Consider the following 144,179-nt stretch of genomic DNA (forward strand, 5'->3'; position numbering starts at 1 on the left):
CGAAAATTCCAGCCAATTTTCTCTTCTGTAGGACAGTGCTTTGAATTCTGTTTGTGTAATTGTTCTGATTTTCCCCGTCTGTAATTAGACAGTGCTCGCTTTCCTAACAACAAGAATGATTTTATGGTTAACAGTGTTTTTGCAAGTATGCATAGATGTGATAAAGTCTTTTAGCATTGAGAACGTTTACTATTTCTGAGATGTATGTTGAAGGCAGGACGTTACGATTTCTGCGATGGCTAACATGGGATGCCTCGTTAGAACCATCATGACGAATGTATTCGGCGTTATTCTGGGCTATTTCTGTAAACAGGTCCTGTTACGATAAGAGTTTCCATGCAGACAAGCTGAGACCTCACGAAAGCCCCTGCAACAACAAAAACGACCGTTAACTATTTCTGCGACAGTTTACGATTTCCAGGAAGGGGACTGATATGTAATGGATGGGGTGTCCAGTTAGGATCGCTAGGAACAATGCATCGTGTGTTATTCTGGGAAGCATTGCAAAAGATTTCTATAGTGCATCCAGGGGAAGATTTGGCTGTAATTTGGATAGAAATGAAACATTAGTACAACATAGACAACCTTTTAGCTGCACTTGTGAAAGTGAGTCGCTAGATAAACATCTCATTGGACACTCAGGTATGAAGGCTATGTGTCACTGTGCCACAACGATGGTTAAGTAAAAACTGTTTTGATAGGAATTTTCAGGTGTCAAGTATTAATGGGATGCCGCCATCTCATGTCCTCATGCTTGCAGGACCCAAACGGACACCTGCCTGTGGCTCGACTGGCAGCAGCATTATTGCTTTGCGGGGTCTGCCAGTGCACCTGGACTACTGGCAGTGTGTGTGGTAGCATACTGTGCGGTCCAGTGGATGGCACATGCTTCATGATCGAGATTTTTACCAGTGTAATTACATGTGATAGGTGTTTCATGATGGTATTCCTTGAGCGATTGGAATAAAAAGACAAAAGTGATCAATGTAATTACTTCTTACAAGAACTACATCTTATAAAACGGCAGAGAATGATGAGCAAGAGAAATCCAACCCCTACAAACCGAACTTTTTTTATAAATAAACAATATACCCTTGAATTTCCTTTTATGATATCCTTCCTCTCCACTGCAGAGCTGCCAATTTCCAGATAGAAGAGGGGGAAGTTGAGGGGGAGGGATGGGGGGGTCTACCAGAGGGGAGGGGTTAATTAATTGATCAATTTAATTAAGGAGTCAATAAAATTGATAAGAGTAAGAGGAGGTTTTTCGAATAACTCAGCGAGGGGGAGGGGGGTGGGTTTGAGGTTTCCTGAGGGGTTGGGAAGAGAAGGGGGAGGGAGACAGAATAAAAAGTTAAGGACCTATCAATCAAATGGAGGAATTATCCTCAGGGGGTTACTACACGTCAGTCAAAAGAGAACAATAGGTTTGCCCCTGAGTATATACCTGCCCCTGATGTAGTCAACCCTCATTAACAAATTGAACCAGCAGCACTGGTGCCTCACTGTTCAAGATGCGATTCGGCATCACGTATTCAATTATTGTCATCACAGAGATTGGCTTACAATGGGTAAATTTCTATGACACAGCATTAAACCGAACTTTTCCAAGGCAGAAAATGATCATTGCAACTGGTTCTAAACACAAAAAGATATAACTCATAATATTTATCAGAATGACTGATTAGTGTCATTTTCAATTTTTATTTTGATCTGTCGTCGCATCATTTTTTATTTGCTCTTATTGTCTACCTATCACTCTTTTTCGTTTAGAAGTGGCCTGTGTTGCCAATAAACTGTAAATGGGGTCCAACCAAGACTGCCCATCGGTCGGTATGGTGTCAGCTGGCGTGGCAACGCGAGGTGTTACACTTCGCTTCTAGTGATGAAGCTGAATGTTTTCTGTCTCGAGTTTGCCGTAAAGATTAGCTTAAATCGCCGTGAACAAAGCGATCGTAATTTTACTTCTGATTCAGACTGCTGACCGTCGTTTTCTTGGATATACTGCACATTACGAGGTAATGTTTAGCTTAGGATACGAGTTAAAATTCAGGGCTATTTAACGTGGTATCGTCTGTCAAAGTTGAGTCATTGGTCACTTCGAAGTAGCAGTTGACAGAGCATCTCGCATTCCCGACATACCTCGCGGCGGCTACTTCTAACATTGATCCGCGTTACAGATCAACAGCATTTGTGAGGCGACCCACCATGTGTTAGTGTGTCATCTGTAACTGGGCAGTAGCCGGCAGCCGATGTGGCTGCGCTGTAGCAGCAAGTGACAGACGTCAACCACCAAGTAATTTTAATCGCACTGTAGATGGTCAGCACGTCACTTTAGAAACGCTCAACGAACAGGTGATGGAGATTCAAACAGTCATTTCGGGACGTACTGTGATAGTAACACGTGTACATTCGGCTGAGGAGAAAGTCCAAGAAGGCAATACAAGCTTTGCGGAGAGAGTTGTCGCACAATGTCATTAGAGGCAACAATCGATGCTGAGTTAACTGATAAGCTACGTGCCACAATGGACCAGCGGTCGTCAGGGCCCGGAGTGATAACGTCAGCAGAGTCGTGGAGGAGGTCATACCTGTAAGCTACCAGCGTACATCCGAGTTCGCCAGAGAGAAACTTCTAATTCTACCGGTAATGAGTCGGAGCAGTATTTAGACTTGTTGGTCACGGTGGATGAGAACCTAGATGAAAGAAACGGACTTCTTGCCATCGGCGGAGAGCGAGAACTGGGTGTTAGTAGCACTCAGAATTCTAGAAGTAAAAATGAAGGTCGCTCCGGGTGATATAACGGGATACGTACTGGAATCCGTTATCAGCAAAATAACAGTGACAGATAAGTCATATCTTTTTAGTTGGGAGACTCGAGGGGAACGAAGACTAAATCAAATTACTGGCGGCGCGCCCCTTCCCAAAGAGAGAGGGGGCACACTCCTCGGGACATCAAGCTTAGCTCGTAAAACTAATGCCCACGAGTAGAGCGTTGTTTTCTCAAGTTGGAAAGGCTTGCTCGCATCTACTGTTCCCAGAAACACATTAAATGGAGTACCTATTTCAGTTCGAAGAAATAATTAATAATTTTTTTCATAATTCAGGGCCACAGTCATAATATATTTCTTTAAAGTCAGTACCACCATTAGACTGTTGTTGATTTACAGTGTTATATTTACACTTACATAGTCATGATTACGGCTTCAGAGTGCCATTATCGAGTGTTTTAAGTGTTATGCCATTCCAGGCAATTTATAATACTTAAAAGACTTGATAATGGCACTTTGAAGCCGAAATCATGATTGTGTAAGTGTAAATATAACACTGTAAATAAACAACAGTCTAATGGCGGAACTGACTTTAAAGAAATAATTAATAAAATAATCCATGATACTACTGGTTAGTTCATAATTGATGTCAGCAAAGCCAGTGGCGATGCCTCTTAGAACAGTGGCAACACCACTGCCTCCTCCGGTAAAAGATTTAGAAGTCAGCAACTGCTTTGCGTAGAATCTGGAGGAAGGAGGTGCTAGAAAGGAAACGGCACGACCACACTGCCCAGGCGCCCACAATTAAGGAGGGAGATGTTATTCTGGTTCGCAACCATCTGCAATCAGACTTAGCAGAGAAGGAAAAATGAAAGTGTTATTTCCTCTGTGTCGGTACATTTCGAGTAATGAAACCATTGGGTGATCAGAATGAAGTGGGCCGATATGAAACTTCCTGGCAGATTAAAACTGTTTGTCGGGCCGAGACTCGAACTCGGGACCTTTGCCTATCGCGGGCACGTGCTCTACCAACTGAGCTACCCAAGCACGACTCACGCCCCCTCCTCACAGCTTTAATTCCGCCAGTACGTCTCCTACCTTCCAAACTTCGCAGAAGCTCTCCTGCATACCTTGCAGAGTTAGCATTCCTGGAAGAAAGGATATGCAGGAGAGCTTCTGCGATCGAACTCGGGACCTTTGCCTTTCGCGGGGAAGTGCTCTACCATCTGAGCTACCCAAGCAAGACTCACGCCCCGTCCTCACAGCTTTACTTCTCCCAGTACCTCGTCTCCTACCTTCTAAACTTTACAGACGCTCTCCTGCGAACCTTGTAGAAGAGCACTTGCCCGCGAAAGGCAAAGGTCCCGAGTTCGAGTCTCGGTCCGGCACACAGTTTTAATCTGCCAGGATGTTTCATACCAGCGCACACTCCGCTGCGGAGTGAAAATCTCATTCTGGAAACATTCCCCAGGCTGTGGCTAAGCCATGTGTCCGCAATATCCTTTCTTTCAGGAGTGCTAGTTCTGCAAGGTTCGCAGGAGAGCTTCTGTAAAGTTTGGAAGGTAGGAGACGAGGTACTGGCAGAAGTAAAGCTGTGAGGACGGGGCGTAAGTTGTGCTTGGGTAGCTCAGGTGGTAGAGCAGTTGCCCGCGAAAGGCAATGGCCCCGAGTTCGAGTCTCGGCCCGGCACACAGTCTTAACGTGCCAGAAAGTTTCATATTGGGTGATCACTCATGAATCGGAGTAGACCATGAAACTGATGCAGAAAAAGGAATTCAAACTATAAGCCCTTCATTCATTAACTTGTTCCCAGGCTCTTGGTGCTTCGCTTTACTGCGCGTTTGCAACCAGACCGCTTGAGTCGTAAACAGAGTTGTTGCTTCAGTCAAGACCGGTTTTGGCCGATTATAAGCGCATCACAGTGCGAACCAGAACGACGTGGCGGGTGGTGAGAGCACGCCTCGCCTCGGCTTGGCTTCACGCGCGGCTGCCACCTGCCCACAGCCTGGTGCACGGTGTGTGGCGGCCACGCGCGGCTGTCACCTGCCCACAGCCTGGTGCACGGTGTGTGGCGGCCACGCGCGGCTGCCACCTGCCCACAGCCTGGTGGACGGTGTGTGGCGGCCACGCGCGGCTGCCACCTGCCCACAGCCTGGTGTACGGTGTGTGGCGGCCACGCGCGGCTGTCACCTGCCCACAGCCTGGTGCACGGTGTGTGGCGGCCACGCGCGGCTGCCACCTGCCCACAGCCTGGTGGACGGTGTGTGGCGGCCACGCGCGGCTGCCACCTGCCCACAGCCTGGTGTACGGTGTGTGGCGGCCACGCGCGGCTGTCACCTGCCCACAGCCTGGTGTACGGTGTGTGGCGGCCACGCGCGGCTGTCACCTGCCCACAGCCTGGTGTACGGTGTGTGGCGGCCACGCGCGGCTGTCACCTGCCCACAGCCTGGTGTACGGTGTGTGGCGGCCACGCGCGGCTGTCACCTGCCCACAGCCTGGTGTACGGTGTGTGGCGGCCACGCGCGGCTGTCACCTGCCCACAGCCTGGTGTACGGTGTGTGGCGGCCACGCGCGGCTGTCACCTGCCCACAGCCTGGTGTACGGTGTGTGGCCGCCACGCGCGGCTGTCACCTGCCCACAGCCTGGTGTACGGTGTGTGGCGGCCACGCGCGGCTGTCACCTGCCCACAGCCTGGTGTACGGTGTGTGGCGGCCACGCGCGGCTGTCACCTGCCCACAGCCTGGTGTACGGTGTGTGGCGGCCACGCGCGGCTGTCACCTGCCCACAGCCTGGTGTACGGTGTGTGGCGGCCACGCGCGGCTGTCACCTGCCCACAGCCTGGTGTACGGTGTGTGGCGGCCACGCGCGGCTGTCACCTGCCCACAGCCTGGTGTACGGTGTGTGGCGGCCACGCGCGGCTGTCACCTGCCCACAGCCTGGTGTACGGTGTGTGGCGGCCACGCGCGGCTGTCACCTGCCCACAGCCTGGTGTACGGTGTGTGGCGGCCACGCGCGGCTGTCACCTGCCCACAGCCTGGTGTACGGTGTGTGGCGGCCACGCGCGGCTGTCACCTGCCCACAGCCTGGTGTACGGTGTGTGGCGGCCACGCGCGGCTGTCACCTGCCCACAGCCTGGTGTACGGTGTGTGGCGGCCACGCGCGGCTGTCACCTGCCCACAGCCTGGTGTACGGTGTGTGGCGGCCACGCGCGGCTGTCACCTGCCCACAGCCTGGTGTACGGTGTGTGGCGGCCACGCGCGGCTGTCACCTGCCCACAGCCTGGTGTACGGTGTGTGGCGGCCACGCGCGGCTGTCACCTGCCCACAGCCTGGTGTACGGTGTGTGGCGGCCACGCGCGGCTGTCACCTGCCCACAGCCTGGTGTACGGTGTGTGGCGGCCACGCGCGGCTGTCACCTGCCCACAGCCTGGTGTACGGTGTGTGGCGGCCACGCGCGGCTGTCACCTGCCCACAGCCTGGTGTACGGTGTGTGGCGGCCACGCGCGGCTGTCACCTGCCCACAGCCTGGTGTACGGTGTGTGGCGGCCACGCGCGGCTGTCACCTGCCCACAGCCTGGTGTACGGTGTGTGGCGGCCACGCGCGGCTGTCACCTGCCCACAGCCTGGTGTACGGTGTGTGGCGGCCACGCGCGGCTGTCACCTGCCCACAGCCTGGTGTACGGTGTGTGGCGGCCACGCGCGGCTGTCACCTGCCCACAGCCTGGTGTACGGTGTGTGGCGGCCACGCGCGGCTGTCACCTGCCCACAGCCTGGTGTACGGTGTGTGGCGGCCACGCGCGGCTGTCACCTGCCCACAGCCTGGTGTACGGTGTGTGGCGGCCACGCGCGGCTGTCACCTGCCCACAGCCTGGTGTACGGTGTGTGGCGGCCACGCGCGGCTGTCACCTGCCCACAGCCTGGTGTACGGTGTGTGGCGGCCACGCGCGGCTGTCACCTGCCCACAGCCTGGTGTACGGTGTGTGGCGGCCACGCGCGGCTGTCACCTGCCCACAGCCTGGTGTACGGTGTGTGGCGGCCACGCGCGGCTGTCACCTGCCCACAGCCTGGTGTACGGTGTGTGGCGGCCACGCGCGGCTGTCACCTGCCCACAGCCTGGTGTACGGTGTGTGGCGGCCACGCGCGGCTGTCACCTGCCCACAGCCTGGTGTACGGTGTGTGGCGGCCACGCGCGGCTGTCACCTGCCCACAGCCTGGTGTACGGTGTGTGGCGGCCACGCGCGGCTGTCACCTGCCCACAGCCTGGTGTACGGTGTGTGGCGGCCACGCGCGGCTGTCACCTGCCCACAGCCTGGTGTACGGTGTGTGGCGGCCACGCGCGGCTGTCACCTGCCCACAGCCTGGTGTACGGTGTGTGGCGGCCACGCGCGGCTGTCACCTGCCCACAGCCTGGTGTACGGTGTGTGGCGGCCACGCGCGGCTGTCACCTGCCCACAGCCTGGTGTACGGTGTGTGGCGGCCACGCGCGGCTGTCACCTGCCCACAGCCTGGTGTACGGTGTGTGGCGGCCACGCGCGGCTGTCACCTGCCCACAGCCTGGTGTACGGTGTGTGGCGGCCACGCGCGGCTGTCACCTGCCCACAGCCTGGTGTACGGTGTGTGGCGGCCACGCGCGGCAGTCACCTGCCCACAGCCTGGTGTACGGTGTGTGGCGGCCACGCGCGGCAGTCACCTGCCCACAGCCTGGTGTACGGTGTGTGGCGGCCACGCGCGGCTGTCACCTGCCCACAGCCTGGTGTACGGTGTGTGGCGGCCACGCGCGGCTGTCACCTGCCCACAGCCTGGTGTACGGTGTGTGGCGGCCACGCGCGGCTGTCACCTGCCCACAGCCTGGTGTACGGTGTGTGGCGGCCACGCGCGGCTGTCACCTGCCCACAGCCTGGTGTACGGTGTGTGGCGGCCACGCGCGGCTGTCACCTGCCCACAGCCTGGTGTACGGTGTGTGGCGGCCACGCGCGGCTGTCACCTGCCCACAGCCTGGTGTACGGTGTGTGGCGGCCACGCGCGGCTGTCACCTGCCCACAGCCTGGTGTACGGTGTGTGGCGGCCACGCGCGGCTGTCACCTGCCCACAGCCTGGTGTACGGTGTGTGGCGGCCACGCGCGGCTGTCACCTGCCCACAGCCTGGTGTACGGTGTGTGGCGGCCACGCGCGGCTGTCACCTGCCCACAGCCTGGTGTACGGTGTGTGGCGGCCACGCGCGGCTGTCACCTGCCCACAGCCTGGTGTACGGTGTGTGGCGGCCACGCGCGGCTGTCACCTGCCCACAGCCTGGTGTACGGTGTGTGGCGGCCACGCGCGGCTGTCACCTGCCCACAGCCTGGTGTACGGTGTGTGGCGGCCACGCGCGGCTGTCACCTGCCCACAGCCTGGTGTACGGTGTGTGGCGGCCACGCGCGGCTGTCACCTGCCCACAGCCTGGTGTACGGTGTGTGGCGGCCACGCGCGGCTGTCACCTGCCCACAGCCTGGTGTACGGTGTGTGGCGGCCACGCGCGGCTGTCACCTGCCCACAGCCTGGTGTACGGTGTGTGGCGGCCACGCGCGGCTGTCACCTGCCCACAGCCTGGTGTACGGTGTGTGGCGGCCACGCGCGGCTGTCACCTGCCCACAGCCTGGTGTACGGTGTGTGGCGGCCACGCGCGGCTGTCACCTGCCCACAGCCTGGTGTACGGTGTGTGGCGGCCACGCGCGGCTGTCACCTGCCCACAGCCTGGTGTACGGTGTGTGGCGGCCACGCGCGGCTGTCACCTGCCCACAGCCTGGTGTACGGTGTGTGGCGGCCACGCGCGGCTGTCACCTGCCCACAGCCTGGTGTACGGTGTGTGGCGGCCACGCGCGGCTGTCACCTGCCCACAGCCTGGTGTACGGTGTGTGGCGGCCACGCGCGGCTGACACCTGCCCACAGCCTGGTGTACGGTGTGTGGCGGCCACGCGCGGCTGTCACCTGCCCACAGCCTGGTGTACGGTGTGTGGCGGCCACGCGCGGCTGTCACCTGCCCACAGCCTGGTGTACGGTGTGTGGCGGCCACGCGCGGCTGTCACCTGCCCACAGCCTGGTGTACGGTGTGTGGCGGCCACGCGCGGCTGTCACCTGCCCACAGCCTGGTGTACGGTGTGTGGCGGCCACGCGCGGCTGTCACCTGCCCACAGCCTGGTGTACGGTGTGTGGCGGCCACGCGCGGCTGTCACCTGCCCACAGCCTGGTGTACGGTGTGTGGCGGCCACGCGCCACGTGGTTCTTTTTCACAGAAGATGAGCTTATAATCACCCAAAACCGGTCGTGACTGGACTAGCAACTCTGTTTACAGCTGAAGCGATTTACCATCTGATTCCACGACGCTCAGTTGCGGATGTCCTGTCAATCAAATTTTCTGCATGTTTAATTAAGAGTCAGAGGGAAGTAGTCCAGGGAAATGCCGTATTTAGCATTTTTCGTGATGGGGAATCTGTAGCGTATACTATACCGTTAATGAGTATTTTATTCCTGTGTAATCCATGTTTCATTATTTACTTTTATATGTACATTGTCCGAGACCTGGTAACGTCAGTCTGGAAACCGTTGTTGCGTTACAACCAGACTTAAAGAATTTCCTCCCCTTATCAAAAGTAATAGTTACTAAATGACAGTGTCTAGTACTCTTACGTGAAACAGTATTTAATTTTTTTGGTATCGCCGTCAATTAAATAAAGCGATGCAAGAACCTTGTAATTAGTACTGAGATAAGAATTACCCAAGACAGCCGTCTTACAATATTATAAAAGTACGTGCATGAGCGTGTGAAACTCTCTTGTGCCCTTGTTTTCCTCTTATTAGGTTTTGGATGGAATCAACTCGTGGTCGCTGAGCTATATTACTTAATGAGTTGTGTTTGCGAGTGTAGACTGAATGTGCGGAAAAAGAATTAAAAATATTGTTGGAATTAAGACTATGTCATTCGAAAAATCTCTTTCATTTTGCATAAATAGAAAATATTCATTTCATTTGGTGCAAGTGAGATAGCCAAATACGGAGACTTTTCATTTGGTTCGCGATTATTTCAAGAGCCATTTTATGCGTGATTAACGTTTGCGTTTTACATTCATTAGAATCTTCTGTCATTTAATTTTCTCGAAGTGCGATAACTTTCCTGTGCGCAACTATTTTGAAAGGAAACATCATTTCTTTTCACGGTCAACAAAAATCAAACGAACTGTTTTCAAGCTAACTGTGGGACAAAGCTATTTTGCAGTTTTAAAGTAAATGAAAGTGTGGCTCATGTCGGCGATCCTCAGTTCGTACAGGCGGCTAGCAGAGTTGGTGAAGACTGCCGGCCTCGTGCGCTGGGTGGAAGCAGAGCTCGCTGTTTACATCATCGTTCTCAGAGTTGATTGCGGCCTTTTGGTTTGGAGCCGAATGGAGCGTTTCAGCCAAAGGCTTCGTCAACTCTGTGACGGCTGCAGATTTCTTGACCTGCGTTATCCTGTGGGGATTTGTAGGGCTTCCCTTGATAGGCCAGGGGTGCACTACACAAAGGAAGCAGCTACTGTACTAGGGTAGCAGAGTAATTATGGAGAGCACATGAGGCTTTTTTGCACTAGGCAGTAGTGTGAGGTGCTCTTATGAACACTCCCTAGTCCATATGCAGCAAGGGAAGTCAAATGGCGTTCACAACAAAGACACTTCGACTGCCATAATTTTATAAGTAAACTGTCGAAGTATTCGTAATAAAGTTCCCGAATTTACTGTCTCCATGAAAGTTCTCGCGCTCATATTATTCTTGGGACCAAGAAGTGGCTGATATCCGAAGTGGAAAGCTCTGTGATATTTAGCGAGTCGTGGAACGTACAGATTAAAGGCGATAGGAGGGGGAGTTTTCATCCCAGTTGACAGAATTATTGTCTCTATTGAGCTCGAGGTTGAGGGTCACAGTGAAGTCATCTGGTCACGTGTAACAGGTGTGGGCGAAACCAAGTTAATTGCTGCATGTTTTTACCGGCCACCCGATTCTGCTGCGACAGCTCTTGAGTCATTCAAGTAGAGTCTACGTTCAATAGTGCGTAAATACCCAGATCATGCAATACTGGTCGGAGGTGACTTTAACTTGCCGAGTACAGACTGGGATGTCTATGGATTCCTTGCGGGGTTATAGACAGACAGTCACGAGAAACACTTTTGAACTCGTTTTCTGAAAACTGTCTTGAGGAGCTAGCTCTGCAGCGCACACGGAACGGAAATATCTTAAACCTTGCAACTATGATTACGAGAGTTAATAAATCATTGAAGAAGGCTAGGAGAGTGTTTCTGCTAGATAGAGCAGATAAGCAGTTATTGACATCTCACTTAGACAGACATCACTTAGTTCTAGTAAGATGGATGTAGACGAATTATGGGCAAAGTTTAAGCAATTTTAAAACGCATTCTGGAAAGCTAAGTGCCTAATAAGAGGGTACAGGGTGCAAAAGACCCACCTTGGTTCGATAAGGAAATTCGGCAGATGCTGAGGAAGCTGAGGCTGTTGCACTCTCGGTTCAAAGGGAACGCATAAATGACGACAAGCGAAGGCTAGTAGAGATTCCTGCATCTGTCAAAAATCTATGCGCGAAGCATTCAACTGCTACCACCCTCACACCTTAGCAAAATATCTGGCAGAGAAGCCGAGAAAACTGGGGTCGTATGTAAAATCGCTCAGCGGGTCTAAGGCTTCCATTCAGTCCCTCGCTGACCAGTCTGGTGTGGCAGTTGAAGAGAGCAAAATGAAAGCTCAAGCTTTAAATTTCACATTCAAGAACTCGTTCACCAAGGACAATCGTACAAAAATACCGTCATTTAACAATCGGACAGATTCCCGTATGGACGACATAATCTACCTAACGTAGAGAAACAACTGAAGGGCCTGAAAGCAAATAAATCACCTGCTCCGGATGGAATCCCAGTTAGATTTTACAAAGAGTACTCTACGGCATTGGCCTCTTGCCTGACTGACATGTATCATGAATCTCTCGCCCGGCGCAAAGTCCCAAGCCGCTGGAAAAAAGAGCAGATGACTCCGGTATATAAGAAAGGTAAAAGAACGGACCTGCAAAATTAGAGACCAATATCACTAACTTCGGGTTGGTGCAGAATCCTTGACATATTCTCAGTTCGAAAGTGATAAATCTTCTTGGACGAATAAGCATTCTTTTAGAAAGGATAGCTCATGCGATTTACTGAGAACTATGGATGAGGGGCAACAGGCAGATTCAATCTTTCTAGATTTCTGGTAAGCGTTTCATAAAGCGCCCAATTGCAGGCTGTTAACGAAGGTACGAGCATATGGAATAACTTCACAGATATATGAATGGCTCGAAGGTTTCTTAAATAATAGAACCCAGTATGTTGTCCTTGACGGCGAGTGTCCAACAGAGACAAGGACATCGTCAGAAGTGCCCCAGGGAAGTGTGATAGAACCGCTGTTGTCCTTATACACACAAAGGACTTGGCTGACAGGGAGGGCGGCAATCTGCGGTTGTTTGCTGATGATATTGAGGTGTGCGGTAAGGTGTGAAAGTTCAGTGACGGTAAGAAGATACAAGATGACTCAGACAAAATTTCTAGTTGCGGCGATGAATGACAGCTAGCTAGCTAGCTAGCTGCTTCTCACAGTCAAGTCGTTTAAATATCTGGGCATAACGTTGCAAAGTGACGTGAAATGTATCGAGCGTTTGAGAACTGTTGTAGGGAAGGCGAATGGTAGACTACCATATATTGGGAGAATTTTAGGAAAGACTGGTTCACCTGTAAAGGGGACGGCATTTAGGACGCTGATGCGACCTATTCTTGAGTACTGATCAAGTGTTTGAGATCCATACCAGGTCGAATCGAAGCAAGACGTCGAAGCAATACAGAGGCGGGCTGTTAGATTGGTTACGGTAGGTTCGAACAATACATAAGCGTTACAGTGGTGCTTCGGTAGCCCAAACTGGAATCCCTGGAGGGAGAGCGCCGTTCTTTTTGAGAAACACTATTGAGGAAATACAGAAAACCGCCATTTGCCAAACGATTGTACTGCTGTCAACAGACATTGCGCGTAAGGACCACGAAGATACGAGAAATTAGGGCTCATACGGAGGCATACAGATAATCGTTTTTCCCTCGCCCTATTTGCGAGTGGAACAGGAAAGGAAATGACAAGTAGTGGTACAGGGTACCCTTTGCAACACACCGTACGTTGCCTTGCGGAGTATCTGTGTTGATGTAGATGTAGATGAACATTATTATTATCATCCTTGACTTTTACGACAGCAATAGAGATTAAATGAATGGCATAATTTAGCTCCAGTTTTCTTATAACGCCACCGACAAACAAAGAGCTCCGATAAATAATTTTACGTAAATTTAATTCATTTGGGTATCGGATTCATAATATAAAAGCAAATTTCACGTAATTAAGGGCGAAGATGCTATAAATGGCGACAATGACAGGACTGCCAGTAAAATATAAAATTTTAGGAGGCTATGCACTGTACACAGGTTGTAAAATTCAATGTCCCCTAACTTTTCTATGAGTCTTGTTTTTCATGTATCCACTAACATATAAGACAAATCACAACAATGACATAAACTTATAAATCGAGAGAAGGAAAATATCAAAATACAAAATTGTGGGAGATTGCTGGGCACTCTCACATTTGATACTGTGTCATGCTGCTTAATGTTCGTAGGGAAGGTGATCTTTATTACTTAGTTCCTATATTTGATATGATCTGAAATTAACTCTTTTAATTGCAGCCAAGATCTTAATAGAATGGCAAAGGTAATGTAAATCACAACACTGGGAGGAGTTGTGCTTGAAATAACAACTAAATTATTCATTATTAACATCACATGACAAAAGATGGCCAAAGAAACGCCACACAAACATTTTTAACTGACAAATGCTTTCAATAATATGGGGTCTATGGCTAACAAAGTGATCAACTGGGGATCAACACATCACACTAACCAGAACTAATCGCTTTATCTAGCTTCATAAATGTGAATCCGTGGTATGGCCCGAAAACTACGCTGCTACAAGCATCTATACTATTCCATAAAGAAAAATATGGTTCCAAAGAACAGGGTGCTAAGAAGCATATGCTGGAGCCCTAAGCCGTAGCAGTGAATACTTTACCCTTCTGCTGGTGAGGGCGGCACAGCATGATGCCCTACCCGATTGCCGTCACGGACACCGGCAATCAGTTATTAATGGCGCGCGCCCCGAAATATGCAAGTACCCAGTCTCGCATTCGGCTGATTCAGAATGCAGATACTTCCCTATAAGCATCTGAAACCCCAGTAGATTCCTGTCTGCAGGTGGGCCCGTTTGCTGGTCTGCCAAACCAATTTGGCTCCGTGACACGACTATGTATGACGGAATATGTCAAATGTTTAGGCGGGCCACTCAAATCAAATAAGTACACCCACGCATAACTCATTGTGTGCGTGATGCAAGAAGCAGCACCTCTGATGGTTCAGATGGTGACTGACACAGGCTCTAAGTGGCACACTACCAAAGGACACAAGTCTCACCGTCTAGGTAAAGACCTGCCGTTCTTTACTAGAGAAGCACCAATGCAAGGGTGATCTTCTCTTTCTCTACGGCTTTCCTCTGCAGATCAGTAGCATAGCACATTTGCATGCTCCGCTTTGGCACAAGCCAATAACGAGCTGGAGCTCGGCATTCGAAGCAGGGACACCGCCCTCCTGCTCTGCATACACAGATTTGATCAACCAGCGACTTTAAAAATTAATTGTGAGAAAAGGAAAAAAGATTCAACTTCGTGCCCTCTTTTCCACATGTTTACGCTAAAAGCATGACTTGGATGGAATCACAGCCCTCCATAAAAGATCGTTATCTCCTCTGTTGTGGCCATTTCGAACTTTCCAAATAACGGCCATAAACTCACTAAAAGCCTCGTGCTTTCACAAATATGTTTTGTAGCAGATGCTGGACGCCTGGGAGCCACTGTCCTGTCCCACGGAATTCGCAGAAACTCTCAGGCATCACATCCACTTTCTAGCTAACTAGGTCCCATTCTCTGCTTTATTGCCAGCCCTCAGATCTTACAATGCCCCACCCATAGCTGCAGCGACTCCTCGGTCGTGTGGAAGTTTCCAAAAGTGTTTTCGTCCAGTAGTGCACAGATCTTCATAATTATCATCATGTATTCCATAATTATGGCTGCTTTCAGCAGGAAGAACCACAATGCTCCCATCATTCTGAAGTGCTTGTAGGTCATTGCACTCAGGCCTGGTCATGCTGGGTGCTGGTAATTTTCCTTTCGTGAGAATACTAGTCATTAGTCATTTCACTGCGTACTTGAGCCACTGTTTCACTTGGGATCTTGCGGTCTGTTCGACGCTACTTATTATATCATAGATAGGAATGGCCTGCGGTGACCCTATGAAATTAAGTCCTTTCTTAATTGCCTACATTGCACCCGTGTCTATGTGGGTGAGTCAAATGAAAGCCTTAAATTTGTAATAAGAAATCGAAATTTCGCGCTTTACCCTGTAAGTTGGTAAGCGTGCTACAAACGGTGTGCAGAATGGCTTGTAGGTGGCAGCATAGTGCAAATGCACACATACCGTCGCAGTATCAATATAAAGATGGCCGCCCCACTTGCGACTTGCACCAGGGAAGAACAGCGTTCTGTTATTCGATTTTTGCGTAGTGAAGGTGTGAAACCTATTGAAATTCATCGACGAATGAAAGTTCAGTAAGGTGATGCAAGTTTGTCTCAGCAGCAAGAACACGAATGGAGTAGGAAGTTTGCAAATGGTGCGACTTCAGTGGAAGATGCTCCTCGTCCAGATCAGGCATGACTCCACAGAACATTGCAGCAGTTGAAGCCATAGTGAAGGAAAACCGCCGAGTGACACTGAATGACATTGCAGTATGTTTATAGATTAGCCATGGATCGGCACACCACATTGTGCATGGTGTGCTCCAGTTCCACAAAGTGACTGCAAGATGGGTGCCACGGCAGCTGACTCCTGAAATGAGAGAACGACGTGTTGATGCTTGTGAAGAACTTCTTCGGTGCTTTGAACGAGAAGCTGATGGCTTCCTTGCAAGAATCGTTACTGGGGACGAAACCTGGGTTCACTTCCACCAACCGGAAACAAAGAGAGCGAGCAAGGAATGGTGCCATTCCTCATCACCAAAACCAAAGAAGCTTCGAACAGAACCATCAGCAGGGAAGGTTATGCTGACTCTCTTTTGCGACGAAAAAGGCATCTTTTGGTGCATTACATGCCTAGAGGGACCACTGTCACCAGTGCATCATACAAAGATCTCCTAAAAAGTCATCTGCAGCCTGGAATCAAATCAAAGCGACGTGGATTGCTGTTAGCAGGTGTCCTTTTGCAACATGACAATGCAAGGCCCCACACTGCCCGTACAACAGTTGCAACTATCACAGACTTGCATTTTGAGTGTCTTCCTCATCCATCATACTCACCAGACCTTGACCGACGTGATTTCCTCATGTTTGGACCACTCAAAGATACAATGGAAGGAGAGAAGTTCCGTTCTGATGAAGAGGTATGCCACGCGGTGCGTGAATGGTTGTGCGGACTACCAAAAGAATTTTTTTCTAAAGGAATTTATGCACTTGTAAGCGCTGGAGGACTTGCATTGAGCGTGGGGGAGATTATGTTGAAACATGATACAGATTTGTGCCACTTCTGCACAATAAATAATATTTAAAGAGATATTTAAGGTTTTCATTTCACTCACCCTCATATATATCTCGCCGTGAGATTAATGACAGTGTATTCTAAATCTCTGTGGTCCGCGTCGTTTTGTTGTTGCGAAAGTCACATAAACTTTCCGTTCTGCCTCTCTGTAGTTCCTTTCTGTGATGATGTTTGTTGAGAAACCGTATGTGCGTCGTCCCATTCCCAGTCCAAAGCTGTGAGTGTCCTTGACAGTTACAGATGCAAGGCCATAAGAGTATGTCCATTCGAAATGAGTGTCTTCATCCAAGACTCACAACAATACCATGGACGAGGAGCAGGAAAAGAAACTTGTTTCTTGCCATGCTGTAGCGCCGCATCGAGTAACATAAGCCACTTGCTGAAACGACACAAGACATATCAATCTTCAGACCTCCGACGAAAATACATCGATTACTGAGACCTGTAGAGATGCAGAAGGCCTCACAATACCTGGGGTCTACAGGATACCTAGCAAGTGTGGCCAGTTTTATGGGAAATAAACAGTACACACTGTGAAACAACACAGGAAGTAGCGTGAGAGGTTTCGTCGCCTATGCTACCCTGAAAAATCTGCTATAGTTGAGCATGCTTTGAAAATCAGACACCAGATGAAATTTGACGAAACATCCATAGTGGCCCCCACAAACGGCTTCTGGGACTGTGTATTTAAAGGCGACAGTCAAATAAATATCACCAATAACACCATAATTAGAGAAGGTGGTCTGCAGGTCAGCAAGGCGCGGGATCCAGCAATCGCGTGGCCCAGTGACATTGAACGCCGAGTCAACATAACCCCATATCTGGTGATCCCACAGCCTCCAGTGAGGCCACGACGTGCAGCTACTTTATATAAGGGGCGTACCAGCAGTCAGCTGAACATCATACCACTTCATGAAATTTTAAGTATTTGACGTAGTTGGAAACCTGAGAACTTTTTGTTCAATGTTAACACCGCGAGACCCTGCATTCTTATATTACGTATCTCTACAGGAGGAACTGTTGTGCAGTGTGAAATGTCTGGAGCAGCTGCACATCAAGAAGGCTGATTTATTGAATTCGCTAGCTATCTTACTGCAGTGACAAGAAGACGATTCCATGATTTGCTATGATATCCCGTAATATAAAACACTGCCGCCTCAGTAGTAGGGAAATGGCACTGCTGGCACAGTTTTGATATCCAATTTATTCAAAATAATTAAGTTCATCGATTAATTACCCCCACAGCCCCACCCCACTCCCAGACGAGTCACGTGTGTTTTTATCAGCCAGCACGTGAATCGCCACCCCCTCTTCTATCTCCCTCCTTCCTCTTCCCCATCGCCCTTCCCCAGATGCCCTATTGACAGAAATTTCGAATTTTGGGGGGGATTTTTTTTCCAGGGACATGACATCCCATGCCACCCCCCCTCACCTGGGAATTGGAGGGAGATTAATAGTAATCCAGGTGCCCATTCTGGGACTGTAATCGTGGTACTTCTGGACAGAAAGCCCAAGTGCACCCCCACACATGGAAACTGTCCAGATGGAGGCGAGGCAGGTTAGGTTAGTGTACTTTATTTAGTTTGGTTGGAAAACTGAAGTAAAGATTGACCATAATTACATAATTAATCACAAAGTTCGGGTCTAATAACACAACTACACTCCTGGAAATTGAAATAAGAACACCGTGAATTCATTGTCCCAGGAAGGGGAAACTTTATTGACACATTCCTGGGGTCAGATACATCACATGATCACACTGACAGAACCACAGGCACATAGACACAGGCAACAGAGCATGCACAATGTCGGCACTAGTACAGTGTATATCCACCTTTCGCAGCAATGCAGGCTGCTATTCTCCCATGGAGACGATCGTAGAGATGCTGGATGTAGTCCTGTGGAACGGCTTGCCATGTCATTTCCACCTGGCGCCTCAGTTGGACCAGCGTTCGTGCTGGACGTGCAGACCGCGTGAGACGACGCTTCATCCAGTCCCAAACATGCTCAATGGGGGACACATCCGGAGATTTTGCTGGCCAGGGTAGTTGACTTACACCTTCTAGAGCACGTTGGGTGGCACGGGATACATGCGGACGTGCATTGTCCTGTTGGAACAGCAAGTTCCCTTGCCGGTCTAGGAATGGTAGAACGATGGGTTCGATGACGGTTTGGATGTACCGTGCACTATTCAGTGTCCCCTCGACGATCACCAGTGGCGTACGGCCAGTGTAGGAGATCGCTCCCCACACCATGATGCCGGGTGTTGGCCCTGTGTGCCTCGGTCGTATGCAGTCCTGATTGTGGCGCTCACCTGCACGGCGCCAAACACGCATACGACCATCATTGGCACCAAGGCAGAAGCGACTCTCATCGCTGAAGACGACACGTCTCCATTCGTCCCTCCATTCACGCCTGTCGCGACACCACTGGAGGCGGGCTGCACGATGTTGGGGCGTGAGCGGAAGACGGCCTAACGGTGTGCGGGACCGTAGCCCAGTTTCATGGAGACGGTTGCGAATGGTCCTCGCCGATACCCCAGGAGCAACAGTGTCCCTAATTTGCTGGGAAGTGGCGGTGCGGTCCCCTACGGCACTGCGTAGGATCCTACGGTCTTGGCGTGCATCCGTGCGTCGCTGCGGTCCGGTCCCAGGTCGACGGGCACGTGCACCTTCCGCCGACCACTGGCGACAACATCGATGTACTGTGGAGACCTCACGCCCCACGTGTTGAGCAATTCGGCGGTACGTCCACCCGGCCTCCCGCATGCCCACTATACGCCCTCGCTCAAAGTCCGTCAACTGCACATACGGTTCACGTCCACGCTGTCGCGGCATGCTACCAGTGTTAAAGACTGCGATGGAGCTCCGTATGCCACGGCAAACTGGCTGACACTGACGGCGGCGGTGCACAAATGCTGCGCAGCTAGCGCCATTCGACGGCCAACACCGCGGTTCCTGGTGTGTTCGCTGTGCCGTGCGTGTGATCATTGCTTGTACAGCCCTCTCGCAGTGTCCGGAGCAAGTATGGTGGGTCTGACACACCGGTGTCAATGTGTTCTTTTTTCCATTTCCAGGAGTGTATATACATAGCACTGGACAAGGAGCAATTAAAAACGCAATACTGCTCAAAAATTGAAGATACCATATCTTGCTGGGAAAAAATTCCACAATACCACTCAAAGCTAGTGGCAGATGTGCTCAAACACTATTATTCACCTACTAGCTGGTGGGAAGAAAGTGTGGAGTGGAAGGTACTGCTTTTTTTATTTTTTTTATTTTTATTTTTTTTATTTTTATTTTTTTTATTTTTGGAGGAAAGTATGTTCAACTGATGAGATGCTGATGTTGGATAGAGAGGAGTTTAATAAGTGCATTACCTGTAAGTGTACATCTGAGGACCGTATCACTGTTTGACATCAGAGTTCACAGCAGGTGCCTGCTTGACAACCACTCTGCAGCCCGCCATGACACCACAAGTATGGAAAATGCTTCACAGTTCCAATTATACATCGAAAGAGCCATGAAAAAAACAGCACTCGTATTCAGCGGTGATGATGCAACACATGTATTGAGAAAATCGTCGTCCCAAAAGTCTGCAACAGGAGAGAGGGGTAGCAGTTGAATGTGCATCCTTCTCGATGTACGGCCAGCAGAAAGTGAAATTGTAGGTGCTCCTACCTACCCTCATCCCTCTCTCGCCATCCATCACTCCCTCCACCTACAGGGGGACACAAGCTTGTTCAAACGATCAACTGCTACCCCACGCCATGCATTTATCTGCGGCCTACAGCCCTTCTGCCAGTGGATGATTGGCATCCAGCAAGACTTGAGGCAATGGTCCAAGCATCGGCCCTTCGCCATCACAAAAGGATGTAAAGCCAACTAAACAATAGGAGAAAAATGACGGCCACCCAAGTGCACCTTGTTTGTTTGTCTAAAACGTATCCAAAACCGGCACCATCCAACACGCTGCCTCATGGCGGGTGACCTCACACACAGAAGGCATGACACCCACGCCAGCTGTACTGCGAGGAAGACACTTTTCTTTTTAATGTCAACATATCTCTTGTAAGGGAGCATCTATTAGAAATAAAAACAAAATCAAGACGATAATAAATGCCCCCTTTCTACGAAAATAGGTGAAGTCCATTTTCTTTTAGTTTTATTAGCAAAATTGGTATAGTCTCGATGTTAGACTACAGGATACAATTTGCATCTCATTATTTTGCGATATGTGACAAAGTGAAAAATAACTACAGCCCTGCTGCCGATTACAATGGTCAGACTTCAGAGGTTGGGATATACTCCACCTATACATGTCCACCTGGCATAAAATCTTACACTACTTTGCTGCACAAACTACTGATTACCGTAGAATGTCCTCATTATTTCGAAACTGTCGTCAGAGTAAAAAAAAAGCCAGAATTTAAACTGTGAAGAAAAAACATCAATGTTAAGCAATGTCAGGAAACAAACTGTGAGAGCCTGTCTTGTAATAGAATCTCTTACAAGATTTTACCGCACCTCTTTTCCGAATCATCGAAGGCAAATACCATCTGCATGCTTACATTTGACATTTTTCCTCCATAACTCAGCTCTACCGACCTGTCTGTAAAGTTTCTGTCATACAACAGATAATCGTTTGCAATAGCAGTAGAGTCTTGCAGTCTGGTTTTTTAAGCAGTTCGATCATCACAGCTTGTTTCACACAATGTACTCACATGTCGGGAAAAACACTTTCATTTTGAGGTTCCACAATGAGCTATGATTCAAGTTGTGTTACTTCATTATTAGAGGTTATGAAATATGAAATAACACAGGACTTATGGTAATACCTTTTTTTCAACATGCAATCATGACAATAACTAGAAAAACAGTTGTGATTCGACTACAATAGATACAACCAATTTTTCTTAGTTTTATTAGAATAATCGGTGTATTTTTGATAGAACTATGTGCATCCAAACCTTAATGAGTAATACCACTCCTTGTAATAGAAACTCCTATAAGATTTTACAACATATCTCTCCTCCGTTATGTCGAGAAACAAATACCATCTGCATGTTGACATATAGCACATTACATATACACATATCCCTGCATCCGAGCTGATGGCCAGTGATCAAAGTTGCTTGCACAGACCTGCATTAAGTTTTGTCAACTGTACTGGAGGAAGACCATATCCAACAGACTCTGAATCACAAGAGAGGATTCCTGTACTGTTCCTTCATGAAGCAGTTTAATAGACTGTTTTTCGGATGTAACACATACAAGCACTGTATAACTACAGCTTGGTACACCGCCATACACTTTGTTATTCTACTATGACATCAGGGACTGTGTCAGGTGCTAAACAGTCATTAAAACGTTTTGATCCATTGGCTCTCACGGAAAGCTAAACATCGCATGGTGTAAACTGTGCTGCTCCCATGACACACAGGTTAGTAGAATAAAACACAGGTACAATGATTCTCATTGACGAAAATGTCGAAGCCATCGCAACATATGGAAACTGGAAGATTTTGCGGCACAGTAGAGCGTTTCCAACAGCCATTTGACTTAAGCAGTTAATCTTATCTTCCACAGCTTTGATGTAGCTGATGTCTCAATGTTCCATTTCAAAGAGCATTGTTTCCTCATTTTGCAGTCATGCACATGATTACTGCTGCAGTGTTGACCATCGCCAGGAGGTGTCGTTCACAACACGTGCAAGGTAGTAGAAATAAAAATAAGAACTGTTATCTTATTGGCGAAAAAAAAAAAAACAAAAAACAGGTGCAGGGCATCACAGCATATGGAAACAGGACAGTCTGGAGCATTGAGGAATGGTTTCAAACAACTGCCTGAAGGTGATGACTACTATATTTATTCCCATGCTCCATAATGGCAAGTAGCAGATATCCAGTGTTCTACCAAAGATCTCTCTCTGTCTCAATCAAGTGGTGTAAGTCAATCATTGTGTGGTAGTCAGCAGTGTGCTAATGGATGGAATGGATGGGAAATTCACCGCTGATATGGGACGATGTAATGTAATATGCACCACAGTTGATAGTAGGATGGTCAATTTTAGAAATTTTACCAGTTGTTCGGTAATGTTAACACCAGCCAATGACACAGCAGATTGCTTCCCAATTTCTATATAATCGTTAAATCACCCCACCACTACTTTGCAAGTACTATATATGTTTGATAACTATGCAGTATGTCTATTCGGTCATATACACCTAAATATACCAGACAGCGTTGTATACCGATGCAATTACGTTATCTTGATATTTCCAGCACATCAATCGTGGTACAGAATTTACAGTTACGACTGGCGACCTTTCCTTGTGTGGATGGGCGTCACAGAGTATTGTGCCATTCCCAGGGTAATATCAGGGATTGATAGATCCCTCCCACATTGTCGTTGACCAGTCTTCCCTGCAACACAGTCGCCAGTTCAACCTGCAACTGACTAGAAGTATGAAGGTCTTACACCCACTACATTCCATGTCTCATGAGGGAACAGGGCGAGCTGTTTCCATGACTGCTGTTGAGTGAAGACTGTTCCACACCAGTCATTCTCACAGCAGCCATCCAAATGCACAAGATGTCTTCAGATGCGTGCATGTGGAGGGCGGTAGCCCCTGTTTCAATTGTATACTAGACATGAAAGTTTTCGTAAATCAACAGTGCTGTCAATTCTTAAGTATTATTCCAGTGTCTGGAATCAGTGCCGTAAAGGTTCTGGTATGAGAGAAGTGACTGTAGAGCATAAATACAAACTCATGTGGCTACACAGTTCTGCACCCAAAAATGATTTATTATTAAACCGGTATGATTTCTGAAGTATTACTCATGTGAAATACAATGCTCGTAATGCTCTAATTCAGGATATCAGACATACAACGACCCTGCAAGTTTCCTACCCCAAACACTGCGGCGACAAATATTAAAATGATAAAAATACTTCCTTCAACACTATTCTGGAATCCTGGGAAGGCATCGTTAGTGTACACTGCCCTCACACTATTAAAGGTGATATATGTGACATCGGTTCTCTCTCCTACAAAACACTCTTTTTGGGAATGGATTATGTCTGATAAGCACATTGATTCTTCTCCTTAATACTTAATGAATAACATTGTTTGTGAGAACCAACTGTAATTCAGTAATATGTATAGTCGACTGCGTGGATTGGGATAAATACATGTGTCGCCAGCTTTAACATGACGCCTCTATGTAATACTTTGTTTGCCTCTGCTGAAATAAGTGTTACGAAAACCCACAGAGTTTAGGGGGGACTGAATGCAGCCAGAGCATAATTTTTAAGCAATCTTGAGTGTCCAGGTACCCCGAATTTCTTTTTCTATAATTTTATGTATCCTCAGTCAATTTACGTAATTTTGCAAGTTCATTTTCGCAATGTTTCATATTTCGTCGTATTTACCACAACTTTACCATTTTTCCGTCTCTTCGTCGTAATTATATCACATATTCCTGGATTTTTACCAATTTTATGCCATTTTTCACATTTTTTCTATATTTTTTCGTATTTATGTGGTCATTTTGCAAAGATACCCATGAATTGTTTAATGTTATACGACAATACGTACGTGTCATATACACCAGCATTTAAAAGTCCTAATAATTCCAATTCTCCCAATAATCTACATGCAAGCATTTTGGATAAGAAAGTCATGAAAAGTATAGTAACACTCGCCTCTTACGTAGATGAAACTCAACGAGCGGTGCAGATTGGAGACTCGTAGTCTGGAAACAAATCAGTGTACTGCTACGACACATCGGGGAGCTGTCTGCAGACTCATGTAGCGATGCACATGGAGACTCGAAGTCTGGCACTGTTCTACACGTTTGTCTCACTTCCACTCTACCGTGTAGGGATCTGCAACAGGAAGTTGACATGTGGTTTCTGCTGGTGATATGCTCCTATTGCTTCAGAGATGAGCTCCGCTACTTTTGTTTGCACCTTACAACTCTGATAAGTCCCTACAGCCATGTCAGGACATCTACAAACTGTAGATCTCGGTTATTTTTTTATCCTACTAATAAGCTATTCGTTAATTGACAGCGTGTCGACTCCAAGTAGCATCCTGAAACGTGAGAGTTTCTCTTCTCCGTTCCTACAGAGCGAGCACCCCAGGCAACGTAATTTATAGACGAACAGTTAGCAACTTACGCATCCGAACAACAACTGTCCGCTGTTGACAGTTCTACACACATACATATAGAGACTATGCATACATATTACCAATCGCGAAGTTTCAATTTCAACCGCTTGTACATTGTTTTAGACAGTGCCACAGCCCCGCAAATAGCAAAAACCTCTTCGCAAAACCATTCTGTAAAGGATGTAAGCACATTTAAATTCGTACTGCTAAAGAGCATAACATCTTCAATGCAAGTTATATACCGACATTTCGTAACAACATTATCTAGATTCTCCAGTAATAACAACAAACCAAGGCATCCTGTTCCGCCTACCACACCTCCTTTTATACTCGTACAGATCCTCGATGACGGCACAATGATCATCCTAATTCCGCTATTTTGAATGGTGGAGAAAGTCCTTGGCGAGTATTATTCTCATGTGCAAGATATAACAGCTCATTAATCGGAAGATATGTACTCGAATGCGCAGAGTCACTCACACACAAATATTCTACAGATGCAATGCATTTTTCCTCATTTTTGTACGTCTGTGTCCATGCATGTGTTGCGGATGGTTCCATTAAACACGACCCAATCCTCTCACTGGTGCCTCCACCACGTATTATATCCGGAACGGTGCCTAGAGGATGCGGTACCTCTGGGATAGGGTTCGAAGTTGGATCTGCCAGCGAGAGAACTGGGTGAGGTTTGTGGCAGCCATCCATGACACTCGCGTAGACATAGACGTACAAAAGTAGAGCAAATACACTGCACGGTCGCAGTTCAAATGCATAACTTGCTAACTGTTTTGTGGGAGAATGGACCAATGCGACATATATTACCTTTAACAGTGTGACGGAGGTGTACTCGAGAGACGGTGTGTTAGGATGAAATTGCTATATTGTCTTTCACATGAGCAAAACTATCCAACATCAAACCAGGACTTCTGTGTGCAAGAGGAACGCTACCAGAGCCACGGTGATGCTACGTTAAACAGGAAAAAGACTCCAGAATGAGATTTTCACTCTGCAGCGGCACACAGTTTCAATCTGCCAGGAAAGTTTCATTACAGCAAAAAGCCTGTTACGAGGGTAAGTCAATTATTATCCGCAATTTAGTTATATTTTTGTTGATTTTAGTAGTACTGTAGTTTTACGTTGATGAAGCATGCTTTGTTTATTTGTTCTTATGTCTTTGCAATTTTCAAGCTGCTAGGCTACTTTCGTTATCGCTGCCGAGCTGTTAATTACGTCTACTCCGCTGTCTATTTGCACCAAAGAAGAGAAACGTTCAGTGATCCATTTTTGTGGTTGGAAGGCGTATCAGGGGCTGAAATTCATCGAAGACTTTCGGTACAGTACGGGAACAGTGTTTTGCCAGAATGGAGTGTCTACGAATGGATTGAAAAATTCCGAAATGGTCGCACAAGTGTTACGCACGATGAAGGAGCCGGACGACCGTTTACCGCCACAAATGAAGAAACCAATGACCGTTCACATGAAATGATTCTCTTAAACGTTTAACCATTGACGAAGTGGCACATCGTCTGCAAATCAGTCACGATTCTGCCTACTAAATCATCCACAACAGACTTGGGTTCCATAAAGTCTGTGCAAGATGGGTCCCAAAACAACTCACACAGTTGCACAAACAAACGCCCTTGGACATCTGCAAAAAACATTTGCACCGCTATGGTAACGAAGGAGACAACTTTGTAGACAGAATCATTACTGGTGACGAAACATGGATCCATCATTACGAGCCGGAGAGTAAACGGCAGAGTATATATTGGAAACATCCAAATTCGCCGTGCAAGAAGAAGTTCGAGACCCAATCGTCCGCAGGAAATTTGATGCTTACGGTTTCTTGGGACGCACAATGTCCAGCACTGGAACATTATGGGGACAGGGGCACAATAATAAACAGTGTACGTTACAGTGAGCTGTTTACTGCCAGGCTAAAGCCTACAATTCGAAACAAACGCCGAGAATTGCTGTCAAAAGGTGTTGTGTTGTTGCACGACAATGCCGGTTCGCGTACTGCTGCCCACACTGCTGAAACGCTCCAGAAACTCGAATTTGAAGTACTGGATCATCCTCCATATAGTCACGATCTTTCCCCTTCTGACTATCACCTGGTTGGTCCTCTCAAACAGGCATTAATGGTCCGTCGATTTGCCTCGGACGAAGCAGTGAAAGAAGCAGTGCATTCCTCGCTTGCACCTCAACCGAGAACCCTCTTTTATGAGGGCATCAGGAAGCTTGCACGACGATGGACCAAGTGCGTTGAAACGCAAGGAGACTATGTCGAAAAAATGATGCTCTTGTAAGTTTCCGATTTGACTGTATTAAAATTTTATAACTACTTTGCGGATAATAATTGACTTACCCTCGTATATCTCCTTTGGGTACTGATTGCAGTGGTTACTCCCTCATAAGAAGTTTCTGCTACTCCGTGTGCATTTTCGTGCAAGGGGCAGCACAATGTATCAGCTATCAGAAATATTCATTTCGCTTTTTCCTCGCTCTGTTTCATAGTGAGACATAGCCGCATCCATCTGACCGATACTACTACCAATAATAAGCACGACGGATGCGGGAAGTGTGATTGAAGGTACGTACGTTTCAGACTTGTATAAAATCCATTACTTTACTAAGAGACAGGACGGTAGTCTCCGGAGTTCGTACTAGTTGGTTTAGAAGCAGCTCGAGCGGCAGATACGCACTGACATAGCCTTCCTGGGACACCAGAATAGTGTAGAAGGAAGTAGTTTTATCATTTTAAAATTTGTCACTGTAGTGATCGGAGTAGGAAAGTTGCAGGGTGGTTTTATGTCTGATGTTGGACAAATATATCCAACAGTACAGCATCAAGAGCGTTGCATTCCACACGACTAGTAATTCAGAAACCATATGGCTTTAACAACACAGCATTTTTAGGAGCAGAACTGTGTAACTGTAGGAGAGAGTGCTTGTGCTCTACAATCATTTCTCGAATGCTCGTACCTTCTTGGTACTGACTCCAGACAGTGGAACAATACTTCAGAATTGATAGCACAGTTGATTTGCGTAAAAATGTTTCAAACTCCGCCCACCTGTAGCTCCATCATGTGTAAACCACAAGTTTCTTTTTAACCGTCTATTAAATTATTGCAAGCTTCTCATGACTACTATACACCGATAAGAGGTGCTACCCTCCTCCACCTGCACGAATCTGGAGAGTTCTTGTGGATTTGGATGGATGCCGTGGGTATGATCGGTGTAGAACAGTCTTCGTTCAACAGCAGTTATGGAAACAGGTCGCCCTGTTCCTTCACGACACGTAGAATGTAGTGGGAGTAGGTCCCTCATACTCGTGGTTAGTCGCAAATTAAATTGGCGACTGTGTTGCAGGGAGGATTGGTCAAGGACAATGTGGGAGGGATGTGTCAATCTCCGACTTTGTCCTACGAACGGGAGAATACTCTGTGACGCCCATCCACACAAAGAAAGGTGGCCAGTTGTAGTCGTAAACTCTACTCTATGATGGATGTGCTGGAAGTATGTAGATAACCTAATTGTATCGGTATAGGACGCTCTCTGGTATACTTAGGTGGTTGTGGCCGAATGGGCGAACTACACAGTTACCTATCTGCGTTCGCAATGTAGTGTAAGGTACTTACAATGTAGAAGAGCTCCGGTGATTTCGCAAAGACCAAGAACTTCCGAAGCATTCTGGCAGGCGTTTATGTTACGAAACAATTGGTATACATTGGTATATATGACCGAATGGACGTACTGCACGGTCCTCTATTTGCGTTCGTAATGTATATCACCAAATGGATATAATACATTTGCCATCTAGAAAATGGACACGGTTACGTGTTTAAAAATAGGAGTTATCGCATGTCTTGTGTTATTTCACACTTCATAACCTCTAATTATTAAGGAGACATCACTTGAATTTTAGCTCGTTGTGAACCTCGAAATGATAGTGTCTTTCCCATCGTATGAGTAGATTGCCTGAAAAAGGCTGTGATGTTCAGATAGTTAACAAAATTAGAATGCAAGAGTCTACTGCTATTGCGAATGTTTGTCTGTTGTATGACAGAAACTTTACAGACAGGTCGGAGGAGGGGAGTTACGGAGCAAAAATGACCAATGTTAGCACGCAGATTTATTGGAAGAGGGAGATGCAGTAAAATCTTATAGCAGATTTTGTTACAAGACAGTCTCTGACGATTTGTTTTATAAACGCCAGTCTGATATAGTATCTCATTGGGAAAACTAGACCTGCTACAGTATACAAAACTGCAATGTCCTTTTGAACTATAGCTTGTTGTTGCCGAGCATAAAATTATTATGTTTCTTCCGACATGTGAGAAAATGGCGTGAATGGCGGTATTCTGTAATGCTATTTCTTGTGTCAGAAATGTTTGTATTACATACGTGCATGACTTTATTTACAGACTCTAATTTGAACATGAGGGACATTCTCAGGTCGTGTAATTTGTCCATCAACCTGAAAGACATTGCTTAACATAGATGTTTTTCTTTAGAGATTAAATTCTGGCTTTTCATTTACTCGAATGGAAGTTTGGTAGTCTGCGCAGCAAGACATTGGAAGGCTTTACACACGGTGGACATGTATAGGTGGAGTATAGCCCAGCCTCTGCAATCTGGTCACTGTAATCGCCGGCAGTGCTGTAGGTTTTTCGCTTCGTTGGATGTCGCAAAATAATGAGATGTGAATTGTATACTACAGTCGACGTAAAATCTACATCGATTTTGCTCAAAAACTAACAGAAAATGGACTGTGCATATTTCCATGAAAAGAGGACATTTATTATTGCCACGATTCTGTTTTCCATTTTGATAGATGCTCACTTATAAGAGATGCGTCGACATTAAGAAAAAGTATCTTTCTCGTAGAACTACTGGCATGGGTGACGTGCCTTTCGTGTGTGAGGTCACTGATGCATTGTGCCTCGACAAGGAAGCAGCGTGTGGATCAGTGCATTGTGGATACATTTTTCAAGAAACAAACAAGGTGCACTTGGGCACACCTCATTTATCTCATATTGTTTAATTGGCTTTACATCCATTTGTGTTGGCGAATGGCCAATGCGTTGACCATTGCCTCAAGGTGAGCTGAGTGGCAGTAGCCTACTGGCAGAAAGGCGGTAGGCCGCAGATAAACGCACGGCGCGCGATAGTAGTTGATCGTCTGAAAAAGCCTGTGCCCCCCCCCCCCCGCCCCATGGGTGGAGGGACGGACGGGAGGGGAAGAGATGAGAGGAGGTAGAAGTGCCTATACTATCACTAGTTCCTGGTCATACATTGAGAAGAATGCACGTTCAACTGCCTACCCTCTCTCGTGTTGTGGTCTTTTGTGACAACGATTCTCCAAAAACATGTGTTGTACGAGGGCAGTTCAATAAGTAATGCAACACTTTTTTTTCTCGGCCAATTTTGGTTGAAAAAACCGGAAATTTCTTGTGAAATATTTTCAAACATTCCCGCTTCGTCTCGTATAGTTTCATTGACTTCCGACAGGTGGCAGCGCTGTACAGAGCTGTTAAAATGGCGTCTGTAACGGATGTGCGTTGCAAACAACGGGCAGTGATCGAGTTTCTTTTGGCGGAAAACCAGGGCATCTCAGATATTCATAGGCGCTTGCAGAATGTCTACGGTGATCTGGCAGTGGACAAAAGCACGGTGAGTCGTTGGGCAAAGCGTGTGTCATCATCGCCGCAAGGTCAAGCAAGACTGTCTGATCTCCCGCGTGCGGGCCGGCCGTGCACAGCTGTGACTCCTGCAATGGCGGAGCGTGCGAACACACTCGTTCGAGATGATCGACAGATCACCATCAAACAACTCAGTGCTCAACTTGACATCTCTGTTGGTAGTGCTGTCACAATTGTTCACCAGTTGGGATATTCAAAGGTTTGTACCCGTTGGGTCCCTCGTTGTCTAACCGAACACCATAAAGAGCAAAGGAGAACCATCTGTGCGGAATTGCTTGCTCGTCATGTGGCTGAGGGTGACAATTTCTTGTCAAAGATTGTTACAGGCGATGAAACATGGGTTCATCACTTCGAACCTGAAACAAAACGGCAATCAATGGAGTGGCGCCACACCCACTCCCCTACCAAGAAAAAGTTTAAAGCCATATCCTCAGCCGGTAAAGTCATGGTTACAGTCTTCTGGGACGCTGAAGGGGTTATTCTGTTCGATGTCCTTCCCCATGGTCAAACGATCAACTCTGAAGTGTTTTGTGCTACTCTTCAGAAATTGAAGAAACGACTTCAGCGTGTTCGTAGGCACAAAAATCTGAACGAACTTCTCCTTCTTCATGACAACGCAAGACCTCACACAAGTCTTCGCACCCGAGAGGAGCTCACAAAACTTCAGTGGACTGTTCTTCCTTATGCACCCTACAGCCCCGATCTCGCACCGTCGGATTTCCATATGTTTGGCCCAATGAAGGACGCAATCCGTGGGACGCACTACGCGGATGATGAAGAAGTTATTGATGCAGTACGACGTTGGCTCCGACATCGACCAGTGGAATGGTACCGTGCAGGCATACAGGCCCTCATTTCAAGGTGGCGTAAGGCTGTAGCATTGAATGGAGATTACGTTGAAAAATAGTGTTGTGTAGCTAAAAGATTGGGGAATAACCTGGTGTATTTCAATGCTGAATAAAACAGAAAAAAATGTGTTGCATTACTTATTGAACTGCCCTCGTATTATCACCCACTGATTACAAGTGCTGAGTGCGAGAGATATAAACATGGGTGCAGTGTTGATACTTGAGACAGGCCATTCCTATCTGCAGTATAATAAGTGGCATTGAACAGGCAGTCTGCAAGCTGTCCAATGAAACAATGGATGAAATATGGCGTGAAATGACTCATATTCTCACGAAAGGGAAGTTACAAGTACCCAACACGATTAGGGCTGAGCGCTTGTGTCTGAGCACTACGCAATGATGAGAGCATTGTGGTTCCTCCTGCAGACTAACAGAATGCAGCAGTAATTATGGAATACATGGACTATGATACGAAAATCTGCATGCTGCTGAGTGAAGGTACTTATCGGAAATTCCCATGCGACCCAACATCAAGAATAATGAGAAAGACATGTGACTTCTCGAGCGCTTTTCGATGGGAGACACTCTAACAACCCTACCACAACAAAGGTCAAAAATTAATTATGATTGTATTGTTGCTCACGCTGCTAAATATTGCATTTTCGGGCAACAACAAAGTTATATTATGTGGCAGGTGTCATTAGAGCACAGTTAATAAAGTCATTTCTTGAAATAATGGATAAACTAGGCACTCATCTTTTCGTGTTTCCCACGCTGGTCTCGTTGTGAACTCGTGGCTCAATCATCGAAAATCTAGGTGGTGGTGATCCCAAGCTCGGATGCAGAGAGGCCTAGGTGTTATTCTGCGATATTCAAAAGTTTTGTAGATGTGTTTCATAAACCTTTCTTGAAGATTAAACTTTTGCAAGTTAGGACAATGGTGAAGTAAAAAAGTAATCAGCACTCTGAATTTAAGTTACACTTCTTTTTTATTACTTTTGTTGCAATATCACTTAACTCGTTCCAAAACATCACTTCACAATATAAAACATACTTGAAAATATCTTCCTCACTGTTAAAGTTCACATTTCATAAACTGACTACAATTTGCGTCTTTTTATCATGACGACCAAAGCTTGACTCTCTAATAACCGCTTACGCGCCCAAAAATCAGAGTTACAAGTACGTCAACGATCATAGTGACAAAAGAAAGAATACACATAGGAATAACTTCATTGTAATATATACATATCGATGTATCGAAGTACCTCTACATTAATAAAATCAAATCTGAATGTTGTCACAGAAATATGTTAACTATTTTACAGAAACACAGTAGAATACTGCTGGTATCGAGAGGTTGAGGTGAGGTGCCGTAATGGTTAAGTAATTCAAGTACCATTACAACACTATGGTAGGAACGTTCTTCTTTAGGCACTTAGATCACATACTGCTTATGGTCTACTATAGATCCACAAGGACGGGTCGCCATTCTACCTCATCAGATCCACCTTTGGTTTATCAACATACAAGGTGGTGAAGTACGTGGCTAATCTCTCCACTCCACACATGGGCACTGTGAGAATCATATTAAACGTTCGGAAGATTTTATCAATCAAATTAACTGTCTTCACGTTAGTGAGGGTGACGCTAATGTCAGTTTTGATATGGTGGCGCTGTTTACGAATGTGCATATCAAAGAGTGTTGTTGGACCTAGTATCCTAGTTCTTTGTACGTGAAGCGGTCGAGCTATTTAGGCACAGTCTGACGTCTTCTTGCTTTCTGTAGAACAGCCGCCATTACGATAAGATGGATGGCTTTGCAATGGATAGCCCGTTAGCTCTAGCTGCTGCTAACCTCTTCATGGAGAATTTTGAAGATATTGCCTTAGGCATGGTGTCACTAGAGCCTAGTTGTTTATTTCCTTATGTTGACAACACGTTTCTCATTTGGCCCCACAGACGTGAAAAACTTGACGAGTTCTTGGAACACCAAAATGGCATTAACAGTAACATCCAGTTTACCATGGCCGGCCAGTGTGGCCACGCGGTTAAAGGCGCTTCAGTCTGGAACCGCGCGACCGCTACGGTCGCAGGTTCGAATCCTGCCTCGGGCATGGATGTGTGTGATGTCCTTAGGTTAGTTAGGTTTAAGTAGTTCTAAGTTCTAGGGGACTCATGACCTCAGATGTTAAGTCCCATAGTGCTCAGAGCCATTTGAACCATTTTTGAACCAGTTTACCATGGACGTAGAAAAAGATGATGCATTGCCCTTCCTCGAAGTTCTCATCTGTCGCAAAGGAAATGGATGTCTTGACCATAGCATGTACAGAAAACCCACCCACACCGATCAGCACTTGCACGGTATCAGCAATCATCACCTGGCAGAGAAGTGCACTGTTTTACAAACGTTGATGCATCTTGCAAGAATGGTATCAGTTGCCGCCAAGCTGCCCCATGAGCTGAGCCACGTATGCAAGGTCTTCAGCAAAAATGGCTATAATGTCCATCAAATAAATGAAGTGATTTCGTGCAAGACTCACAACTAGGACCACTGACGAGGAGCAAGAAAGGAACTTGCTTTGTTGCCATACTGTGGCTCAGTGTCGCGAGAGGTAAGCCATCTGCTGGAACGGCACGAGATCATATCGACCTCGAGGCCTCCGACGAACATCCATCAACTACAGAGATCAGTTAAAGACGCAGCAGCCCTCAGAACAACTGGGATCTACAAGAGACCCTGTGAGGGTGGCTAGTCTTATGTCAGACAAACAGCACGCACTGCGGAAAAGCGCAGGAAGGAGTATGAGACGTTTTACGCCGAGAAATCTATTACAGCTGAGCATGCTGTGAAAGACGGACACCGGCGTGAGTTGCACAAACGGCTTCAGGGATTTGTAATTAAAGAAGCAATTGACATTAAATTCACGAATAACACCTTAAATAGAGACGGTGGCCTGCAGACCAGCACAGCGTGGGATCCAGCAATCAAGCAGCACCACCATACGCATCGAATGGCGAGTCAACATATGCCTGTATGCGGTGCAGCCGCCTGCTCCAGTGACGTCACAGCCGGCATCTAGTTTATATAAGGGACGCAGCAGCAGTCCACGGGCAGTCATACCTCTTGACAATGGCTAAGGAGTTCTTCGCCGAAAGCTCGTGTAATTTTAATTACTTGACGCGATTGGAAACGGCGCTACAGTATGGAACCGCGTGACCGCTACGGTCGCAGGTTCGAATCCTGCCTGGGGCATGGATGTTTGTGATGTCCTTAGGTTAGTTAGGTTTAAGTAGTTCTAAGTTCTAGGGGACTGACGACCTCAGAAGTTAAGTCCCATAGTGCTCAGAGCCATTTGAACCATTTTTTTTATTCAATGTTATCGCCGCGTGAGACTGCATGCTAAACGCTCTTGATTGCTCACCTGGGACATTTTACCTATCCAGCCCTGACTGGGCGGTGGACTGTGCTCTGGTGCAAATTACGTGTGTCATCCTTGATAAAGCTTTACGTATGGAAGTGACATGTACATGAGTGATTGGCTTGCAAGAAGAGAACGAGTGGAATATGTTTGCTAGCTGGCGGCGCTCGGCGGTGTCTCTCTTAGCGGTGAAAGCTGTCCATTGTGTTATTACTGCCATGGAAGCGTAGTACTGTGACTGCAACGTTACCAGCTGCTGATTGGCGTCCAAGCGGCGTTGTTCTTCAACATTCTGGTTTCCTTACGGCATTGCTTTCTTTTTGGCGCCCCTGGATTTGCTGTTCTAGCTGCCCCTTAGAATAAAATGGTTCAGTTTTTCTTATGGTGTGCAGTTAGCTTGGTTTCGTGTTCGTATAAGTTGAACAAAGTTCTGGCATTACGAAGAATAAAAGTCTCTCATTGCTCCCTTGTTCTGCTATTGGATCAGTATTAAGGTTAGTGTTTTCGGAGTTCGTTGCTTATGTTGTTATTGTGTGCCTTTTTACAGTGGAATAAATCACCAAAGACATTATTTATGTAAGATGACTAGAGTACCATTGGCAGCAAGATAAATGCTATTTTATTAAGTTTGTTCCATTGATTTGTTTTAAATTTTTTTTTTGCGTTGTTGACGCCATGATTACGAAGAGGCTAGATGATCGTAGTGTTACATACAAAAGGTACTGATGTAATCAGGTGCTCGTGGAGCTTGTTTTGAAGAATAATTGCAGAAAATAAAAAAAATTAGAAAGCTGTTACCTGTGATAAACGCTATCAGTATTTTGATGTTTGCAAGGCTACTGTCCCACTCTTACTACTTAATAGCGCCTGCTCACAACTGACTGGTCGAAAGCACACCTTTTGTTTGCAGTTGTTAGTTCAAGTTGCCACCGTTGTCACTACGCTGACGAAACCGAGTACTACATTAAACCTTTGCAGTTCGGCAAGAAAACTTTCTTCATAATATTTTATTCAGTTAACTAAGAATGTAAACAAGTCTGTATTTTTGAAGTGGTTGTATGAAGGTGCAAATCGGTTCCATGGAGCTGTATATCGACGATTATTGTTCCGTTGCTCTTCCAGCGAATGATATTCCGCCGTACTTTTGATGAGCAGCTGTATTTACAATGACATGAAACCATCCAGAGGTGTAAGTTTCTATTTTATTTATACCTTTATCTCAGATGTGCCGAAAATACATAACCCGTTTTGCTACCCGATAAATGTCCCACTTTAGACTCAAATAACCCTTCCCCCCTCTCAGTTCATTCTTTTCCCTTCCTTCTACACGCAAGAGAAAGCAAAAATGTTAAGGATCGTTGCTCAATAGTTGCTATAGGCTGTTCAGCATAATGTTATGTGTTTTGACCCATGTTAAGTTTTCATACGAAAATTTACTGTTATCTCATTGGCCGGCCGAGGTGGCCGAGCGGTTATAGGCGCTATAGTCTGGAACCGCGCGACCGCTACGGTCGCAGATTCGAATCCTGCCTCGGGCATGGATGTGTGTGATGTCCTTAGGTTAGTTAGGTTTAAGTAGTTATAAGATCTAGGGGACTGATGACCTCAGACGTTGAGTCCCATAGTGCTCAGAGCCATTTGAACCATTTGATTTGTTATCTCATTAATTGTATGTAGCAATCTAATTCGTGTATTTTTAAAGGAAAGTTGATCATATCGGCAGCAGAGTCATAAGTTGTTACTAGAATCATGAGATCCACATTCCCGTTTTAAAACGGTGAGCGATATCTCGTGTTGCGTGCCAGTCAGTCGTTTAGACTCGTCTTCCCGAAATTAGTACCTGGTTTTGCGTGGGAAATATTACAGGTTCCTCTTCGCTGTCGGCTTTTGCTCAGGAGGCTGAGAGAGACCGCAGTTGCACATTAGGTTGGGTCTGCGAAGACACTCCTTACCTTTATTAAACCCTTTTTGAAGGAAAAGAAGCAAAATAATTGTAGCTAGCCGGCAGTGACTTCTTCAGAAAACAGGCTATGAAGTACCACCACTTTCGTCGTTGCATATATTTTAGGAGGAATGGATCCACAAACGATTCATATTCCGTCACAGCAAATTTCTATAACGCTGTAGAAATGAAACAGAGAATCAACAACTACCTTGGAAAACACGGAATTTCTGTCGTCTGCTGCAGGGAGTGCACTGCATTGTGTGTATAACGTATTTGAAAATACAAACATTACTTGACGTCTCTGCCAGTGTCGCTTCGCTCTGCACGGGCAAATACTAGTTTATAGAACGCCTTTAGAGTGTAGGCTAACACGGGAAGAGGAAAGCAACGTTTGCTTCTGGAGCAGGAGCCTGAAGGTCGAAATATCTTAACCTTCACAAACCTGACGCTTATGTAAACCGCGACTTTGTATTACAACGTAGCTTCCATTGTTAACGATTCGTGTGTGGATTCGAACAGCTGAATAACCATGTGAGAAAGACGTTGAATATTTTTTTGACAATCTAACTCCAAAATAGTGAAAAGAAACAAATGTAATGAAAGATCTTTGGTTTTTCACTATCTTCTCTCTTTTGCTCTCCAAAGGCGCAGTTACGAGCTGAAAAGGAGCAATGCATTGCGACAGGTATGTTGAGGTAGCCACCGTCTACAGTGTCGTGGTATGCGATAGGCCCGGTGACGGAATTCGATGTCTATCAAATTTGGCAGTCAGGGTTATATTGTACCGTGCAACCACAGATCTTCGAATTCATTTGATGCTGCATTGAGTCGTAGGGATTCAGTTCTTGATGGGCGTGCGAGCTAACGGCTCCTGCTCCTCTTGAATGCGGTTCCAAGTCTTAAACATTCTGTCTCCTCTTTCCGTAGGGTAAATCCGGTAGATATGACGTACATTTTCAAAATTCCCATATGTGAAGTCCATTAGTGCACTTTTAGCAATTTCTTTTGTGCAGTCGGCCGGTGTGGCCGTGCGGTTCTAGGCGCTTCAGTCTGGAACCGCGTGACCGCTACGGTCGCAGGTTCGAATCCTGCCTCGGGCATGGATGTGTGTGATGTCCTTAGGTTAGTTAGGTTTAAGTAGTTCTAAGTTCTAGGGGACTGATGACCTCAGATGTTAAGTCTCCTAGTGCTCAGAGCCATTTGAACCATTTTCTTTTGTGCAACTAAATACGCCAGTTGTCTGTAACGTACAATTTGTTTGATTCTTTTTTCAATGTAACATTTAAACATAATATTTGACCTTGAAAACATTTTTACAATGCGGCGTCTATCCCTTACGCTGTGGCTGACACTCTGCATCATAAAAAGCCGAAGACGTACCCTGATTTTTTTTTTTAAACTCAGAACCTTTACGTACATATTTATAAATATATTTTTGGTTATAAATATGTTGTGAAGTGAAGAAAAAACAATGAAGTGTAAACAGTAGTTTTTAAATCATATCTTATTTACATATGTAAGTAGTTTACTGGTTTAGATAACTAGTTTACGTATTAATAGTTGAAAACATTAAACTTAAAACATACTCTGATGAGCCAAAACATTACGACCAGTGCCCACCGCGAAGTTCAATGCCTCCTGGCGGTTCTTCGGACACGTGACGCAGGAAGGAAAGAATACAAGCGGAACAGCGAAGGTACGAGGCGCAAATTCAGAAATCTTCTTATATAAGCGGTTTTGACGTCCGCCTCGATAGCTGAGTGGTCAGCACGGCCGAACGCTGTGCAAAGGGGCCCGGGTTCGATTCCCGGGTGGGTCGGAGATTTTCTCCACTCAGGGACTGGGTGTTGTGATGTCTTCATCATCATATCATCCCCATCGACACGCAAGTCATCGAAGTGGCGTCAACTCAAAAGACTTGCACCAGGTGACCGGTTTACTCGACGGGAGGCCCTAGCCACACGACATTTCATTTCAGTGGTTTTGACAAAAGGGCACATTCTTGTGATGTTGCGGCTGGAAACGAGAATCGCTGAAACAGCGAAGCTGATCGACTTTTCTCCTACTACCGTCGGGAAAATAGTAGAAGGGCGGTGAAAAAAGGAGTAGACCGTATAGTATTGGAAGTCCACGTTTCATCTCAAAACGTAGCGGTCGGGAGATTGCCCGCTGTGTAATCCAGGATAGCCTTTCGGAGCACACCGCTGAGAGGCCCTTGGTGAACATGGAGCTCCGAAACACACGATCTCTATGTGTGTCCCTGCTGACACAACGACGCAGCTCTCACCATGGATCAACAGATACGTGTTACCTAGTCGGATAATCACATTTCTTGTTGCACCACATCGATGGTTGCGCTTACACGCCGATATCCAGGCGAATGGCTGCAGGAAACATGTACCGCGGCACAGATACGGCTCAGTGAGGGCAGAATTATGCTATGGGGTACACTGAGTTGGGCTTCTATGGGACATATGTCAGTACTCGAAGACACCATGACGGCAGTGAACCACGTGAACATTATTGCGGACCACCTGCATCCATTCATGGTTGGTGTCTTCTCTGATGGAGATGACGTCTTCCAGCAGGATAACTCACCGCTACACAAGTCATCCAGTACCACATACTTCTGGGAACCTATCAAGTACTTGTAGAACCCATGCTGAGGAGAATCGCTTCTACAAGGGTTGGAACTTTAATAGTGGCAACTATTTATTTACAGCTCGTGCAAAATAGATAGACCTACGTGTTTCGAAATTTTACTAATCTTCATAGTAGTCACCAGCATTATGTATAACCCGTTGCCAGCGATGTGGAAGTCGTAGGATACTCTTAGCAGTGCCAGTAGTGTTGACAGTTCGAGCGGCGCGGTGTATTACCCGACGAATTTGTAGCAGTTCTGAAACGAATGCTGTAAGTGTTGCCTTCAGTTTGGTTGGTTCAAATGGCTCTCAGCACTATGGAAGTTAACATCTGAGGTTATCAGTCCCCTAGAACTTAGAACTACTTAAACCTAACTAACCTAAGGACATCACACACATCAATGCCCGAGGCAGGATTCGAACCTGCAACCGTAGCGGTCGTGCGGTTCCAGACTGAAGCACCTAGAACCGCTCGGCCACACCGGCCGGCCCTGCAGTTTGGAAATGGAGTCGAACCCTGAGGGCTTAAGTCAGGGGAGTGTAGTAGGTGGTATAGCACTTAGCAGCCCCATCAGTCAAACAAATCAGTAAGAGCTTGCACTGTACGGGCTTGGAGCATTGTGTTGCAAAACGATGGTCAGGTCCTGCAGAAAGTGTCATTACTTCTGTCTTTAAGGTGGTTGTATGTTGTGTTCCAAAAATGAACAGCACAGAGGCCGAAGTGATGACAGTTCCTGTAGGACCTGACTATCATTTTGCAGGACAATGCTCAAGCACGTACAGTGCAAGCTGGTACTGATTTGTTTGACTAATGCGGCTGCTAAGTGCTATACCACCTACTGCACTCCTCTAACTTAAGCCCTCCTGAGTTCAACTCGATTTATAAACTGAAGTTAACACTTCACGGCATTCGGCTCAGAGCTGCTTCAAATGCGTCGGGCAATAGACCACGCCGCTCGAACTGTCAATACAACTGGCACTGCTAAGAGAATCCTACGACTTCCAAAACGCTGGCAACGGGTTATGCACAATGCTGGTGACTACATTGAAGGTCAGTAAAACTTTGAAACACATATCTATTTTGTACGAGCTGTAAATAAATAGTTGCCATTATTGAAGTTCCAACCCTCGTATGTTGTGTTTGGTAAGTGGAGGAACATGCTATTAAACCTGTGGTCATAATGTTTGGGCTAGTCGATGTGTAATTCATTTATCTTTGATTAACGCACTCAATAATTCCTACTGAGATACTAAATCAAAAAGAGATGTAAGATTTACAAACATGTTTCATGTGGTTTACTTTCTATTTTCTCGGCGGCAATCGACACAAAACACATAAAAAGTTGTGCAATTCTCGTGTAACCAAACCTCATACCTTGCGCAATCAATCACAGTTTTTGTAGTTTTCAGGTATAATTCTCTGCACTTCATACACATTTTTAGGGATACTTTTTTTGATTATTGTGTGTCGCAATGTGAACGAAAATACAAACGAAACAGAAATGTTTTCACTTATTCAAAACTGTTATTTGATTTGTGAGATAAGTATCCCTAAGGAAAAAATGTGCGGCATATTTAGTGGATTTTATTGCGGCAGCTATCCCGATCTGTAGGGGAGAGGTGACGCACCTGATAAATTCATGGCCATGACAGCCATGATGGCCGTGCTAGAATCAAAACACACCCAAGAAAAATTACTGTTAATACAAACACTAAACCATTTGGAGTGTTTGACGATTTAGCCTAGACTGAAACTAATCGTGACGCTGAAAAGGCACAGCTGTGTTCGCCCAGAGCTTATGGAAAACTTACTCAAACGAAAGGTAACCACTCTTATTATGGTCTGGCGTCCACTGAACAGTCACACTGCCGATACGCGTACACACTGGCAGTGTTTGACGAAAATACGAGGAGGCCTCAGTCCGTATCGCATGCGGAGTCTCTCCCGGATTTACCCTACTAATGGAACATCAGGTCAGGAGACTTTATGAGATATGATTAACTTCGATGTTCACAGATCGTTGGTTAATTTAGTGAAAAATAGCTAAAACGTGCTGTGATTGATGCGCAACGTCAGGTTTTTTTAGAAACGCTACTGTGACGAATTCAAAATAATACATGGTATCTGAAATACCTATTGGAGTTTTGTCAATAGATTAAATATATCAGTCTGCAGCGGCAGACAAATATTGTGTATCGAACGGTACCGAAAGTCGAAACCTTACCTTTCACGAGCAACGCTCTTGCCAGCTGAGCTAGCCAAGCACGGGTCAGGATCGGCCGTGACAGTCTTACATTCGCCAATGACTCTCTCCTCTTCCACGTATTGCTCGGCTAGCGCCATGGAAGACAGGATATTGCGGATGAATTGTTTACCCAACGTGTATGACATTATTTGTAGAATAAGTCTTTGACTGAGTTGTGGAATGTACACTGGTTTGAATATTATTGGTAGATTAAAACTTCACGCCTATCCGGGACACAACCTGGAATCTTGACCCGATTTTATGAATCTGAAATCTCCAGACTGATAAGCAACAGATTTCTCGACTCCAATAACAAAGCGGAGCACACGGAAAATGTTATACAGGGTGATTCACAAATAACACCACAACTTTAAAAATGTGTATTTAATGAAAGAAACATAATATAACCTTCTGTTATACATCATTACAAAGAGTATTTAAAAAGGTTTTTTTCACTCAAAAACAAGTTCAGAGATGTTCAATATGGCCCCCTCCAGACACTCGAGCAATATCAACCCGATACTCCAACTCGTTCCACACTCTCTGTAGCATATCAGGCGTAACAGTTTGGATAGCTGCTGTTATTTCTCGTTTCAAATCATCAATGGTGGCTGGGAGAGGTGGCCGAAACACCATATCCTTAACATACCCCCATAAGAAAAAATCGCAGGGGGTAAGATCAGGGCTTCTTGGAGGCCAGTGATGACGTGCTCTGTCACGGGCTGCCTGGCGGCCGATCCATCGCCTCGGGTAGTTGACGTTCATGTAGTTACGGACAGATAAATGCCAACCTTTTTCGTAGGACTCTCCATACAGTTGATTGTGGAATTTGCAGCTCTCTGCTAGCTCTGCGAGTCGATTTTCCTGGGCTGCGAACAAATGCTTGCTGGATGCGTGCTACATTTTCATCACTCGTTCTCGGCCGTCCAGAACTTTTCCCTTTGCACAAACACCCATTCTCTGTAAACTGTTTATACCAACGTTTAATACACCACCTATCAGGAGCTTTAACACCATACTACGTTCGAAATGCACGCTGAACAACTGTCGTCGATTCACTTCTGCCGTACTCAACAACACAAAAAGCTTTCTGTTGAGCGGTCGCCATCTTAGCATCAACTGACGCTGACGCCTAGTCAACAGCGCCTCAAGCGAACAAATGTACAACTTGAAACTTTATAGCTCCCTTAATTCGCCGACAGATAGTGCTTAGCTCTGCCTTTTGTCGTTGCAGAGTTTTAAATTCCTAAAGTTGTGGTATTCTTTTTGAATCACCCTGTATATCAAGAAAACGGCCTTTGTTGTGTCGCTTGTCTCAGCCTGGGCAAGTGCGCTCACAACCATTAACGGAATAGTCGTCAGTGGATATGAAGGGCTTATTTCAATAGTGGTACAAGTCCATTCTTGTTCATTTTGAGATACAGAGACACAAAGTTAAATGAACGCTGAAAAATCTGCAGTTGAGATACCACAAATAATCAAGCATATGGCTTCTTGCTAGAGATGAACCTTTTCTTTCTGTTTGTTTGGATCATTAATTTCAAAAGCATTATAGGAAGAAAAGTGTAGGTAACAGACTTGTACCACTATTGAAATAAGCCCTTCATATGTAACACGCCATTATTATCTAGAGGCAAACTTCCACGCCAAGCAGTCGTGGGGCCATCGATCAGTGTCCACGAGAAGTCGTGGCACTTCGACATCAAGAGCAGTATCTTGTAACTACACGCTGCTAAAGCAGAGTAGTTATGTCCGAAGAGCCACAGTGAATATCTAACGATCCAAACGGGTTTTAAGGACCAGAAGTGGCCATTAGCGGGCCCAGCGCATAATTTGTAAGCTCAGATAACGCCGGTCGCGCGACTGAGTGACTTGTCAACATGGAAGGGAATCCCATATTTCAGTTTGTCTTATTGCTCGGAGAGAACAGATGGCCGGTAAGTGCCTGCACTGTCGGTAAGGAGAAAGTAAACACCGATAGGTCATTTAAATGACTTCTAGCGTGAACTATGGGGCAGGCTGTAGCTGACGTGCATCATCCAATGGCGGTTAACACGGCACTGGTGTCATCTACCTATTGTGAAGGACCTCTGGACGCAGTAATTCAGCGGTGAGAGTCTTTTCTGCCTCGTGTGAAGTGACGGTCACGTTAATGTTCGTAGACGAACGATGATGTGGACAAACCGTTGTGTGTTCACACCTGCCAGACAGGGCTCATACAATTTTCATTGCGAGCCACCCCCCAGATTTATTTCAATTTGCCTCATAAACACGTTAAAACTTTTTTCCTGCAGGACATCGGCTCCATTTCGAGACTAGTATATGTTTTCCAACTCTTAATTTCTCCTCAATCCCCTTTAAGTTTCATTGGTTAATTTTGCTGGTCTCAGTTTTGTAACACACGACCTGCAGGCAATCTACCTACGCAAAAATATAGCTGTCTAGTCACGTTGGATTGATAGCGCAAATTGTTGTCAAGTGCAGGTCCCGTGAAGGTTGCCAGATTTGCGGAAACCCTTGTTGTCCTGCTTTAATTGCTGTTGAAAAATGGTTCAAATGGCTCTGAGGACTATGAGACTTAACATCTGAGGTCATCAGTCCCCTAGAACTTAGAACTACCTAAACCTAACTAACCTAAGGACATCACACACATCCATGCCCGAAGCAGGATTCGAACCTGCGACCGTAGCGGTCACGCGGTTCCAGACTGAAGAGCCTAGAACCGCTCTGCCACAACGGCCGGCTTTAACTGCTGTTCTTCAGTACACTTGTAGTCTTGTGTCTCCGATACGGCAGCTTGAGCTGGTTTAATGGTTACGGTGGAGGTAGGGGCAGGCAGGTTGGAAGGGGAATTTGAAAACTTGCGGCCGTCGACCCCGCCGCATCGCCGTGTTCCGTTGAGAGTGAAGTCGTTCTCTCCGGCCAGGCGCGCCTGGTCAGATGCTATACCACCACAGACTTCCAACGTGGTACGTAATTACTATTCAGTTTAACTTCAAATCGTTCGCTGTTCCACGTTCAAGTCTATAGGGAGATTTTTCATTCTTATAAGGCACCCTGTTATGTAACAATGCCTCCTAAAACATGAAACACTGCGGAAAGCATGTCAAAGAATCCGCGCTTATGCTCGCCAGAAGCGTTCCAGAGGAAGGAGCAGCGACTCATCGAAAAAACTTAGCGACTGGAAGAGGGAATCGGTAGATTATTAGAGGCGAATAAGGAAATCGCAAGTCAAAATGAGCGAGTGCATCTGCGAACCACTGAGGTTGGACTGCAGACAGATGAAGAGGGGAATGAATTTGCAACAAAGTGTGAAAAGCCTGAAAGATAGTTGGAGCAGCTGCAGCAGCAGGTTCCTGCTACACTAAGTGTGGAGGAGGGACCACAAGTGGCCTCTGATGTAAATCGCATTTCTGGAAGATCTAGGGATTGCTGACATCCCTGCTGTCGACTATGGCTGGCTCTGAGCACTATGCGACTTAACTTCTGAGGTCATTAGTCGCCTAGAACTTAGAACTAATTAAACCTAACTAACCTAAGGGCATCACACACATCCATGCCCGAGGCAGGATTCGAACCTGCGACCGTAGCAGTCCCGCGGTTCCGGACTGCGCGCCTAGAACCACTAGACCACCGCGGCCGGCTGCTGTCGACTATGTTTGTGAGGCCTACAGTGAAACTACCTCAACCGATTCACAGCCGTAGCCAAACTGTCACATCTTCCCTGCCGTATTATTAATTAATACTAACGAGAACGTATCTACTTTCTTAAAGTAATGTTAAAGATGTAGGACTTATTTACGCTTGGCCAGATGAGCAGATGAGTTTCTACTAAATGTAACATGGTTTAAGTTGATAGGTGACGCGTACACCTTTGTGAAATGAGCTGATGCGTCGCGTGATGCTTCATCATACACTCCTGGAAATGGAAAAAAGAACACATTGACACCGGTGTGTCAGACCCACCATACTTGCTAAGGACACTGCGAGAGGGCTGTACAAGCAATGATCACACCCACGGCACAGCGGACACACCAGAAACCGCGATGTTGGCCGTCGAATGGCGCTAGCTGCGCAGCATTTGTGCACCGCCGCCGTCAGTGTCAGCCAGTTTGCCGAGGCATACGGAGCTCCATCGCAGTCTTTAACACTGGTAGCATGCCGCGACAGCGTGGACGTGAACCGTATGTGCAGTTGACGGACTTTGAGCGAGGGCGTATAGTGGGCATGCGGGAGGCCGGGTGGACGTACCGCCGAATTGCTCAACACGTGGGGCGTGAGGTCTCCACAGTACATCGATGTTGTCGCCAGTGGTCGGCGGAAGGTGCACGTGCCCGACGACCTGGGACCGGACCACAGCGACGCACGGATGCACGCCAAGACCGTAGGATCCTACGCAGTGCCGTAGGGGACCGCACCGCCACTTCCCAGCAAATTAGGGACACTGTTGCTCCTGGGGTATCGGCGAGGACCATTCGCAACCGTCTCCATGAAGCTGGGCTACGGTCCCGCACACCGTTAGGCCGTCTTCCGCTCACGCCCCAACATCGTGCAGCCCGCCTCCAGTGGTGTGGCGACAGGCGTGAATGGAGGGACGAATGGAGACGTGTCGTCTTCAGCGATGAGAGTCGCTTCTGCCTTGGTGCCAATGATGGTCGTATGCGTGTTTGGCGCCGTGCAGGTGAGCGCCACAATCAGGACTGCATACGACCGAGGCACACAGGGCCAACACCCGGCATCATGGTGTGGGGAGCGATCTCCTACACTGGCCGTACACCACTGGTGATCGTCGAGGGGACACTGAATAGTGCACGGTACATCCAAACCGTCATCGAACCCATCGTTCTACCATTCCTAGACCGGCAAGGGAACTTGCTGTTCCAACAGGACAATGCACGTCCGCATGTATCCCGTGCCACCCAACGTGCTCTAGAAGGTGTAAGTCAACTACCCTGGCCAGCAAGATCTCCAGATCTGTCCCCCATTGAGCATGTTTGGGACTGGATGAAGCGTCGTCTCACGCGGTCTGCACGTCCAGCACGAACGCTGGTCCAACTGAGGCGCCAGGTGGAAATGGCATGGCAAGCCGTTCCACAGGACTACATCCAGCATCTCTACGATCGTCTCCATGGGAGAATAGCAGCCTGCATTGCTGCGAAAGGTGGATATACACTGTACTAGTGCCGACATTGTGAATGCTCTGTTTCCTGTGTCTATGTGCCTGTGGTTCTGTCAGTGTGATCATGTGATGTATCTGACCCCAGTAATGTGTCAATAAAGTTTCCCCTTCCTGGGACAATGAATTCACGGTGTTCTTATTTCAATTTCCAGGAGTGTATAATACCCACGTGAAGGGGTTAACCGAGCGCTACTCCGGCAAGACACTTTATTACACAGATCGCATGTCTACTTTACGACAAAGGTGAAGATCCTGAAGCTTTTGCCGATCGGATACGGGCAGTCTCGTGCAGAAAATGCATATAGGAGCAAAATGATACATGTAAGGAAGCATTAAGGGAGGCCGCCTTGAATGAAGCCTTCAGAGTCCCCTCTCTTTGGGGTGAAGCTTATAGGTCTGTCGTCTGGCCCCCATCGAGTACGGAATAAGAGCGAGTGGTCGCACGGAAAGCAAAGCGCCGCCGGTTTGGTCAGTCTGGCCACATCCCTGATCGCTGTTCGGCCCCTTATTGTTCTCAGTGCCATGAGGTGGGACATTTAAAAACCAGTTACTCCGACAAGCAATATGGACGAAGTGCCTGTAGCGACACGCCCCCTGCTAACCGACAAAACCACGGTAGCAGGAGAGTAAAGCACACAGATCGCCAATCCTGTCACCGCTCCACAACAGAACGAGTCACACCAACGCGGAAATTCTCCTCGCAATAACCCGAAGAAGCGGAATGGTCAGAAGAAGGCCCCACCACGACTACCACCTGTAAGGTCCAAAAGGCGTACTTGTTGTACGCGCTGATCAGAGAAGTGGTCCAACAGATATCCAATCCAATTACTGCCTACCTCCTACACGAAGGGTAATGGGAATTAAGGGTTAGAAAGACGAAATAATGAGTTTACATGAATGGATGTTTTACGAAGATGAGAGTTTTCGAGAAAAGCGAAGACTTCGGTAGATACCAGTTACAATCGTATGTTATCCCGCGTCCGCTCATGTCTTGTGGAATTATATCAGCCGTGTTGTTACTATGCCTCTTGCTAGACGTCGTTGTCACTTATGTGACTCATAAGATTATGATTTTATTTGTCACTTCCAATGTTCTTCTGATTTTGTGACTTAGCTAGTCACCTTGTGTTTAGCATTTTGTCTGGAAGGAATAGTATACTACACTGGTATACTCGTTCACTTAATAAAACCGCACTTAATTAGCTGCCGAATCCAGGACCGTTGACAAACATGAAAGCCTACACAATGGGAAGCAAGAGAATCAACCGCGGGTTAGTGTGCTAGCCACTCAGTCACGTTTGGTGGAGGTACATCCCGTTGGTATCGCTGGCGTGCTAAGAGATATAAACTATAGCCCTCAGATTAGGGAGATTAAAATAGCTGTACAATTCTGCTCACACTCTTGTGGTGATGTTACTGTAGAATTCCCTCCGTCACTTTACACTATGGAGCAATCCATGTCCATTTATGTTTTGAGATACCCGCTGTCAACACCCAGCATTTGGGTTGCTGCTACGTTCTGCGAAGCTATAATCTGAGGCCGACGCTTTTTGCGATCGTACCTGCTTAAATAGTGCACGCTGAAAACAGCCCCACTATGGTTTAGTGCACCACGTTACATTGAAAGGGTACAGTACCCCCCGACATTGAAAATAGGTACAACATTCTTCGTTATTCGCGTCAGAACAACATATTTTTTGTAATAATAACTCAATTTCACTTAATACACCGAAGCCGGATACCGGTGCAGGAAAGAATGACAATTTATTTATTTAATTGATCACAGGTGCACTCTCACAAAATAAATCCCTACATCCAATTGGGTGAGATCTGCGAAATGAATGAATGTACGGTCTTCTGCTAACCGCAGAGAGTGAATGTGCAAAATGATCATCTTTGAGACGGTCCTGAGCGCCTGAAATATGGCTGACCAATAGGTAGTATGGTCTTCCCCCACCTCGACGGAGGTGCGAGATGACCTGAAGAATGGCCATGTTTCAGCACTCTGGCACTGGATCTTGTGTTTGGAAGACCTGTCTTAGGTGTGCTCCGTAAAGACAAAAGAGTGGAGAAAATGGTATGCATGTGAAATACAGGGTGATTCAAAAAGAATACCACAACTTTAGGAATTTAAAACTCTGCAACGACAAAAGGCAGAGCTAAGCACTATCTGTCGGCGAATTAAGGGAGCTATAAAGTTTCATTTAGTTGTACATTTGTTCGCCATTTCAGCCAATAAAGTTTTTGGTCCCTTTTTCTTCGAAGGTGCTACTGTAACTGGACTACAGTATCTGGAGATGTTAGAGAATTGGCTGTTCCCTCAGCTCGAACAAGAAGCACAACAATTCATATTTCAGCAGGATGGAGCGCCACCACATTGGCACTTATCCGTCCGTAACTACCAGTACGTCAACTACTCGAGGCGATGGATCGGCCGCCAGGCAGCCCGTGACAGAGCACTTCATCACTGGCCTCCAAGAAGCCCTGATCTTACCCCCTGCGATTTTTTCTTATGGGGGTATGTTAAGGATATGGTGTTTCGGCCACCTCTCCCAGCCACTATTGATGATTTGAAACGAGAAATACAAGCAGCTATCCAAACTGTTACGCCTGATATGCTACAGAGAGTGTGGAACGAGTTGGAGTATCGGGTTGATATTGCTCGTGTGTCTGGAGGGGGCCATATTGAACATCTCTGAACTTGTTTTTGAGTGAAAAAAAACCTTTTTAAATACTCTTTGTAATGATGTATAACGGAAGGTTATATTATGTTTCTTTCATTAAATACACATTTTTAAAGTTGTGGTATTCTTTTTGAATCACCCTGTACTTAAGAGTAGTTTGGAATAATTATTTCTCTATTTCAGGAACTTTTGGGGGGAGAGTTAAATGTCAGGCAGGTAATATTAAGGGGATCGTAGTAATCTTCGGAAGTGACCAACGGTCATAATGAAACCACGTGTTGAGGACTCGCGTGTGTGACGAATATGTTCTTAATATTACTTTGCGTGTTATGTTTCTGTGTCACGCTGGATTCAAACTCTAATTCTCTGAGAGTGAAGCAAGGTGAGTCAGCCGTCTATCCAGCAACGCCACTTGGCTTGCATTGCACAGGAAGACGTGCATATATCCTCGAGAGTTCGTAGTAGGAAAGAAAAGTTACGAAGTTGGGCAGTATCGTGTGAAACTGGGATGAATACTAATTGAAGTGGGAAAGCTGAAAGTGATGTGATTCTAAAGTTGTGACTATTCTTTGTGTTGTATTGTATGTTGCCAGTGTGATGTATGTCATGTAATTTAAGTGTGTGTGGTTTGCATGGCAGAGTATCAAGATAGATTCAGAGGCAGTGGGTTATGCATGTTCCTTTTTGAACCGCTCGGTCTGGAGTAAATTTTTGTGATGATGGGTGTGAGATTCGAAGTGTGAGATATAGCAAAAGATCCACCATCCTATCCAGAAACTGCACTGTAGCGTTAGATAATTACGAGAACATAAGATAGAGAATCACCAATGTAAAGCCATGCCCACTGGGCGGAGTTTCTCATGTGTAATTATTGTATAAAATGCAATAATAGAATAATAGAATTTATCGGAATAAAATAGTGAAAAGAAAAAGATTGGTGGCCTTGTTCTTCGAATAGTGTGTGGTCATGATATCCAGAATTTATAACGTGTCCGCCATTCATATTCAGTGCGATGGCCACGTGTTGATCAAAGCCGTTGAGTAAGAGAGAAAATGTGGTATTGCCAGTGCGTAGTGAACAATCAGAGTTGTGTAAATTACTAATAGTCAGAAGTGCGTTATCCGTTTCCGTTGCGTAATATTCAAACATGAGAATAATTTCTAGCTTAATTGTGAGTACTAGAGCTCATAATCAGTCATTGATGATTTGCGATAAATAAGAATAAATCCACTCGCTTGGCAGACCACTCATCTTGCAGACCTGACTGCTTGATACTACAGTATGAGCAAGGCATGTGGGTGCCTCTCAACATAATTAAACAGACACTTTGAGAAGTAAATAGTAACGTGTCTTTCACGTACCAATGAAAGATCGGTACACACTTTCGGTGGTTGTGCGTTCTAAAGACAAAACCAAGTACCAAATATTTACCGCAGTTATAAGGAATGATTGCCAATAATATCTACGCATTTTTACCAACTATTATCAGACGAGTACCTCAGCTACTGGAACAACATTTACTAACTGCGCAGATTGATTCTGTACACTTGGTAACCAAGGTACCTGAACTTAATTCTTTGGATATACTTTAACAGCGAGCGTTACACCTTTCAGGTAACATTTATATATTTTTTTCAGGAATCAAAGGTAAGTCTTTGTTGTAACTGGTGTTACAAGTCGTCGTAAGAGTACGGACGCGCTGTTGACCAGGTGTCCTTCGTCAGTAATCACAGTCGGCTGTTCGCGACCATCGCGGTGGACGAGCGTCAGTCACGGCTCAGCCAATGGGAGCGCACCAGCTAACTCTGCCCCGCGGCTCCGCTACGCTGCCTCGCTGTCAACTACACGCGGTCCGACCCCGGTAGCTGAGTAGTCAGCGATGCAGAATGTCAATCCTAAAGGCCCAGGTTCGATTCCCGGCTGGGTCCGAGATTTTCTCCATTCAGGGACTGGGTGTTGTGTTGTCCTAATCATCATCATTTCATCCCCATCGATGCGCAAGTCGCCGAAGTGCCGTCAGATCGAAAGAGTTGCACCCGGCGAATGGTCAACCCGACGGAAGGCCGTGGAAGAAATAATGACGTACATCCCAAAGTCTGTCTTACCTGCAAGGTATCTGATGCTAATAATCACTCACTGTCTTTGCGTTTCATTGGTTCTTTTGATGTCTATTGTGCTTCGTAATTGGGCTTCACTGAATTTGAAACTATAATCACCGCACGTCTCGTTGTGAAGTGGTTGGATTTATTTGACGTTACTAATTCATCCTTGTTTCTGTTTCGCAGAACTTCGTTCGCTTACTGTGGCAAAATATAACCAAAATTAATTCTATTTTAATCTGTCTGTGTCTTCCAAGAGTTGGGCTGTATGTTCCCTCTACTCTCGTACCAACAGTGACAATAGTGTCGATTTCGGCATGTACTGAAATGACTGACAGAGCTCGTTCGTTCTGGGAGGCTTCTTCTGCCGTTATAGCAAGATTAATTAGCATGGGTTCATGTATTAGCAAGGCGTCGCTAAGATATGGGTCTCTGCGTCCATCCTGTTACATGTGGAGAACAGCGAACATCTAGATCCTGCGCTGAAGTGTTGATCGCACACAAAATTATTGAATCAATATTTTCTGTCGTATTCCTTCGCACTTGCAATTTATCCCAAGTAGCTACAGGGTTGCTATCAGGTATCCCTTTCATAATGCTCGTCTAGCTGAGGGAGCGATGGCCAGTGAAGTCTGGTCTCTTCAACCCCCACAAACCAACCAACCAACCAACCGACTAGTTTGCTATCTTGAAATGAGAAGATTTTTCCCACACCAAAATAAATCGTTGCGCTGTTTTTATTTGACATTCTCGAGTTAAAGTACACTGTCTCAAATATTCCCAATAACTAACCAACAAATTTTAACGCTCCGTTACGGATACAAATCACTGGATTATGAACATCCACGAAAACGATACGTGTACTCATTATTATAATTTTCGATTCCTGTTAACCTTACTCATTTGAACCTATTGTGATTCTTGAATTTCTCCCGGCGTATTTGATAATCAAAATATCCACGGGTGTACTGCCGGTCTACAGTGTCCAACGGGCACAATATTTCGGCGACCATATATGTCGCCATCATCAGGTGAACTGACGGACTGAGCTCCTGTGAACGTGCCGGCACGGAGATCCGTACGCTATGGCTGCTCAGAGGGAACTGGGTTCGGCCGCGGCGGCGGACGATTTGAATACCCTCCGCCCGCGGCGCGCTCCCTCCGCTGTCCGCGCCCCGCGCCACGGTCGCGCGGTAGAATACATTGCGATGGCGTTTGAGATGACGTCGGTGTGATGGCTCTGTCCGCCGTGGTTGTCACAACTATCTGTTTGCTCGATTTACTCTTGATTAACCCAATCGCTGGTTCCCAAGCCTTGCTAAGATTGTAGCCACAGTCACGGTTTATGAGGTCGTCATTGGTGCGAATTTGGATGGCCTCTCTAACAACGCTGTCCCAGTATCTCGACGTCTGTACCAGAATCCTCGTGCGGTCATACTCCATAGCGTGATTTTCCGACAAACAATGTTCAGCGACCGCCGACTTGCTCGGATACATCAGTCGAGTGTGCCTCTGGTGTTCACGGCATCGATCCTCGACGGTACGCATCGTCTGATCAATGTACGACTTGCCACGTTGACACGGAATCTGGTACACGCCGGCCTTCCTCAAACCGAGGTCATCTTTGGCGCTCCCCACCAGTGCACGAGTTTTATTTGGAGGACAAAACACATTTCCGACCCGGTGTTTCTTCAAAATGCGGGCGATTTTCCCCCAGAGTGCGCCTGTATATGGAATAAACGCAGTGCCTACCTCCTCCTTCGTGATTTCATCCATCTCCACAGGTTGTGCTGTAGTGGTTGGGCGGAGAGCACGTTGAATCTGCCACTCTGAGTACCCATTTTTTCGAAATACAGTTCTCAGATGTTCCAATTCCTGGGGTAGACTCCCTGCGTCAGAGATAGTGCGCGCCCTATGTACTAGAGTTTTAAGTACTCCATTCCTCTGTGAAGGGTGGTAGCAGCTGTCTGCTTGAAAATACAAATCAGTGTGCGTTGTCTTCCGATACACCCCATGACCTAGGGTGCCGTCAGCCCTTCTCTTGACCAAGACGTCAAGGAAAGGTAATTTACCCTCCGTTTCAGTCTCCATAGTGAATTTGATGTTGGGGTGTATGGAGTTTAGATGTGTAAGGAAGTCAAGAAGTTTATCCATACCATGTGGCCAGATGACGAACGTGTCGTCCACGTAACGGAAAAAGCAAGTAGGTTTCCATTCGGATGACGACAGGGCTTCCTCCTCGAAGTTCTCCATGTACAAATTCGCTACCAACGGTGAGAGTGGGCTATCCATGGCGACTCCCTCCATTTGTTCGTAGTATTCTCCGTTAAAAAGAAAATACTTGGAAGTCAAGACATGCCTAAAAAGTTCAGTGATCTTCTCGTCAAACTTCAATCAATTCTAGTGACCCTCGCAGGGGTACCCTCGTAAACAAGGAAACGACGTCAAAACTCACCATGATATCTGACTCATCCAACCTTAAGCTACCAAGGCGTTTAACAAAATCCACGGAATTACGTATGTGATGAGGGCATTTACCCACGTAAGGACTTAATATTCCCGTCAGGTATTTGGCCAACAAATATGTGGGCGCCCTGATGTTACTGACAATGGGGACGTAATGGTACCCCCTCTTTGTGAACCTTCGGGAGTCCATATAGTCTAGGCGGTACCGGACCTTGGGGTAACAATTTCTTAGAGTCACCCTCCGGTAAATCTGCGTCCTTGAGAAGAGACCTCGTCTTGTTCTCCACCTTCTTTGTAGGGTCAACGCTGATCTTCCGGTAGGAATCGTCATTTAGCAGGCTCTCCATCTTATCAGTGTAGTCCTTGTGGGAGACAACAACTGTAGCATTGCCTTTGTCAGCCGGTAAGACAAATTGGCAGCCAAATAAGCAGCCATAGCGTAGGGATCTCCGTGCCGGCACGTTCACAGGAGCTCAGTCCGTCAGTTCACCTGATGATGACGACATGTATGATCGCCGAAATATTTTTCCCGTTGGACACTGTAGACCGGCAGTACACCCGTGGATATTTTGATTTAAACCTATTGATTGTTGATTTTAGACTCATTTGTGCACAATTGCGCTTGACAGTTTTGGTAACTGGTATTTACTTGGTACCATGACTGAGTGTGGTTTCCAATAATCGTATCCGAGTCCAGCCTCCTTTTTCGTCTGAGCAGCTGAAAGTACCTTGTTGTCCGCGAGACCGGAGCCACTAGCTGAGTGGCGTGGTGACCGCAGCTGGGCTGGGCTCAGCCGTGCCGGGCGGCGCATTCTTTCGCACTGAGAAGGCGCACACTCTGCCTCAGTTCGAACCGTAGGCTACCGTGAAGACACTGTGTATTTACTCTAAACATATGTGTTTCATTACGATCCTTGCATAGCGCACTAGTCAACTGCCATTGTATCGCTTACTGGTACTACTGCTATTTTCTATTGGTTGCTATGATTCTCCTGGTTTTTGGAAGAAACTTCGTACTTGATTAATTATTTTGCAAGAAAGGTGTTTAAAGATGTTATAAACAGCACGATGTAAGCTTTTATTAGAAGTCCGCAAAACTGAACACATACAGTCACGTGATTTTTCCACTCATTGGAAGCTACCCAATAAATTAATTGCGAATGATGTACATTTTTCAAGTGTCACCTCCTTTTTCAGGTCATTGCCTAAAATTAACAGAATTATTATGCACCAAACGGAGAACACTGCAGGTACAAGGTGACAATTATTGAACTATATGAAAAGAAACGTAAATTAATTACAAACTATGACATGCACGCACTTTATTCAACACGTGAACATCATAACAGGCATTCGGATTTAGGTTATGACATGTTAATATTCCTGCCATCATCGGCTATGATGTGGCGCAGACGAATAACGAAATTCTGTATGAGCTGCTGAAGTGTCAGGACATCGTTTTCAGCTCAGCAACAGTAATATGGTTATTGCTGTGCACCTTCTACTTAATATAACCCCACAAACAGGAGTTGCATGTGTTCAGTTCCGCAGAATATGGCGGCCAATCGAGGCCCATGCCAGCGGCCTCTGAGTAGCCCAGAACCAGAATGTGGTCCCCAGAGTTCCTCCAGGACACCACTCTCCTGCTTTGACGGGATCGAGCTCTGTCTAGAATTAACCACAGTAGGGGCACAAGCTATGTTTTGGCACATGTCGTTAGTGCAGGTTGCCTACATCAGGGGCAGGTATGCACTCAGGGGCTAACCTATTGTTCTCCTTTGATTGACAGGTACCTAACCTATTGTTCTGTTAAGTGCCTTTCCATGTCACCCCATTTCCTTTTGATTGACAGGCACTTATCCCACTGTCCCCCTGCCCCCTGCCTTCCCAAACCCCCTACCCCCACTCCCCACTGCTTCAGGTACACTTTCAGGTCTGAGTTATTGGAATAGCTCCTTTCACTCTTATCAACTTGATTGAGTAATTAATTAAATTGATGAATTAATTAACCTCTCACCAACTGGTTAATTCCCCCCCCCCCCCAGGAAATGGTGGGAAGTTCACATTCCATCAGGACAATGCAACACACCTCTACTAACCTAAGAAAATGGACTTGGGTTACTTCCAGTAACCTAAGTCATCCGACTGCCACCTCTTCCTGTGAACTGGCGGGAAGTTTGAATTTTGGCAGGAAGATCCGTCAATTGGGCTATCTCTACTAACCTAAGAAAATCGTGGGAAAGAAAGGGCAGTTGGGCTACCTCCACTAACCTAAATCATACGATCGCCACCTCTTCCTAGGGATCGTCAGAAAAAGAACTCAGCCTGCACTTGGCTGCTGGAGAGAGGAAGAAGTGTACTTTATTTATTTTGGAACAGTTTATTTAGGGATGTATTTTCAGCGATTTATTACACTGATACAAAACACACACTCTGACATGCTTACGGTCACGCCACACAACCCACAGACTTGTAAAATACTCCTAAATTACCGAATTAACCCATGTATAACGCTCTGCAGACGCGCTTGCTAATTGTAAACTGTCAAAATAATGCATTGCACAGCCTTGAGACATGCAAACCACTCGTAAATAATCCAATACATTTATGTCCAGAGAGCCAAACAACTCGTAATTTGTCAAAATAATAATCCATCTAAAAGACTCGGCAAACATGTGTGATAATCGTCAACTGTCGAAATCACGCATCAGTCTTTATTTAAACAATTTGAGGCACTACCACCATCCAGTGTGTTTGCCACGAGGTACAGAGTCCAACTGACCTAGTACACAGTACCACCACCAAAGGGCGCTGTCATCCATTCCATGACGTAATCCAAGCTGGCAGTCATGACGTCAGCTCATGACAAAAGTACTGTTATCCAAGATGGTGGATTTTGGCGGGAAACAGTGTTCACCACAAGGTCTGGACCTAGTACACGTGACGTAACCCAAGATGCCTATCTGGAGGGGAAAATGACTCAGTCTGCGCTGGGCTGCTGGAGGGAGGAAAGAGTGTACTTTATTTTTTTTTGGAACAGTTTATTTAGGGATGTATTTGAGATAGTATCTTTATCACGCTGAAACAAAGCACACACTCTGACATGCTTTGGGTCATGTAGCAGAGCCTACAGACCTGTAAACAAAACCCCCTGTGCCCCTTGTCCACTGGACCACACATGAGCCTACCGCACTCGCTCCCAGAAGTCGGGATGCACCGGCAGCTGACAAGGCATGCACAGGTGCCCGTTCAGGTCCCTCAACCATGAGGCAGTGGCATCCCTTTTATACCTGACACCTGAGAAATTTCTTTCGAAATACATACTCACCGAGGCACCGTTGCTGACGCGACCGGACAGGAGCGAAAACCTATTTGCAGAAAACAGACACTCCAAGGGCTCGCGCATTGATGCCGCCATGAGCCACTGATGAACGCAAGCCAGCGCAGGAGCACTGCTCACGGCATGTCCAAGTCACCTCTACACTGAAAGTTCCTCGAATGTTATACTGACGTCTCATGTCTTTCTAAATAAGCGCCATGTTATCATCTGGGTCACGTGCGCGTGTGTGCACCGCTGCGGGTGTCATCTCTCACTCTACGTGCGGTCTGGCGAAGAGCTAATTGCCCAGTGGCACACCCTCATTGACACTACCAAGGTTCTCAATCTTATACTGATATCACAAGGCTGTGTAAAATAATCCCCGTGTATACATTTGCATGATAGATGTGCTGTTTACAGAGTTAGTGGCTTAATGACTTGAAATTTTTACATGTTAGACGTTGCTGGTATGCGATTATGTGTTTCCTTGTAAGAGGTATTCCCCGTTACTAACCATAATTTTATATAGGGCTGGTGCAGGCATAGTTTAATTTCTGAATCATGATCGGATGTGAACAGTGGACGCTATACAGCTCTGGAAAGCTATTGTTGTTGTTGTTGTGGTCTTCACTCCTGGGACTGGTTTGATGCAGCTCTCCATGTTACTCTATCCTGTGCAAGCCGCTTCATCTCCAAGTACCTACTGCAGCCTACATCCTTCTGAATCTGCTTAGTGTATTCATCTCTTGGTCTCCCTCTACGATTTTTACCCTCCATCCTGCCATCCAGTACTAAATTGGTGACCCATTGATGCCTCAGAACATGTCCTGCCAACCGATCCCTTCTTCTAGTCAAGTTGTGCCACAAACTCCTCTTCTACCTAATTCTATTCAATACCTCCTCATTAGTTATGTGATCTACCCATGTAATCTTCAGCATTCTTCTGTAGCACCACATTTCGAAAGCTTCTATTCTCTTCTTGTCTAACCTATTTATCGTCCGTGTTTCACTTCCATGCATGGCTACACTCCATACAAACACTTTCAGAAACGACTTACTGACACTTAAATCTATACTCGATGTTAACAAATTTCTCTTCTTCAGAAATGCTTTCCTTGCCATTGCCAGTCTACATTTTATATCCTCTCTACTTCGACCATCCTTAGTTATTTTACTCCCCAAATAGCAAAACTCCTTTACTACTTTAAGTGTCTCATTTCCTAATCTAATTCCCTCAGCATCACCCGACTTAATTCGACTACATTCCATTATCCTCGTTCTGATCTTGTTGATGTTCATCTTATACCCTCCTTTCAAGACACTGTCCATTCCGTTCAACTGCTCTTCCAAGTCCTTTGCTGTCTCTGACAGAATTACAATGTCATCGGCGAACCTTAAAGTTTTTATTTCTTCTCCATGGATTTTAATACCTACTCCGAACTTTTCTTTCCTTTACTGCTTGCTCAATGTACAGATTGAATAGCATCGGGGAAAGGCTACAACCCTTTCTCTCTCCCTTCCCAACCACTGCTTTCCTTTCATGTCCCTCGACTCTTATAACTGCCATCTGGTTTCTGTACAAATTATAAATAGCCTTTCGCTCCCTGTATTTTACCCCTGCCACCTTCAGAATTTGAAAGAGAGTATTCCAGTCAACATTGTCAAAAGCTTTCTCTAAGTCTACAATTGCTAGAAACGTAGGTTCGCCATTCCTTAATCTTTCTTCTAAGGTAAGTCGTAGGGTCAGTATTGCCTCACGTGTTCCAACATTTCTACGGAATCCAAACTGATCTTCCCCGAGGTCAGCTTGTACCAGTTTTTCCATTCGTCTGTAAAGAATTTGCGTTAGAATTTTGCAGCCGTGACTTATTAAACTGATAGTTCGGTAATTTTCACATCTGTCAACACCTGCTTTCTTTGGGATTGGAATTATTATATTCCTCTTGAAGTCTGAGGGAATTTCGCCTGTCTCATACAACTTGCTCATTATATGGTAGAGATTTGTCAGGACTGGCTCTCCCAAGGCTGTCAGTAGTTCTAACGGAATGTTGTCTACTTCCGGGGCCTTGTTTCGACTTAGGTCTTTCAGTGCTCTGTCAAACTCTTCACGCAATATCATATCTCCCATTTCATCTTCATCTACCTCCTCTTCCATTTCCATTATATTGTCCTCAAGAACATCGCCCCTGTATAGACCCTCTATATACTCCTTCCACCTTTCTGCTTTCCCTTCTTTGCTTAGAACTGGGTTTCCGTCTGAGCGCTTGATATTCATCCAATGGTTCTCTTTTCTACAAAGGTCTCTTTAATTTTCCTGTAGGCAGTATCTATCTTACCGCTTGTGAGATAAGCCTCTACATCCTCACATTTGTGCTGTAGCCATCCCTGCTTAGCCATTTGCACTTCCTGTCGATCTCAGTTTTGAGACGTTTGTATTCATTTTTGCCTGCTTCACTTGCTGCGTTTTTGTATTTTCTCCTTTCATCAATTAAATTCAGTATCTCTTCTGTTACCCAAGGATTTCTACTAGCCCTCGTCTTTTTACCTATTTGATCCTCTTCTGCCTTCACTATTTCATTCCTCAAAACTACCCATTCTTCTTCTACTGTATTTCTGTCCCCCATTCCTGTCAGTTGTTCCCTTATCCTCTCCCTGAAACTCTGTACAACCTCTGGTTCTATCAGTTTATCCAGGTCCCATCTCCTTAAATTCCCAACTTTTTGCAGTTTCTTCAGTTTTAATCTACAGTTCATAACCAATAGATTGTGGTCAGAGTCATCTACCCCTGGAAATGTCTTACAATTTAAAATCTGGTTCTTAAATCTCTGTCTTACCATTATATAATCTATCTGAAACCTTTTAGTATCTCCAGGGTTCTTCCATGTATACAACCTTCTTTCATGATTCTTGAACCAAGTGTTAGCTATGATTAAGTTATCAGGCGGCTTCCTCTTTCATTTCTTAGCCCCAATCCATATTCACCTACTACGTTTCCTTCTCTTCCTTTTCATCTCCCTTCACTACCTGAATAATTTCTTTTATCTCATCATACATTTCATCAATTTCTTCATCATCTGCAGAGCTAGTTGGCATATAAACTTGTACTACTGTTGTAGGCGTGGGCTTCGTGTCTATCTTGGCCACAATAATGCGTTCACTATGCTGTTTGTAGCAGCTTACCCACACTCCTATTTTTTTTATTCATTATTAAACCTACTGCTGCATTACCCCTATTTGATTTTGTATTTATAACCCTGTATTCACCTGACCAAAAGTCTTGTTCCTCCTGCCACCGGACGTCACTAATTCCCACTATATCTAACTTTAACCTATCCATTTCCATTTTTAAATTTTCTAACCTACCTGCCCGATTAAGGGATCTGATATTCCACGCTCCGATCCGTAGAATGCCAGTTTTCTTTCTCCTGATAACGACGTCCTCTACAGTAGTCCCCGCCCGGAGATCCGAATGGGGGACTATTTTACCTCCGGAATATTTTACCCAAGAGGACGCCATCATCATTTAATCATACAGTAAAACTGCATGCCCTCGGGAAAAATTACTGCTGTAGTTTCCCCTTGCTTTCAGCCGTTCGCAGTACCAAAACAGCAAGGCCGTTTTGGTTAGTGTTACAGGGCCAGATCAGTCAATCATACAGACTGTTGCCCCTGCAACTACTGAAAAGGCTGCTGCCCCTCTTCAGGAACCACACGTTTTTCTGGCCTCTCAACAGATACCCCTCCGTTGTGGTTGCACCTACGGTACGGCTATCTGTATCGCTGAGGCACGCAAGCCCCCCCCCCCCCCCCCCCACCAACGGCAAGGTCCATGGTTCATTGGGGAGGGGGTTTGGAAAACTATATAGTGCTCGTATCACACAGAGCCAATGTTTTAAGGAAGTAGTTTTCGCGTTTTACGGTTCGATAACGTAGTTTATCGTAGAGAAACCGGGAAGAAGGATGTTTGTCATGAGCTTGAAATATATTGCATACATTGAAATATTAACAGCACTACAATCCATACGACTGACAGGTCGGAAACGTAAGTGATCTACCATTATAGTCCGCTTTAAGTGTGGAACGTTGTATTCTTAGGAGTGCGTGTGTTTATGTTCTCTCTTACCAATATCTTACCAAGAAATGTATGATGAAATAAAAGAAATTGTTCAGATTGTGAAGGGAGACGAAAATTTAATAGTCATGGGTGACTGGAATTCGAGTGTAGGAAAAGGGAGAGAAGGAAACATAGTAGGTGAATATGGATTGGGGGACAGAAATGAAAGAGGAAGCCGCCTGGTAGAATTTTGCACAGAGCACAACATAATCATAACTAACACTTGGTTTAAGAATCATGAAAGAAGGTTTTATACATGGAAGAACCCTGGAGATACTAAAAGGTATCAGATAGATTATATAATGGTAAGACAGAGATTTAGGAACCAGGTTTTAAATTGTAAGACATTTCCAGGGGCAGATGTGGACTCTGACCACAATCTATTGGTTATGACCTGTAGATTAAAACTGAAGAAACTGCAAAAAGGTGGGAATTTAAGGAGATGGGACCTGGACAAACTAAAAGAACCAGAGGTTGTACAGAGATTCAGGGAGAGCATAAGGGAGCAATTGACAGGAATGGGGGAAATAAATACAGTAGAAGAAGAATGGGTAGCTTTGAGGGATGAAGTAGTGAAGGCAGCAGAGGATCAAGTAGGTAAAAAGACGAGGGCTAGTAGAAATCCTTGGGTAACAGAAGAAATATTGAATTTAATTGATGAAAGGAGAAAATATAAAAATGCAGTAAGTGAAACAGGCAAAAAGGAATACAAACGTCTCAAAAATGAGATCGACAGGAAGTGCAAAATGGCTAAGCAGGGATGGCTAGAGGACAAATGTAAGGATGTAGAGGCCTATCTCACTAGAGGTAAGATAGATACCGCCTACAGGAAAATTAAAGAGACCTTTGGAGATAAGAGAACGACTTGTATGAATATCAAGAGCTCAGATGGAAACCCGGTTCTAAGCAAAGAAGGGAAAGCAGAAAGGTGGAAGGAGTATATAGAGGGTCTATACAAGGGCGATGTACTTGAGGACAATATTATGGAAATGGAAGAGGATGTAGATGAAGATGAAATGGGAGATATGATACTGCGTGAAGAGTTTGACAGAGCACTGAAAGACCTGAGTCGAAACAAGGCCCCCGGAGTAGACAATATTCCATTGGAACTACTGACGGCCTTGGGAGAGCCAGTCCTGACAAAACTCTACCATCTGGTGAGCAAGATGTATGAAACAGGCAAAATACCCTCAGACTTCAAGAAGAATATAATAATTCCAATCCCAAAGAAAGCAGGTGTTGACAGATGTGAAAATTACCGAACTATCAGTTTAATAAGTCACAGCTGCAAAATACTAACACGAATTCTTTACAGACGAATGGAAAAACTAGTAGAAGCCAACCTCGGGGAAGATCAGTTTGGATTCCGTAGAAACACTGGAACACGGGAGGCAATACTGACCTTACGACTTATCTTAGAAGAAAGATTAAGGAAAGGCAAACCTACGTTTCTAGCATTTGTAGACTTAGAGAAAGCTTTTGACAATGTTGACTGGAATACTCTCTTTCAAACTCTAAAGGTGGCAGGGGTAAAATACAGGGAGCGAAAGGCTATTTACAATTTGTACAGAAACCAGATGGCAGTTATAAGAGTCGAGGGACATGAAAGGGAAGCAGTGGTTGGGAAGGGAGTAAGACAGGGTTGTAGCCTCTCCCCGATGTTGTTCAATCTGTATATTGAGCAAGCAGTAAAGGAAACAAAAGAAAAATTCGGAGTAGGTATTAAAATTCATGGAGAAGAAATAAAAACTTTGAGGTTCGCTGATGACATTGTAATTCTGTCAGAGACAGCAAAGGACTTGGAAGAGCAGTTGAATGGAATGGACAGTGTCTTGAAAGGAGGATATAAGATGAACATCAACAAAAGCAAAACAAGGATAATGGAATGTAGTCTAATTAAGTCGGGTGATGCTGAGGGAATTAGATTAGGAAATGAGACACTTAAAGTAGTAAAGGAGTTTTGCTATTTGGGGAGCAAAATAACTGATGATGGTCGAAGTAGAGAGGATATAAAATGTAGACTGGCAATGGCAAGGAAAGCGTTTCTGAAGAAGAGAAATTTGTTAACATCGAGTATAGATTTAAGTGTCAGGAAGTCCTTTCTGAAAGTATTTGTATGGAGTGTAGCCATGTATGGAAGTGAAACATGGACGATAAATAGTTTGGACAAGAAGAGAATAGAAGCTTTCGAAATGTGGTGCTACAGAAGAATGCTGAAGATTAGATGGGTAGATCACATAACTAATGAGGAAGTATTGAATAGGATCGGGGAGAAGAGAAGTTTGTGGCACAATTTGACCAGAAGAAGGGATCGGTTGGTAGGACATGTTCTGAGGCATCAAGGGATCACCAATTTAGTATTGGAGTGCAGCGTGGAGGGTAAAAATCGTAGAGGGAGACCAAGAGATGAATACACTAAGCAGGTTCAGAAGGATGTAGGTTGCAGTAGGTACTGGGCGATGAAAAAGCTTGCACAGGATAGAGTAGCATGGAGAGCTGCATCAAACCAGTCTCAGGACTGAAGACCACAACAACAACAACCAATATCTTCCAGGTACTGATCCTAGATTCTGGAATATAACTTTAAAATTCATAGTTTGATTGATTTACGAAGAAATGCTTCGAACTCCATCCATCAAGAGCTCCATCACGCATAAAAATCTACCATTTCTTGTTCTTCTCCAAATCTGCTGTTGTATCACAACACTTTCAAATCTGTTACTATACAGCGATAAGGAGTGCTAACCTCCTCGACATGAGAGCATCTAGAGAAATCTTGTGCACTTGGATGGGCGAGGACTCAGCAAGCTCCATTCATTCACGGGACGCGGGATGTAGTGGTCTACTTCTGGTCGATTGCACATTGAATCGGTAATGGTGCTGCAGGGCAGGTTTGTCAATGACAGTGTGAGGGGGTCTTTCAGTCTCTAATTTTACCCTAAGACAGAATGCTCTGTGACTCTCATCGGCATAGAGTTAGATCGTAAATTAAGCAGTATGCTCCAAGTGTTAGAAATATTTATACTTTGATGATGCATGTGTTCGAGAATTAACAATGCATGGATGTACTGCACAGTCATTAATCCACATTCGTAACGATAATTACAAAGTGGGGAAGGGGGAGGTTTAGGTATGATACTGGAATTGGGAATTATGCTGTCACATCATTTGTCGGTGTTGAAATTACAGTAAAATTGGTAAAATTGTTCACATAATCAACTGTAATGCTTATTATTTCAATACATTGGGAGTGTCTTTTCCATCCCATCTGTCAACTGGTACGCTGTTGGTTACCACATAATGATTGACTGACATCGCTTGTTTTGGTGGAGGGACAATACCTTCTGGGGACGGAGAGCACCGAAACAGTGATCACGTGCATGTCTGCAATATGAGAAATCCATCGAAATGGAATTCGGAGCCATCAGCTATTCAGTCACTGTGACAGATGAGTTTAAATGTAGAGGTCGTCAATCACTTTCGGACAGCAATTTGGAAACTCTCCACAACGCCGACAAGCTCTCCCAATTTCCTTATGTTGTAACTTCGTTTTATTTAAAATTATTGATTGTGTGCAGTGTGTTATGGTACCCGGAGTAACAAGATGATTTACACCATGTGATGTCTAGTCTTCTGCAAGAGGCAATGGATCAGGACGTGTTAATGTGAGTTTAGAACCTGACACAGGCCTCGATGTGGCGGAAAAACAAAATTTATGGCAATGTTCAAAGCGTGTTACAGAAGAAAAAAACGATGTTTCAAACAACGATGCAGGTTCACAGGGAGCATCTCTTGCAACTTACAGTATGAGCTGCAAGATAGGGTCATCCTCCTGCAGCACAGGCGATGCAACTTTACAGTGGTCAGTGCGATGGATCAATATCTGTATATTTAATAGGATAGTCACATGTGCTCGATGCTGGCATGCATGCGGTATTTGTTTTCGATATATGTGAGGAGAAAGATGCGGTAAAAATCTTATCAAGTTCTCTATCGGATGAAGCTAGTGGAGCTTTTATAATTAGTAATTTGTCTCTGGTGGATGGAATAGAATAACGGTGATAGAATGGGGTGATAGACATGAATGGGCCCTGATAGACATGCATCTATAATACCTGCTTGTAGTTCGGAGAAGCACCACAATGCAGTAGCAAAATCCACGTCTTTCCCTTAGTTTCCCATACTGTCTTTTACACTACCACTGTTGCAGGAGCAGGCTTCATTTCCATCGCATGGTCAAAACACAGTGCTGTTGCAGTGACTCAGCTTCCTTTGTTTCTTCACGGGTTGCAGAAGGTGGCAGATATAGGTTTCCTCCAACCCCTACTCAGTTCCGAGTTACATTGGAACGATCACTTGCGCAAATGTGCAGGGATGGTAGCATAGAGTCTGAGGGGGCAGTTGCACGATGCATAGGGGCTACCTAAAACGAGGCGAGAATTTTACTGTAGCAGATAGGTTCGAGAAAGGTGACTTGTTTCGAGATACGAGAGTACCAGAAATATGATTCACTTCTCCATAGGATCCAACACATGTATGTGGTTGAATGAAAAGACTTGATTCCAAATCATAGACGTCATTTCTACCGGCTAGCGTAGCACTAGAGATCTGAAAAGCTAGTGTACATTTCTTACGACCTAAATCATCACACCATCTACTACTGTTTGTGATCCTTCTCAATCAGTCATCGCCTATAGCTCAGTGGATATATCGCAGAACCTCTGACATGTTATCGAGACAGAATACGTTACAAATACTGGAGAAATATCTAGTGGCGGTGGCGTGAGGGGGTTGCAAATAGCGGTTTCATACAACATTTCTTAGCCGATTCACTTTAAAAATTCTGCGATTTTATGTTGCGTCGTGGGCTACGTGTAACTGGACTGCTGGTATGATAATATATACTCCAGTGATCACCGTCTCGGTAATCTAAGTTTATGGATACTAATGTACCCTTGTTTATCATTTTCAACGATTCAATGAATTTCATGTCAGCAGCTACAAGACGTCGCTTAGGTCATCGTAATTAATGCGAAATGGTTTGATGGACGAGCCTGCACGCACTCAGGACTATAACAAGAGAAATTTTCCTTTCTTGTTCGAGGTTACGAAATTTATGGGACTCTCAATCACTTCCCCTTAAACTGCTGTCACTGCGCAAGGACACGTTCTGGTGGATCTAATGCGAGAATAAATGAGACGATTTAACACATCATGGACGTAAAGGTCTGCAACTTCATTGGATAGACTTCCACCTGATTCCCTGACACAGAGAACATTGATTAAACGAATGTTACTGTTCTTCTAAACTTAACTATCCCGTTGTTAGTACTATCATTTATACTCAGCGGCACACTGCAAAGACAGGAAGCAATCTTGGCGAGTATTAACTTGAAGTTATCACTTTACTTTTCGTGTGTAAGAGAATTATTTATTTATTTATTTTCAATTTCGAAATGGATATAGTTTGCATTCAAGTCAGATTATCTTCTTGTCGAGAAACTGAAGCTTAAATGCATTTAAGAAGGAAATTTTAAAGGTTCAGTCATAATTCCCTTATGATAGCATACCTATTGGCAAAAGCTTACTGCATTCGGTACCACAACCAACAGTAATTGTGCTTTTCTGTTGTAGTTATGCGTTTGTGTCACAAACTTATCGAATTACTTTAACTAAGAGTGGACTCCTATTTAAGGTCTTACTGTTATGTAATCACGTCCATTGTTAAGTTATCCGGTCATTAAACTTCTCTCGCTTTTGATTATTTGCCAGAGACGCCTATTATCCTTTTGCAACCTGAATAGCTCAAAAGTCGCTCATTACAATCAATTGATAAGTTGTTGCCTTGAGAACAACAACAAATTACCCTTGATCATGCCACGGGGGACGTCACAGAGTGGAATAGCAACGAATACATACATGGAGGAATTATCCCTAATATCATATACACTATGTGATCAAAAGTATCCGGACACCTGGCTGAAACTGTCTTACAAATTCACGGATTCAGTTATATGGCTCCTTCCGTGTATAGCGATTTTACGACTATGACGAGTGGGACCTGAAGATGGCAGCAATGTAATGCCGAAACTGGTAGCACATGGAAGTTCATAAAATAAATTTCTTCAATAGATACGGCTGTCGATAAATTATTGCATCAAGTAACTTTGTCAGTTCCCGTGGCCAACGCTGCTACTTCTCATTTAAGTAGCTCCTCAACTGGTCTCACAAGGGCTGAGTGCAGCCCAACTGCCGACAGTACTCGGCAGACCCAGACGGTGACCCATCCAGGCACTAGCCAAGCCCGACATTGCAGAACTTCGGTAATCTGACGGGAACGGGCCAGTACAATATGTAACTTATACATGATCTGGAAATGGTTTTTGTTTCCATTTAAAACTGTTCCACTTTCATTTCATATGGATTTAGTCTTTCATTCAACTATCACGTCCCTCTAATATTTTTCTGTTTTGTTCACCTTTCCATTTAATATACCAATTACCTTCAAAACGTTTCTAGTATAATTAATATTTACAGGAGTATGCTTTTTGATATCCTCTAACTTTTTTCAGTTGCTACTGCCTTTTCAGCTAGCTTATTGACAGTCTTCTTTGTGTTCCACTGATTAGTCACCACAAAATTCTTGTCAACCATACTAATCAAGCTTTCATCGATAATTTAAATTTTAGTTTTACAGATTTTAAGATTTCCAATAAATTTCACAATTTCCCAACTATGACCTTTAAGGCTCTCGTTTATTGTTTCAATTTTCTTAAACATGTATGGACTAGTTTTTTGTCTGTAAATCTGCTTCCCTTCGTTCTGAATTGCGGATGAGCGAGCGAATTTGTCCGTGTTGTAACGTATACACATGCACATTCCTAACTCTTTACTGTATATACTAAGTTAAGACGAACTTTTAAGATTCGTCTACATTACTCTGCTTACGTTTTCTTGTTTCCAACATGCAAACTCCCAGTTTCTATGATTCGAGAAAACTCCGCATATAGTTGTAAATTGATTGAATCTCATATCGATTCCTACAAGCGTTTGACAAATGTGTTTTCAATGAATATTTTACAGTTCAGTGGTTCAAGGGTGTCGCATCGGATAATTTTGTGAAAGCTGCACAACTGTTTCAACGAGAGAGCCGTTCGTCATCTTCAGGTGCATACTAACATACTAACGTGTCGCTGCAGTCGCTCGCCAATGCGGTGGCTCATTAAAAAAAAGTGCAGGCGCCAAAGGGTGCGGCTATAACGTCACCGTAGAAGAATCACAGACGATTCTGACATCCAGATCACCTTTCCGGAGAAACAGGCTGCGGTCTGTTTATGCGCGATGTGGGATAGGCGCAACCGCAAGTAGACACAGCGCACGCTTGTTCAGAATGTTGGCGTTCAGTTTACGTGTCCTGACCTCGATTCCCTATCTATGTTGACTCGTTGGATTCGTTCGTCTGCTGCAGTCAGTGTTACTGGTTCCCATGACTTGCTAAGTTGAAATCACGTGTCTCAATTTATTGGGTCATTAGTTATACACATTTGAATTTTTTGTTTAAGAATGGAGTTTCAGTATGTGGTCGGAGACGAAAGGACCCTTGTCTCTCCGAGTTCCTGCTATGTCCCATGTCATTACAATGTTGAGCAACAGCTGACTTTTCTGGCTGACCTTATCTCGTGTGACGTCTACGTTCATTGCATCTATATTTAACAGTGCGACACGTCTGGCAAATGTTTGATTTCCCACACAGACACGGGATTTCATATATCCCTGGTCTCCTCATATCTAGGCTGTCTTAACAGAATCAGCATCGTTTGCATTCGCGCTGGAATGCAGAAGACAAATTTTAATTGCTGTTTCTGGAACAGCTTGCCGATCTCAAAGGACAAGCCGCCAACATCGAGGTTGTAATGATTGTCCCAGGAAAGGCGAATGGTCGACTTCGGTTTATTGGGAGAATTCTAGGAAAGTATGATTCATCTGTAATGGAGATTGCATGTAGGACGGTAGTGCGATCTATTCTTGACTACTGCTCTAGTTTTGGATTCCATACCAGATCAGATTAAAGTAAGACATCGAAGCAATTCAGAGGCGGGCTGTTAAATTTGTTAGTGGTATGCCTGAACAACACGCAAGTGTTACAGAGACGCTTTGCGAACTCAAATGGGAATCCCTAGCAGGAAGGTGACAAAATTTAGAGAGCCGGCATTTGAAGCTGACTGCAGAACGATTGTGTTGCCTCCAACATACATTGTGCGCATGGACCACGAAGTTGAGATACGAGAAATCAGGGCTCATACGGAGGCATATAGACAGTCATTTTTCTCTCCCTCCGTTTGTGAGTGGAACACAAAAGGAGATGACTAGTACTGGTATGGGGTACCCTCGCCGTAAGGTGGATCGCGGAGTATCGACGTAGATGTACATGTAGATGAACATAGCGCAGAAACATCATCCTCATAGAATTCTTCTTTTCTTCTGGTGGTTCTTGAGGTACAGTGCATGCAGGTTGAAATGCATTTCGAATCTGTTTAGCAGACTACCCGTTTTGTACAAACAGAGTGAAGCTGGCTAACCTCTGCTGATAACCTCTCAGGATCTGACATAACTTTGGCCCATGAAAGAGAATCAGTGAAACACCATTGCATTTGTGTCTGCGATGCAACTCGTGGCTTGTAGATATAGGTCAGTGTGAGTCGGTTTGTGGAACACACTGTGACCAAAGAAACCGTCTTCTTTTCTACAGACCAAAACGTCTAAAAACGCTAAGTCTCTAATTATTACCACTTCCAAGGTGAAGCAAATACTGGGATGGAGCAAGTTAAGGTTATTCTGGTGTAAGGTGTCGCAAGCACACCGTTTACCAAAAAGGAAACCCAAAGATCAGTACGTAGGTGCAGGATCAAGCACGTAGGTGCAAGATCAAGCGCACCTATCACGACAGAGGGCAGAGACACACTGACAAATAACACGCCGCCAACGCCCTCTCGACAGTATGTATTTGGGCCACCGCCGCTGATTGGAGGGCATAACTGACTCACTCATCCAGTTGGTGTCAGTTAGTCCACTCGCAGAGTGGTTTTAGTTCATGTCAGAGGCAACGACAGTACATAGCGACCAGATTAGTGGCCACAGAGGAAATAGCAGTGCGGCTAAAGTTTGTAAGAGTAAGATTAACGATATTCTCTACAAGACGACTATTACTGATCAATGGAGGGCGTCACTGATTCACTCATCCAGTTGGTGTCTGTCAGTCCACTCGCAGAGTGGGTATAGATCATGTCACTGGCTACGACAGTACATTGCGACCAAATGAATGGCCATAGCGAGACTAGCAGTGAGGTTAAAGTTTGTAATTGCAAGGTTACCGATAACTGTGTAATAGAACTGTTACTGATGAGCTTGTACCAGAACGCATGGACTCTATTCGAAATAAGTAAATGTTAATGTAAATAAAGAACCGTATTAATCTACATGTGCATTTCTGTTGTAGAAAGACGGTAACGGCCACCCATAACAACATCCTCTCCCTTGTTTCCTTACGGTACAAGACTATATTGGCGACGAGGATACTACAGTGGCAAAGAGGATAATTCGGCAACTATTGAAGATAATCAACATGGGCAAAGATTTTGCTTGCTTCTCTTGTTATAGCTTGCGGAGGTGATCGTGTTCATGTGTTTCTATTTGCTAATTTGCTGTTGTGTTCCTGCATGTATTCCAGGAGGGAAGCCGCAGAACTAATCAAATTTCTTTTTGTAGTGGCTTTGCTTCCTCTTTGCTGTAACGTATTTGTGTAAACCATGGATACCCCGCCGCCTCCACCCCCTGCCCCCGCGCCGCAGTCGCAGATGGCCAATGTGATGGATCTAAGACAAGCTTTTCAGTTTCAGAACCAACAAACTGCTGCCTTGCTGACGACGGTACGACTACTGGCTGCACGAGCTGCGTCGGCCTCACAACCACAACAGACAACCCAACCAGCCCAATTGCTGCCGACCAGTAGCCCAACTTTCCGGCAGTTTAACGAAACAGAAGAGGAATAGACTGAATAGTGACTCAGTTCCAAGCGCATTGTCAAGCTCATAATGTTCAAAGTACTGTAAAGTTACAGTACTTCATTTAGACTGCAGTGTCCCCAGTGTTCAGGTTAAAAAGGACTATTCCCAACCTCGTATCCCGACGAACTTAGCTATGACCAAGCAATCGCTTCGTAAACTCAATACTAGTTCAAATGGCTCTGAGCACTATGGGACTCAACATCTGAGGTCATCAGTCCCATAGAACTCAGAACTACTTAAACCTAACTAACCTAAGGACATCACACACACATCCATGCCCGATGCAGGATTCGAACCTGCGACCGCAGCGGTCACGCGGTTCGACACTGAAGCGCTTAGAACCGCACGGCCACAACGGTCGGCAAACTCAATACTAGTCCAGGTAGCTGCAGCTAGATATCAGTTCTTTCGCTTGCAGAAAAGGCCGGAACAGCCGTACCGCCAGTGGTACACAGAACTAATGGGCATAACAAGAAAGTGTAGATTGAAGTGTAGTTGTGGAAACTTTTAGAGTGATTTAATGATGCGGGATACAATAACATTCAGTGTCTCAGACAATAAAATACGGGGCCGGCCGGAGTGGCCGAGCGGTTAAAGGCGCTACAGTCTGGAACCGCACGACCGCTACGGTCGCAGGTTCGAATCCTGCCTCGGGCATGGATGTGTGTGATGTCCTTAGGTTAGTTAAGTTTAAGTAGTTCTAAGTTCTAGGGGACTTATGGCCACAGCAGTTGAGTCCCATAGTGCTCAGAACCATTTGAACCATTTTTTTAATAAAATACGGGAACAGAACTATCCCTCACTTCCTCAAGTATAGCAAATTTTAGAGCAATATGATTCGGGTGTCATAGGTGCCGATAAGTTTGGCCAGGCCCCGATTTGTCAGATCGATTCGCCCCTTGTTCGCGACCGCTCGAAGCAGCTGCAAGATCGAGCGCGTCACAACCGCGCAGACAGCCACGTAGACATGCAAACTGGCCTGTGAATTTAGTGAAGTCTTGCTGTAGATTTTTTCTCGCCGTAAAAGACAGGACTGCCCATCACGAAACGCAATGTGTTTACACTTATGGAAAAAGGCCATGTCCAAGTAGTTTGTTTGCAACGGCACAAAAGACCAATTTTGCCCGTTCTCAGGAAAAACAGGCTCGTGCACATGCAGTGAACGCTGTGTTTTCTAAATCTCCAACAGGTTCTGACAAAAGTGAGATTAAGGTTGTGCCTCCGTCTCGTCGTAGTGCTGAGCAGCGACGTTCTTCTTACCTATTGCTAGCTGTCATGTGAGCTTTCAGTTAGATATGAGGTGCCTCAGTAACTTTGATTAATCGTACCAAATACAAACAGTTAGGCTCACCACGCCTTTCTAAATCTAGCAAGCACCTCACTGCTTACAACGGACTGGAAATTCCAGGGCTTGGACAGCGTAGTTTGACTGCCATTTACAAATCTCACACTAGGACAGTGAAAGATTGAGAACATATTCGGTTTAGATGCCTTTGATTTGTTCAGACCTAGCATCCAAGACAATGCATTTGAACCAAAATACAATGTAGCTAGCTTGCTTAAACAATTTCCTTAACTTCTTTCAGAAGGAATGGGAAAAGCTAATAACTTTTTAGCGCATGTTACACTGAAAGACAATGCACAGCTAAAGTTTCTCCGGGCCCGCTCCGTTCCAGTTGCTTTAAGAGAAGAAGTAGCCAGTGAACTGAAAGAATTGGAATATATTGGGGTAATTTCCCCCATTCACATTTGTGTTGACTTTAGGTCTACCGTCAACCCACAAACAGTAGTTGACACTTATCCGGAGGAACTCATGGACATGCTTTGTGCAGGACGTTACTTTTCTAAGATAGATTTGTGTGATGTCTACTTAAAAATTCCATTGGATGAAGAATCACAGAAAATGATTGTTGCTGTCCAAGTTTGTGAGTATGCCCTTCGGCAGTCCTTAGGCACCCGCCATTTGTCAACTTTGCTTGGAACAGTTCAATGCAAAGTGCCATTTTGTTGAAACTACCTTCACGATACTGTCGTCTCAGGTCGTACACCAGAGGAACACATTGCCAATTTACATACTCTTCTGCGAGTATTGTCAGAAGCAGGACTCACGTGTCGTCTAGAAAAGTGTGACTTTTCTCAAATGCCATGTGATAAACATTCATAGTGCGCACCCCCTCCAATCTCATTTGTTCGCAATCCTTGATCTGCCTGTTCCTCCCAATGTGTCAGAACTCCCGTCAGTACTAGGAAAGATGAAATACTACATTCGGTTTATCCAGAATGCCACTCAGATCGCAGTACCATTGCGTCCCTTGCGTCGAAAAATGTACCTTTTGTGTGGACCAAACAGTGTCATGACGCATTTCAGAAACTCAAAAATGCCTTGTTCAGTGACAGATGTTTAGTGCATTTTGACCCTGCCAAGCCAGTACTTTTGCAAGCCGCCGCTGCTTTCTACGGAATCGGAGCTGTGATTTCGCACAGAATTGGTGTACAAAACAGACCTATCGTTTCTAACCCAAAGTTGTTACCTCAATCTCAGTGGAATTATTCTCAAAAGAAAAAGAGGCTTTCGCTATTGTGTATGTCGTGACCAAATTCCATCACTATTTGTATGGTCGTAAGTTCTATTTAGTGACAGATCACAAGCCTCTGCAGTACTTGTTTCCTCCGTCAAAGCCGGTTTCTACACGCACTACTCAAAAATTGCAACGTTAGGCTTTGTTCCTTTCGCAGTATCAGTATGAAATTGTGTACAGACTTACGGCAAAGCACGGAAATGCAGAAGAACTATCTCGCCTTCCGATTGGCCCAGACTCCGATTTTGATGCATATGCTGCATCTTGTTGCCAAATCGATGCGCGGAACTGCTGGAATCTTTTCCTCTACACCAGAGGAAAATTGCAGAGGCCACGAAAGCAATCCAGGTCTCAAGATTACGTTACATTACATTCGCACGTCTTGTCCCCGTTCACTGCACAGTATCCAGAAGTCATTTGTGCGCCGACATTTAAAACACGTCGGTATAACCCTCCAGTTCAAGAGGGTGTGATTCAAGTTCAAAATGACAGTGGACAATCGCGTGTGCTTATTCCCAAAGAGTTGCAAAAAAAGATGTTGAGCCGTGATGTGCCTTTTCTGGAACACCCACTCTTTGACGCGAGACACGCGACAATATCGATTACCCGGCTGTACGAGGATCTTTGCCCCTGTCGTGATCTCGCGAGTGTTTTGGCGCTCGGGGCAGTTGGTGTTGGACTCGGTACGAAGCGCAAGGACGTGATTGCGTGGACGAAAGAGGAAAACACGCGTGCTCGGCCAGCAGCGACATGGCGGGTCTACCACGTAAGGCGGTGGCGAGTTTGTGGTTGACCTGCCTGATGTCAACTGCGGGCACTGTTCGTCACATTGCTTCGTGCCTGTTTTCTTGGAGAGACCCATCCCTGGAGACCATCTCAAGCAACGCTCTCCATCGGAAGTGTAAGTGATTTTGGTGCCTTCGTTTCGTTGAACCATTTGCGTTGCAGCGAGTGTACTTGTTGCTTGGTTGACCTAATGTACGTGTTGTTGAAGTAAGAGCAGCCGGCAGAGTGTGTAACCGCATGGAGACCAGCAGTTACTATTTCTTTTTAAAAATCCGCTGGTTGGATTACTATTAGGAAGCTGATTAGCTCGAAGGGTTATATGTGTTATATTTTGGTGTTTTTTGGGACTATCCAGAAGTTTGTGTATTGTCTGTACGAGATTTTTGGTGTGTTTTGATTGCCATCAAATCGATGTCCCTTGTATATTGCTGTAAAATTTGGATCACTTCTATTGAAAGCACTTACTCAGTTATTAGTAAAGACTGGTATTCTATAAAGCTAGTCATTTGTATGTAGTTCCTTTATATACGTGCATTTATTTGAAAGCACTAACTCAGTTGTTAGTAAAGGCTCGTATACTGTAAAAGGCAATCATTTGTACGTAGAATTTAATATGCGTGCGTTTATTTGAATGCACTCACTCAGTATTAGTTAAAGAGAAATTGGTTCTCATTTATTTTGATGTTTATTGATCTCTTAACTTACGTTAATTTATGTTTGATTGGTGTTTGCCGTGACTTCTGCGGTCTGTTTGTGTTTCAGTTTTCTGCAAGTTGGGGTGTATTGGAGCGGCGCCACGTCCCGCTTCGGTGCACGGAAGCTGTGACGTGCCGTCTGATGGGAAGTGACTCCTTGTTGGGACCCCGGCGTTTAGGTGTTTTTTTTGGACGGCTGGTCTGCGCCTTCCGGCATTTTAAGTTACCTTTTGCGCAGGGCAGCCTGGCATCACTGCCCATTTGGAAAAGACTTAACGTGTTTCATGTATATTAAAAAAAATATTGCAAATTACTGATCTTTTAAATAAATTATTTGTGCCACGTTTCTTTAAATCATTTTTAGATTTTAATTTGTTGTTCATTTAAGTATTGGAATCTCTGTGGCTCATCTCTTTAAGTCAGTTTTCATAATTGTAATTTGCTGCCTTGCTTGAGAAGCAAGCTATCTGTGACATTTTGGTATTGTCTTTAAAATGGCCACGTGTTGATTGTCTCTTAGCTATTTTATAAATATTGTCTTTGAATAAATTGTTCAAATGGTTCAAATGGTTCTGAGCACTATGGGACTTAACATCTGAGGTCATCAGTCCCCTAGAGCTTAGAACTACTTAAACCTAACTAACCTAAGGGCATCACATACATCCATGCCCAAAGCAGGATTCGAACCTGCGACAGTAGCGGTAGCGCAGTTCCAGACTGAAGCGCCGAGAACCGCTCGGCCACCACGGCCGGTAATAAATTGATAATTTATTGATTTGGTAGTTGTTGTGTTTAAGGAGTGTCATTATAGGGGCCGTGACCTTCCATGCTAAGTGCACCCCTCATCCCGACTTCCTCAGTCACAGATGTGTTGCGATTGCTCCACCAAGGACATTGGGAAACTGTTCGCACTAAACAGTTAGCGTGTCGGCACCATACTTGGCAGGGCATGGACGCCCACATTGAAAAGGTGACGCCGAAGTGTCCGCCGCTCCACAACAGACTTTCTCAGCTTGGCCTACGACTCAATATGCATGGCAACAAGTGCACATAGACTTTGCAGGACCATTTCGGAACCTTCGTTGGCTCATATGGTAGACTCTTTTCAAAAGTTGCTATATGCGGTGCCTATGGCTTCTATCACATCACATCACGTAGCACTAGTCAAGCGTTGCCCTCAATGTTTAGCGTAGAAGGTTTGCTAGAAGAACTTGGGTCGGACAATGGACCACAGTTCACTTCACGTAATTTTGAACAGTTTTGTGAACGAAATGGCATCCGTTTCACCCCCAGTCGAACGGAGAAGCAGAACGCTTCGTATGCACTTTTAAATAACAGTCGGCCGGAGTGGCCGTGCGGTTCTAGGCGCTACAGTCTGGAACCGCGAGACCGCTACGGTCGCAGTTTCGAATCCTGCCTCGGGCATGGATGTGTGTGATGTCCTTAGGTTAGTAGGTTTAATTAGTTCTAAGTTCTAGGCGACTGATGATCTCAGAAGTTAAGTCCCATAGTGCTCAGAGCCATTTCAACCATTTTTTCAAATAACAGATGGCCAAACCTCGCACCACCCACACACGAGAACAGGGCGCTGCAGCTCTTTCTCGCCTCCTATCGCTCCCACCCACGAGACAGACCATCGCCGGCTGAACATCTGCATGACCACCGCCATCGTACGCTGCTAGACTTGCTACACACACAGCAAAATCCGAGGCGCCAAAGGTCCGCAAGTATCGCCTTGCGCCGCGAGATCTTGTTCTTCTCAGATTTTGTGGCAACCACGGGCGCTGGGAAAGAGACGTGCTCCAGGAACAGATTGGCTATTTTATGTACTTGATTGAAGTCCCCGATGCTTTGCAGCACCGCCACCGGGACCATAGTCGTACATGTCATTATCCCCGTGAGTCTGTTGCCTTTCTCCCCCATATCCACGGCCTCACGAGACTACTGGGCCCTCGCAGCCGCCTGCTGGTGCCACCAGGTAGCCCAGGAGGAGCGAATGGTCGATGCACGCTGGACTCTCCATTCCTGCTTGTCGACCCGATGGATGTGGGCCCGCCGACGCCGTCGCCGTCATCGCTGCACGACAACCCCGCAGGCCTGGACGTGTGCCCTGGCAGCAGTTTTCCTGAGGATATTCCTGTTGCCTCGCAAGCCAGATGGTGGGTTATGGTCGGGAATGCGCCGTCCACCACAGTCATGGCTCCCAGCTCGTCTCTACATACAATGTCCTGCCTCCCTCCCCGTTGTCGTTCGGATCTTCCCTACATGACAACTGCGCTGCATTTTGGGAGGCAGGAATGTACTGGCATACGCTGTCGCCAGCACACCGGTCGGCAAAAAGGAAAGCGCAAAGATCGATAAGTTGCTGCAGGATCAAGTGCGCCTAGCAACAGAGAGGCCAGAGACACACTGACAAGCAACATACCTCCAACGTCCTCTCGACAGCATGTATTTAGGCCACCGCTGCTGACTGGAGGGCATCACCGACTCACTCATCCAGCTGACGTCTGTCAGTCCACTCGCAGAGTGAATATAGTTCATGTCACAGGCTGCGACAGTACATGGCGACCAGATTAGTGCCTATAACGGTACTAGCAGTGAGGCTAAAGTTTGTAATAGCAGGATTACCGATATGTGTGTAAGAGAACTATAACTGGCCGTAACTTTCTAACACGTTTTAAGGAACATAGTACTGGTACTGCACGTACCAAATCAATATTTGGTCAACATCTTGATGGATACAATCATTCTGAGAGTTGTATTACATACTGCGGCAAAGGACTACTGCTAAATACTTTAGAAGAAATTGAAATCTATTCACTTCACAAAAGTAAACCGTTATCTGTTTTAAATGAGCAACTTGAATTCAAAGACAAACTTTTCTTTGAGCTGTTTGACGATCTCCTTTAGAATGTTCACTCATCTGTCCCTCATTTTTAAAATTATTAAGACCTTTAGGAAATATTTTATCTTTACTTTGTAATTTTATTTTGCCAAACATTATTTTATGACTGACTATCTGTTTTTAGAATGTTTGCGTATATGCTTTAAGACTACGTATTGCTAATTCGCATCCCTTCATTTGTCACACTACGGATCGTAGTATTAAAATTTTAAATTCCATTTCCTTTATTTTTAATTGTTTATAAGACTGGCATGCAATACAAGACATAGCAATGCCTTTTAAAAATTGTCACATGTAAAAAAATAAAGTAAAAAAATAAAAAATAAAAAATGGAATCTACATATGAACTTCATAGACAATATTTCATAAATATGCACAACTACTGTGCCCTCTCGATTCTTTTTCGTTAGTATTGATCTGTAAGAATTATTCTGTAATCTATGTAAATGGAAGTCTCTTATTAACGTAGTAAATCGTACCTGTGCAGCATGTACTACACATGTCAGTTAACGATTATTGCAGCCTACTCATTGAAAATCGTTTCAGTAAAGACATGTTGCTGCTCAATAGTACATTGTCTGACGTGACAGTCTTTGCCATTCCACTTTCGCAACAACTTCGTTGGAAAGAAGCCTGCTGCCACATACTCGGACTGCCGTTTATGCTCACCATGGGAACCACTAGTTTGCCTATCGACTTTACAACAACTCCAGTGGAAAGAAGCCTGCTGCCACATCTTTAGAACGGCGTCGAACTTTATTCACCATGGCAACCGGTGGTTACAAATGGTTCACAAACAGGCCTTGAGACGGCAACCAATGTACTGTCAAAACGAAGTTAATTTTACATATTTAAATATTTGTAGCGCTTCTTAATTGACAATAGCTGTTGAACAAGCTGAGCTTGGTGTATGTTTACTTTCCTTTCTTGACAATGTTCTTTTAACTCAGAAATTTTACATTGTTATTCGACCTATAACCCATTGATTAGTCACGACATCATTCCGTTAGAAGTGGACCCTCCATTTTATATAGTAAGACGTGCACTGATTTCTCCAGTGGTGATTTACCACCAGAGGGAGGTTCTTACTCATCGGTAATTCATCGTTTTATAGGTTTATAACTTTATGGATTTTCTTTAATGTATGTAGCCCTCTAATTAAAGCTTTGTATACGACTTGTAGGTCTGAAGATGACTACAGTAATGGTCGAAACCGGTCACCGTAATAAATAAATTGTGATCAAGTCTGTTTTTGATGGTAAATATTACTGATGAGCCAGTACCACAACGCTTGGACTCTATTGAAGATAAGTTAATGTCCCTGTAAATAAAGAACGGTATTAATCGAGATGTGCATTTGTGTTTCAGAAAGAGGATACCGGTCATCCATAATAACAACCTCTTCGTTGCTTTGTTACGGTACTAAGACTCGACAGTGGCGAGGACGGCACTATAAAGGTGCGTTGTTGTCCTATGTGGCCATACTTAAAGGTGAGATGGGCATATCTGCAGAAATATTTAGAGTTCAAAATCGCAGACTGAATTGCTTTGTTCCCGAAGTCTTCCTTAAAAAGGTTACCTACTGTGAGAGACAAAGGGCAGTCACACGGGCGGAACCCCTTTTTGCACGCTAGTGTGGTACAAGTAGAAATAGTTCCTGCACCTACCCCACAATACGGCCAGACACTCTGGGGAAACGGAATTTCAAATAACTCTTCCGGCGTTGCGGTTAATGAAGGACTTATTCTGTAAACGGTCCACATTCTGTAAACGCTCCAGGGACATAGGTCCACGGTGAAATGTAATTTGTTCTGAGACTAGCTATTACCAGCTGCTTCGCTCACATATCAGTAGTTTTGTCATGATGGGTGACAGTAATGTTAAGGGACGCCTGTGGGGTACAAACCTATATGTGAAAACTGTATGCATTGTAGGAATGTAAGTGCATAATGAATGTGTTGCTGTTATTTTGCTGTATATCGAATATGAAAACATGCATTGTATTTTCAAGCAATATGCAATGATTATATCTTCTCAGTATATTTAAAAATGCCTCGATCCATTACGTTCGTGCAGCAGTAGAGGTTTTAGGGGTTTCTCTGGCTCAACTAGTACGAGATGTGAGATTTTGACACCAGAGCAACACATGCAAGTAATTCTCCCTTCCATTTTAACGCGCTTCAATGCCTACACTATTGATCTATCCTCTCTGATGAGTAATTTATGATGAACATAGTTATCAGATCACTGATGTAGCCTCACCCAATCCCCCTAGGTTCCACACGTAGAGGTACGACTGTCTGTCTGTCGTACAGCCTTTAAATGACGTCGTCGTTCTGCATCTTCAAGAGTCTTGGTAGCTGAAAGAGAAGCGCGACGCTCAGCGTCCAAAATGTGACGGGTTTCTGGTTGTTCTACTGTCTCTACAGCTCTTAAGACCGCCTGCCGTTCTAGATACTAATTCCGGCGGACAGGAGATTGCTCTGAGGTTCGCTGGATTTGAGTAACTTTCGTAGCTTGAGCTCTCTCACAACTATGCGCTGAATCAGACTTACGTTTGCGAGGCTTATAGTAATAGTTTCAAATATGGTTCTCGGGCTTACCGCCGGATTTTACTGTATTGTTATATCACCACCGAGACTCTCCAGCTATGCCCGGTGGTGCAGAGGAACGCAACGTCATAAACCACGAGCACAACTACATTGTGCGAGGCGTGTTTTTTAAGTAAGTACCCTTTTGAAATTAAGAAGAAGACGTGTTAAGATACCTCAATAATTTTATTTTCACATGAAATCCTGTACCTTATCTATGCACTGACGCCATTGCAGTCTAGTTCTTCCTTGTTTAGGTTGTGTACGGTGTGTTTAAGGTGCCTCCCGCCGACTGTGAAGTACGGGCTGTTATAAGATTTCTTAGTGCGAAAGGCCTAAAAGCGATCGATATTCATCGTGAGATCTGTGCAGTTTACCGAGAAAATATTATGAGTGATGGAATGGTAAGAAAGTGGGTGAGAGCATTTAAAGATGGCCGCACAAATGTGCATGATGAACAACGGAGTGGGCGTCCTTCGATCGTTAATGAAAGTTTGGTGCAGGAAGTGGACAATAAGGTGAGAGACGCTTTACGATTTCCTTCTTGCGGGATGACTTTCCTAATGTTTCTCGTAGTGTTTTGTATGGCATGGTGACCGAGCACTTGAATTACCAAAAATTGTGCGCACATTAGGTACCGAAAATGTTGACGGATGTGCACAAAACCAAACGTTTAGACACTTCATTGACTTTCCTTCGGCGGTACCACAACGACGGTGATGATTTCTGAAGCCAAACTGTTACGGGCGATGAAACATGGGTGGCCTGCGTCACAAAAAAATGGTTCGAATGGCTCTGAGCACTATGCGACTTAACTTCTGAGGTCATCAGTCGCCTAGAACTTAGAACTACTTAAACCTAACTAACCTAAGGACATCACACACATCCATGCCCGAGGCAGGATTCGAACCTGCGACCGTAGCAGTCGCTCGGTTCCAGACTGTAGCGCCTAGAACCGCACGGCCACTCCGGCCGGCCGCCTGCGTCACACCATAATCAAAGCAACAGTCCGTGGAAGTTGATCAAGGGCATCGTTTGACTGCAAGACAATGCCCGTTTACATGTGGCGAATCAGGCCAAAGACCTCATCACATCTTTTCGATGGGAAACTCTAGATCATCCTCCGTACAGCCCCGATCTTGCGTCCAATGACTACCATCTGTTCCTGCACTTGATGAAACTCCTGGGCGGTCAGCGTCTTCAAGACGCTGACGAAGTCAAAACAGTGGTGATGCAGTGGTTAACAAGTCAGGCGGCAGACTTCTATGAGGAGGGTATTCAATAACTGGTACAAAGCTATGACAAGCGCCTCAATATTGACGGAAATTATGTAGAAAAGTAGATTAAGGTACAGGCTTTCATGTAAACGTAAAATTATTGATATATATTAGCACGTCTTTTTTTAATTTCAAAATGATACTTATTTAAAAAAAACACACCTCGTGTTTGCACTCTCACGGAATAATCTGTAGACACAAAGAGTCGTACCAGGGTCCTCTGCATGCCACTAGAGTGTGCCATATTTAAAAATGTTAGTAATATTCGAAAAGATACAACTTTGTAATGTACTATATGATCTTTCTCAGGCTTCAAGGTATTTCAAACCCAAAAACTATTGAAATCGATTCAGCGGTAGAGTCGTGAAAACGTAACAGACTGAGTTACTTTCGCAATTAATGGTATTGGTATTAGTATGGAAATGTAGGTTAAACACATTGAGAACTGAATAATCATGCTACTGATTACGTTGAATCATATTACGTATAACATATCGTCCAACAAAAGCATTTTCACAAATATGATAAAGCAAAAAATTGAAAGAGTAAATAGCTTTTTCAAAGAGTAAATGAGTAAATAATTTTCCTTACTTCGCGTAATATTCTTCAAATCTTGTGCTACACGCTTCGTAAAGTAGGCTGCCTTTTTCATCAGCGTTCAAGCTATCTCACGCCAAATTTCATGCATATCAGTTCACTGGTTAAGTAATGAAAAGGTAACAGACGAAGTTACTTACACATCTACAATATTAGTATGGAAGAACGGATTGGTGTGGATAAAACGTGCTTAGAATTGCATATGCATTGTATTCAAGCTGTTACCCACAGCTGTCCTCGCTTATAATTAAAATGAAATGAAATGTGCCTGTGTATTTAGTGACCGGGAGACCCCGTTGGAATGTTCTGGAGCTTGGTACAAGTGTTTTTATTCAACACCACTTCAGTAAATTGCACGTTGATGATGATAAGATGATCAACGCAGTAATCCAATGTCACACACATTTGAACGCAACAAAACAGTTATAATTGACTATTGACGGTCAGCGGCTATAAAGTGGCGGTTTGCGACTGATATCAGTATGGAAATGTGGATTAAACATGTAGAGGAACACTGAATTCATTACGGTGAATCGTATTATGTGAGATATATCAAACACTGAAAGCATTTTCACAAATGCGATAAAGCTGAAAAGTCAATGAGTAAATACACTCATGACCAGAAAAAAAGAGAACACCTCGAAAGTCTAGAGATAGGACGATCATAATCGTAGGACATTATTGCCTATGCAAACCGAAATGTACTTCGCGTACATTTAATTGAAACCATCTGAACAGCATTACCAGCCATTACTCTAATTTTTATTGCACTACTCTCATTACATGCTTATCGTTTCAAGCATGTAGACCGGCGGGTTCAAGGTCATCATCGATATCGTGGGGCAAACGACCTATCGGTAAAATGTGCCTGCGGTTGTTGCTGTAAGCCTATGGTAACTCGAGCAGGGTGGCTCGAAGTCGTATGCGCGAACCGTACCGTCACGTTAGTAGTCTGCAAGAGGGCACATTATTGGCTTGAGAGAATGTCATTCATCGATCAGGAAAATTACTGCTCGTGTGGGATAAAGTGTTTCGGCAGAGCACGGATGTGTGCAGACTATGTGAATGCAGGCTTTCCCGGTGTGTACTGCTGATAAAGTCTCGGGTTTCCATCCGGGTAGCTGCGTCGAAAATCCGCGACGTTTCGATGAGTGTCATTCTCATCATCTTCTGGCGAAGTGTCGATGGACCGCGGTCGTCTTCTATAAATAGCCGGTCAGCGGCGCGCGGCGGACGTCCCCCCCCCCCCCCCCAATCATAACGGTGGTGGGCCGGTGGTGTGGGGGGGGGGGGGGGGGGGGGACAGCGCTGGGCCGGGCGACGCCGCCGCCTGCCGGGTTAGTCTAGCTTAGAATCGCGAGGCGTTAGCAGCTGAGCACGGTCCCGGCTTGTAGCAGCTAATGGTAGCTCTCGTCCCTGTTGAGATTGTCATGTAATCTATTTCGACTGATTGCATGATGATGCCCTCCCAGAAGCCACTGGCTCGGCAAAGCATTTTCGTTTCTTCAAATTGGAAGGTGTCCTCCTCATCGAGGCTGTGTTCTGCCACGGCCGATTTGTCCTTGTGCCCCAGCCGCGCAGAATGATTCACAGAAGGCGGTAGAACATGAGAAGATGGGTCATGTCGCACTACCCGAGGAGGTCGACATCTCATCCAAATGGCATTGCAGGACAAATCTGCGTCCTCCTCGGCTCTGGGCAACAGTGGAACAGTGTAACACATCGTACAATATCAGGCGTGACAGTCGTTGCCGTTTATTACGCCATGGTTACGTGCGCGTCATCTTCTTCGCCTATCTTTGACGAATCAGTGGTATTTTCGGACGAATCCAGGTTCTGCTTGTTTGAAAATGAAGGCCGCATTTTGTTTCGCTGCAAACAGGTGGAGCGACATCATAGTGATTGCATTCGCTCAAGACACATAGCGTCAACTCCAGGCCTTATGGCCGGCCGGAGTGGCTGAGCGGTTATAGGCGCTACAGTCTGGAACCTCGCGACCGCTACGGTCGCAGGTTCGAATCCTGCCTCGGACATGAATGTGTGTGATGTCCGTAGGTTAGTTAGGTATAAGTAGTTCTAAGTTCTAGGGGACTGAGAAGTTAAGTCCCATAGTGCTCAGAGCCATATGAACCAAGGCCTTATGGTGTGGTGTGAAATTGGGTATAAGCAAAAATCACAATTCGTGCCTGCCCGGGGCACTGTGACCGGTGTGACTTACTTGAATGACATCCTGCAATCAGTAGCCACACACTTTCTGCACAGCTCCCGAGCCCCATTTTTCAGCAAGACAATGCGCGATCACATGTCGCTGCACGAACACGAGCCTTCATGGTGTGTCAAGGTGTCAGCCGTTTGCCTTGGTCCGCCAGATCACCAGTGTGGTCGCCAGTGGAAAATATGTGGCAATATGGTGAAACGACGGGTGCAGCGCTGTGGCCTAATGCCAACCACCACAGTTGAACTTTGGAACGAGGTGAATGGAGCATGGATGGCCACCTCAGGACGCCATTGGCGCCTTATACGCGTCGATGGATCACGCACGGAACAAGTTATCAGGGCCCATGACGGGCACTGTGCTTACTAGCCAACAGGACTCATGTCGAGCGAGGTGACCGAAGTGCTAATCATTTGTGCAAAAAATGCTAATCTCCTGTATACGGCAGCTTATAAGGACATGCCTTATACAGTCCTGTCCTGTTATTATGAACGTCCTATCTCTACCGGTAAAGGTGTTTTTTTATGAACATGAGTGTAGCTATTATATTTATGAAATAAATAAATATGTTGAACTACACACTTTCTAAAGTAGCTATGTCCTCAACGCACAGGCTATCTGCACACCAACTTTATCAAAATCGGTTCAGCGGTTTAATCGTGAAAGCGTAACAGACAGAGTTCCTTTCGTATTTGTAATATTAGTATTGATGTTCTAACAACCCGGGCACAACAAAGGTCAAAAATTAATTGTGGTTGTAGTGTTGCTCACGTTGCTAAATATTGCATTTTCGGGCAACAACAAAGTTATATTATGTGGCAGGTGTCATTAGAGCACAGTTAATAAAGTCATTTCTTGAAATAATGGATAAACTAGGCACTCATCTTTTCGTGTTTCCCACGCTGGTCTCGTTGTGAACTCATGGCTCAATCGTCGAAAATCTAGGTGGTGATGATTCCAAGCTCGGATGCAAAGAGGCCTAGGCGTTATTCTGCGATATTCAAAAGTTTTATAGATGTGTTTCATAAAGATTAAACTTTTGCAAGTTAGCACAGTGGTGATGTAAAAAGGCAATCAGCACTCGGAATTTAAATTACACTTCTTTTTTATTACTTTTGTTGCAATATCACGTAACTCACAAAACATCACTTCACAATATAAAACATACTTGAAAATATCTTCCTCACTGTTAAAGTTCACATTTTATAAACTGACTACAATTTTCGTCTTTTCAACATGACGACCAAGACTTGACTCTCTAATAACCGCTTACACGCCAAAAAATCAGAGTTACAAGTACGTCAAAGACCATAGTGACAAAAAAAAAGAATACACGTAAGAACAATATCGTTGCAATATAAACATATCGATGTATCAAAGTACCTCTACATTAATGAAATCAGATCTGAATGTTGTCTCAGAAATATGTTAACTACTTTACAGAAACACAGTAGAATATTGCTGGTATCGAGAGGTTTAGGTGAGGTGCCGTAATGGTTACGTAATTCAACTACCATTACTATGTGTACTGAGGTCCATGATTCCAGATTGGTGCAGAACTAGATAGTTATTTCGCCATAATGTGATTTCTAATTTTTCTCATAAGAATGTGTATGAAAAGCGTAATTTTGAGTGAAGTACTTTATGTGGTTAGGAAAACCGTTAGGAAAACCGTTAGTCTCGTATCCCTGTGCTTGCAATATCAGAATATAGTTAGAGGGCCTAATTACAATGTGCCTCATCTGTCATTTCTTAGCGTACCGAGGTGTTAGCGTCACGTTTTTGACAGAGTTTTCTTTATAAATGATAGTCAAGGTTTAGCCCATCAGCTATTTACGTGATACTTGAGTCCTATTGCTTTATGAGCTTGGTTGAACAATAAAACTCGCTGTATCGAGCGTAATGATTAATTTTCCACTTGCGAATTTTGTATTATTCCGTTGTTGTCTTTGGGTAAGGTAGTCAAGATTCAGGGCATCAAGCAGTCACGTTCTATTTTCTTGGGTGCTACCCACGTACAAGCCTGCTCAAGCGATAAAACCCATTGTACCGAGCGCATGTAAAATTGCTATGTATCTTGTAGCTTTATTTGTAACTGATAGCCGATAATTCTGGTCCTCAGGTCCCCACGAACGATGAATTTCATTCCACTTCGGTCGTCAGTTGTACCGCATCTCAGACTGATAACTTTTTGAGATGGTGGCCAAGTATCTCGCTGGGGATTCTTATTACTGACTGGTTTTTATACAGGGTGTTTTCGTGATGCTGCTAAAAAATTTCAGAGACTATGGGGAGCGCAAATGTATCAATTTGAGAAAAGGATCCTGGTCCCTAAACAATCAGGTCAAAAGTTATAACCGAAAATATTTCTACTACCTTTGACAGTGGACCTCTTCCACTGCAATCTCTTTGCTTTCCACATCGTGGAAAAATTCGTACAAGAGAAAAATTATACACACACAACGCATGGGATTACGATGTCGTATCTAAGTGTATAAGTAAGATCGGCCTATACTACTATTTTCTTAACAAACACATACGGCAGCTTGCAATGACATGCCTTATCCTATTCAGTCCCATGGTTACACATACGTGGACTTCGAGGTTTCATTTCGTAAAACTGATAAACAGTTTTTGCCAACTGAAGACTGGTGGAACACGTTCCTGTTGGTTGCGTAGGTTCAGTTTCTGCCACTAGATCTCAGCACATGGGGTAAAAACTGTTTATTAATTTTACATTGTGGAACCTTGAAGTCAACATATATATGTACCCACGGACTGAAGATACTATATATATATATATAAAAAAAGGCCCACGAACAAAAGCCGTTGTACAGTGATAACCCCATAATAACAACAAAACCACTCCAAACTGTCACAATAGATGTTGCAGGGCTTTTGCCATCAGCTGGAGATGGGGGTAAGTACGCAATAGTATTATATGATGTTTTCACCAAGTACGTCAAATTGTAAGCTAGAAAGCCTACTGCAGCAGATCCAATTAATAAACGAATAGTAAACAGTTGAATACTAACGGTTGGCAAGTCTGTCGCCTTGCTGTCAGACAACGCTTCAATCTTCGCTTGTCAAACATGAAAGACATTTTTATATGAATATGGCGGTAGTCAATACTCATATGACGCTTTGATTCTGAAGGGAACACAAGTGAACACACAGGTTGGCAATTGCTGAACTATATGAAATAAAATCGCCATAAGTTTTGAACGGTTTGCGTTAGGACGTTCAAATTGCACCGTTGGCCGCAGAGCATAATGGGAATTAGTATTCGCAGTACTGTTTGCCTTGGCGACGAAGCCCACTTTCATTTGGATAGGTTCGTCAATAAGTAAAATTCTCGTATTTGGGGGGCTTAGAAATCGCATTTGGCGATCGAGAACTCGCTTCACACTCAACGCGTGACTGTGTTGTGTACAACGGCACGGAATAGTCGGTGCGATATTCATTGATGGCACAGTGACTACCGAACAGTACGTGAAAGCTTTGGAAGATGAATTCATCCCCATTATCCAAAGTGACCTTGATTTCGACAAGATGTGATTCATGCAAGACGGAACTCGACCCCATCGAAGCAGGAGAGTGTTTGATGTCCTGGAGGAGCACACTGGGGACAGCATTCTGACTCTGGGGTATCCGGAGGCCACTGGCATGGTCCTCGATTGGCCGCCATATTCTCCGGATCTGAAGACGTGCGACTCCTTTTTCTAGGCCTATATTAAGCACAAGGCGCACAGCAGTAATCCGAAAAAGCATTGCTGAGCTGACAACAGCATTCAGGAGGTCATTAACAGCATCTATGTTCCGACATTTTCAGCGGGCCATGGAGACTTTCGCTATTCGTCTGCGCCATATCATCGCCAATGATGGCAGGCATTTGGAACATGTCATCATGTAAATCTGAATACCTGTAGTGAGGTTTACAAGTTGAATAAGGTATGTGTACGCCGTAGTTTATAACTGATTTACGTTTTTTTTCATATAGTTCAATAATAGTCACTCTGTTTCTTTTGAGAATCTAACCGGTTTGGTATGACATACGCACATAATAACCACACGAAATAGATCATTTGGAAATTTTTGGACAGATGGTGAACAATTTGCCACTCTACAACATACAATTCACTCTAGCTTAGCTCATAATCAGGGCGAAGGAGAAAAATAAATGGCTAAATCCTACGCAGAGAATTTTCCTGGGAAGAGAGGTAAGAAAAGTTTTAGTCTCACTCACTGAGCAGCCATGCTCCTTGTTTAATACGACAACTAATACTATACATGACGTTAAGAATTACGGCACTGACGTCAAATAATCAACATGTAAAAAAATATTCTCTTTGGCCTTCAAAAGATATAAAAATGTTCATGAGGTGAGCGCACTAATCTACCAAGATGTCTGGGCTCCGTGGCTTCTAAAAGTGAAACATATACCTCAGGTTCCTAAACCTGTCAAGAAATTAACAACAGTTTCAACGATTAATGTATGAGTATGACCTTATGTGAGTTAAACATCCACAAATATTTAATTTTGAAATTTACTGGAAAAGAAACGACAAATTATTGTTAGGTAGTGAAAGGAGCCAGACGCACAAACTGAGACATAAGCATGTACAACCTTTAATAAAATTTTATTTTATCAAGTAAATGTAACTCAAGAAGCAGGCTTAAAAAGTTAAAAACTACAATATAATCCGCAAAACGGAACAGTTATTTTGCTCCAACACATATACGATATGAACACTGAATTAAATACAATTTCCATGTACAATCCAACTGCTAGTAACAGCTTCAGATAACAGCCACATCTGACCTTCAAAAACCGAGTGGTCTGTCTCAGATTAATTTTCATACACTGGGAATTCCACTCTTCAGCTGTCTAAAACTCATGTGAGGAACAATTACAACACATGTCTTAAAATGAAAAACAAGACCAGTATGTGATTTATTTTCTGAAGGAAGAAAACGTTTTCCAGGCTTATGTGATCTGAAAACCAGGTAACGGAATTAGCACAAATCTTAAATCAGAGTTCTCATTCAAGAAAATGCTACTCTTAATTATGACTTAAATAAAGTATTCTATCAAAGCTTGGGAAAAAATATAAGGCATTAAAGAATTTAAAAAGTTGGCAAACTCTTGATATCAAAGCACTTTGCGTGGCATGAATCACAGTTTAGCCAAAATCTCTCTCCCTCTAAGGACAACAGGTCATTAATCTCAACAAAGTGCAGTGTTGTAAAAACATATTTACTTAAAAGAAAATTAAAGGTAAGCCTCTTAGGAAGGAGAGGGGCGTGCTCTCCCTCACATGCAGCTGATGCTGCCAACATCTGTTATAAATGCCTCTGGTGTACTTCTGGCCAAGGTAGCACTGTGCCGGCCTCCATATACGGAGACATCTCCAGCTCCTGCTCCTGCTCTTGCATTCGCCGAAAGTGATTAGACCATGCATGATGCGCGTAAAGCGATTCTGAAGACTAATCATCTGCGCACGCTGCCAGCCAGCATTATGATGGGCAAGGTATTACCAAGAGTCACGGCCCCAACATCTTTGAATATCGATAGCAGACCTCTTCATCCTCCGCGTCTTAAACAAATCCAAGAAGCAGTAACCACAAATTGACTTCCTCATCCAGATCACTTGTATTGTCCAACTTAAACCAGCTGAGATGAACCCGAATTTGTTTCTTGGTGTTGGGGTTCTGGACCAAGTACCTGACTCTTGTGATTTGTGAGGTGTCAGGCAAATCCAACACCTTCCATGAAAAACCCGGACATGATAAGCAAATCCAGTAGTATGTCACATAGCTCCGAATAAACCGTGACATTAAATTAACCAAAGTAATACGAGTAACGAGTGAGCAAATGGAATACCACAGACTAACACAAGAATGCCTAAATGCATGTCATACCTTCCCACCATGAGACAGACGCAGTTCCGAGGGGAGAAACGAGAACAGAAGCCGAGAGCAGAATCGTGTTAAGCTAGAAGGCCCAACGATAAGGGACGGGACGGACACCCACGTCGCCAGCTAACCGCTAGGACCACCCTCCAGCCCATGTCAAAAGCTAGAGCCCTCCAGAAGAACAGTATAAATCTTACGATAACACTGAAAGGACCACACCAGCTGCAAGCTTTAGCGTGAGACTTTTTCGCGTCTCTGTTATGTCAGGACCACCCCCCCAGCCTATGTTAAAAGATAGAGCCCTCCACAAAAACAGTATAGATCTTACGATAACATTAAAAGGACCACACCAGCTGCAAGTTTTAGCGTGAGACTTTTTCGCGTCTCTGTTACGTTGCAGACTTTAAAAACATTGCCCCACCACGAAAAGTATAACGTTTCTCATTGGATAGACAGAATTTTTGTAGGCGAAGATTCAGGTTAACATTGAGACCCTGATTGTTCAGATGAAAACACAGCCAGATAGTTTTTTTAAACCAACTTCGGTAAATTGTAGTAAGGAGAAGTTAGGAAGAGTTGCTTCCGAGACGGCGAGGTGAGCGGAGCTGTGCTGCCCGTCGCCCCCTGACGAACACCGACAAGGTAATGAACGCACGCGATGCCGCATAACAGCGCATAAAACTTCACTCAGAACTGCAGAAGTCTCATGTGTTACACCCCCTTTTTGTGTAATACTAGTGTCGATCGTCAATTAAAGCTCATGGTGTTCACATTTGCCACTTGAAGTAAAAATCTGAAACGCGATGATTTTTCTGTTATATAGTTATTGAGAATCCACATCAGCCACTGTAATTTACGACAAGTTAGATAAGTAATTAAAGATAATTGAGAGTCACTGTAGACCATTTTGATAGTTTTCTCTTTTGTGAAACTTAATTTAAACCTAGATTATAGATGTGATATGGCATAGGTCATCCTTCGATCCATTGTAGAACTTTGAAACCCACTCAGGGAATATTCGTTCACATTTTTGTCGAACGTAGTTGGTTTTTATAATCCTGTATTAAAACATTTCCTTTTATCAATAGTGCAATCTATAACCAATGTTTTGTGAGTAGAATAAAATTTCCAATGGTAAACTTAACTGCTGTTTCGACGTTATTTTACCAGCTAACTAAAAATAGGAAAGCCTTGAATCCCTTCCACTAAATTTAGTTAGTATTAAGATTCTTTTACAGGGAGTGCAGTGGAGCTGACGCTGAAATCATTAAGTGTTTGGTTATATCATCGCTAGTCTCACTGAACTCTTCTGAACTCTACATGTCATGTGTGGCCTGGCGTCTCCTTACCAGCAACAGGTCCCAGGTTCAAACTAGTCAATTCCCTAAAAAACACGCTCAGAGCGTCGTTGCGCGAAAGTGGTAGGGAGACACAATATAGAACAAATAGACACCATGAAGAATATTAGAAAATGGCGACCCTGCCAGGATGGTAAAATACCATGATTGAAGGTCGACCACATGTCTAACTAGGTCAGAAAATATCCTGTTAAAAAATTTTGGTAATAAAAATTTTTTTTTTGAAAGGCGTAAATAGTTAAAATCAGTAGCTGCAGCGATAGATAGTGAGACATTCTAGCAGAGACAATAGCATAATTAAGATATGAATTTTAAAAATTGTTATAATTAAGTTTTCTCCTCAATGCAAGTGCACAGGGTGCGAATGCATCGTTGACAAGTTGGTTCTGACCCAACAAGTAAGTGAATGGATTGTCAATCTTGGACATAATAAATGTCAAGTCGTGTGAACAAAAAGTTTATGAAACGCGTGAGATCGTATGAGCGCGTGAATTGCTTTTAAAACAGAAAATAAGGGATTCGGAAAGATTAGCAATGGCAGATCGAGACCTTGACCGAATTGAAGTAGAGACCCAGCATGAAAATGGACACAGAATAGAGGACAGTACAACAGACGATGCAGTATCGTGAGAAATAGGACATATAACTCACCATAACGAGGATAATGTACGTCAAGGCATAGAAAACATAAGTCAGCATACGACAGAGGAGCAAGAAAGTAGAGAGACAGTCGATGAGGATTTTAACTTGCGTCTTGAATACGTAGAACCCATAGTACAAGTAATCAGAGCTCCCTCACCACAGAGTACAAGGAATGCGAGCAGAAACGTGTCACAGCACAGTTCAATGCAATCGGTTGCGAACCAACACTTGGGCGAAAACACAGAGCGTAGGACGTCGGAAGAAAACGCAATAGGACCCACCAATCTGGCAGAATTATTACAACAAATTACGGAAATCATGACATGGCAAAATACAGACATAGCGAAACAAATTCAAATTCAGAATGCAGAAACTACGAGACAAATGCGTGCGATTAAAGAACAAAACCAAAAAATTCAGTTACACCTAAGTCATATGGAGGACGAGGCGAAAGAATCTCGAGAAGTGATAGGAAACTTAATAACAAGTCACAATCAATTGAGAACAGACACTGACAAGGTACAAGCGGACGTACAAACATTGCCTAATGACATTCAGGACGAGATCAAAACATTATGTAACAACACCCAGGGAGAAGTCAAGAAACTAGAGAAAGAGATAAACGTAATTACTAGACAAGCAGCAGGTACAGCGTGTGAAGTTGTTGAAAACAGTGTGTTACACAAACGTATCACAAAAGCAGCGCTGAAAAGATATGATAATCACATAGTCAAAATAGAAGCGCAAACGAAGCAACAGTTTCAGAAATTGCGAACATAGTTGTTGCAAACTATTGAAGAGCGTAGTGAACAGGATCGAACAAGCACAGAGTCTCCAACCACATCCGTATCATCACAAACACATGCGGAACCACAAATGTATGTTTCAAGGCAGTTTGGATCGTGCAATGGAGCAGCGAAGTTAGCCAGACAAGATACCGAACCAATACCTGACAATGGAAAGCCAGGTCGCGAAGAGTACAGTGCAATGCATTCAGCTACACGTTCACAACCGATGGAAGAAAATTATTGCGTACCACTCCAACGATACTACGCAAGGGTAGGTGAAAGTTACAGTGGACAATATCCAATGGATCTACCACAACCGGAAAGAACGACGGGAGAAATGATCAGAAACAAAAGCGGCGAAGAATCGCGAATTTCATATGGAACTATGACGAAGTACGACAACGATCATTTCCTCACAATCAGAAAATTTCAACACTTTCGAGAGGGAAACTCATTACATCCACGAACTTTTATTGATCAATTCCGAGTACGATTAACAGAACACTGGACGCTAGCACACAAATTAGACTTTATATATGCACATATGTCAGGAACAGTCGCAGAAACCATGCAGAATGTTGCAGCGACATGCCGATCGTACGAAGATTTCAGAGAGAAGTTTCTCTCACGATATTGGTCCAGCGAAGCACAGAACAGAGTGAAGTACGAATTATTACAGAACCCATATTTTGAAAATTCAGGAGAGAAGAGTCCCGTGAAATTTTTCGAATTAATGGCAAAGAAAAATCAATGCTTAGATGTACCATACAGTGACGGAGAGTTGATTAAATTATGCGCGATGAATCTACCATTGAAATACCAGCAATCATTAGTAGGTCGCGGAGGCAATGACGTCGAAGCATTGAAAGGTATTCGAAGGGAACTAGAGTTCATATTTTCGGAAGGTCACGCAAGAAAAAGACGAAGCGCACGTGAAAACGAAAGCAAAAAGCAGTGGAATCCACAAGACACAGTACGAAGAAGCAATAATTACGAACCATGTGATAATTTCGCACCAAGAAACGACAATAGATTTCAACAAAGAACCGGTTATGGATTTAGAAGGGAATATGGCAATAACTATAATTCACCCAGGAACGGCAACAACTATTACTGAGGGAATAACGACAACCGGAACGGGTACTGGAGAACCAATAGACGCCGGCCGCGGTGGTCTAGCGGTTCTAGGCGCGCAGTCCGGAACCGCGCGACTGCTACGGTCGCAGGTTCGAATCCTGCCTCGGGCATGGATGTGTGTGATGTCCTTAGGTTAGTTAGGTTTAAGTAGTTCTAAGTTCTAGGGGACTGATGACCACAGTAGTTAAGTCCCATAGTGCTCAGAGCCATTTGAACCATTTTTGAACCAGTAGACCGACAAATTATCAACAAAGAAACCACTATCAACAAGCTGAACAAGAAAAGAGAATACAGATAGAAGAGGTGGAGGTGAGACCACCAAACCCCGATAAACGTTCGAATTGACAGCTAAGCGCCCATGCCAAAGAGAATGACGCACCGACCCAGGACAATTGCAGCACCTTGAACAGAGAAGTAAAAATCTTATCACGAGAAGAGAAGAAAGAAGAAACAAATCAGCAGGGACCAGATGAAAACGAAGACAGGAAAATAACAATATCGTGTTGGGACGAAATTAATTGGGAGAATACTGACGATGAAGATGAATTACCAGAGGCATGCACAACGAATGTAGGAGGAAAGGACGAAGTAATGAGAATTGCAGAGCTATTTGAGATGGAAACCAGGGAAAGCGAATTCAATGAGGATAATGCGCAGTCGACAAAAGTTGAAAATAAGTTACGAGTGGGCACACAACCCAACGTATATAATGAAGGAAGCTATGAAGCGATAATTAGAGCATTTACATGCGGTTATGTGGAAGTAGCGTCAAAGAAGGAGAAGATGACGAGGATGAGGAAAAAGTAGACGATGTTGAAGAAAGCGTAAATGAAGGAAGAAATAGAGAAGAGGAAATAAAAGAGAGAAGTAGCAGTCGAAGCTTATCCTACAGAAAGTTCGAAATCACAAAGGAAATTCCTAAAAAGCCTCATGTATGATTCAGTGGAGGATTCGTTGATGCAAGAAGAAGAAGAACAGAACCAACCCTTTCAAATTCAACAAATTGTGAAGGCCATGGTAAAGCATATCCCAGTCAATATTGTAATTGATAGTGAAAGTGAACTGACTGCGATCTCAGAAAATTTATTCATGCAGTGTAATGCCAATGAGGAATTGCCAGTTCTGAAAACACGTAAGATTAAAGTAAGAGGTCCTATTAGAAACAATGCTGCGGATGTTACGAGACAAACAAGGTTAACTCTTTCATGTCAAGGTCAAAAGATCGAAGCCAACTTCGTGATTATTCCTAAACTAACTGTAGATTTGATTATAGGTGTAGATTTTTTAAATGAGAGACGAGCGATAATAGATATGGGGAAAGGTAGCGTAACATTCGGGAATGTCACACTTCTCTTTGAGCAAAAGCTAAAATTAGAAGAAATACCAGTTATAAACAAACAATTAAGAATGATGCGAGATAAAGAGGATGAAGAATTAGAATGGTATGCACAAAAGGGGGAATCGCCTCAACTCATGTTAGGAGTCCATAAAGAAATAGACGAAAAAGTGCAAGAAGTTCAAGGTATTTCGGAACACAGTAAAAGAGAATTAGAGGGTATTTTACGAGATAAAGCAGAGGTATTTTTATCTAAGACTGGCAGTATTAAACACTTTCAGTACAAGTTTGAAGTAAAACAGCACAAACCATTTAGAGTGCCACCCTATACAATCCCATTAAGCTACAGGAATAAAGTATTCCAGGAGATATCTAAAATGTTAGATGACGATATTATTGAACCAGCTACCTCCACATATAACAGCCCGCTCCATATTCTACAAAAACGAGATGGAAGCATCAGATTAGTGCTTGATTCCAGACGGATCAACACAATCATAATCACTGAGACAGATCGCCCAGAAAAATTAGAGGAATTGATACAAAACTTCCACGGTGCTAAGATATTTTCGTCAATTGATTTACGGAGTAGTTTCTGGCAAATAGAATTGGCCCCAGAATGTAGACAATTTACAGCATTTATCGTATTCGGTAGATGTTACCAGTTTAAACGACTGCCATTTCGTTTAAACATATCATCAGCAGCGTTTATTAGGGGATTTAATACTATACTCAGTCCTGAAATTTTACAAAAAATTACTTGTTATGTTGATGATGTGATTATAGCAGAACCCTCTTGAGAACATCACAACGACACATTAAATCAGTTTTTACAGATCATGAAAGAGCATGGGGTCACAGTAAATATAACAAAATCCAAATTTGGAAGGCGAGAGGTCAAATTTCTAGGTCACGTAATTTCCGAGGAAGGGGTAATGCCCGACCAAGTAAAACTAACGGCAGTCAAAGAATTCTGTACTCCATATAATAAGAAAACTCTCAGAGGATTTCTAGGTCTCACAGGATTCTATAAAAAATTTATTTGGATCGACTCTCTCGCAACACCACACTGACTGGAAAAAACACGCCATGGGTATGGGATCAACAAGCCAATGAAGAATTTTTAAAAGTGAAAAACGCACTAACAACAGCACCGATTTTAGCACATCCTGATCTAACACAAAATTTTTGTATGGCCACTGATAGCGCGAAAACAGGTTTAGGAGTGTTTTATTCCAAGAATGCGAACAGGCAAAGTTAAGATCATATAGAACAATTGCATTTGCCAGTCGGGTACTCACAAAAAGCGAGAAAAACTATTCAGTCACGGAGGTGGAAGCATTGGTCATTGTATGGGGCTTCCAACGTTTTCGATACTTCCTATTCGGAAGAAAAACAAAAGTATGCACTGACCACAAAGCATTAGAATTTCTGTTAACCGCCAAACTAACTCATGGGAGGTTAGCCAGATGGATGTTAATACTACAAGAATTTGACTTCACTATTACACACATACCAGGACCAGCGAATGTATTAGCAGATGCTTTATCACCATGTCCACAGGGTGCATCCAATAACATAGGTTTGGAAGCAGCAGAAGACCAGTTACAATGTACTATATGAAACAAGTACCTTTTGAAAACTACATTACGACAGCATTGAAAAACATAGGCAAAGAACAGGACAAGGATCCCGAAATACTAGGAATCAAACACAAGTGGAGAAGTAAGGATTTTCCAGACATTCGACAGCACTATCTCGTAAAAAACAATGTTTTATTTTTTAGACGAAATGTTGCAACGAATGAATGGTTAATTTATATCCCAGATGAACTAATTAATAAGTACATATGGTATACATATTGAAGTAATGGCCACTTTGGACCAAAGAAATGCTTTTTAAAAATAAAACAAACAAACCATTTTCCTAATATGGAAAGACGAATTAGAACAGTATTAGTCAAATGCAAAAAATGTATGAGGGCTAAACACGTCACTTTCCAAACCAAGCCACCTATGTTTCCAATAATCCCTAAAAGATTAAAACAAATAGCTGCAACAGATTTGATGGGGCCCCTCCCACGCAACAAAAATGGATATATTTTCATATTTGTCGTTTTGTAACTTACTTCTAAATATGTTACCTTGACACCATTAAAACGGGCAACAGGTCTTACTATAAGTAAAGCATTTAGACAAGATTTTTTCAGAGATGTAGGTCGAGTGCAACGAATAATTTCGGATAATGGCCCACAATACAAATCAGTGCAATGGCAGAACACGTTAAAACAACACAAAATAAAACCCATCTACGTATCTAAGTACAAACCTAGCGTAAATCCAGCAGGACGATCTATGAAGGACATAGGCACTTTATGCCGATTATATGCAGGCAAAAGACACAACACTTGGGATATATACCTTAAAGATTTTCAAGAAGTAATAAATGAAATGCCACATAGCACTACACTACTGCCTCCAGTTAGTGTACTTAAAAATATTGAACCCCCAAACATAACCAGAGAAAACGTTAGATTTCCTATTGTACCACGTAGACAGCACAAACAAGTCATAGCAACAGCACTCTCCAATATCAGAAAGGCAGCTATTAAAAGAAAAGAAAGAGGAGATAGAACAGCAATTAAAAGAACATTCTCAGTAAGCCAGAAAGTATTTGTGAAAACACACCATCTCTCCAGCAAACAGAAACACAAAATACTTAATTTTTACGCTGCATACAACGGACCTGTCATATTTAGCCGAATTGCTCATGATAATGCTGTGGAACTAATGAACCCAAAAACAGGCAAAACCTTAGGACTTCACCATGTGAGCCATATCAAAAAGTTTGAAGATTAATTTTATTACTGGTAAATAATCAGCACAATATTTCAAGATTATGTTGCAGATAAGATCGTCAGGAGAAAGAAGAATGAAGAGAGAGGAAGGTGGGAAAAAGAAAGTAGTTTCAATAAAAACAAAAACAAAAATAACACCAATAGTACCATAGATTAAGGTGAAGGGATAAAGTGTAGATAGTCTAACAGCATGAAATACTAAAATGCTATACACCACAACACTACACAAAAATAAAAAACGAATTTGAGGATTCTTGTAGATGTTAAAACTCAAAATATCTTAGAATTGTAACCTGGAAAGGGTGCCGAAATTTGTAAAGCTTTTAAGAAGGCGTAAAACAATGTAGGTACTAGACATATGTTGGATGATTATAAGTAAAACTTTTTGTAAGAACCATTGTAAAAACTCCAACAAAGACCACTTGCAATGACCCACAAGTTGGAACGAGAGAAGTATCAAGAAAGAAAAGGACGTAATTAGCAAGACACGATTCCTACAAGGCAGAAGCATCGAGAGAAGGGAAAGAACAGCGAGACCAACAGAAGGCCCTTCTAGCCGAAGTGGGCAGTAAATAAATCTGCTGCCAAGCTGAACCACAGGGTGGTGGAATCCTGCTTGGACAGAACACGGAACCACACAGTGGCGGAACCCTGCAGAGACATGACAGGACACTGAACGCCAGAAGGGACCGGTGCAGGGACTGACAAGCAAACACCGGACTTTCACCACTCGTAAACCCCGGGACACCTCCGACTCAGCGGAGCGAGCAAAAAACGGCCCGACGAGAAGACTGCTTGGGCAAGCCACCACTGGCAAAAAAAAAAAATACGTGTAAAAGTCACAATACTGCTATTAAACAGCATGCTGCTGCACGAAACTGAAGAAAACTTCCACAAAGTAAAAATGACATGCCCAAACAATTTATCAAACTGTTACTAAGAGGAGAACTTCAAAGCGACTCGTTATCAATAAATACTTCCATATCCTGCCCAGAGAAGTACCAAGAATCAAGTAAGAAGCAGAGAAAAAGCAGGAAGAACAGAAGTTGAAGTTTCGCAAGATTGAGACCAAGAAAGAAGATGGGTGAAAAACAGACGACATACCTTCCCAAATCCCTATCCTATTGTAAACTAGTCATCTGCGAAGTATTACAATGGAAAACGACCGCTTTCAGCGACACATAACGATGACTTTCATGCATACAAAGCCAGTAAACCACGAGATTCTGCACTCACAGCTCCATTCCATTATGGGACCTCCACAACAGCAACACACACTTGCAAAGCCAACAAGTAACGACGAACAAAGCTGTACATCAAATACTTGCCCACATCCATCTCGCTCAAGTCCACCGTCCACCACCTTCATGCAAAAAAATTCGCCAACCTCATGCTTAAAAGTTCATAGGACTGTGTGAATGTGTGAAATCAAATTGTGTGATGTAGGAATTGTGCAAAAGAAACGTGTGAAAAACTAAATAAGTTAAGCACACCAGACAGCTAATAAACTACAAAATAACAGTCATTGACTATGGACTTAAGTAAAAAATAGACTATCGATAAAAATAAGTCATTAGTTCTGAAATGGACAGTATATAAAGAACAAAAGTAAGGCATAATAAACACTAAAACTATATGCCACTTATTTTCTTCTCATAAAAATAAAAGAATAACTATATTTTACTTATTTTCTCCTTATAAAAACAAAGAATAAAAAATTATCTTGTTGGATGTTTTCCCTTTTTTTAACATTTGTACCATTGTTTGGATAGTATCTCAATACTTGTGTATGTATATTTCTTTGTCAAAGCAATTCTTGGAAATAATTCTTATTTGTTAGTGTAACTATGTTGAAATGAGTGTCTAGAAACAAAAACATTTTACTTGTACATGATATTTAGAAAATGTGTTAGGATTAGATTTTACTTAATTACTACACTTATAAAAACAATATTTCTAAGAAAATCAAACTTCACAATTAAATAAAGAAAGAAAGTAATTAAAAAATAATAATTATAATAGAATAAAAATATTCTTCCCTTGTCAATATAAACATATTTTTGAAAACAATGTGGAAGAATATAAAAATATAAATTAGTAATACAAACTAGCAGAGAACAGAATAACATGGCTGAGCAGTAGGCAACAAAATTTAGATAATGGAATAATTTTTGACTGGCTTAGACAACGATTCAATCATTGCCTAACTTCAGTGCAAAAATTAAGTCCGAAGGGTGGTGATATGTAAGGTGTCAGGCAAATCCAACACCTTCCATGAAAACCCTGACATGATAAGCAAATCCAGTAGTATGTCACATAGCTCCGAATAAATCGTGACATTAAATTAACCAAAGTAATACGAGTAACGAGTGAGCAAATGGAATACCACAGACTAACACAAGAATGCCTAAATGCATGTCATACCTTCCCACCATGAGACAGATGTAGTTCCGAGGGGAGAAACGAGAACAGAAGCCGAGAGCAGAACTGTGTTAAGCTAGAAAGCCCAACGATAAGGGACGGGATGGACACCCACATCGCCAGCTAACCGCTAGGACCACCCCCCCCAGCCCATGTCAAAAGCTAGAGCCCTCCAGAAGAACAGTATAGATCTTACGATAACATTAAAAGGACCACACCAGCTGCAAGTTTTAGCGTGAGACTTTTTCGCGTCTCTGTTACGTTGCAAACTTTAAAAACATTGCCCCACCACGAAAAGTATAACATTTCTCATTGGATAGACAGAATTTTTGTAGGCGGAGCTTAAGGTTAACATTGAGACCCTGTTTGGTCAGATGAAAACACAGCCAGATAGTTTTTTTAAACCAACTTCGGTAAATTGTAGTAAGGAGAAGTTAGGAAGAGTTGCTTCCGAGACGGGAGGTGAACGGAGCTGTGCTGCCCGTCGCCCCCTGACGAACACCGACAAGGTAATGAATGCATGCGATGCCGCATAACAGCGCATAAAGCTTCACTCAGAACTGCAGAAGTTTCATCTGTTACACCCCCTTTTTGTGTAATACTAGTGTCGATCGTCAATTAAAGCTCATGGTGTTCACATTTGCCACTTGAAGTAAAAATTTGAAACGCGATGATTTTTCTGTTATATAGTTATTGAGAAGCCACATCAGCCACGATAATTTACCACAAGTTAGATAAGTAATTAAAGATAATTGAGGGTCACTGTAGACCATTTTGATAGTTTTCTCTTTTGTGAAACTTAATTGAAACCTAGATTATAGATGTGATATGGCATAGGTCATCCTTCGATCCATTGTAGAACTTTGAAACCCACTCAGGGAATATTCGTTCACATTTTTGTTGAACGCAGTTGGTTTTTATAATCCTGTATTAAAACATTTCCTTTTATCAATAGTGCAATCTATAAACAATGTTTTGTGAATAGAATAAAATTTCCAATGGTAAACTTAACTGCTGTTTCGACGTTATTCTACCAGCTAACTAAAAATAGGAAAGCCTTGAAACCCTTCCACTAAATTTAGTTAGTATTAAGATTCTTTTACAGGGAGTGCAGTGGAGCTGACGCTGAAATCATTAAGTATTTGGTTATATCATCGCTAGTCTCACTGAACTCTTCTGAACTCTACATGTCATGTGTAGTCTGGCGTCTCCTTACCAGCAACAGGTCCCAGGTTCAAACTAGTCAATTCCCTAAAAAACACGCTCAGAGCGTCGTTGAACGAAAGTGGTAGGGAGACACGATATAGAACAAACAGACACCACGCAGAGTGTTAGAGATTTTTCTGACATCTTTACATGGCACTATGATACGCGGTAATACTTTTTCCGTTTTTACTGTGTCCACTTTTACTTTACGGCCAAATACAGCGAACATAAAGAAAGTCTCCAACGCAAGCAGAAACGCCACTACGACTTTGGTTGTACAACATAGCCTGTCCCTGATGCACGAGGGAGATATTGTGGGCAGCTTTCCACTTGCTTTTAATGCTGTCTGAATCTATATTTCTTAAATTCTGTCTGAATCAACTTTATATAGGTGAGATGTCGCCAATCGTCCACAGATAATTAAGTGGCGAATTGAGAGGGTAGCCAAACACGAGCTTAGCGAGAGTGGTCTTATGCGTTTGGTATACTGCAGTGTTAAATGCGAAACCCATGCAACTGAATGAGCTGTTCCATTGTGACTGAATGTGGGGATGAAAATAAACTGAAAGCTGACCTCCAATTCCGACTGATCCGCTCCACAAAAGAAGACTGGGGAAAACAGGGTGTAGTAAATTGAGAAACCGCATGAGCAAAGTAAAGCTTTTCGAGTCCTCCCTCGGGCATGGGTGTTTGTGTTGTTCTTAGTTTAAATTAGTTTACGTATTGTGTAAGCCTAGGGACCGATGACCTCAGGAGTTTGGTCCCTTAGGAATTACCACACATTTGAACATTTGAAAGCAAAGCTTCCTAAGTGAACCGAATGATAAACTCTTGGGTGGCTCAGGGCTAGAGAAAATGGTAGTCAAATATTGTTACGTAACATTCGCTGTAACTAACCTACGACTTCAGATGGTTTCTCTGTGATATGATGATGTGGACTTAGAGGCCGTTCCTGAAACATCCGACTCAGCATAACCGCTGTCTGGAGGTAACTTGGAGAGGAAAGCAACTGCAATACGATCACCGCAACATACTGCGGAGCAAAACTCGACTGCATTCTCAGTTTCAAAGATCATTGAGGGAACATGAAGCTTAGTGTCTGCATCCGAAATAATATTATACGCAGGCTCAACCAGGTGTTCTACATACTTCTGCTCTAGCTCTGTGCCACTGCAATATGGAATGTGTTGCGTCAGTACAACAGAATTATATGCACACCAGGCACCTCACCGTGACACCACTCTTAAGGAGACTGGCGCAGTATAACTGGTTGCTGTTACCAACTCCAGAGGAGAAAATGTACCATCCAATAGGCATTGCGTCCCCGGACATTAGACGAAGGACAGTAGTAGAGGCTGAGAAGGAAAAACAGTGAAATGAATTCAGACATCCCATGTTTGGAAGCGAAGTCGAAAAAGAGCTTTCTTCGAACTTCTGAAGCCATTACACCATCACTTTTCGGTCGCCAAATAGAGCTGTGGTGTACCAAGGCAACAGGAATAGTTCGCTGCTGAGTTCCAACTACTTTACCAGACGTGGAAGACTTTGGGAAGACTGCAAACTGGAGTGATGCGGTGAAAAAAAGATCTTAGAACAGTGAGGCTACATTACTGATAATGCAACCTGCGAACGTGGAGAACTTCAGGATGCTGAAACCACCAAGGTCTGCCCGAAGTTGGCATCCAAATGCAGATAGGATTTCTGACTAATATTAACTGAGTGAGAGCTGCTAACTCTTGGAAAAAGCTGATATTGTAAACAAGAAACGACAGTCAACACTTTACATATATTTAGAGATCAGTGTCAGAATACCGAGAACAGGGGTCGACAAGAGGTTTGCGAACTTATACCACTTATTGCCCGAACTGCCCGTTTCTGGGCGAAAAATATCCTCTATGAATGGGAAGAGTTACCCCAAAATATAATACCGTAGGACATAAGCGAATGAAAATAAGTAAAGTAGACTAATTTTCGTGGCGAACGATGGCTTACTTCAGATACCGTTCGAACAGTTAAAATGGCAGTATTAAGTCATTGAACAAGGTCCTGAAAGTGGGCTTTCCACGGCAGTTTACTATCTGTCTGAACATCTAGAAATTTGAACTGTTCCGTTTCGGTAATCATTGAAAGGTGGCTACACTGAGCCACAGCGCCAGAGATTGCGCCAAAGAGTATTATTCAGCCGCCTCCACTGGCAGTGCTGGGGGAGAACTCGTAGTAGTCAGTGCCTGTTGAGAACTCGTGGGAGGCAGTGCTTGCTGAGATGTGATACTGAAAAGTTCTTGTTGAGATGTGCTAGTGAAAAGTGCTTGCTGAGATGTCGTAGTGAAGAGTGCTTGTCGAGATGTGGCAGTAGAGTTCTTGTTGAGATGTAGTAGCGAGTCGGTGTCGAGATATTGTAATGATTAGAGTGCTTTTCGTCAATATATGAAGGTAAAAAAAAATTTTTCCTTTTCTTTTTATTATCTCAATGTCTTAAATAATGCAGCATTACAGGTTCAGTCAACAAAGCATCTGGCTTGTGTTCTTGTATTAGAGTGTAATTCTGCTTTCCTTACGCAATTATAGTATTTCTATTTTTTAATTACTTCAGTATAAATGATATTTAAAATTTCTTGTCTTAGTGAAGAAGAACCGTGCCAGATGTGTACGTTGAATCACACTTCCACACACAGAACAGCTACACTTGTGCTTTGTTGGCTTCGTAGATTTTATAGTTGCTGGGGACTTAATTAATTAATTGTGTTAACGAAAATTTTCATTTCATTCTTTGTTGTTGTTCTATGCAGTCAGATTGCGTAATAATACTAGTCAGGGCCAACCGTTTACGAGACACAGCGTAATCGGATATACAGCTACTAAAAATATTTGCATTTTATTTAATTAAGCCCCCATGCACGAGTCAGATTGCGTAATAATACTAGTCAGGGTCAACCGTTTACGAGACACAGCGTAATCGGATATACAGCTACTAAAAATATTTGCATTTTATTTAATGAAGCCCCCATGCACGTGGCGACCGCTGCTTCGGATCGTCCCTTGCAATTCTTCTGATTGTAAAAGTAGCAGACAGTAGTATTGTTGCAGTAATTTGTAGTTTAGTAATTGTAGTCTATTTTGTATGTGTAGATTTGGTAATTGTCATTCTTCTAATGGTATTTGTTTCTCAGAATTTGATTTGTTGTCTTGTATACGCGTTTGACAATTTAGTGCAATTATTTCAATTGTTCGTTAATCGTGTTTGAGGGAAATATTTCGTGTGAATGGTATTGTCGGAGATAAAGTGTCATTGTGTGCAATTTTCATATAGTGACGAGTTTTGTATATTTTGTAAATGATTACGCGATCAATGAAAAAGGCAAAAATGATGAATAGTGAGAATGACGAAATTGTTAACATGGCGAACTCGCCAACACAGGAGAACAGTGTGATGACCAATGATGTGGAAAACAATTTAATAAGTCGGGAAAATAGTCCGGAACCATTTCAAAATTTGTCTCAATCAGAAAATTCACAGAATACGAGATTAACGATAGAAGATTCTGAAATAGTATCGAACACAGATAGCCTTACAGCTATGACGAAGGAAGCTGGTTTTGTGGGAAATGTTAGGGGCGAAAGGAATTTTGAACTAGTTCATATGGAGCAGTTGATGAGTGCAATATTAAATTTGGGAACACGGTTAGACTCACAAATAGGAACAATTAGAACTGAGATGGGAACAATGGGATCACAGTTACGATCTGAATTTAAAACAGAAATAAGAACAATTAAAACAGAGTTAGGAACAATTAGAACTGAGATGAAAGCAATGGCAACACGGTTATGCTCACAAATAGGAACAATTAAAACCGAGATGGAAACAATGGAAACACAGTTAGGCTCACGAATAGGGACGTGTTTCAAAAACATGAAAGATGAATCAAAGAAAGAAAGTAGAGAAGAAGTACAACCGATTTTGAATGCTCACAATAATAGTTTAATTTCAACAGAAATTAGACAAGAGGAACAGGACAGAGAACAGGAAGAAAGAGATCGCGTGATAATACAAAAATTTTCAGAATTAAATTTACAACGTGCACACGATAAGGAAGAAATAATTGAAAGAATCGAGGAATCCGTACCAAACGACAGAATAAATAACTTAACGCAACAGTATGAACAGTTAACTACTAAATGTGACAACACCGAAACCCGAGTCGCGACTTTTACAGAAGACGTAAATAAACAGAAAGAACAATTAAGTGACTCATCGGAAAGAGTTGAGGAGATCTCAGATAAATTGACAGGTGTTAGTTTAGCAGAAGGCTTTGAAGAAAATAATTTGTTTCATTTACGGGATGCAACAAGAGAGCGCCAGGCGCGCGAACTTGACAATAATCGTCATTGTGACTGGGACAGACGCGGTAGGTCTTTGTCGCCACGAGGCGAAAACTTTGACTATAAACACTTTTTGACTGTTCGGAAATTTAAGATCTTTCGCAATTCTAAGAACGACATACATCTATGTGCATGGTTAGACCAATTTAAGTACGCGCTTCCGCCAAAGTTGCCACTAAGCCACAAACTGGAAATTATGTGCGGCTATTAATGTCCTCAGGGGATTCAATACTCTAAGTGAATATGTGCCGTTGCGTGCATAGGGCCCCGAGCTGTAGTGGTGCTATTTCCCTTTTAGTTTTCTGCACCGCTGCCTACTCTTTTACTATTCTTTGCATCTGTCAAAAACAACTCTTCTACTATCAATCTATCTAGAGAGTAAGTTAACAATAACCAGATATGACTATCTTACCTAAAAGTGATTTCGGAAATTACCGTTTGGACTTACTGTACCTTCAGTAGCATTCATTCCTAGTTTAAACGAAATTTTACCTGTTTATCTTCGTGACAATATTACTTCATATGTTGACGATGTTCTTATTGCTAAACATTCTTGGAGTGAGCACAACAAAATTTTGGATTCATTATTACGTATTTTTGCACGAGTTGGCATTACAGTGAACTTGGAAAAATCTGAATTTGGTCGTTCTTAGGTGAAATTTCTCGGTCACATTATTTCTACAGAAGGTATTCTTCCTGATCCAGAAAAATTAGACGCTATTCGTAATTATGCTGTTCCTACCACAAAACGTGAGGTTCGTAGTTTCCTTGGTGTCTGTAATTTTCTTAGACGCTTTGTTAAATTGGACGATTTGGCCACACCTCGTTTATGTGAACTATCCGGAAACAATTCTAATTGGTGTTGGGATGAGGAAGCTGAGTCGGAATTTGAACAACTTTGTGATACTTTAGTTGCTGCTCCACTTCTTTCACATCCGGATTTATCTAAAGATTTTTGTTTGGCGACGGACTCATCATACAAAGGCCTAGGTGCTCATTTATTTCAAGAGATAGAAGACAACGACGTTGTAGTACAGAAGACTATTGCATTTGGAAGTCGTGTTCTCTCTAAATCAGAAAAGAATTATTCGATTACGGAACTTGAAGCTTTGGCAGTTGTATGGGCTTTCACAAAATTTCGGACATTTTTGTTTGGCAGACATACTAAGGTTTACACCGATCATCGAGCTCTGGAATTTCTTATGTCAACAAAATTAACTCATGGCAGATTGTGACGATGGGCGTTGTACCTACAGGAATTTGACTTTAGTATTGTTTACATACAGGGTTCTTCAAATATTGTTGCTGATGCTTTATCACGTGCACCTATGGGTTTGAAACAAAGTGCTGAAGAGGACTGCAAGGAAAACAATTATTGTTTGATGTATATTCAAGGTGTTGCGTTTGAGAACTTTATTTCGTCTTCGCTCCAGGACATCGCTAGGGAGCAAAATAAGGATCCAATCTGTAAGGACATTAAGGAGAAGTGGAGGAGAAAGGAAAGCGTAGCGATTAGACAGCATTATTTAGTTCGCAATGACATTCTTTTTAAACGAAAATCGGTCGACAACTCTGTTTGGTTAGTTTGTATTCCTGATGAGTGGGTTAATAAGCTGATTTGATATACGCATTTCAGTTATGCACACTTTGGTCCCAGAAAATGCTTACACAAATTACGGGAAAATTGCTACTTCAGTAATATGGAAAAACGTATTCGATCTGTTCTGGCCAAATACAAATTATGTCAAAAGGCTAAGCCGCCAAGAATTTCTCACAGAGCACCGTTGTTTCCTATCATTCCAGCGAAATTAAAGGAGATGGCTGCAGTTGATTTGTTCGGTCCAGTGGTTCGTTCTACTAATGGTTTTGCGTACATTTTCGTAGCAGTGGAGTTGACATCAAAATATGTGTGTTTTACACCGTTATGCAAAGCAACAGCTCGTTCAGTATCTAATGCCTTCATTAACCATTTTCTTAAAGAAGTTGGTCATGTTGATAAGGTTGTATCAGATAATGGATCACAGTTTCGTTCTAAAATTTGGCTTCGTACTCTACGGCGTCGTAAAATTAAACCAATCTTCATTTCACTTTTTCACCCTCAATCTGACGCTTCAGAGAGATGGATGAAGGAAATCAATAAATTGTGTCATCTTTATTGTCATCAGAATCACAGAACGTGGGATCAGTATCTTCATATTTCTCAAAACATTCTGAATGAACTTTCTAATGATTCAACTTCTTTACCGCCTACACTGATATTAAAAAACAAAGCACCGACAAATCGCATATCTGAAATCGTTCCTTTTCTGCCTTCACGGAAACTGCGGCATTCTGAAGTTGTCAACCTGGCGCTGCAAAATATTGCATCTGCAGCTGCTAGAAGAGAGAAATCAGCTAAACATTCTGGTCGTTTAAAAACCTTGTCAGTTGGTCAAAAGGTGTTAATTAAGTCTCACCGTTTGTCGCACAAAGGAAAAGGCTTGTGTCGCAAATTTTTTCTGCTTTATAACGGTCCATATAGAATTCGCAAAATTATACATGATAACACTGTTGAAGTAGAAACTCTTAAATCACGACGCTCTAAGGGAATACATCATATATCTAATGTTAAAATTTTTGTGGAATGACATACTTTAGAGAAACTAACAGCTACATGTAAACATGCAGAGAATACAAGGATACCGCCCTGTGTTTTGGAGGCGGCATATACTCAAAGCAACAGTCAAGTCTGCGCGCCGCACAAGGCAGTCGTTGACCGCAAACAATTGCTTCCTACGTCACGCGCCTACAGCTGATCGAGCGCTCAGTGCGAATGCACTGACAGCCGTAAACAAATACACAGTTTAATTTCTCCGATTAAATTCAGTATAAAGCTATAGTGACTTGATGAATTATGTTATTAACATTCAGTATTTTTCAGGATACGGTTCTATAAAATATTTAAGAACTTCAGGTAAATTCTGTGCGTGTCCGACGTTAAGACGACTTGCTATGGAGAAATTTTCAGGAAGAATGTAATTTCCAAGAAGAAACTAATAAATTAAAAAAGGTAACTATTAATTGAGTTTATTTTTTCAGGTAACATATTTCCACTTAGGTACGTACTTTAGACGCAATTTGCTGCTCGCGATTACGTGATTCATACTTTGTGCTAAATTTCATGTTCTATGAAATTACTTGTGAAGCGACGTGCTTGCGTACATTTGCTGATTTTTGTCAATGTTTTATTAATGAACAGGGTTGTTATTTGTATATATTGTGCATCGCTTGGCTGCAATGCTTTTTCACTTATGTCATATTTTTTCTATTATGTGCCTGCTGTGCTTATTTATTTAAATTATAATTGTCACCTGATTAATTGTGCTGATGTGGTTAGGTATGTAAGTTATACTTTGTGATTTATCTGCTTGCGCCTTCATGTTTACTTATTAAGATTACATATGAACATTTATTTGCTTATGCTGATATGATGCTAATGACCTGTTTATTATGTTAGATAACATATTTGCTGCCTTGCTTATGGATTGCATATTTACACATTTCTGTTTGTTGTCATAATTACTCTTTAATTTGGTATATAGAAATGCTGATATACTGTGTATGAACATAGAGTTTAGGTCACATTATTGTATTAATTATAGATTGTTCGCTTGGCAGAGCCTCGTTGTAAGTATTGTGCTGCATCCACTTGTTGACATTCTGTTATCTACTGGTATATTTACTCGCTATTGCATGTTTTGCTTACGCTCAGTGCCTTATATTTTTAAGATAGGAAAATGAACTGCTATAATTCGACATAAACGACATTAGTACAAGAAACTTCATAGAAGTCACATGAGCTGGAGGTTTTATGGAAGCTGTATAAATTTATGCTAATAGGAAGGAAGCTAACGACATGACATACCAAAACTAGGTTTAGACCATTGACAGTCATTACACTGCATTTTTCGTGAGCAACTGAAATAGTAAGTGACAATTGACACAAAAAATACTCCACGTTTGCTTCTGTTTGCCATAATTCTTGAAGTGGTGTACACACTGTGAAACATTATGATCATTCACACTCCGTAATCGTACTTAATTACTGAGAGTTTTCGAACAAAGACTGTTAGAGGTCATGTATGCATTTCTTTTGTTTATAATTCATAATGAGTAGAAGATTTGGGTCAGATGGATTACACAGAGGTTGTGTGTTACAGTGTGTTTTCGGATTGTATAGGATGATGAGGTTTGCATTAGGATTTTATCTGTACTTGTTCGAGGAGACTGACTAGAGGAAAGAGTTGTTATGGAAGTGGAATGATATTGGTAATAAGGTTTATATGTATCGACGTATTGAAGAGGTACTATTGAGGTATTATTGAGATTATGTGAAGTTGATGATTATTGGAGTTTTTGTGGACAAGAGGTAAGGTAAATGATATTCATGATAAGACTTATATGTATTGACGTAAGAGGTATTATTGAAGTATTGAGATAATGTGATGCTGATGATTATTGGAGTTTTGGTGGATAAGAGGTAAAGTAAGTGAGGTGCATTTTTTTTTTGTTGGTCTATATGGAGCAAGGAGGATGAAGATAGCAGACTAGAACACTCAAGTAGAAGGAAGATAGTCTATACACACACTTTGTTAAATCACTAAGCAGTATATTTTTTTTTTTTTTTTTGGAGAGAGGAAGTATTTGCATATCTTGGCTCACTTACAGTTGTTCAGCAACCGTACATTTTGATCTGGCTTTGCAAACATTGGTCTTGACATGATGACTATGACGTTGACTAACTATTATTGACTGTTATACATTGCTGCCACTCCTACTTGATACACATGTCGAACATCAAATCTTGGACAGAGTTACATTTACACAGTTAAAACTATTCAATTACACAGTAGTACTTAATGTGGACGAAAGATGAGTGAGTGTGTTTTGTGTGTTTTCCTTTCCTAATCCTACCCACCTATCTCCTAAATATTATTTTATTTGTTTGTAGTGGCTTGCACTGACACCCATAAATATTATAGGTTTACTGATATTTGTGTATTTGTAATAGTTAATACGACAATTATCTCACATCATTTGTGTGTTTATTATGATTTTTATGTTTAGTGTAAAAGCATTTGTATATGTATTCAAACTATTGTTCATGCCTGAACTGTCTGATTAGTGATGGTGAATATTATGAACTGTTACCTGCACTTGTTCAACATTGATGTGTGACACTTAGAAATGTTTAGTTTCTGCTGATGAACTGTGTGATTAGTGATAGTGAATATTATGGACTGTTACTTGTACTTTTTCTACATGATTGGTGCCACTAGGACATGTTTAATTTCTGCTAATAAACTCTGATGAACAGTGTGATTAGTGATAATGAATATTATGGACTGCTGTCTGGACCTGCTCATCATTGCTAGGTGCAACTGATGGAACTGCTTCTATTGAAATGATGTCACTGGTTGGTGTCTGCACCTACTTAACATTACTGGGTGCCACTGATGAACTGCTTCTACTGACATAATGTCACTTGTTGGTGTCTGCACTTGTTCAACATTGCTAGGTGCCACTAATGGAACTGCTTCTGCTGAGAAATGTGACTTGTTGCTGTGTGTACCTGTTCAACATTGCTGGGTGCCCAAGATGGAACTGCTTCTACTGAAATAATGTCACTTGTTGGTGTCTGCACCTGTTCAACATTGCTGGGTGCCACTGATGGACTGCTTCTACTGAAATGATGTCAGTTGTTGGTGTCTGCACCTGTTCAACATTGCTGGGTGCCACTAATGGAACTGTTTCTGCTGAGTGATGTCACTTGTTGCTGTCTGCACCTGCTCAACATTGCTGGGTGCCACTGATGGACTGCTTCTACTGAAATGATGTCAGTTGTTGGTGTCTGCACCTGTTCAACATTGCTGGGTGCCACTAATGGAACTGCTTCTGCTGAGAAATGTGACTTGTTGCTGTGTGTACCTGTTCAACATTGCTGGGTGCCACAGATGGAACTGCTTCTACTGAAATAATGTCACTTGTTGGTGTCTGCACCTGTTCAACATTGCTGGGTGCCACTGATGGACTGCTTCTACTGAAATGATGTCAGTTGTTGGTGTCTGCACCTGTTCAACATTGCTGGGTGCCACTAATGGAACTGTTTCTGCTGAGTGATGTCACTTGTTGCTGTCTGCACCTGCTCAACATTGCTGGGTGCCACAGATGGACTGCTTGTACTGAAATAATGTCACTTGTTGGTTTCTGCATCTGTTCAACATTGCTGGGTGCCACTGATGGAATTGCTTCAACTGAGAAGATGTCACTTGTCGGTGTCTGCACCTGCTCAACATTACTGGGTGCCACTGATGGACTGTTTCTACTAAAATGATGTCACTTGTTGGTGTTTGCACCTTTTGACCATTGCTGGGTGCTACTGCTGGAACTAATCATTGAAAGCATTTTATGTGAACATTTGTATAAACTGATTTTTCTGTGTATTGTGTGAACTATTATGTAAAGTCACATGTATGAAAGAATTTGTATTGCTTACTGTATTTTATATATTAGGTTATTGAAAGGTCAGTGCAAAGCCAAAATTTTAACTAATTATGTGATATTTAGGTATTAATATTATCTTTTATTTTTGTCTGTATTTTTGTGGACGTATTTGGTGGTATTTTCACCACCAATGCTGGCAAAAATACCATCAAATTCTGGCCCGTGGAGGAGGGGCACATGAAAGGTGGCTACACTGAGCCACAGCGCCAGAGATTGCGCCAAAGAGTATTATTCAGCCGCCTCCACTGGCAGTGCTGGGGGAGAACTCGTAGTAGTCAGTGCCTGTTGAGAACTCGTGGGAGGCAGTGCTTGCTGAGATGTGATACTGAAAAGTTCTTGTTGAGATGTGCTAGTGAAAAGTGCTTGCTGAGATGTCGTAGTGAAGAGTGCTTGTCGAGATGTGGCAGTAGAGTTCTTGTTGAGATGTAGTAGCGAGTCGGTGTCGAGATATTGTAATGATTAGAGTGCTTTTCGTCAATATATGAAGGTAAAAAAAAATTTTTCCTTTTCTTTTTATTATCTCAATGTCTTAAATAATGCAGCATTACAGGTTCAGTCAACAAAGCATCTGGCTTGTGTTCTTGTATTAGAGTGTAATTCTGCTTTCCTTACGCAATTATAGTATTTCTATTTTTTAATTACTTCAGTATAAATGATATTTAAAATTTCTTGTCTTAGTGAAGAAGAACCGTGCCAGATGTGTACGTTGAATCACACTTCCAAACACAGAACAGCTACACTTGTGCTTTGTTGGCTTCGTAGATTTTATAGTTGCTGGGGACTTAATTAATTAATTGTGTTAACGAAAATTTTCATTTCATTCTTTGTTGTTGTTCTATGCAGTCAGATTGCGTAATAATACTAGTCAGGGCCAACCGTTTACGAGACACAGCGTAATCGGATATACAGCTACTAAAAATATTTGCATTTTATTTAATTAAGCCCCCACGCATCATATGCCCATTCCGTGAAATTGAAACGTCGGGTTTTGTTGAATTGTATGTTAGAAACCGTAAAAGTTGAGTCTTAGTGTGACATATCGTTAGTTTACTTTCTACATGCCGTGAACTTATGTCATGAATTGCACTACTGGGAATCATCCTTTACTACCAAGCTAGTGTCATCAGAAAATGGAAATGTTTTAGAATTACCCATAACACTAGAGAGCATATCACTTATATAAATAAGGAACTAGAGTGGCCCCAACACTGATCCCTGGGGCACCCCCCATTTGACTGTGCCCCACTCAGACCCCACATCACAACCTGGGCCTCTTCTTCAAGTTGATAATTTTTCCTATGCTCGTATCCATGTCAGACCTATAACAGCATAGCATACGATTTCCTCAGCCGTACCGACCATTTTCGGTATTTAATTTCCACTTGCCTCAACATTCATGGTAGATCCCCTGTAGAAGTCCAGCGATAGCGTCAGTTTACACACTCCTTACAAGGCCATATTGTTTCCATCCCTGAAAGCAACGCCACCATAGATGTCGTCCTAGCATCTCCCAACATCCTTGGACACTTCACTGCAGAAGTCCTCGATCCAATTGAAAGTGACAACCTACCAGATCTTCTCAATGTGCATCTCATCCCAGTCTCCTACCAAATGTTATCCACGACTATACACACAACGTCTGGAAAGCTTACTATAAATCGATAGATGCCCAGATTGGAAGCCATATCCAAACCTTCCTGCAACCTCATTATATCCACCTTGCCACAGCCTCCATGATGCAGACTTTCTCAGGCATCATATCTGCTCACAGCCCTACCAAGACCACACATCTCACTTCCCTGCACAAGCCTCACTCCTTCTCTGAGAATGACGTCGCTTATAACACACCATCCTGAGGACTCCTCACTGGTATACATTCACACACCACAGGAAAATATGGATACACATCAGAAATTTAGTCAAGTGGCGGCATTCTGTTGATCGGGAAATTCCAGGCTTGCATCCTGCCTGTCTCTCTCATTAAATCATATCTCATTACAACGCCTCTCAGCCGATCACTCCCTCTACTTTCTATCATCCTTTAACGCACATCCACGTGAATTAAGAGGCAGATGGTTCTGTGTAAAGCAAAGTCGCTAAAGGCACACACAAAGGTTTTCATATCTCTTCAGAATACTGCGTTCCTATTGGCTAATGCTGGAAACAAAGGGAGAGCTGACGCAATTTCGATATCGAAAATAGTCTGAAATAATCGACTTGCGCTACACTTTCAAATTAATTGTTTAACAGTTAACAGGAGTGAAACAGATCGCTTAAAGCACTGAGCTCCACTTTACAATGGTCCTTCTCGGCAATAAAACATATTTTTAACGTTTGAGTATCACACGCAGTCACGTCAATCAAGTAAAGAAATTTCCGGCGCAAATGCCTTGCCGCAGTGGATACACCGGTTCCCGTGAGATCACCGAAGTTAGGCGCTGTCGGGCGTGGCCGGCACTTAGATGGGTGACCATCCAGGCCGCCATGCGCTGTTGCCATTTTTCGGGGTGCACTCAGCCTCGTGATGCCAATTGAGGAGCTACTCGACCGAATAGTAGAGGCTTTGGTCAAGAATACCATCATAAGGACCGGGAGAGCGGTGTGCTGACCCCGCGCCCCTCCTATCCGCATCCTTCCCTGAGGATGACACGGCGGTCGGATGGTCCCGGTAGGTCACTCGTAGCCTGAAGACGGAGTCCTAAATCGATCGTAGCGCTAGATATATCTGAGGTCTCGTATGTACCAACGTCTAAGAGTGCAAACATATTCCTCCACCAGCCGGTCACACAAACTCGCGATCGCCAAGAGCGAGCCGTCCGCCGACTGCCAGAAGCCGCGGTCCCGCCATCCACCGCCGGCAGGGACGTCGCACCGTGTAGCGAGTGGCGCTGAGGAGAGACCTGAAGTATCGGCTATGCCGGCAGCTGCACGCCCATCCCTCGGCATCTACACACCCGCCGTACCGAACGGGAGGCCTGCTCACTTTCGAACTCCCTTAATGTGACCAATTGGCCCACCACATACGAAGTCTCTTACGGTAACAGCACTGAGGAATTGTAAATATCAGGTTTATAGTGCATATCACTTCACGAGTTTGGTAATATATGTGATTTTATTACGATGGTCGTCTCTCCTCGTGTAGGTGCGAGATTGAAATTCCGTTAAAAGATATCGCCGCAACGAAAAAACTCCTGATTACCGCTCAAGAATCATATCCGTGGTACACTAGTCATCACTTCTGCTGGCCAAGCGGCGCTTCATTGATATCAAATTGATACGCTAATTAATTAAACTGATCATGAGAGTCACCTTGCACGACGAGTAACTTTTTTTCAGCAGCCAGATTACACTCACCAGGTAACTCAAATGGGAGTCGCTGGAGGGAAGATGTTGTTCTTTTCGAAGAACGCTATTGAGAACTGACATGTGAAGCTCACTGCAGAAGGATTCTATCGCCGGTAAAACATACATTTTGCGTTTCGAAGAACGCTATTGAGAACTGACATGTGAAGCTCACTGCAGAAGGATTCTATCGCCGGTAAAACATACATTTTGCGTTAGGACTGCACGATTAAAAACACAGCCACAACGGCTGAGTTATCGTCACCCTGCGTAAAAAGCGGTCTTGGTTCTACAGGCGCAAAAAAGAATCGCTGATAGCGTTACGCTTTCTGGTAGAAATTCTGTCTGCGATTAGGAATCTATCCATTCAACATACTTGCGTTGGATCCTACGGAGACATCTTTAATGATTACACCAGTTTTTGAATCATATTCCTGCCATTCGCATGTGTCGAAATGAGTCGAAGCTATGTGCTAAGGATTTCACGCAAAAAAACTCCAGTACGGTATTTTTGACAGTCGTACTGCATCTTGTAACTGTTCCTCCCTTCTGGTTTCTGATCGTTCCAGTTTAACTTGGAACTGAATGGAAGTTGGAGAGCTCTATGCCTAGCACTTTCTTCCATCTCACGGAGAAACAGAGTGAACTGAGTTAATGTGACAGGACCATGTTTTGACCACTCGATGGAAATAGGGAACGGTTGTCATAGCTCAGCCAACCACGTACAGTGTGTAAGACCAGCGCCAGGCGAAGCTTTCTCCTGCAACACAAGATAGTAGAAAAGACAATATGAGTAATTAGGAAGACTCCACATTGTATGGTAACTGGAAGAAGGATGAGGATTTTGCTACTGCATTGCTTCTCTCAGGATGCATTCATGTCTGTAGCCTCAACATTCCCCTGAGGATCCCATACAGCAGAACTCCGCTGTGGTTTTTTAGTCAATCCCTCTGCATCTTCTGATTGCTCTGTCTCTACCCCGCGCTCCCTGCGGCTTTGTCCATGTGACACTTCCAATTTAAGTCGGAACTGAACGGAAGTCGGAGAGAGCTATGTCTTACACCATGAGCTAGCGTCGACAACTGTACTACATTCACAAGCAATTTTAGAATACGTGGCGAGAAGTGATGTCATGATCGTTTGGGTAGAAGTGACGTAAAATCGATAAAATTACGAAAAATTACGGAAATTACATATAAATTGAGGGAAAATACCCAAAAATGCAGGGGAAATTGAAGGGGGATGAGGGAGTACTTGTAGGGCTTCTGCTTGGTGCAGGAAAATTCTTGTACAGAGGAACGATTATGAGACAGCAAGAGGAATACGAGAAAAAGGTGACGTGGAAGCACTGCGTAAGACGGTTGAAACAGAGTGTTTAACGCAAATGACTACCACATATACAGTAATAAATTTGTATGTGTCGGATCACAAGCTCAGGTGTGACCCCAAAGTTATCGGCGACCGCCTTGTTTAAAGAGCGTTGTATTACCAACGGTGAAGCTGCAATATACAACTACAGAATGCGTCGCATGTTTGAGCCTGTGCAAGACTGTTTACGTGCTTTAAACCCTAACAACCGGTATTTACAATGTTCTTCTCAGTACTCTCCACTGATCACAACCATACGGTGTCTGCTAACAAATACCTTACAGAACAGGTGCTGTATAGTTTTTTTTAACAGCACTCTACTGTATGTCTATTGAGGTAATAGTGATACATGCAAGTTGACTGTTATCTTTGATACTTTCCTGGAAAACTGATCCACTGGTCTTTTAATCGACATGGATTTGCGTTTAAGGATGATAGAAAATAGATGGAGTGTTCAGTTGAGAGGGGTTGTAATGAGGTATGATTTAATGATAGACTGATGATGCATTCTGGAGTAATCTAGTAAAATTATAGAAATTGTCTGAGAACACATAAAATTAGAGAAAAATACCATGAAATGAGTACTGAGCGAAATCAATAAAATTGCCTGTTTTGGAGGAGGAGAGTAGACTGATGCTACATACCTTAATAGTGGAAAGAGGAGGCATTCTAGAGACATGGCATCAAGGCAAGACGGCAATATTGTCTCACACATGAGCAATAAACCTAAGATCAGACGATGACTTCTATGTGCAAGAGAAAGTGTACCAGGGGCGGTTGTAAGCTGCGATAGGACTGTTACATCTCCTCTGGCTGCTGATCGTGGGCTTTATTTCCTCGTTAGAAGTCACGGTTTCTTTGCATGCGTTTTCGGTAGCCGACGATCACTTTATTGGACTGTTGTGAAAATATCACAATATCTGAACCGTAATCGGGCTTAAACTTCGTAAACAGAAAGCGTCACAAACCTCTGGAAACCTATATAGTGTTTGTATTACAAAGAATCGATGTTTTCTTTGGTGTACAAGGTAGTAGTTTTATCTCCTCACAGTGTGTCACCATAGTTTATTGAAGAGAAACTTGCTGGGAGACTGTGTGTCATGCTCTGGAAATATATTTCTTACATTGGAATATTGACAACATTGGATTCCACATGACTAATACGTCAGAAACCACACTGCTCCTACATTACAGTGTGTTTAAGTACAAAACCGTTTAGCCTTTGGAATATGTTTCTCCGATATCTTCTTGGTATGGACACCAAGCACCAGACCAATACTTCAGAATTGAGAGCACAGCTGATTTACGTAAAATTTTTCAAACTACGTCCATCTGGAGCTCCATCACGCACAAAACCACATGTTTCTTCTTAATTGCCTGTTATATCATCACAACGCTCTCATATCTACTCTATACATCGATAAGAGGAGCTAACCTGTGGGACATGCATGCATCTGGAGAGTTCTTGTGCACTTGGGTGGGTGCCGTGAATTAGATGGCTGCAGAAAAGTCTTTGCTGGACAGCACTTACGGATTTGGCTCGCTCTGTTCCTTCATGAGATGTAGAATTTAGGTGGTATAGTACTCTCCTACTTCAGTCGCAAATTAAATCAAGAACAGTGTTGCAGAGAGGGTGGTCACAGACAGTGTGGGGATATCATCAATCTCCAACTTTATTTTAAGAATGTGAGCATGCTCGATGACTCCCATCCACATAGGGAAAGATGGGTAATAATAATCGTAAATCACACAGTTTGAACGAAGTGGTAGAAATCTGAGATAACTTAACTGCATAGGGCGCTGTCTGTACATGTTCAAGCATTATCAATGAATGGACGTACTGCACTGTCATCTATCTACACTTGCAATCTAGTATATGGTACACATACAGTAGTGGAGGGGTAGTTCAGTGATGATACAGAAATTGGGAAGCATGCTGTCATGTCATTCCTCAGCATTGAAATTACAGAAAAACTGGTAAAACTGCTAAAATTGATTGCATTATCCACAGTGATGCTTATTACAGTACATCACCCCATATCAACAGTGTCTTTTCCATATCACCAGTCCACTGGTACACCGTTGATTACCACATAATGACTGACTGCCACCACTTGTTTGAGATGGAGAGAGTCTTGGTATGAGCAGCACCTTCCAGGGATGGCCAGTATTGAAACAGTTGCATGATTACAATATGAGGAATGAATCGAAATGGAACATAGAGAAATCTGCTATCCCATCACTGTGGAGGATGAATTTTAATGTAGATGTCATCTCTTTCGGATAGCTGTTTGGAAACGCTCCACAATGCAGCAAACTCTTCCAGCTTCCATATGTTGTGATGACTTCCACATTTTTTGTTAGTAAGAAACACTGCCTCTGTCTTTTATTTCAACCAATTGTGTGTGTTTTGGGAGCAGTATAGTTTACATGTGAGATGTCTTACTTTCAGTCCGACCCAATGGATTGAGATGTGTTAATGACAGTTTGGCACCTGACACAGACCACAACGTCTTGGTGATAAAAAACAAAACGCTGGCGATGTACCAATCTGTAATCATTCACTGCTTGGATGTGCTACAGCAGGAAAAAACAATGCATCAATCTGCTTATGAAAGAACAGCATAGGCACCCTCTCTTGGGATTGACAGTCTGTTTGATGTACTCTTACGGTTGGGATGACATAACTTTACACTGGTGTGACAGCGACTTCAATCACACGTCACCTGCTCCAATGGACCAATGCCTGTATATTTAATGGTATCGCCACATATGCTTGATGATATTCGTTTTTACATATAACAGAAGACAGGGTGTGGTAATATATTATCAAGTTCTCTACTGGGTGGCATTAGTGGAGTTCTTATAGTTCATAGTTTTTCTCTGTTGGATGTACAAAATGGTGAGGAGGGAGAGAATGTTCAGGCTACAGACGTGACTGCACCCTGAGAGAAGCAATACAGTAGCAAAATCCTCATCCCTCTTCCAGTTCCAAAGAATGTGGAGTCTTCCTAATTACTCACATTGTCTTTTCTACTATCTTGTGTTGCAGGAGAAAGCTTCGCCTGGCGCTGGTCTCACACACTGTACGTGGTTGGCTGAGCTATGACAACCTTCCCCTATTTCCATCGAGTGGTCAAAACATGGTCCTGTCACATTAACACAGTTCACTCTGTTTCTCCATGAGATGCAAGAAAGTGTTGGGCATAGAGTTCTCCAACTTCCATTCAGTTCCAGATTAAATTGGAACGATCACAAACCATAAGGGAGGCCAGAGCGGAGACTGAGGAACAGTTACAAGGTGCAGTACGACTGTCAAAAATACCAAACTGGAGTTTTTTGCATGGTATCCTTAGCACATAAGTTCGAAAAATGTGACTCATTTCGAGATATGAGAGTTTCACAACTATGACTCACCAGTGGCTGTAATGATTAAAAGACGTCAGCATTGGATCCAATGCAAGTATGTGGCTGAATGGATAGACTTGATTCCAAATCGCATACAGCAAGTCTACCGGCAAGCGTAACACTATCAGCGACTCTTGTGTGTGCCTGTAGAACTAAGACTGCTTTTCACGCTGGGTGACGGTAACACAGTCTTTGTGATTGTGTTTTTAATCATGCGGTCCTTATGCAAAATGTATCTTCTGCTGGCGACAGAATCCTTGTGAAGTGTGCTTCACATGATCAGTTTCATTAATTAGCTATCAATTCGACTTCAATGATGTGCTGCTGGTTGGGTGGAAGCGATTGCTAGGGTACCACAGATACAAGAGTTTGAGCGGTAATGAGGCGTTTTTTCATTGCAGCAGTATCTTTTAACAAAATTTCAATCTCCCACCTACACAGGGAGAGACGACCATCGTAGTAAGATCAGTGGGGGCTACCGAAGTGACCAGCGTGTTGGGTGAGCACGGATAGAAGCGATACATGTGTGTTGCGTGAGAAGATTCAAAATGACAGGGGCTTGTGCTGGACGGCAATTCCACCAATGTAAATTGATCGATTGACTGCTCGGTGAGAGACTCTCTCCGACCTCTGAGCGTTCGGTACGGTACGGTGAGTATGTGGATGCCGGGGGATGTGACGTGGATGCCAATACATAGGTCTCTACTCATCGGCGCTCTCGAGATGGTGTGGTGTCCCTGCCGGCGGCGAATGGCGCGACTGCGTTTCCTCTCAGTCGGCGGATGGCTTGCACTTTGTGTTCGCGAGTTCATGCAATCACTTGGATTTTTCTCAACTGATATGTGTAGTGGGAAAGTTGTGGTGGAGGAGGGTGTTCGTGATCTCAAACACTGGTACATATAGAACCTCGGATATATTTAGTGCTACAATCTATTTGTGACACAAATTTCACTACTTGATTTACTTAGTGTTTGGGTGTGAGACTGAAATGTTAAAAATATGTTTTGAAGTAGCATCATTCTAAGGTGGAGGTGAGTGTTTTAAGCGATCTATCTGACTCTTGTAAACTGTTAAACAATTGATTTGATACGGTAGGGCAAGTGGATTATTTCTAATTTCGACGTCGAAATTGCGTTAGCTCTACCTTTGTCTCCAGCAATAGCCAATAGGAAGACAGTATACTGAGGAGAGATGAAAACCACCACCTGCGTGTTTCGAGGCATTGGTTCACACAAGCAAGCAGTGAATGGCCTCTGGAGAGAGGCAGACACACGAAGTGAGCTGGAATTTATCAATCAATAGGATGGCGCCACTTGATGATTTGTTTGGAGGCCACAATATCATAGGAGGCCGATATCAGGTATTTAGTAACGTGGTCTGTAATTAAAACATTGGTCGGTCTGGACCTTCGAGGCGGCGCTCTGGCGATAGATACATACGCTGGAGATACCAAACGGTGGATACTTTAATGCACTTCATTCCATTCATGATCTGTAGACCACTTTTTCGGGGTTTAACTGTGAGTGCTATATGACTGCTCCATGTTTTTCGATCTGCACAAAACAATTTGCCACTGAAATTCTCGTAATTTATGCGTAAGCAGAAAGCAGCAATTTGGCGTCTAAATTCAGTAAGAGCCAAACAGAACGCACGATTCACAGGAATTTCCGTGACGTCATTGAGTCACGTGATATCTCCCTTTTTCCGGTGTTCAGAGACAAGTCCGAGCAGACCAACCTCCTCTGATTCGCCCAAGTGGGATGCTCTACCCCCAATGGCCATTTTAGCTTGAGAGCATCTCCAGACTAGCATTTGTAGGACATAAAGAATTCAGGAAAATTTCCAACCATTTCTCTTCTCTGTGGGACAGTGCTTCGAATTCTGTTCGTGGTCTTTTTTTTTGTTTTTTGTTTTTCATGATCTGTTATGGGTTTCGAAATATGTCATGCACTTTTAGATATTCAATTGTTCTGATTTTCCTGTCTATGCTTAAGACACCAGTGTACTTCGGAAAGTGAGGAAAATAAAAAATAAGTGCCTTAACATCCCTGACTGCAGCAGCAAATATAAACTAAATCCACTCAACGTTTCCATGCACGATAAGAATAAAAAAGTGCAGCAATTGTTTAAATATTCCATACGGCCTTGTCGCCCACAAATTGTTTAAATCAGTGGTATTCCATACACTGCCATAAATTTCCTGACAAATTCTTCAACCAAATAAATAAACTGTATTCCAAACACTGCCTTGTATCCCATTAATTGCTTAAATAAATATTATCCCACGTATTGCCTTGGATACCAGAGATTGCTTAAACAATATTCCATACGCTCAAATCGATTTCCCGCCAAATGGCCAATGAGCAGAGTCTCTTTCCCAACAGTCTCCAGGTGGAGAAGGAGAGGGGAGAACTGGTGCTTTTCCCAGAGGGGAAGGGGTTAATTAAGTGATCGGTTTAATTAAGTAGTCAATCAAATTGATATCCAAACTCCCATCAAAACAATATTGTACACTTTTTTTACGATTTATTATTTTACTCCTCGATGCCGATAGCGCATTTTATATGACTGACATAGAGAAGAAGTACTATATTGTATTTTCATATTACTTTCGTTTGCTATGTCGATGATCAATTCATGTACTGAGAGTGCATATAAAGCTGACAAAATGTTACGCCAACTGTGTTGGATCTGAGCGAGAGTGGTTCCATGGGAGCGTGCTACTGATTTGGTAGCACATGAGGTACTGCGTGACATCTCACTGTCTGTGTGAGTTTGGTTGTATAGTGTTAATATAATGACATCTCACTGCCTATGTCAGTTTGGTTATATAGTGTTAATAAAATAAACCTACGACGTAATAATATATATCCTGTACAAATTTAACAGCAAGAGTGGGCAAAAAAGGAATACCTACAGTTATATGCAACAGTATTTAGCCCTTACGTGTGTAGTTCGACGTATAATCCTCATGTGTATTCATGATGTTTTAAAAATAAGTTACGTAAGATTTTATGTATAACGACGTACAACCCCTGTGTATGTAATTCGATGAGTAATCCTCACGTTCATCTGTTATGGTTTAAGAATAAGTCACGTAAGATTTTATAGCAGGCTTCATAATTGTGCAACGAGGGCATTCTCTTTGCTTCCTAGAACAGTCGCTGGATTGCAATGCCACTCCACACATGGCAAAACAATATGCGTAATCCGCTTACACGCCAAAACGGCTATTAGTAGCCTACAAAAAGTAGTCTGCAGCTGTGGCCTATTGCATTTGTGACTAGTGATGGGTTAATGAACATGCGCACCTACAGATTATGGTGTTTTACGATGTTTGAATACGTATGTTTGCACTGTGTAACAACGTCACGAATATATTTAACGGTATTGACAACGACGTACAAATGGTGCCTTTAAATCTAGTGTGTGTTTTTTGTGTAACATAATTTTTTTATCTCCAATTTACAGTCACCGCTTTGTATGCTTTCTTTACTTTTTTCCACCTTTTTTGTTTCTATATTCCGCCATGTTTTCTTCTTTATATTGTTTTACATGTCTTCTTGTCTATTTATCTCTCTCGGCTGAAGGGCAGCGCTTATGCTGCTGCCAACCCGCCACTGATAGGGAATGGAAATTACAATAAAGGAAAAAAAAAGACAACTGTGTCAGCTTACATTACTTTGACATGGCTTAAAGCAATTATACGTCAGTAACACGGCTACATAGTTAAAATATCTTGTATAATCGGCACAACGTCGAGATACATAATGAATCTATAAAATAATTTTGTAAACATCTTGTATTTTTCAGCAGCACCTGATAACGGCCTAAGGCCGAAATGGCAAAAGTGTAATAAAAACTTATAACAGTCACTGGCGTGAAGATGATGTCCTTCAAAAATTTTCCAGTATATTTTCAGAAAGAGAAAAATGTGTGCAAAGCTTTTTCCACAGACGTTGACTTCTGAAGAAAAACAACGTTGTGTGCATGGCTGCACTAACTTCATTGAAAGGCATAACATGGACAATTAATGCAAATGGGTCTGAGCACTATGGGACTTAACTTCTGAGGTCATCAGTCCCCTAGAACTTAGAACTACTTAAACCTAACTAACCTAAGGACAATACACACATCCATGCCCGAGGCAGGATTCGAACCTGCGACCGTAGCGGTCGCGCGGTTCCAGACTGTAACGCCTAGAACCGCTAGGCCACCCCGGCCGGCCGACAATTAATGCAGTTACGAACATAATCATCACGAGTGGCGATATTTGTGCTATAAATACATATGTAACAAAATCGACAAAGTGCAGAAATTCATATGAAGGGTCAACGATTTGACGGTATAACCGACATTCAAGCCAGTGTGATACGCGAATTGTAGAATATTACAAAGAATTACTTTTTCGTCAGTTTCACATGATAGCACGATAGCGTGGACGACCTGTGCGTTGTAGTCAAGTGTGGGGGGGGGGGGGGGGGACTATGTGGAAAAGGTGAAGCTTTGACACCACCATCTTTACTTTTTTCTATTTTTTATCAATTCTGTCTCGAAAAATTTTGGTCTGATAAGGTACAATGAAATATGACAACAGTAAAAAATTAAAAACTATGTTGTTATAAACATATAGTTACCTTTACTATGTACATTGTTTCCACCAGTTCTCTGAGAGAAATCCTACTCTCTGAGAGAGAGAGAAGGAGGAAAAGAGGGACGGAGGTAGAGAGAACAGCTTTTATTCTGTGCTTCGAAACTGGGCTATCTGTGATGTAGCCTAAAATCACATCCCTCTCCCATCCCCTTCGCTGTGACACTTGAGATCATTAATGATGGTTGGAGTTGTGTGTAAACATTGAACAATAAATGTGCGACAGCGAGCGCTCGCCCGCGGGCGAACGCGTGTTTGTGTTTGTCTTGATGAGGTTTTAGGGAGGAAGTGGATTTCCTCGAACAGACTTAATGTCATGAACAATTACTGTCGACTAAAGACACAGGAATCATTTCATCACGATTTTGGCAATCAATAATGGTTCAAATGTCCCTGAGCAGTATGGGACTTAACATCTGAGGTCAGCAGTCCCCTAGAACTTAGAACTATTTAAATCTAACTAACCTAAGGGCATCACACACATCCATGCCCGAGGCACAATTCGAACCTGCGACCGTAGCGGTCGGGCGGTTCCAGACTGAAGCGCCTAGAACTGCTAGGCCACACCTGCCGCCATTTTGGCAATCCACAACCTAGTCGCTCAAGGACTCGATTATTATTATTTGAACTTGGCCCTGCGAGAATTTTGCAACTGTATCACCTCGCTTTGTTGCTGCTTAATTATTCGTGAGTACAGAGCTACGGACGTATCCACTGTGCTGTCATCTTCATAAAGGAATTCTACATTCCCCAAACGAACTCATGTAACATTATTTTTCCTCTGACAAACATTTCATCAGCGAAGTTACCCCACTTTCTGGAGGCGCCGCCGAGATAACGCGGTCAGCTGATTGACACTGAACGTGCACAGTTGTTAATTGCATTCAATTGTTTATGTACAGCTAAAGTATTGAGATTTCAACATGTTGAACGTGCACAGCATGGAACACAGTAGCACTGTATTTTTAATATGCTGTTTTGGATCGTGCACTTCGTGTTGGTGTCTCAGACATCATCATCGCCGCATCAGCGGCGCTACGCCATCCCAAGGTAGACCGTGTTCAAAATAATTAAACAGTGATGATGGAGCTATAAGGATGCTCTATGTGTTGTTTATGAACTTAACAACCACTAACATGGAATCAGAATTAAAGAGTAAAAATATTATCTCTTTAAAGAGCAGAAATCATTTGTAAGCAAACCAATAGAGAAACAAAATCGTAACAGATATACGAGGGCTGTTCAATAAAAAATTATCATAATCTTTTTTTTTTTTTGGTCATAATTTCTCGCTATAAAATTTAATCTTATGGTATTCTGTTAGCCGTAGTAGTTTCATTGTGGACTCCTGGTTGCCGCCTGTGAGAGGCAGCCAAGGTCAGACATGTTCAGTATCGCATACGCTGCAATGGAGGTAACACGCGAGGAACAAACGAGGCTTTGAAATTCAGCTTTCGTCTCAACAAATCTTCAGCTGAGGCCTATACAATGTTACGGGAGGCCAATTGGAGAGACTGTTCTTCCCTACAGCACAGATCGAAGGTGGCTTAAAATGCTTAAAGAGGGGAGACAATCAGTTTCAAAGGAAGGTGGAGCCGGTGCTCCAGTTAATGCTCTTACGGAAGAAAACATCAACACTGCTACTGTAAGTGTGAAGAGGATCGACCTTAAGATCAATTTCTGAAATATTGAACATTTCATTGGGTACCACCTACACGTTGGTGACAGAAAAATTACACATGACGTGTGTTTGTGCGCGATGGGTTCCAAGACTGTTGATTCCCGAGCAAAAGGACATTCGCGTGCATGTCTGCATGCAGTTAAAGTTGATGTTAGAGGAAGATCCGGAATTTGTTTTAAACGTAATCATTGCTGATGAAACCTGGCTACATCATTTTGATCCCGAGAGGAAACAGCAAAGCTCAGTGTGGCAATCTCCAAAAAATCAAAAGCGGTTGCTTCTGCTGGGAAAGTTATGGTCATCTCATTCTTTGATATTCATGGAATAATTTATCAGCATGTACCTGCACACACATCAGTAACTGGACAATACTATAGGGATGTCCTGAAAAACTGCGAGTCCATATCAGGCGCAAAAGACCACATTTCCGTGAAGCAGGCTGGATGCTGCACCACGATAATGTCCGGCCGTATATTGCCAATGTTGTTGCTGAATATCTTGCAAAAATCAACATGAAGTGCATCCCTCACCCTCCCTATAGTCCGCATTTAGCCCCATGTGACTTTTTTCTATTCCCTAACAAGAAGAAACGCCTTCATGGGAGGCATTGTCAGTCATCAGAAGCAGTGGTGTAGGCTGCGGAGGCGATTCTGAAGGACCTCTCAAAAAATGGTTTCCAGCATGTATTTGAAGACTGGCAGAAACGCTGGGACAAGTGCTTTGCATTCATGGGAGACTACTTTGAGAAGGACCATCAAAATTATGAGGATGAGTAAAGGTACGTTGTCAAAAAAAATTATGATCATTCTTTATTGAACAGCCCTCGTAGTATAGAAGGTTTTGATATGCCTGGTACTGGGAATTACTTATCGCAGTCGTCTTTTATAACGAGGGCTTTCTATATTTCAGTTACATACCTAACATTATTCAGTCAAATACTTGCAGCGCTATCTCAGTGGTCACATTGTTCACTTGTTTGCCGGCCGAAGTGGACGTGCGGTTCTAGGCGCTGCAGTCTGGAACCGCGAGACCGCTACGGCCGCAGGTTCGAATCCTGCCTCGGGCATGGATGTGTGTGATGTCCTTAGGTTAGTTAGGTTTAACTAGTTCTAAGTTCTAGGGGACTAATGACCTCAGAAGTTGAGTTCCATAGTGCTCAGAGCCATTTTGTTCACTTGTTTATCCTGATGCAATAGCTTCCATTACTAATTTTCATGCGAGTGGCCAAACTTACCCGTCACGAGTGTCAGTTTACTGGAACACATCCGAGACCATAAGTTACACAAGGCCATCAAGCGTATACTCTTGCTGGCTCATTTTACAGACGTGAATTACAGAGAAACTAACTAAAAACAATAGACTTGTCTTCTAGAAAAAAGTATTGAGGAAGAAGGGATGTGAGATAGTTAAAAAACACGTAACAGTTGGTTGGATTTATGTAACGTAAAATCTAATTTCTTTGCATTGTCACACAATGTACAAGTATTAAATTTCAGTCACTCGTCTCACCAATAATAACAATCTTGTAGTAACAATCACATGCCAGCTATTGTTATTCATTCCTGCAGATTTCTTCCTGTGAAATGCTGATTATGCCACAAACTCCATGGTCACTGCTCTTGCAACGAAAAAGTGTTCACAGCACATCTCGGCGGGATGCCCTCGGAGTAAATCAGTAAGCTGCAGCAGAAGACGTTGATGTAGACGTGAAGCGAAAGCTTATTGTCCACTGTTTACTAATAATTAATCTGCTTTAGTTGGCTGATTTTTCCCTGTCTCAATTAGCATACACAGGCAACCCTTCTCTTCCAAGCTCTAAATGATGCATCAGACAAAAGAAAGTTCACACCTTGCATTTCCTGTGTATCCTTCATCAGCACAGTAGACTGTGTGTGTATGATGGAGTTAATGGTCTGAAGGGCAAGCTATAACGGCATACCGTCGGAATTGATGTGCTGGTAATGAATCTTCAGCAGACACTTAGCTGATACCACGTCTTGCTGATAAAATGGTGTATAACCAATCATAGTAAGACGTGGTAGTACTCATTGGATGTAATTACGGTCCCTCTTAACCCCACTACCCCACATACTTAAAAAAGAAAAATAAACAATATATTATAAGTTTGTACGTTCCACGCAACAAAAAATTAAGGAACTTCCTTTTAAATTTAACAGTCACGTGTTAAAAAACTAACAAATTATTTGATTACGCGTGTTGTATTAGTTCCATCAGCGCGATCTTTTCGTTGTTATGTTGGTAAAGAATACTGGAAACTATCTGAACAGTTATCTGCATCAGATTTTTAATACGTCAGCTGTGAAACAGTTTAAATGTGATTCGATAGATTTAGCGATTATTTATTTTACACAAAAATGATTCACAGAATTAATATTAAATTATGATGTATGAACGGAATGAAGTGTTAACTACGCATTATGGCGAGTTTGGTGTGAGTAAAACAACTGTTTGGGAGTGGTATATAAGTTTCGAAGAATTCCGCAAAGACTTTGATGATGACGAGGCCATTTGATATCCAGTATATCATCAAGCCTACAAATTTTGTGAAAACTGAAATAAATAATCAAGAATGATCAGAGAAGTCAGTAACGTGGTTGGTATATCAACTGGCTCATGCTGTAAAATTTTTCGGATGTTTTGGATATGAAACATGTGACAGCAAATATCTTTCAAAATTGTTGAATTTGGAACAAAAACAGAGGTGAATTAAAATAGCGTAGGAGTCGCTGGGTGATGTCAACAACAATGTAGCACTACTGATACGTGTCATAATCGGTCATGAAACATGGGTTTACGGGTATGAGTCGAAATTAAGTCTTGCCTTACTTAACAGTGCAAGAATTGTGAAGGTTCTAACATTCTGTGTGGTGTCTGTTTGTTACATGTCGTGTCTCTCTACCACTTTCGCCAACGACGCTCTGAGCGTGTTTTTTAGGGAATTGACAAGTTTGAACCTGGGACCTGTTGCTGGTAAGGAGACGCCAGACCACACATGACATGTAGAGTTCAGAAGAGTTGAGTGAGACTAGCGATGATATAATCAAATACTTAATGATTTCAGCGTCAGCTCCACTGCACTCCCTGTAAAAGAATCTTAATACTAACTAAATTTAGTGGAAGGGGTTCAAGGCTTTCCCATTTTTAGTTAGCTGGTAAAATAACGTCGAAAAAGCAGTTAAGTTTACCATTGGAAATTTTATTCTACTCACAAAACATTGTTTATAAATTGCACTATTGATAAAAGGAAATGTTTTAATACAGGATGATAAAAACCAACTGCGTTCAACAAAAATGTGAACGAATATTCCCTGAATGGGTTTCCAAGTTCTACAATAGATCGAAGCCATATCACATCTATAATCTAGGTTTAAATTAAGTTTCACAAAAGAGAAAACTATCAAAATGGTCTACAGTGACCCTCAATTATCTTTAATTACTTATCTAACTTGTCGTAAATTACAGTGGCTGATGTGGCTTCTCAACAACTATGTAACAGAAAAATCATCGCATTTCAGATTTTTACTTCAAGTGGCAAATGTGAACACCATGAGCTTTAATTAACGATCGACACTAGTATTACACAAAAAGGGGGTGTAACAGATGAGACTTCTGCAGTTCTGAGAGAAGCTTTATGCGCTGTTATGCGGCATCGCGTGCGTTCATTACCTTGTCGGTGTTCGTCAGGGGGCGGAGGACAGCACAGCTCCGCTCACCTCGCCGTCTCGGAAGTAACTCTCTCCTAACTTCTCCTTACGACAATTTACCAAAGTTGGTTAAAAAAAAAAACTATCTGGCTGTTCAAATGGTCCAAATGGCTCTGAGCACTATGGGACTTAACATCTATGGTCATCAGTCCCCTAGAACTTAGAACTACCTAAACCTAACTAACCTAAGGACATCACACAACACCCAGCCATCACGAAGCAGAGAAAATCCCTGACCCCGCTGGGAATCGAACCCGGGAACCCGGGCGTAGGCTATCTGGCTGTGTTTTCATCTGACCAGTCAGGGCCTCAATGTTAACCTTAAGCTCCGCCTATAAAATTTCTGTCTATCCAATGAGAAACGTTATACTTTTCGTGGTGGGGCAATGTTTTTAAAGTTTGCAACGTAACAGAGACGCGAAAAAGTCTCACGCTAAAACTTGCAGCTGGTGTGGTCCTTTTAGTGTTATCGTAAGATCTATATTGTTCTTCTGGAGGGCTCTATCTTTTAACATGGGTTTGGGGGTGGTCCTAACGTAACAGAGACGCGAAAAAGTCTCACGCTAAAACTTGCGGCTGGGGATGATCCTTTTTGTGTTATTCTGGAGGGCTCTAGCTTTTAACATGCGCTGGGGGGGGTGGTCCTAACGGTTAGCTGCAGACGTGGGTGTCCGTCCCTTATCGTAGGGCCTTCTAACTTAACACTGTTCTGCTCTCGGCTTCTGTTCTCGTTTCTCCCCTCGGAACTGCGTCTGTCTCACGGTGGGAAGGTATAATATGCATTTAGGCATTCTTGTGTTAGTCTGTGGTATTCCATTTGTTCACTCGTTACTCGTATTACTTTGGTTAATTTAATGTCATGATTTATTCGGAGCTATGTGACATACTACTGGATTTGCTTATCATGTCAGGGTTTTCATGGAAGGTGTTGGATTTACCTGACACCTTACAGGGTTATATTAACTATGTCTTTTTATTTTGACGCCAAAGTGCACCATGAATGCTTGCTACAGTATGGAACGATCATACGGTGTATACCGTACAAGCTCTTCGCTGTTTGCTACAAACAAACCGAACTAAACGCCCGAGGTTCTGGAAAAACAGTTCTGGCTTTTCCATCACGATAATACGCCTTCTCACGCTTTGTAGCTTGTTCGTGAATTTTTGGCTAGAAACAATACTTTAACGGTGCCCCAGACTACATATTCACCAGACATGGACACATGTGACTTTTTTCCTTGCCCAAATACACTACTGGCCACTACAAATGCTACACCACGAAAATTACGTGCTACAGACGCGAAATTTAACCAATAGGAAGAAGGCGCTGTGATATGCAAATGATTAGCTGTTCAGAGCGTTCACACAAGGTTGGCGCCGGTGGCGACACCTACAACGTGCTGACATGAGGAAAGTTTCAAACCGATTTCTCATACACAAACAGCAGTTGACCGGCGTTGCCTGGTGAAACGTTGTTGTGATGCCTCGTGTAAGGAGCAGAAATGCGTACCATCACGTTTCCGACTTTGATAAAGGTCGGATTGTACCCTATCGCGATTGCGGTTTATCGTATCGCGACACTGATGCTCGTGTAGGTCGAGATCCAATGACTGTTAGCAGAATATGGATTCGGTGGGGTCAGGAGGGTAATACGGAACGCCGTGCTGGATCCCAACGGCCTCGTATAACTAGCAGTCGAGATGACAGGCGTCTTATACGCATGGCTGTAACGGATCGTGCAGTCACGTGTCGATCCCTGAGCCAACACATGGGGACGTTTGCTAGACAACAACCATCTGCACGAACAGTTCGACGACGTTTGCAGCAGCATGGACTATCAGCTCGGAGACCATGGCTGCGGTTACCCTTGACGCTGCAACACAGACAGGAGCGCCTGCGATGGTGTACTCAATGACGAATCTGGGTGCACGAATGGCAAAACGTCCTTTTTGCGGATGAAACCAGGTTCTGTTTACAGCATCATGATTGTCGCATGGCGACATCGCGGTGAACGCACATTGGATGGGTGTATTCGTTATCGTCATACTGGCGTGTCACCCGGCGTGATGGTATGGGGTGCCATTGGTTACACGTGTCGGTCACCTCTTGTTCGCATTGGCGGCACTTTGAACAGTGGACGTTACATTTCAGATGTGTTACGACCCGTGGCTCTACCCTTCATTCGATCCCTGCGAAACCCTTCATTTTAGCAGGAAAATGCACGCCCGCTTGTTGCAGGTCCTGTACGGGACTTTCTGGATACAGAAAATGTTCGACTGCTGCCCTGGCCAGCACATTGTCCAGATCTCTCACCAATTGAAAACGTCTGGTCAATGGTGGCCGAGCAACTGGCTCCTCACAATACGCCAGTCACTACTCTTGATGAACTGTGGTATCGTGTTGACGCTGCATGCGCAGCTGTACCTGCACACGCCATCCAAGCTCTGTTTGACTCAATGCCCAGGCGTATCAAGGCCGTTATTACGGCCAGAGGTGGTTGTTCTGGGTACTGATTTCTCAGGATCTATGCACCCAAATTGCGTGAAAATGTAATCACATGTCAGGTCTAGTATAATATATTTGTCCAATTAATAGACGTTTATCATCTTCATTTCTTCTTGGTGTAGCAATTTTAATGACCAGTAGTGTATATAGATGACTGCAAATGGCCTTCGGTTTACAAGCACTGATGACATTAAAACCGTAATATCTAATGGGGATTATTATAAAGGGTGTGGACGGACATCAAAACGGCGTAACTAGGGGAAGGGGCACTGCATTTAGCAATATACACTTTGCGTCTGACTTGGTTCAAGAGTCAGCGTTGTTGGCGTCTGCTCACCAGACGTGTGGCTGGAATTTAAAGCTCTGGAACAGTCTTAACAGCTGGGTTTTCTTTGCAAACTCAACACTGCAATTCCAAGAATGAGAATGTAGCGTTTTAGTAATCATAAAATTACCCCAAGAGTTAACAAATCATCCGGTGTCAGTGGCGCCACTATTATGTTGGCTTCTGGGCACACTAGGATAAGACGCTAGATCACAGATCACAGAAAAACAGAGCCCTCTGATTGACTCTATCCCAAAATCAAAACTTTCTTTGGAACAATGAACGTTAACTCACTCCTGAAGTTATGGAAGTTCTACAGATTAGGGGAAACACATAAAGAATAAAGCTTCAAAATCTTAGCCGGGCTTGAAACGCAATTGCCAGCTAAGAACACCAACGATTATGAAAATTACATGATGTTCAAAACTAAAACTAAACAGACCGATGTATCTTTATAAATGCAACCCATCTGGTGGCTGTATTCGCAGTTTCAAAGCACGTTCTGAGAAGCGTAATCAACGTAAGGTCTGTGAACAACAAAGACAGATGAAAGAAAGTTTCTTTGAAACTTGCAGACAAAATGTACCTGGTAATTTATGCAGGTAAGCCAATGAAGCCAGGAAATAATACAAATCGGGAACAAGTAAGTCACGGGAGGTGGTAGGAAACAAATTCACTAAAGTTGTACAAAATCATATGAAAATTCGAATGGACGATTCTGTTGGTACCCACCTACATAGGGAGAAATGATCATCACGATAAAATAAGAGAAATCAGGGCTCGCACGGAAAAATTTAAGTGCTCGTTTTCCTGCGTGCCGTTCGAGAGTGGAACGATAGAGAGACAGCATGAAGTTGGTTCATTGAATCCTCTGCCAGGCACTTTATTGTGAATAGCAGAGTAATCATGTAGATGTAGATGTTGAAATACGCAGGTAAGGAAAGAAAGATATTCGGAAAAACACCTGATAACTTTCCTGCACACTAATGGACCATTCAAAATAGAAAAAACTTTTAAACGTTTTATAAATTTGCGACTCACGATTATAACACATTTTAAGAGGAAAAAACCGTCAAATTTAAAAAGAAAGCCATGTCGAGTACCCAAAAAGAATATGGGTGAATAAATATATACAGGGTGATTTTTTCCACCGTTTACAAACTCTAGGGATTGATCGATGAGGGGATACAGAACAAAAACATCCAGGAACTTACGTCTGGAAATGGATGGTTTCCATGTTAGAACCATATATTCAGTGATACTTGACTACAGAGACTGTAGTCTAATACACGTTGTACCATGTATCCGCAGTTCCAGTATGCATGGGTTTGTCCTTGAGGGTGGTACTGTTCCTCCAACGTCATCCCCTACCGCCCTCTCCTGCCACAGTAATTGGTAATTTTGTGTCCGATTCAAAACATGGCTCTGAGCACTATGGGACTTAGCTTCTGAGGTCATCAGTCCCCTAGAACTTAGAACTGCTTAAACCAAACTAACCTAAGGACATCACACACATCCATGCCCGAGGCAGGATTCGAAGCTGCGACCGTAGCGGTCGCGCGGTTGCAGACTGAAGCGCCTAGAGCCGCTCGGCCACCCCGGCCGTCTCCCATTCACAGATGAGGCCACCTTTACGTGGAGTGGTTATCTTCAACTTTCGTAACAGTCACCTGTTGTATAGCATGCAGAATATAGTGACAGCGAATCATCAGCATCGATGGAGGGGGCCTATTACCATTGCCTGCTCGTTCACCAGATCTCAAACCGAGCGATTTCTGGCTATGGGGACATCTCAAACGAATCGTTTATGCAGAGCCCATTCCGGATGTGGAGACACTGGAGCAACATATTCGTGCTGCCTTTGACACTGTTCTGATGCAACCTGGTCGATGTGAACGTGAGAGACAGAACATGCTGCGGCGCGTACACGCAAGCGTTGAGGCACATGGAAACCATTGTCAACACACACACACACACACACACACACACACACACACATATATATATATATATATATATATATAGGTTCTTTAAGATTCCTTTCATGCTATTTTGCTCGATTTATTGTTGTTTGCATCATACATTTGCACTTCTAAATTTACTGTGGTATTTCTAAATTTATCTGGGAGGAGACTGAGCAGTGGAATATGTTATATTGACATACAAACACGAACAACTTGTCATACAACACTTTAAAACTCATTTTTATCTTAATTCTTATGATACAGTGTTTCATATAAAACCCACATCAGCCTCCTTTACGTAGTGTATATGATGTCCTTCCAAGATATTGTCATCTCCTTCCCTTCTGGTGTGAAAGGATGAATGAGTGAGAGTATTTGTAGCTGCATGCTCGGTGGTAGCAGAGAAGTTCTGTCTGCTAGAGAACAGCAGTACCAACACCTCAGTAGGTAGGTACGATTCCTAAGGCAACGAGGTTTGTCTCCTTGGTGTGGTTCTGTCCGTCCCTTGTCAAGTTGGTAAAGGAAGCTACCTCTCTGGTCACTTCCTACTCTGTCTGTGAGATACCCTCACACGAGGCCCACGCTAGTTAGTCTGGGGGCAGTTTATCCTGTGATAACATTTATGGATAAGCGCGTGTTTGGTGAGTCTGAAGGACAATGAAATACGTAAGTTTTCAGCCTAACTGAAATATTAATTACTTTTCTTACAGATTTATATCGAAAATGTTTTTTATGTTATTTTAAATCGCGATGCAATGCGATTTCAGTGTTGGTTTCGGAGTATATTGCGGTAGTTGCTTTGTTTCCACTCCGATAAGGAAAGTGGAAGCACGTTAAGTCACGAAGTGTAATTTTAATTAAAATCATCACTCTTTACTGTGAATGTGATTTTAAGGTTTCCTCTCGATTAAATTCTTCAAATTAATAATTTTTCTCTGTGTTCAACCCACGTCGTGTGTGCTTCGTAGTAACAATACGACGTGCTCGTTAAAATTGTTTAACGAGCCATCAGGTCAATACTATGGCGTTATTAACGCAGTTCGGAAGTTTTCTGTAACTAATGTACGAGTATTTGGATTTGATTTCTTCATTAAAATCATTGTGGGATTATATATTTTCTGTAAATGAACTTGTGCACGTAGAACATGTGGTGTAGTAACAAAACTGAACTCAGCTACTCTTTTGCATAATATTTTGCGTATTCAAACGTAATTAATCGATCTCATGAACAGTTTTCCTACTTCACAATTTCTAGAAAGATTTTTATAGAGTATTTTGGTGAGAGTCTGGATATATCGAACCACGTTATCTTTGTTTAAACTTCCAGTACCAGTCTGTGGTTATCCATTGGGTACGCGACTACGCCAGGAGTGGAATTTCTTTGCCTAAATAGAATGGATTGGTTATGGTTCATTTTCTTTTTGTGTACCCTTGAACTATCTTTGTGTGCTTGTTTGAATGCGGTATCCCATCCTGTTTCCTATTCTTTCAGCTTCTTATTCTTTGAAAATCACGTTTTGTGCTAATTGAACCCCCTCTGAGTAGCACTTTTCTTAACTAATTTACAACAGTAAATAAGGCACCAGCTTTGAGACTTAGTATGTGTTATCCGTTTTATTGAACATTGATGAATTTTAAAATAAATATAAAAGCTTAAACTTACTTTACTTTTCTTTAACCTAATTTTCCTCGTCATCTGTTTACTTAAAATAATAATAAAATGATAAAAAACGAGCTGATAGTGTGGGCGACAATTGCATAGATTGAAAAATTTATAACAGTCACCCACGCATACTTTCCACCCTAGGTTCAGAAGGTATTTTAATAACACTAGGCTCATTACAATATATATATATATATATATATATATATATATATATATATATATATATATGTGTGTGTGTGTGTGTGTGTGTGTGTGTTTGTGAGTGTGTGTGTGTGTATTCTCGGTTTTATTTGCTTATTCCTTTCACATTCATATATCTACATGTGTCAAACATGTCTTTTGTGCATACATGTTATATAAACCATATGATAAAGACTCAACATAGTAATAGCTTTGTATTTTCATATTGCATGCTTACTTCTTTATCATTTTCCTGCCACTGTAGTCCATGTAAGTGGCTATAAAGCAGTGTACTTCTTTGCACATGGTGGATGTTGTTTTGACTTTCCTGTTAGCCATTTGCCGTAATTGTACTAGCTATATGGTGTGTGCTCATATCGTGCATGGAACAGCAGGTACATTTAAACCTCCACATGTATTTGGTTTCAGACCGCTGGCAACTATGTTCTAGGATGTCAGAACTCAGTGCTGGTTGAAGTTATGTTACATAAAAACGTCACTAAAATGTTAAGAGTGGCCCTGGTGCGGTACTTTCATTTACCGTGTCAAATTAAGTTATTCGTACATGTGATTTCAAATACTGATAGTACAAACTAAAGTAATAAGCTATTCGCTTGGTAAAGAGAGTAGAAAAATACAGCCTCATTTGATAACGATAGGAATAACAGTAACAACAACTCAAGCAAGATCGCAAATTTAGTTGCATATCACTTTTTCTAGGAAATCCACAAGCTGTATGTTGCATGCATATCGATGGATAAATTTCTCAAAGATCGGCAGGCAAGTGTTATGTCAGCTATATGACCCCTTTCAGGAAACACTGTCATAGCTCAGGAATGTTTAATCTAATAGCAGATGCCATTTTAGTGGAGTTACAAATGATTCATTTAGAAAGTAGTTAAATAACATCATGTATCATGATTTCTTTTCCAAACCACATGGCCTAATGAGAAATGCATCATAATTTTGGCAAGGCGACCGCTGCAAACCGAGTTCGAGATATCAGACATTGTAATAGCCCAATTACATATGTTTCCTTAGCCCCCAAATTAACTAAGAATTTTGTATATATAAAATTAGCATAATTAATATCAAAATATTTTTGAGTGATGGGAAAATGGTAACAAGTGGGAAAATACATATTTTTATTAATCTGTCTAAATCCATTTATATCAGGATCCCGCTGCAGCTACTGCCGGGTCTGGGTGCTGACGAGTTCTCTGCAATCGGCTCGGTCCTCCCACCACTTTTCTTCCTCCACTTGCTGCCAGGTCACACCTCTCCTTTCCACTGATATTCTGACTCCCGTTTTCCACCTTGTTCTTGGGCGCCCTCTAGGTCTTTTTCCATTCATCTTTAGTTCTTCCACAATTTTGGGGAGTCTCTGCCCACGCAACCTCTTAAAATGCCCATACCATCTTAGTCTCTTGTTTTAAATTTCTTCTCTCACACTTTATTGTTTAAGGTCCTTTCTAATATCTACATTCCTTACACTGTCCATTCTTGTTTTTGCTTTAAGTGTTCTGAGAAATGTCATTTCCTCTACTTGCAGTCTGCTGCAGTCCCTTTCTGTCATTGTCCATGTTTCTCCTCCGTAGGTGACGATAGGGAAGTAATAACACTTATACACAGGGAGTTTCGCTTTTTCTGAAACTTCCTCATTCCAAATGAGGTGTTTTATTGTTTGGTAGAAATTACCTCCCTTCTGTAACCTCCTATTAAATTCATTAGTTATTCTTCCATCACTAGATATTTCACTCTCAATATAAGTGAAACTGTCTACGATTTTGAGGGGTTCCCCATTCAAAGTAATATTCTCGTTGATCTTTCTGTCTCTTCCAAATATCATTACTCCACTCGTACCTTTATTTATTTTTAATCCATACCTCTTCATTATTTCCTTCCACGCATCAAGTTGTAACTGTACATCTACCTCTTTTCTCGTCCCATATTACCATATGACCTGCAAAAATCATCTTTTTGTCTTTTTATTTTACTATATTTTTAACTGCCCTATTCATTCCCTCCATCAGAACATTAAAAAGTGGAGGAGTAGAATATTCCTTGTTTAAGTCCTTGTCTTATGTCGAAGTATTCAGAGTTTCCCAATGCTTCGAAATAAGACAAGGACTTAGACAAGGAAGTATCGTATCTCCTGCACTTTTAAATATTTTTATTCATGAATGAACATTTTTATTGATGTTAAAAAAAATTGTTTCATGTTCACCGCTAAGAACATGTGAGCCATCACTCAGCTTCGAATTCCGTGGAATGTAGTACGAGGGAAACATGTGAATGAGATGGAGGCACTGAATGATGGCCCAAAAGTCACGAGATCCATAACTACCGCCTGTCTGACAATATAAATAAATAAATGAATAAATAAATAAATAAATGTAAAGGATTTTTATCGTTTTCATTTATTCCTGATAGTTTTGCATTGTGCCAGTAGCAGTGGAGCACTTTTAATGCAGTAATATGCTGAATCTATAGTCCCAGCTATGGTATCTATTCTGGTGTAACTTAAATTTTCAAAGGGAGTTACGTTCTAGGTCCCTTACTGCAGTGGTTCACCCAATGAAAACTGTAAAGATTAAATTTTGATGAAGTGCTCAGGACCTCAAGAGATTAACTATCTTTTAAACATATTGCAGCCTTAATTTTAAGAAAGGGGCATGTCGCACAGCCGACCTTTCTACCAGGGTAGGACCAGAATTGAAACGTGATACCTCTTTGGAGAAGGTTCAGGACTTGGAGTTGGCTCTATGAGTACGAACTGTGTGAGAAATGTGGGACTGCTGCTCGCCTCTCACCGCATCTCTTGGAGAGCTTGCCGATTCTGGAGAACTACACGATGCCGACTGTCCAGACGGAGGTCCAATGACCGACGCTTACTTCAATGCGAGCAGGGGTGAAAGGCATCTGTCTCTTCTTCGGACGTATCCGAGAGCTTATTGGCTTGCTGAAAATCACGTAAGTTTTCGTGTTGTCACAAGCGCCCACCGCAGTCTGGTGGGTCTCTAATCTACACAAAAGCGACGCTATATTGCCTGTCCCTGTTGCTGACAACACGTCACAAATGATGGTGCTACGGTTGGCAGACTACTCATGCCCTCAGTTCACGTATGATCATTCGACGTCTCGGTAGCTTTGCAACTGAGTGGCGCAGCTTCTGCATCTGCCCTTGCGGGACTCTGACGGTATAGCTAACGTTCTTCAGAATAATGCTTGCAGAAGAATTAGCTACTAGATACAAACGGAACAGAAACCGGCAGATATGATGTACGTGTGCAGATTACAAATGATTACAATCTGAAGAAAAATATGATTTATTCAAGAGAAAGAGCTTCACAAAGTGATCAGCTCAATAAAACGTTGGTCAACTTAGGCTCTGATTAGGTTTCATTGATTGACAGAGATGTTGGATGTCCTGCTGGGAGACATACATGCCAACTTCTATGCAATTGGCGCGTTGTATTGTAAAAATCGCGAACTGGTTGGATGGATTGGATTGTTTTGGGGAAGGAGACCAAACAGCGAGGTCATCGGTCTCATCGGGATAGGACGGGAAGGAAGCCGGCCGTGCCCTTTCAAAGGAACCATCCCGGCGTTTGCCTGGAGCGATTTAGGGAAATCACGGAAAACCTAAATCAGGATGGCCGGCCCCGTGATTGAACCGTCGTCCTCCCGAATGCGAGTCCAGTGTGCTAAGATCTAGTTGGATGGTTCCGCCCAGAATGCTCCAAACGATCTCAACTGGGGAGCGATGCGGTGACCTTCCCGGCCGAGGTAGTATTTAGCAAGCAGGAAGACAAGTAGTAGAAACTCTTACCGTGTGTGAGTGGACATTGTTTTGCTGAAATGTAAGTCCAGGATGGCTTGCGCTGAAGGGCAACAAAATGGAGTGTAGAATATCGTCAAATTACTGCCGTGTTGTAACGATGCCGCGGATGTCAACCAAAGCTGCCCCGCAGTGAAATGAAATGCCGTCAAAGACCATCACTCTCGGTCGTGGGCCGTTTAGAGGGCCACAGTCTGGCTGGTATCTCACCTCTGTCTGGGGAATCTCAAGACATGTCGTCAGCCTGGGATATCGTTAACTGGAGAATAATTGTTTTTAGTGATGAGTCCCGCTTCGAACTGAGCTCCGATGATCAGCGAAGACATGCCATTTTTCTAACCGATACATGCCATAAGTAGAAGTACTGTCCGTGATAGATTTATATCATGAAGTGTAACATCATAGATCAGTACTACATCAAGACAACATGAGGTGGCGCCACATTGCAATAAGCATCCTCCATCTAAAATACAAAAGTAATGTAAAATACAAGCAATAAGGAATACGAGTATATCACATTGCAAAAAAATTATACAGTGATGGTAATTGATAACACCAATTTAAATAATTACAACAAGTGAAAATGTCTGAACATTATGAGTCAGATGATAATAAGAAATTAAATATATACGTCAAAACTACCATCGTCGAAGTTGTAAGAAGAGATAAACTCGCTAAAAAAATGATTCCATTCACAAATTTAGGAAATGAAACTTATTTGTCATAATGACGAAAACGAATAGTGGTGTCAATGGCCACATGCCGTTCTACATACGAACTACAAATGCATCAAAATGCACATTTATGTTACTTCCAGTAGATGACGCTATGTTGCTGAATGTACCAATCCGAAGTTGACAGAGTTCAGGTAAAAATTACAGTACGAGATAAACAATCGTATTACTTAAATAATACGATTAACGAAGTGTTGCGCATACAAAGAACCATATATGTGGATAACGACTTTTGATCTACTATGCAAACTATAGCCTCATGAACAAATGTACCATGCTCCCTTATATTTCTTATGAGTATAATGGTAACCGATACAAGGATTGCCATATCACTGCCAACCACCGGCGAAAAATAGATGCTCAAAAGTCAATCACTAAACAACAAGATCAGCACGCTCAAAATATGCAAAACCAACTCTAAACACCGAAAACCATTTACCATCCAACCATCACTTTTTTGAATAAGAATGGCTCAGTTTAGGCGCAAAAATTGGTAATTGCATCAGACTTCATATATACATATTTTCTTTAAAAGTTAATACTTATAACGATATACAAAACCATTTATAAAACCAATGCAGAGTAAATAAACGTCACTCTATGTAAGGTGACTTAAATAATCACCAGGAATGGAACAACACAACATATTGTATTATATCGTTCTAATGTGAACAAATATGAACAATCTTGTGATCACAGATCATCTGCTCAATGCAGCAAACTTACATTCTAATGGCCTAAAATATTCGTTGAAACAACGATTAGGTACGTAAGTTTGCCCAAAATATAAAGACCGCCGTATGTCGAGTAAGGTGATACTGATAACAACATGTCAACCATTAGAAAATGGAAAAACAGTAACGACATAATCTGTTGATCTACTCCTTCAGCGAACTAGATCGAACCAATGAGGCCGTCTGCAGGGAAAAAGCGTAGTTACTGATGAGCACTCATCATTTCCATAACGGTAGATGGCGCTGCAAGGGAATAGAACTATCAAGTATGGTGGGCACATTTTACCTAGCTAAATGGATGAAAAGCTATTATTTTTCATTGAAAGCTATTATTTTTCATTGCTGGTAGAATTTGTAAAAATGTGCTCGTTTACATACGCTCGAAAAGCGGGAAAACGCCACTAGTTGTGAAGAAACTGAGAAAAGTAG

This window comes from Schistocerca piceifrons, chromosome 7 (genome assembly GCF_021461385.2).
Source record: "Schistocerca piceifrons isolate TAMUIC-IGC-003096 chromosome 7, iqSchPice1.1, whole genome shotgun sequence".
Lineage (NCBI taxonomy): Eukaryota > Metazoa > Arthropoda > Insecta > Orthoptera > Acrididae > Schistocerca > Schistocerca piceifrons.